General features: G+C 33.8%; 14 protein-coding genes, 1 long non-coding RNA gene and 3 other non-coding genes across 34 annotated transcripts; 8 read left to right on the top strand and 10 right to left on the bottom strand.

Moving 5' to 3' along the window:
* Positions 1–8135: 8135 nt before the first annotated feature.
* LOC102611153 (tyrosine aminotransferase) lies at positions 8136–12010 on the bottom strand. The gene is made up of 7 exons (XM_006469841.3): positions 11655–12010; positions 10367–10706; positions 9919–10137; positions 9729–9788; positions 9060–9215; positions 8873–8966; positions 8136–8569 (listed from the first exon to the last, which is right to left on the bottom strand). Exons 1-7 carry the CDS (start codon positions 11933–11935, stop codon positions 8451–8453), a joined length of 1269 nt encoding a protein of 422 aa, XP_006469904.1. The 5' UTR covers positions 11936–12010; the 3' UTR covers positions 8136–8450.
* A 1026-nt stretch (positions 12011–13036) lies between these two features.
* LOC112497231 (uncharacterized) lies at positions 13037–14292 on the top strand. The gene is made up of 2 exons (XM_025095013.2): positions 13037–13751; positions 13838–14292. Exons 1-2 carry the CDS (start codon positions 13037–13039, stop codon positions 14290–14292), a joined length of 1170 nt encoding a protein of 389 aa, XP_024950781.2.
* Positions 14293–20793: 6501 nt separating this feature from the next.
* LOC127899394 (uncharacterized) lies at positions 20794–27203 on the bottom strand. 2 transcript variants are annotated; one of them, XM_052432763.1, is made up of 2 exons: positions 23599–27203; positions 20794–22485 (listed from the first exon to the last, which is right to left on the bottom strand). In XM_052432763.1, the coding sequence occupies exons 1-2, from the start codon at positions 26183–26185 to the stop codon at positions 20798–20800; spliced, it is 4275 nt and encodes a 1424-aa protein (XP_052288723.1). In that variant the 5' UTR covers positions 26186–27203; the 3' UTR covers positions 20794–20797. The 2 variants fall into 2 exon arrangements, with proteins under 2 accessions (XP_052288723.1, XP_052288726.1); XM_052432766.1 differs by having other exon boundaries at positions 20794–22059.
* Positions 25560–25668, top strand: LOC112497421 (small nucleolar RNA R71). The gene has a single exon (XR_003064217.2). It is a non-coding gene; the product is annotated as a small nucleolar RNA R71 (small nucleolar RNA).
* Positions 27204–38197: 10994 nt separating the features above from the next.
* LOC102611439 (probable aminotransferase TAT2) lies at positions 38198–41967 on the bottom strand. Of its 2 annotated transcripts, XM_006469842.4 has the most exons (7): positions 41535–41963; positions 40575–40917; positions 39788–40006; positions 39648–39707; positions 39269–39424; positions 38800–38893; positions 38198–38516 (listed from the first exon to the last, which is right to left on the bottom strand). In XM_006469842.4, the coding sequence occupies exons 1-7, from the start codon at positions 41933–41935 to the stop codon at positions 38386–38388; spliced, it is 1404 nt and encodes a 467-aa protein (XP_006469905.2). In that variant the 5' UTR covers positions 41936–41963; the 3' UTR covers positions 38198–38385. The 2 variants fall into 2 exon arrangements, with proteins under 2 accessions (XP_006469905.2, XP_052288734.1); XM_052432774.1 differs by lacking the exon at positions 39269–39424 and having other exon boundaries at positions 41535–41967.
* Positions 41968–42133: 166 nt separating this feature from the next.
* LOC102612119 (nicotianamine aminotransferase 1-like) lies at positions 42134–44966 on the bottom strand. Its single transcript, XM_006469845.4, has 7 exons — positions 44556–44966; positions 44116–44455; positions 43713–43931; positions 43561–43620; positions 43150–43305; positions 42975–43068; positions 42134–42589 (listed from the first exon to the last, which is right to left on the bottom strand). The coding sequence occupies exons 1-7, from the start codon at positions 44831–44833 to the stop codon at positions 42471–42473; spliced, it is 1266 nt and encodes a 421-aa protein (XP_006469908.1). The 5' UTR covers positions 44834–44966; the 3' UTR covers positions 42134–42470.
* Positions 44967–45208: 242 nt separating this feature from the next.
* On the bottom strand, positions 45209–47774 carry LOC102612421 (nicotianamine aminotransferase 1-like). Of its 2 annotated transcripts, XM_006469846.3 has the most exons (7): positions 47416–47771; positions 46915–47254; positions 46606–46824; positions 46446–46505; positions 46207–46362; positions 45986–46079; positions 45209–45586 (listed from the first exon to the last, which is right to left on the bottom strand). In XM_006469846.3, exons 1-7 carry the CDS (start codon positions 47685–47687, stop codon positions 45468–45470), a joined length of 1260 nt encoding a protein of 419 aa, XP_006469909.1. In that variant the 5' UTR covers positions 47688–47771; the 3' UTR covers positions 45209–45467. The 2 variants fall into 2 exon arrangements, with proteins under 2 accessions (XP_006469909.1, XP_024950623.1); XM_025094855.2 differs by lacking the exon at positions 46207–46362 and having other exon boundaries at positions 47416–47774.
* A 257-nt stretch (positions 47775–48031) lies between these two features.
* On the bottom strand, positions 48032–52460 carry LOC102612722 (probable aminotransferase TAT2). Its single transcript, XM_006469847.4, has 6 exons — positions 51757–52460; positions 49355–49700; positions 48980–49258; positions 48733–48888; positions 48569–48662; positions 48032–48431 (listed from the first exon to the last, which is right to left on the bottom strand). Exons 1-6 carry the CDS (start codon positions 52059–52061, stop codon positions 48313–48315), a joined length of 1299 nt encoding a protein of 432 aa, XP_006469910.1. The 5' UTR covers positions 52062–52460; the 3' UTR covers positions 48032–48312.
* A 12412-nt stretch (positions 52461–64872) lies between these two features.
* LOC102620970 (zinc finger CCCH domain-containing protein 5-like) lies at positions 64873–89634 on the top strand (the record flags this gene model as incomplete). The annotated part of the gene is made up of 8 exons (XM_052434907.1): positions 64873–64941; positions 67100–67425; positions 67529–67658; positions 67781–67938; positions 75143–75239; positions 88196–88312; positions 89208–89282; positions 89435–89634. Coding segments are annotated over 8 exons (1161 nt in total), but the record flags the coding sequence as incomplete, so codon positions are not given.
* Positions 85555–85658, top strand: LOC127900516 (small nucleolar RNA R71). Its single transcript, XR_008052700.1, has one exon. It is a non-coding gene; the product is annotated as a small nucleolar RNA R71 (small nucleolar RNA).
* Positions 89635–93629: 3995 nt separating the features above from the next.
* LOC102613329 (reticulon-like protein B17) lies at positions 93630–96250 on the top strand. The gene is made up of 8 exons (XM_006469848.4): positions 93630–94339; positions 94448–94604; positions 94708–94782; positions 94872–95013; positions 95108–95177; positions 95290–95355; positions 95448–95570; positions 95945–96250. The coding sequence occupies exons 1-8, from the start codon at positions 93862–93864 to the stop codon at positions 96073–96075; spliced, it is 1242 nt and encodes a 413-aa protein (XP_006469911.1). The 5' UTR covers positions 93630–93861; the 3' UTR covers positions 96076–96250.
* Positions 96251–96944: 694 nt separating this feature from the next.
* LOC102613815 (hypothetical protein) lies at positions 96945–98152 on the top strand. The gene is made up of 2 exons (XM_006469850.4): positions 96945–97307; positions 97746–98152. The coding sequence occupies exons 1-2, from the start codon at positions 97061–97063 to the stop codon at positions 97928–97930; spliced, it is 432 nt and encodes a 143-aa protein (XP_006469913.1). The 5' UTR covers positions 96945–97060; the 3' UTR covers positions 97931–98152.
* Positions 98153–100809: 2657 nt separating this feature from the next.
* Positions 100810–105071, bottom strand: LOC102614119 (protein NUCLEAR FUSION DEFECTIVE 6, mitochondrial). Of its 14 annotated transcripts, none has more exons than XR_008052602.1 (4): positions 104799–105038; positions 104578–104699; positions 101489–101904; positions 101062–101310 (listed from the first exon to the last, which is right to left on the bottom strand). XR_008052602.1 is itself a non-coding variant. In XM_052435542.1 (4 exons), exons 1-3 carry the CDS (start codon positions 104945–104947, stop codon positions 104346–104348), a joined length of 279 nt encoding a protein of 92 aa, XP_052291502.1. In that variant the 5' UTR covers positions 104948–105038; the 3' UTR covers positions 103337–103580; positions 104302–104345. The 14 variants fall into 14 exon arrangements, 13 of the variants coding, with proteins under 13 accessions (XP_015383077.1, XP_006469914.1, XP_006469920.1 ...); XM_052435542.1 differs by lacking the exons at positions 101062–101310; positions 101489–101904 and adding exons at positions 103337–103580; positions 104302–104353; XM_015527591.3 differs by lacking the exons at positions 101062–101310; positions 101489–101904 and adding an exon at positions 100810–101060 and having other exon boundaries at positions 104578–104702; positions 104799–105071.
* A 1943-nt stretch (positions 105072–107014) lies between these two features.
* LOC107175862 (uncharacterized) lies at positions 107015–110928 on the bottom strand. Its single transcript, XM_052435579.1, has 5 exons — positions 110739–110928; positions 107868–108697; positions 107761–107790; positions 107515–107544; positions 107015–107348 (listed from the first exon to the last, which is right to left on the bottom strand). Exons 1-5 carry the CDS (start codon positions 110833–110835, stop codon positions 107271–107273), a joined length of 1065 nt encoding a protein of 354 aa, XP_052291539.1. The 5' UTR covers positions 110836–110928; the 3' UTR covers positions 107015–107270.
* A 344-nt stretch (positions 110929–111272) lies between these two features.
* On the top strand, positions 111273–113951 carry LOC102621252 (nuclear cap-binding protein subunit 2). Its single transcript, XM_006469870.4, has 8 exons — positions 111273–111440; positions 111566–111789; positions 112004–112142; positions 112243–112276; positions 112483–112593; positions 112923–112976; positions 113078–113184; positions 113622–113951. The coding sequence occupies exons 1-8, from the start codon at positions 111423–111425 to the stop codon at positions 113694–113696; spliced, it is 762 nt and encodes a 253-aa protein (XP_006469933.1). The 5' UTR covers positions 111273–111422; the 3' UTR covers positions 113697–113951.
* Positions 113952–114903: 952 nt separating this feature from the next.
* LOC102621530 (uncharacterized) lies at positions 114904–121367 on the bottom strand. The gene is made up of 17 exons (XM_006469871.4): positions 121064–121367; positions 120890–120979; positions 120703–120814; positions 120411–120438; positions 119819–119917; positions 119529–119598; positions 119406–119440; positions 119249–119323; positions 119067–119162; positions 118256–118319; positions 117258–117311; positions 116666–116751; positions 116529–116589; positions 116361–116425; positions 116005–116110; positions 115616–115704; positions 114904–115458 (listed from the first exon to the last, which is right to left on the bottom strand). Exons 1-17 carry the CDS (start codon positions 121127–121129, stop codon positions 115296–115298), a joined length of 1359 nt encoding a protein of 452 aa, XP_006469934.1. The 5' UTR covers positions 121130–121367; the 3' UTR covers positions 114904–115295.
* Positions 121368–126742: 5375 nt separating this feature from the next.
* Positions 126743–131515, top strand: LOC127900402 (uncharacterized). Its single transcript, XR_008052487.1, has 2 exons — positions 126743–127062; positions 130926–131515. It is a non-coding gene; the product is annotated as an uncharacterized LOC127900402 (long non-coding RNA).
* A 2333-nt stretch (positions 131516–133848) lies between these two features.
* LOC112497402 (small nucleolar RNA R71) lies at positions 133849–133955 on the bottom strand. Its single transcript, XR_003064198.1, has one exon. It is a non-coding gene; the product is annotated as a small nucleolar RNA R71 (small nucleolar RNA).
* Between the last annotated feature and the right edge of the window lie 8081 nt (positions 133956–142036).

Here is a 142036-nt window from a genome sequence, read left to right as displayed (position 1 = left end):
CTATTTGGGTCAACAATAATACATACATACATACATATATATACATGTGTGTGTGTGTGTGTGTATAAATGAACAGAAACCTCTCTTCTCTCATCTCACGCACGTAGAGCAACCAAAAATCCATAACTGATTCCTCTCTTCTCTTCTTCTGCTTTTTCAAGCAGCACAAGCACAAGTGCATAAGTACACATGCTACCAACGGCCACAGTCACGGCATTGCTCCCTCACTTTTACAGCCTCACTCACACACACTGGTAGTGTCGTTAAGGTGCACCAAATTTAAAACCTTACCACTAATATAAATAATTAGTACAGAACGAGTAAGGATCGATCCCACAGAGACTATGCTAGTTATATTTATTATTAACTCCAAAGCAAGATTTAAAATAAAATAATAGTAATAGTAATAATAATATAAATTAGTCTAACTAAAGAAAATACCAATTAAAAATAAAAGAGGGGTTTATGAATTTTTAACTAAATAGTAAGAAATAGAGAAATTAAAATTACGAACAAGAATTTAATAAAAACTCTAATTAAAGGAGAAAGAAATAATAATGATGAAAACTTTGGTTAAAGGATCATTCGCCACCACCAAACATGCACATAATATATCAATTTTATTATCAATTTATATTGAAACTATCAACCATAGACAGCAATAAGCTCTGTTAGTCTCAATCTTTCCTTAGTGTGTCGTTAGGTAAAATAAGCTCTTCACCTAATCTCTAACCATTAAATAATTTAAAATAAGCTCTTTAAATTTAAGATAATGGAAGCATTAAACAAAGAAAGATATTAGATTGATTTAGGCAATAAACACACAAGCTCGGATTATTTAACCTAGGTTATGTTCTCCAATTGAAATCATTAATTCCAACCTGCTACTAATGATTAAAATATCAAGACAATTACGGATCAAGAATTTTAATCTAGCAATAAAATCTATTCAAGTTCTATCTAATTGGCCACTTAAATCAAACAAGAATAAACCATGAACATTAATTATAGAAGAACATAAACAATCTCAATTAAATAAATTGAATGATAGAATTTAAATTTAATTGCATAGCATGTTTAGGGTTTTGAATTCACCCTCAACCAAATAAAATTTAGCCTAACATAATTGAATTGGGAATATGAAAATTGATAAGACCAGTCATGGAAATTAATTCAAGCGGCTGCCTTTTTCTTCAATTGAATTCCGGCTGCTGATTTTTTTCTTCTTCTTGCCGAATTGGATCAGTTTTGCTCCAAACCTGCAGCTGCTGCTCTTCTCTTCTCCCGATTCTCTCTTTTTTTTTTCCCTAGCAGCTCTCCTTTTATAATGCTCTAAATCCTCTCACGAAAAGGATTAAAAACAAAAGTAAAGCCGCCACTTTCTAAAACCAAAGTTTGGCTTTTATATTTAGTCTTCAAATGGACCCCACCGACTTTTCCAACTCTTAAGCCAAAGGCCAAGCCTTTTAATTTGCTTTGGCTTCCCTCACGTGCACTCTTTAATTTGGCTAATATTTCTCATGTCCTTTAGCTAATAATTCAGTCAATCAATTTAATTGTTTCTTCTTCTCCTTTCAACTTTATCACCACGGCAGCGAGCATCAACAATCTTTAACTCTCTCTAGCTTTGATCCCTTTAAGCACAAATTATTCCCAAAATGCACCTAAAATAACAAAATATAAAAATTAACATAAAATTAACATAATAAAATATAATTTACTAAATTAAAAATTAACTAAAATAACTAGAATATTGAAGACCAAAACAAGAAAAAGATAGAGAAATTAATAGCAAAATATATGAAAAATATGCACTTATCACACACCTACATGCTATCAATGCCTGACGCTATCGCCTATCAGTTTCGTTCTAAAGTTGCAACTTCTAGCTCGATTATCGTCTCTTCCATTTCTACCAACTGCCGTCGCTGACTTGCTTTCAATCCATCAAGATTACTTATTATTATTATTACAAACAATTGATTTTACATTATTTTTATGTAAGTAATGTAATGATAATTTATGATTGGCAATATGTAGATTGTGGCTTTGACAAATTTGACGCTAGCCAATAATTTAATAAATTAGGGTTTGTAACAGTCTAAATTTGATTTAGAAACACCTGTAGTTACATAATAATATTGGAAAAAATAAAAATAAAAATAAAAAAGGAAATATGCATAGTAGAGTCAATGAAATTGAATTGCTTTGATGAAAAAAAAAGAGACAAAAGTATGGACTTATAGTGTTACGGAAATATGTTCTTTTAATGGTTATTATTTTTTTAATTTTCCATAAATATTTATAATATTTATACGCTGAATTTTTCAGTAATGAATTGGACTTTGCTAATTCACTAAAAAGCGATTTTAGGCTAGATAGTTGCTTTACTTATGTGATTTGTAAATTTCAAATTGTTTCACGGGTTCTCATTTGCACCAAGATATTAATTTTTTTTTCAAGCTTTCTTTGTACTGTTATGTTTATACTATAGATTGATTTTAGATCTCTGATGCTATGGATTTATGATTTCTGGATTAAAATGTGTAGAGTGACTAAAGTGCTACAAATAACATATTTACATTATTGTTATTGTACTACAAAAGACAATTTGATAGCATTTCTTAAGTGTTACATAATGAGTATTGACAAAAATTATCTACCACAACGAAAACTAAATATGCAGCTTTTATTATATGCTACAGAATTAAAATTTATGGCATTCTATAATTGCTACTAAAAAGGAATACTTTTGGTAACATGGGCTAACATAGCACTTTGTAAAATGTTACAGTTTACTTTTAGTAACACTTTTCACATGTTACTATATCTTAGTTTTGTTGTAGTGAGTGCAAACTATATCATAGACAAATTATCTAATAGAGAATGGAATATCAACCCCGGTTTTTTAAGTACCCCATTAGAGTCATTTGCTGTAATCCAATCGAGTCTCCAACTTGGAAGAATTTATCTCTTTGATTTAGATCCTAGTGTAATTATTAGCACAATCAATCCAAACTCTCCCATATGTACATATATGGTTTCTTCCCAAAAACTAAATGGCCTTAGCAAGTGTCCCAATCACCTACAGCGGTATGCATATAAACCAATACACTGGAATTGAACATAATGATGGCCAAACACGTGTAAATTCATTAAGACATATTTGGGTTGTATTCTAAATTTTGAGAGGCCTTTTTTTCTTAAATATCAAATTTACTAAAATCACATTGGGAAAAACTCCCCAGTAGAAGAGTTCACTGATAATTGATTAGCAAAACACTGCCCATATTTTAGCCATATCTATGGGTTTAATAAAATTTTCCTAAATATAAATTGTAAAGCACTTGAGACTATGCTACCTTTTTCAAGTATTGAAATGTTGTAGCACAAAAGAAATGATATAAATATAGAATAAAAAAATCATCCACAGCAACAGATTCCTCGCCAAGTCTGCTAATGAAAATATATATACAAGGAAACAAAAAATCTAAACAGTTAGTACTTAGCGGATCGAATGCATCAACAATAGGGTCTTCGCTTCTTTGGCTAAAAGAGTAGTCTGAAAGTAAGGAAAGGACGAGGGGGTCAAAATGGAGAAGTGGGATGATAGACCAGTAATATTAATATTATCATCTTTGTTGCTGTTGTTGAGGTTTTCCATTAACACATCGATAACGGCTCTGATCGAAATCATTGATGCTGGATTAGTCCTACACTTGCTTCTCTCTACAAGTACAACCCCATTCATTTGATCCTTTCTCCTCCATTTCCTTTGCCTTGCTTTCACTCTGTCACTCACCGTGAGTTGTTTCTTTCTGTTATAGGGTTTTATTAAAGTGAAATCAATGAAATATCACTATATATATATATATATGCATGGCTAGTGTACATCGAAACACAACACATATGCATATACATGCCAAGTGCATGCCTAGAGACACAAACACTAGTTTGAGTGTGTGGGTGTGTGTGTATTTGGCCTATAACGAGTCTGATTTACTATTTTAAATATTTTAACTTTGTTCTCCTCTTTAACATATATAATTATAGTCAATATTTAACATATTGACTTTATTATTTTAATATTTTTTTTATCTCCTAGTTTGACTCTTTCTTCATGTAATTAGTTTGTATTCAAATTGCATTCTTATCTTATGTTTTAAAGTATTTTAGGGTTTTAGTTTCTTCAGTTTCCATCAAATATTCTCTAATATGGTATCAGAGCTTCTTCTTCTTTGTTTCCAACAAACCGAATGACCGATCAAAACAATCCCACCAACACTTCGAATCAAGCAATCACCACTACCACTTCGGTAAATCCTACCACTCTTCACACTAATGAATTTCAATTTATTACCATAAATATATCCACTCTTGCTCCACTACTTAAACTCACCACCATCAACTATGTTTCTTGGAAACTTCAGTTCCAAACTCTTTTCATTGGATATGATTTTTTAGGTTATGTAGATGGCTCCAAACCTTGTAAACCTGAAACTCTAATAGTAAATAATGCAACAACACCCAACTCTAGCCTATAATATTTGGATTCGTCAAGATCAGCTCATCCTAAATGCCCTTGTTGGCTCTCTCTCTCCCCCACAATTATTCCTCTTGCTGCCAGAGCCAACACTTCACAGGAAGCATGGTTCATACTTGCCAATACCTATTCCACACCCTCTCATGGAAGGATTTAAGCAACTCAAAAATATTTTCAAAAATTATACCAAAAGTGCCTCAAATATTACTAACTTTCTTCAATTTGTTAAAGCTCGTTCAGATGAAGTTAACCTCCATGCTCATTGTCCCGTAACATGTTTATTAATTATCATGATTGATGGTTCTCTAGGAGGGGTTATTCAAACCATAACTAAATTGCTTCTAATTTTATTGTGCTGATAAGTAATAATCCCACCCTGTATATTTAGTAGGACCCCAGAAATAAGAGTGCGAAAGAGATAGAGTGCAAGGTACAAACACACAAATATATAGAAATTCTCAAGTGCAGTATATGTGTGTGTATATATATATATATAATGGCATTTTAAATTGCAGAAAAGTCTGGAAAAATGCATAAATCATGCGGTTTAAGTGCTTTAAGTTTTAAGCCTTTAAAACTCCACGGTTTTAAAACTTTCCAAAACTTTTTTCATACTTTAAGATCTTGGACCAGAAACTACGAATATATAGAAATGTGTGTGTGTGTGTGTGTGTGTGTGTGTGTGTGTACTCCAATATGGGATTCCCAGATTAGAACAACACTCGGGAATCATTTGGGGGTCGTTGGATTGAAATCTAACAGCCCCCAATTTTTTTTTTTTTTTTGGTTGGCTATACATGATGGGCTCCACCATGTGCAGCCAATAAATAATTCTAAGATGCTGTTCTAATTTGGGATTCCCGGACTGAAACAACACCCTATATATATATATATATGATGGGCTCCACCATGTGAAGCCAATAAATAATTCTGAGATGCTGTTCTAATTTAGGATTCCCGGACTGAAACAACACCCTATATATATATATAATGCATATTTACAGAGTAATGTTATATATTAGCATCCGAATTGATACTTTATATATATTATTAGAAGGAAAATTTTTTAATGCAGTATGAATTTTCACAGTATTGATAATGAGTTTTTTAATTACTCATTGAATTTAAGGGTGATGACCTCCACCTTAATTTCAATTAAGAAAAAAGAACACCTATTCTCCAAGGTTTGGGAAAATTGTCTCAAAAACACCCAAGCTTTCAATAAAAGACATCAAAACTCCCTTTTTGACCATAATGTCCTTTGACACAATAAGCCCAAAAAATTGATCTCAAAATTTTATAATAAATAGAAATATGGTATTAAAATAAATGCAATAATATATGCATTTTACAAAAAATTTAATATTTAAAAATATTTTTGTATTTTACAACCTATTAGACGTATTTATTATATTAAAGTAATATTTAAAAATAAATAAATTAAAATTAAAATTAAAATTAAAATTACTTTGAATATTATGCAAAAAACAATTTTAATATCATCAATAGGGAGATATTTTATTAATTGTAAAATCTATTTAACCCAAAGATTTATTTAAAATCTTTATAATAAATACAAATATGTTATTAAAATAAATATAATAACTTAAAATTTTTATATTATTTTAAATGTTAAAAATAATTTAATTTATTAGTCCATTGATAGATTATATTATTTATATTAAATTTTTATCAATTAAAAACCTTAAAGTTATTTTTTTTAAATCACTGTATTCAAAGGTACTATAGTTAAAAATGAGTCTTGATGTCATTTTTTGAAAATTTGGGGGTTTTTGTGACCATGCCTCCACACTTTTAGGGTGCAAGTATAATTTTCCCTTTAATTACTAGTTATATGAATAATCAGTAACTACCTTATCTTTTTAGTCTTTTGAAAAAAAAATATTTCTTTAATTTTTTGTACTTTTTTTAAGAATATACTAATCTGGTGAAGATAATTTATATAAATTGAAATATAATTTTTTTAACTTAAATTGTTTTTTCAAATTTTTCTTGTACGTTTTCTTTTTAATGTCAACTATATGAAAACTTGATAGATTTTATTTTTAGATATTGTAATTTAAAAACATAGCACTAAATTAATGCATTTGTAAGAAAATTATGAAGAATTGACATATGAGAATTGGTTTATGCATGTAATCTCTAATACAAATATAATATTGCAGTATATTAGCATAACTTATTTTGTTTATATTTGAATAGAGAAAATTAAAAGAGTTGTGATTTATTAGATTACTATCACATAAAAAGATATAACCTTCTTTAATCAGTAACACATCTCAATCTAACCTATTTTAACTGGCAAAATTATTTTCATCGAATAAATTCTGATATTTTATTTAATTTTAATTAACTACAATGAACCATCGGTTCTCATCCAATGTTTACTTTTATCCCGTTATTGATATTGATTTTACTTAATTTTAATTCACTACAGAGAACTATTGGATCTCATCCAACAATTAACTTTTAACCCATTATTGATTTGAAGTTTTAGCCCAGCCTATAGAAGGACCCTAGTAGTAACATATATTAATTTTGAAATGCATACTTGGATTGATGATAAACATTGTTTTGCAAAGATGATAATCTTTAATCTACCTCCTAAAAGTGTGAAAATATCAATTTAACTATACCCGTCTATCATTAAGAAGACAAAAAGGAAATATTATTAACATGCCTCCCATTTTCTCTCATCTTTTAAATAAAAATGAAGATAAATTGAAAATTTCACACATTTTAAAGGTAAATTAAGAATTGTCATTCTAGTAAGAGGACATAAAAATTCTTCTCCTTTAATAATTCTTCTTTTTCCAAAAATATCCAAGATATTACAGCTCATCTAAATCATTCATATATTGCTCTAATTCCCAAGACTGCTAAGCGAATAAAGACCAATAAATTTGACCTATTGACCTTTGTAATGTTATCTATAAACCATATCTAATAGATTAAAACAAATTCTCCATCAAATTATTTCCCCAACTCAAATTGCATTCATATCAAACCGGCTAAGCACTAACAACAATATTATTAGATATGAGTTTGCACGAAATTAGACTTAGCAAAAGGGCAGAAGAATGGCTTATTAGTTATAAAGCTTGACATAAGTAAGGCTTATGATAGAGTTGTCTTTCTTGAAGCAAGCTATGGAGAGGTTGGTCTTTTCGGATAAATGGGTGGCTTTGATCACGAACTGTGCTACTATCCCCACTTTCTCTGTTATTATAAATGGGATTGCTAAAGGGTTAAATCAGCCTGGAAGAGGCCTTCGACAGGGATTCCCCTACCCCTCTACCTGTTCATTATATGTACAGATGTCCAGAGGTGTTTTCAACTCTTTTGTTGCAGGGAGAAAGGCAACGCCAGATTCATTGGTTGAGATCTTCTAGAGACGTCACTATTTCCCACCTTCTTTTTGCTGTTGATAGCCTTGTATTCACAAGGGCTTCTACTGAAGTGTGCAAGCATTTGAAGTCAATCTAACCATTTTTTTCCCCCTTACTGTGACACCTTTTTTCTTCATCAAGTGTGCATATATAAAAGTTGCTGAGTAAAAAATCTTCGTAAATGGAGCTAAGAAATACACCCTTGCATTCATATGTAATAATGCCAGTAAGATGATAAGGTCTTTAACTGAACAGAGTCAAACACAATAATTTATAACACCTGGTGGTGATGACGCAACGAGAAGTTGCGGATCACATCCCTTCTTAGGTCTTTGATTTATTTCCCACAGAAGACAGAACAAGATGGGATTTTATTTCACATGTCACCAGTAACTCTGACAATATCAGAGAAACAGAGACTGAAAAGGAGCATGAGATCAACGAGCCATGGTTGATCCCCATACTAAGACTTGATAGCTTCTTATAAATTAATAATCTTACTGCTTCTTGGCATGCCTGTCATAAAAGGCTTTCATCCTCCCAAGGCCATCTTCAAGAGCTGAAGGCTCAACGGCAAAAGTTATGCGTAGCCAGTCTTTCAACCCCACAGTGATCCCTGTTATTTCCAGAATCAAAGGGTTAGGTAGCAAAAATCTCTTTAGCACTTGCTGTAAGCACAATTAAGTTTAGAGTTTCTGTTATTTTGTGACTTTCTTTCCAGGCCACAAATCTCATGTTTTATTCGTTATTAAACCAAATACTGAAAATGTCTGAAACTAGTGGGGGATAAATAAACACCAATTTCCTCATAATATCTATTTTCATGAAGACACAAGTTTCAGAAGCAACAAATTTCAAAGCTGCATAGATAAAGAAAAGTATTATGCTGATTGGTAAACATAGATTTTATGTATCTTGCCTGGTAAAACAATGACTGATTCCTCTTTAGCCAGCTTCAGAGCGAATTCCATGTCGCTGTTAATGCCTTCCAACAGTGAATAGTTCAGTTTCACCTACAAAAGAAGTAAATACTATTCAGGATATAAACATTTATCTTCGGAACCACAATAGTACAATCATATATATATGATGCTCTTAAGTCTTACCATTACAAACATGGACCCTTCTGGTTTCTTAGGGCAAGTTATGCAAGGGATCTCCTTAAGTCGATCACAGCATATATCTGCAGTCTCTCTTAGAATGTCAGTGATTTTAGAAAAGAATTCCTCTTCAGTTTTCTCGAGGATTTGAGGAACTGCTCCCTGATGCATAAAGCACATTGTTATATTTTCATAAGGAAAATCAAGAAAAACAAGATGTGAAATCTGAGTGCTTATCGGTGCCAGTTGGTTCAACTAGAAAATTCTGGGGTTCAAACTTCAAACCCTGCTCGCATGAGCAGAGAGGGGTTTCCATTGACGCATTATTTACAAAAAACGTAAAAATAAAAATCTAGAGTGCTTAATGATTTTTACCCATCACACAAACTAAGAAATTAATTGTCACTATCTACTTTATGAACTTACGATTTAATGTGATGGAATTCATTAGTACTGCTGCATGACATTTTCAAGAAACTCTTAACTTGATACATGTCATAAAATAGGAGAATTAATTTAACAAAAATTTAAAGTTGAGACTTAAGAGTGTGAAAGATAATTGTTACTCACTATCTTAATTTTTTATGGAGAACTTTTATAGAAGTTCAGGATGAATCTTTGTAACTCTATTTCAATATAATCATGTTCTTTGATAAAAGCATCATAAACACAAACCTGAATGAATGTTGCAGGATCGGAGGAGATATTGAGAAAGCTCTTAATGGAATCAACAATCTGAGAAAGTACAAACCAAAACAGATCATGATCACTGTTGTAGGCTTACAACAGTAGTATAGACGCTTTCACTTAAAAGAAGATAATCACCCATCCTCATATTGAGAGAGATAGAGTGAAAGAAAGCTACCCCTGAGTCTTGAAGGATGCCATTGGGATCACTTGTCACAAGCCAACCCAGTCGCCAGCCAGGAACTATCCATCTCTTTGATATGGATCCAAGTGTAAGGACAGGCACAATTGACCCAAACACTCCCATTGGTACAAAAGGAGTATTCCCAAATGCAAGATGGTCGTAAACTTCATCTGCAATCACCATTATCCCAAGTTTTTTTGCTGTCTCTGCAATCTAATATTCAATGGATTAGCAAACACCAATATTCTTACAGAAGCTTTAGAGCCATCAATTTATGGGTTTAAAACTTTTAAATAATAAGGCTAAGCATTGCAATGTCAGTCATTAAATAAAATAACGCTCAATAGCCATTAACATTTTCATTTCCCTCTTAATTTCTTCCTCCTCTTTTTTTCATTTTGTCCTTTTGCTAACCTAAGAGTACAAAAATCAGTTTGCTTACCTTCTGTAAATGTTGATAAGTATACACATTTCCACAAGGATTTCCAGGATTTATGATAACCAAGGCCACAGTATTCTCATCTGCAAGAGCTTCCACTGCATCAAGATCAACCTCCCAACCTTTTGCTGGAAGAAGATCAAAATGGCGAACCTCGAGATGGCTATGTGTTGCACGAGCCTCATAGTATGGGAAGCCAGGTCTTGGGAGCAAAATGTTGGCACCAGGCCGAGCTAGAACTGTTAATATGACTTCAATTGCCTGTGTGCAGCCAAGTGTAAGATAAACATCATCGGGTGATAACTTGTATGGGAGGTCACGATTAAGATAATCTGCGATAGCCCTGAAATTCCACAACAGTGAACAGGTTGTACATTTTAGTCCACTTTCTGTTCCAATAATATTCAGATTAACCACCAAGATTGCAGTTATCTATGAGATAATTCAAAAACCCCTTTGATATAAACCTTTCCTTCTAATATCAATCTCTTCACATCTTCAATGTTACAAAGTTGACATTCTTGTTCCCCATCTCATTGTTCAACATTCAAAGATAACCACAGAATGCTCAACATTTTACAAACTTTAAATTACTTTCACTTTTCAAGAAACTGACTCAATCTCTGTTTACTATTATTATTTAACAGTTGTGGCTTTTTTAAACTATAACTCTAGTATGTTTAGTAAACACTTGCAACTGTAGTTTGAAAGTTAGGTGACTTACTCCCACATTTATTTGATAAAAATTTCGTATTATTTTTTTCAAAGTTATTGTTTAGAAATCATATTTAGGAAACCATCAAATACCAACTTCACCATACCAAATTAGTCAAAAGAACAAAGGAAAAAAAACAAATAAATATTAGAAAGAAAGACAGAAAAGAGTACAGTATATGGTATATAACTATTCTATTAAGTTGATTAAAATGTACCAAAAGCAAAACCAATTCAAAGAGAATAGTTTAATTTTCCATATATAACAAAAATTTTATTATAATTATAGGCAAACAACTAGAATTGGAATAGTGATTTAAAAAAAAAACTAGAATTGGAATAGAATTCTAATAAAAAAAAAGAAAAAAAGAACTGCCTCTTGGTGACAATATAATCTTATAATAATGATGACAATGACATTGAAGATTGGACTTCTGTCGTCTCCAAGAACGTATGACACAACTCAAATGCCAATGGAATCTTTTAACAGCAATTAAGGAGCACTCACTTAGTCAATGATATATCCAACAACTTGAATTAAACTAAGCATAAATGCAACGCATCACCATGCAAATACCTCCTAGCGGGGAGAATACCGACAGTGGATGAATAGCAATTGAATCTGGCGGAGCGTACGGAATGGACGATGGCGTCAACGGCAACAGAGGCGGTGCGAAAGCTGGGAAAGGCAGAAGGGTCGCCGTGGCCGAGAGGAATAAGGGGTCTTGTGTCGTTCTTGTTGAGATTTTCAAGCAAGCTGTTGAGCACCCCTCGCACCGTAATGCCTGATGCTGTCTTCAGCTCTTCGTTTGCTTTGAACCCCCACTGGTTTCCATTTGCACCTCCTCCGTTTTCCATTTTTCACCGCCGATTAATAAAGATATACACGTACATATATATATAGTCGAGCAGAGGCGGAAGTGACGTCTCACAACTGACTACTATAGCCAACAAGAAATAAAGAATAGACAGTAGGGTGACAAATTTTTATTTTTACTATTTTGGGATAATTTCCCTCTACTCCCATAATTTTTGACAAATGTCAATGGGCTCCCACAAGTGGTTTGATGGGATAACGGGCCCGTTTGGGAGTGTGGTGGCTGCCCAGCCATCAAAGTGTTTGGTAATATTTATAGTTGTGTTTTGACAACTTGACAGATTTTTTTTCTCAGTTGCAAGTTTAATTACTAAATTAACCTTATATATTATTCCATTTTCATTTTATCAAACAGTCATGTCAGTGGGAGTTCTATTTCAAATCGATTTTTTTAAACAAACCCTAAACAATATTTTGTAAATTATGTTTATGAATGAATACTTTTTATTTTGTCACTGATTACACTTTATATTACATTTACAATGTATATGAATTGTTGCTATTGATTTAGTTGCTTGAGGCTTATTTATGGAAATTTTGTAAAATATATCCATTGTTCTTACCATGAGGCTTATTTATGGAAATTTTTCTGGACTATTTGCTTGAGGAAAATTAATAGCATATGTGTTTTTGGTATTAAAAATACTACTCTGCCGAAAGTGCAGCACGCATATTTGTTTGCTTCGAGATTGCGCTTATGTAGTGAGCAAATGCTTGTTCTTGCCTTGCCTTTACTTTTCTTAGCCTTGCATTGTCCTGCTGGACTTCTATTCTTGGATTCTTCATTAAATCTGCACTTGTCCCTATAATATGAGCTTCTTTAGCTAGTCTTCGTCCACTGTTATTGTGAAGTCATCGTTTTATGTCTTAAATTTTTCTGGACTATTTGCTTGAGGAAAAATAATAGCATTGAAATTATTATTAATATATCTTCCATAATTATGTCTTAACTTTTCGGCAAGCTCTGGCTCTTGGCGTATAATTTCCTTCACAAAATCCACATGCCCAAGCATACATAATTAATTTATCCTGTTGAAGCAATTTATCTTGAATTCAGCCAGTTGATAGTTTGATATAAAAATATGGATAATGATGAAGAGGAGTTTGACCAGCTTGTTTGTGTAATAGCTGTTTTGATGCATCATTATTATTTGACATTTATCCATAAGGAGCCTTGTATGAATTCTACTCAAACATGGCATAAATGGTTGATAGAAATACTTGGTGGAAATGTAAGCAGGTGCTTTAACATGTTTCGAATGAATAGTGATGTATTTTTAAGATTATGCACCAACTTAGAAGATAATTATGGGTTAAAGAGTTCAAGGAGAACATGTGGCGCTGAGATGTTAGGAATGTTTTTGTATATACTAGGACAAAGTGTAGGAAATCGGTCAACAATGGAGCGGTTCGAACATTCTGGTGAGACTGTGAGTAGATATTTTGACAAGGTATTAGATAGTGTGTGTCGTATGTCCGTAGATTTGATAAAACCGTTGGATCCTGACTTTATTACCACTCCCAAAGAGATATCTGAAGATTCAAGATATATGCCTTACTTTAAGGATTGTATTGGTGCTATTGATGGTGTTCATATACCTGCCTCAATATCTCCGGAGGATCAAATTCCATTTATTGGTAGAAAAAGGACACCAACTCAGAATGTAATGGCTGTATGTAGTTTTGATATGCAATTCATATTTGCAGTGGCTGGTTGGGAAGGCAGTGCCCATGATGCAAGGGTATTTCAAACAACTATTACGAATCCTGCATTCAATTTTCCAAACCCTCCTCCAGGTTTGTGTTTCTAATTTTTTTTTATATATACCTATTCAATTGATTAGATTGTGTTATTTATTTTGTATTTTTCTTTTTATTTTTAGGAAAATATTATTTAGTAGATGCAGGATATCCGGAGTTATGTGAGTATTTAGGACCATATAAGGGTGAAAGATATCACCTTCCTGAATTTCGTAGAGGTAGCCAACCAATGGGTTATAAAGAATTGTTCAACTACAAGCACTCTTCCTTGAGAAGTGTTATTGAGCGTACTTTTGGGGTTTGGAAGAATACATGGAAGATTTTACGAAGTATGCCAAGCTATCCATTCAAGAAGCAGGTGAAAATAGTTATTGCTACCATGGCCTTGCATAATTATATCAGAAGATATTCACAAAATAATGATCATTTTGATGAAATGACGGTTGAACCAAGTCATAGTATTAGCGAACATATTACATCTCATGAAGAAAGTTATGAAACAATTGATAGCACAACTCAAGATATAATAATCTTGAAAGATGGCATTGCTGCAAGTTTAATGGAGGCACAACAATAGAAATATTTATACAAATTTTGTAATTAATTACATTTTAATTTTATTTTGTTATGTTGTATGATTTTTATTAGATATATTTAGTATTGTAAATAATACTCGATTAATCATATCAGGTACAAACCGAAGCAATTTGGAGAAGCATATCATGTACACTGCCCGGTTGGCATTGTCAATAATAGTTATTTAAAATTATTTATAATTGGCCCCATGATGTGTTTTATAAATTATTTATTACAACTTGTGCAAAAAAATAAATTTGATTTATTAAATATTAATTTAATTTGTAAAGTAATAAATCGTAATTGTATGTCAATATAATAATTTGAAGAATGAAAAATAATTGATTTGTTAACAATTAAAAATAATGTTATTTAAAATTAATTATTACAAATATTCATCCACTCTACAGCTATTAAAATTTCCCAAACACCATTAGTAGTTGCAGCTTAAAAGCTACTATACTTTTACCAAACACCATCAGCAGCTGCAACTTAAAAGATACAACACTTTTACCAAATACCATCAACGTCCACTCCACATGTATAGTTTTTACTCCACAACAACTGCAACTTAAAAGCTACAGCACCTCACTCCCAAATGGACCCGACGTATTGAAACTTGTGGCTGCGTGTCGACATATTGTAGAAGCGGAAATTGACCATTTTGTTTTCATTCGCATTTAATTTTCTGCATGCATTGGCTATTATGCCCTTCTCTTAATCTCTTTGTAATAATGGTAACAACGAAATTCGATGGTTGGGCCATGGGTGGGTACGGTGCCTCAGAAAATAAAACAGAAGTACAAAGAAATGGGGCAGATAACATTGGGTCCCTGATTTATACCACAATGACAATTAAGAACATCTGTTTGCAAATTATTTCCATGAGGGCCCCTGCCCGTTCGGACTTGGATTGCGGCCACATCCACATTCGCCCTAATTTTTCAATAAGTACCAATTATATTTTTTTAAAAAATAACTAACTGATCAGCTCAATAGCAAATTTAAATCCAATTTGATGACCTTAAAGATCAATTACGCTGCAAGTGGAATGATAGAATGATAGAAAATTTTAACTGTATACTTCTTGACATCTTTGTTGTAAAGGGAATCTATAGTCCAATTTTATTTGATGACCTTAATTAGAAGTCTACATTAAAGCTTTGATCCACGTGCAAAACGTGGCCACGCACTTTGTCCTTCTCATATTTTATTAAATTGATGACGAGTGTGGGACTCTTCTAGCTCAGGCTCAACTTAAGATCAAACCGTTGATAAGTTAACCAATTAATGACCGAATCTATTTGATGTGGACTAGCAAGCTGCTTTGCAAAATCTGAGAATATGTTGTACCCACGAAACTCAAAAGTTAAGGGCTTAAATTTTCAATTTGGTTAACAAATTTTTACTTATTAATAATAATATTAAATTTCGTAATACTTATAGTAAAATTTCTCTATAATGATACTCTATATAAGAATAATGTCCATCTTGTAATAAAAAATTATGGTCCTAATCTAGGTCAGTTATAAATAACACTAAATTCAACATATAACTTTTCTAAATCTGGTTTTAAGAAACTCATTTGTACATAGTAATAATTATTGATATATTGCGAAAAATATATGTTATGTCACATTAAAAGTTTAAGATGAAACAAAATATTTAAAAAAAATATTTGAGATAATAATTTACCCTTAGACTTTTAATAAAGTGACTTTGCATATTTCCACAATATATACACACACATGACACAACTTAAAAGTAAATTTTAACTCCCAAGTATAAGAGTGTCTTGTTGTATTATAACTCGGTGAGTCCGAGGTCGATCCACAGAGAAAAGATTTAATTAGTTTATTTTATTTTATCTAAAAATTGAAATTAAAACTTGAATATAAACAACTTAATTTAAATGAAACTATGGAATTGAACTAATTAGGGTTATGGATCCACTCTTAGAAATAAATAAAACTTAATAAATTCTTTTTGCCAATTTGTTTTAGATTTATTACCCAAAAGATTAATTATACAAATTATTATTATTTTCCCTTTAATTTTATGATGGATTAAGTATTTATTGTGCCAAAATTTAATTTGTCTACAATAAGTCAAAATACCATTTCACCATGCCTTATATTAAGATCTTAAGAATTTATTGTGCCAAATTCATTTGTTTGTCTACAATAAATCAAATTTTCAAAATATAAAACATGTATAAAATTAAATAGAAAATAATTTAATTTATAAAATTAAACATAGAATTTGATTAAATCATATTTATTTCTTAAGAGTTTCACCTTCCCCTAACTAATATTATTTAGTTAAGCATAATTAAAATAAAAAGAAGTAGTAAAATTGAATTACTTATAATTAAAAGAAATAAAAACAACTAAAATTGGAAATAAAACTAATTTTATTAATGAAAATAATTATACAAAATATTAAAAACACACCTGGAAATCAAGATTACAAGGAGATGGAGAGAATTTGAGAAGACGAGAGTTGTAGAGAGATGATTAAAACATAAAAATGAGGCCTTATTTATAGAAAAATAAATTCATAATCCAGTGCTTTGCGGTCCATCATAGGCTTCATGCATGTGCTCCTCACAACCCTTAGATGAAGATCCAATGGCTGGTCAAACTTCAAAAGTCAACATCACACATGGCATCATTTGACTCGTCCGATTTGCCCAAAGAACGGTTAAGATTTGGCGGGTTAATGGGTGGATCGGGTCGACCCGAATACAAAGATTCGGATCCTCCAACTTGCTTCACCAACCATTGCCACGTGGCACAATCATGGCCATTGAATCATGAACGGTTGAGATTTAGTCAAGATTGCCAGTTATCACATGCACTCATATCTATTGTAAGCTCATTTCATCATCCAATCAGTGATCGGTCAACAGGAAAAGTCAACTTTTTTTACACAAGCCCAATTTTAAGACGATCTTGACTGATCTTAAGGTTTTCAGACCTCCGGAATCCAAATTTGACCTCCGTTTATTTGTTTGGAGCCTCGAAGTACGTGAAATTAATAATTTTCCTAATAAACACATAAAAATACACAAAATTAAATATATTTAAAACATAATTAATAATTCATAATATATTACATAAACACAAATATAAATTATAACATAAGCATAAAATAACATATTATCGCTTGATAATTAAACAATTTTTAATACTAATCACACCCCCCAACCAGCTTATTGCTAGCCCTCTAGCAATTAAAGCGTTATATTAAGATTTATAAAATTCACATGCAAGTTAATAGTTGTTCATCTATCCTCTATATCCTCTAAATTACCAAATAAATGAACTCTCCCAAATTCCTTTACCACATTGATGTTCACTCATTATCCAGAATATCATCAAACCTTCTTTTGTGCTCAAGTAATTAACACAATACTTATGGGGCTTCATTAAAAGAAAAACAACATTTTCGTTCTAAAATTCATTAGAAATTATATCTTTAGGCAATAGATTATTCACACATTTTTTTTTATATTACATTTCTAACCCGTTTAGCGAGCTTTAGGTCAGTGACTCCCAGACCAGTTGACCTTAGGGCACTAGGTGTTGAAGCACCCCTACAGACTTAATTACTCGGGTTTCTAATAAACAAACAATATATCTATTACCCATGTAGCGAGCTTTAGGCCAGTAACTCCCAGACCAGTTGACCTTAGGGCACTAGGTGTTGAAGCACCCCTATGGACTTAATTACTCGGGTTTCTAGATATAACAAAATTAAAAACATTTTTTTTTTGATTTTTTGATTTTTTTTTTTGGAAATATACACTTTCTACTACCTTAGATACTATTCCTAATAAATCAAAAGAACTAAATGCTGTAAAATTTTAACTTACAACCCACTAGTATGTGTCATAATGTGTGTGTGAAGAATGATTCAATAATACTTGTTAAATGAGTAAACAATTAAATAACTTAATAACTAAGTGGAGAGTTCACAAATTTGAGTAATTCAAAGAAAATGGAACAAAAACAACTTACTATGAATCTCAAAATCAAAATATAATACAACAAGACTATTAGGATGCGTCTCAAAAGTCGTGACTTTTTACACGGCCATCCTAGACAAAAAACAGTTTTTTTTTTTTTGGTTTTTTGTTTAACAAAGAAAAGAAAAGAGAAAAGAGAAATACAACACACATATTTAAAACATACGTCAATTATCCCCACCCCACGACCTAATCTAAACATTATCTTAACATTTTATAATTTTACAGATATGCAAAAAAATAAAAATAAATAAATAAATAAAAATAAAAGAGAATAATAAAAGAAGAAGAAGAAGAGATCTCACCTGAACTTGATGCAGAAGCTTAAAAGTAGATAACAAAGATGAAGAAAAAGTCAATTTTTTTTTTTTTAACAACACTCTTAAGATTAAGAAGATGCGTTTCTAGAGAGACTACATTCTCTATATCCTGCCATCTTCGACTCAAATTTGTCCTAAGTTAGTCTTTACAGAAAAAAAAAATGTTTTTTTTTTTTTTGTAAACACATAACCAGGACCAAGACATTCCACAATTATCAACTATTCCCTCCCCCCAACCTGAAAAAGACATTGTCCTCAATGTTTTAAAAGGAAAGAGAAAGAGTGTAGAAGACATCACATGAACACTACAACAGAAAATATTTACAAACGGAGAGTTAAATCTAAATCGCACTTCTTATTACTGCTACTGTTACCGTTACCATCATTAGTCGACCAATTAAGTGCAACAGTCTGTGGATCTGGCTCTGGTGTATAAGCTTGTAAAAGATCAAGTAACTCATTAGCAGTAGAAGCAGAGATAAATAGTTTTTTTACAGAATGTGGAACAAAATGATTCTTTATTGCATGATTAATAAAAGTTAGCAAGCCGTCATAAAAATTATTAACATTTAACAAACCGATGGGTTTTTGATGAATGTTCAAGTGGGCCCAAGATGCAAATGTAATTAGTGCCTCAAAAGTTGCAAGATCTCCTGGCAAGAAAATAAAAGCATCAGCGTGATTCATCATTTCAGATATTCTCTCTTGCATACTTGATACCACTAATTCTTCTCCAATTGGTGGGCCAGACATGCACACTAGCGGTTTCATGGGTTTTGGGATAATGCCGAGTACTTGGCTTTCTTTGGTAAAAACAGCTTCTGAGACAAGTCTTGATAACCCTCGTTCACCTCCTCCATATACAAGATGCAGTTTCCTCTCTGCTATGACACGACCAAGATCTACAGCTGCCTGAACGAACTCTTTGTACTTTCCATAGTGAAACCCAGAAAGCACACAAATGTTTTTGAATTGTTTACTCGAAGATGATGCCATTGGACTGATTTTTCAAAAACAAGTTGTGAGTGTTTGAAAAATGAGCTCATATTTAAAGATCTTGGTAACATAAATAATGAGAAACATCTATAAATGGGTTGGCAATATTTGTCAAATGACGAGTAAAGCTCGTGGCTCAATAATTCAAAAACAAACAGTAAAAAGAAAGTAATGATTAGAAAAAGCAAACAGTAAAAGAAAACCAAATATTTATTAAATACAAAATCACATCGCTAAATGCAATAATGCAAGTGATAAAATACCAGTAAAGTAAAATAACAGTGAAGTGAAAGGATATTTACTGGTAGTTGTGATTGTGGCTCACATCTTCCTCTGGTTTTACGTCCAGTAACGGCTTGAACGCCCTCTATGGGTCGAGGATCGGCTTCCTATCCAGTTTTCTTATAAACTGCTAATCGGACCTTTGCTTCAATTAACCAACGAATGTCAGAAGGAATGCCATTGATCATTAACAAACGCAATCGTTCACAACGAGCTTTGTAAATTTTCCTGAGGGCATTCTGAGGGAGAGAAGGAAAATGCTTATGGAGTTTATGTTGTATTTCTTCCATGTTTGATTTTGGGGTTTCAGTTATTGTGGGAAACTGAAGATACCGACTTAAGAAGTCACGGAGTACCGTTATCCGCCATTTATATGGGAAAATAAATCAAAACACACCAAAATCAAATTTGCAAAATCAAATCAAGCGTGAAAGCGAGCAAAAAGAAGCACACAATATAAAAGGAAAATGAACTTACATTCGTCCTCTCATTGAGTTAACCTCAAGCTCCATTTGAAATTCATATATGCCACTCTCTACTGTTCTAAGTTGTCCCTCTAGATCCTCAACATAGGACACGAATTCTGGTGGTTGCAGATCCCAAAGTGGATGTGATTTACAGCTTTGTATCAGGCCTCTTAAGTGAAATTTTATACGCCGAAATCTTTTAAGATGTGCGAACAGGTATTTTCTCATTGAGGTGCTCATGATGTAAAATGAAAATTGATGAGAGAATGTACAACTATCAAACAAACACGCTTACACAAGAAAAACAATGTTAAAAAAAAAACTATGTACAGTGCATCAATCTAAGGAAAAAAAAAAGTCAAACAACGAAACGGTAAAATAATAGTAAAACAAAAAAAAATCATTAAAAACTTAATCAAGAACTGGTGGGTCATCCAAATTAATTTCGGTGTCCTCGTCACGTGGGTGATGTTCCAGATATGGTTTTAATCTTTGACCATTAACTTTAAATGTGACACCATTATTTGGATTCTCAATTTCTATGGCCCCATATGAATATACATTTTTTACAACAAATGGGCCACTCCATTTTGACTTTAACTTTCCTGGAAATAAATGAAAACGAGAATTATAAAGCAACATTTTTTGACCAATCTCAAATGTTTTTCGAAAAATTCTTTTATCATGAAATGCTTTTGTTCTTGCCTTAATAATTCTTGAATTTTCATATGCATCATTCCTTAATTCCTCAAGTTCATTCAATTGCAATTTTCGCACATTACCAGCATCAACCAAATTTGAATTAAAAGCTTTAATAGCCCAAAGTGATTTATGTTCAAGTTCAACAGGTAAATGACAAGGTTTACCATAAATTAACCGATAGGGTGACATTCCTAATGATGTTTTAAATGCAGTGCGGTAAGCCCAAAGTGCATCATTAAGTCTAAGAGACCAATCTTTTCGGTTTGGGTTAACCGTTTTTTCCAAAATTTGTTTTATCTCCCTATTTGCTAATTCAACTTGACCATTTGTTTGAGGATGATAAGGGGTAGCAATTTTATGTGTAATTCCATATTTCTTCATTAAAGACTCAAATGACTTATTACAAAAATGCTTACCTCCATCACTGATAATGGCTCGAGGGATTCCAAATCGACTTAAAATGTTTTCTCTTAAAAATTTAATCACAGTTTTACTGTCATTATTTCGACAAGAAATTGCTTCAATCCATTTTGAGACATAATCAACTACAACTAATATATACACAAATCCAAAAGATGATGGAAATGGACCCATGAAATCAATTCCCCAACAGTCAAATATTTCAATTTCAAGTATGGGATTTAAGGGCATCATGTTTCTTTTTGTAATTGATCCCAATTTTTGACATTTTTCACAACTTTTGCAAAATTCATATGTGTCTTTAAACATGGTAGGCCAATAAAATCCACACTGCAAAAGTTTAGCAGTAGTTTTTCTTGAAGAAAAGTGACCACCACATGCTTCAGAATGACAAAAATTAATGACACTACTTACCTCATTATCAGGAATACATCGCCGAAAAATTTGATCTGGGCAATATTTGAACAAATAAGGATCATCCCAATAAAATTTCTTTACTTCAACAAAAAATTTCTTCTTCTCTTGAGCATTCCATTGCAAAGGCATTTTACCTGTAACAAGAAAATTAACAATATTAGCATACCATGGCATTGAAGTAACAGAAAATAAAAATTCATCAGGGAAAGAATCATTTATGGGTGTTATATCATTGTAGAATTCGGATGTGAGTCTTGATAGATGATCAGCAACAATATTTTCAGCACCCTTTTTATCTTTGATGGTAAGGTTAAATTCTTGTAGTAACAAAATCCAACGAATTAGTCTCGGTTTGGCATCCTGTTTACTCGTCAAATATCTCACAGTAGCATGGTCAGTAAACACAACAGATTTAGAGCCAAGCAAATATGAACAGAATTTGTTTAATGCAAATACCACAGCAAGTAATTCTTTTTTAGTTGTAGAATAATTCATTTGAGCACTATCCAAAGTCTTGCTCGCATAATAAATCACAAAAGGCTTACCATCCCTTCTTTGTCCTAAAACAGCACCAACAGTAAAATCACTTGCATCACATATTAATTCAAATGGCAAAGACCAATCAGGAGATTGCATAATAGGTGCAGATGTTAAAAGACAAATTATTTTTTCAAAAGATTTTTGGCAATCATCATTCCATTCAAACGGTGCATCTTTTAATAAGAGGTTACAAAGTGGTTTAGATATGGCACTAAAGTTTTTTATAAACCTCCTATAAAATCCAGCATGTCCTAAAAAGGATCGCACATCTCTAACTGTTTTTGGTTGTGGCAATTTAGATATGACTTCGATTTTTGCTTTGTCAACTTCAATTCCTTTAATAGAAACAACATGACCCAAAACAATTCCAGAAGTAACCATGTAGTGACATTTTTCCCAATTCAACACAAGTTCTTTTTCAACACATCTTTTTAAAACTTTCTCCAAATTATCAAGGCAATCATCAAAAGAATTCCCAAACACAGTCAAATCATCCATAAAGACCTCTAAACAATGTTCAACCATATCACAAAAAATGCTTAACATACATCTTTGAAATGTTGCAGGAGCATTACAAAGCCCAAATGGCATTCTTTTAAATGCAAATGTTCCAAAAGGACATGTGAATGTGGTCTTTTCTTGGTCCTCAAGTGCTATAGGAATTTGATAATAACCTGAATATCCATCTAAAAAACAGTAGTAGGGATGTCCTGCTACTCTTTCTAAGATTTGGTCAAGGAATGGTAATGGAAAATGATCTTTTCTAGTGGCTTCATTTAATTTTCTATAATCAATGCACATGCGCCAACTAGATGTAATTCGTGTTGGAATTAATTCACCTTTTTCATTTTTAACAACAGTGATTCCAGATTTTTTAGGCACTACTTGTGTAGGACTTACCCACTTACTATCAGAAATAGGATAGATAATTCCCACATCAAGTAATTTAAGGACTTCTGTTTTGACTACCTCTTTCATGTGTGGGTTTAATCTTCTTTGAGGTTGTTGACATATTTTAGCATTTTCTTCCAAATTAATTCTATGTGTGCAGATTAAGGGATTAATGCCTTTAATGTCATTTAAAGTCCATCCTATTGCATTTTTATGCTTTTTAAGAACAGTTAGTAACTTACCTTCTTGGTCGCTTGTTAAAGTAGAAGAAATCACAACAGGATAAGTTTGTTCTTCTCCAAGAAAAGCATATTTCAATCCTTCAGGCAAAGGTTTCAATTCCATTTTAGGTGCTTCTTGTTGTTCTGTCTTTTCAATACTTCCAAGCTCCTCAAATTTTGGCTCGTCATCATAATTTTGCGAAGTCTGCATAGAATCAAGCAACGAATTTATATTAGAAATATCAAGTTCAAGTTGCTTATTTGACTCAATTGAATTAACTAAACAAACATTAGAAAGTTCAGAAAAATCCTCTTTTTGAATATTTTCCTCGATACAAGATTCAAACAATTCCTTTTGTTCATCAGTATCATCTTCATTCTCATTTTCTTCATTAGGTTGCCTGCACATGTTGAAAACATTCAATTCCAAAGTCATATTCCCAAAGGATAAATTCATTAAACCATTCCTATAATTAATCAAAGCATTAGCAGTTGCTAAAAATGGTCGACCTAAAATTACAGGAATTGGTTTGTAATTATTCACAACAGGTTCAGTTTCCAAGACAATAAAATCCACAGGATAAATAAATTTATCAACTTGTACTAAAACATCTTCCACTATTCCTTTTGGTACTTTAACGGATCTATCGGCAAGCAAAAGTGTAGCTGAAGTTGATTTTAACTCACCAAGATTAAGTTGAAGATAAACTGAATATGGAAGCAAATTAACACTAGCACCAAGATCTAGTAAAGCATGCTCAATTCTGTGGTTACCAATAATACAAGAAATGGTAGGACAACCAGGATCTTTATATTTCAACTTATTATTAGTAGACAGAATTGTACTTACCTGTTCGGCCATGAAAGCACTCTTTCTTACCTTCAATTTCCTCTTAACAGTGCACAAGTCCTTTAAAAATTTGGCATATGAAGGAACCTGCTTGATTGCATCTAATAGAGGAATGTTAACTTTCACTTGCTTAAAGATTTCATAAATTTCAGAAGAGTGGTTTGATTTCTTTGATTTATTCAATGCATGCGGAAATGGTGGTTCAGGTGGAACACTAGTTATTTCTTCACTAGGTGTAAGTTCATTTAGTCCTTCCTTACCCTTTGAATTTTTATCATTTTCATAAGGTTCAGGCATAGGTCTATCAACAACCTTACCACTACGAAGAGTTATAACTGACTTGACTTGGTCTGTGGGTGAATTTTGTTGAATTTTAGGATTTGGTTGTGGTTGGGCTGGAAATTTTCCTTTTTCTTGAATGGTGAGTGCAGAAGCAATTTTAGCAAAAGTATCTTTCAAATCAGAAAAAGTTTGTGCATTTTGATTGTTAATAACATCTTGCTTTCTGATGAATGAATGCATTGTGTCCTCCAGATTTTTCCAAGGTGGTGGAACATATGGTGCATAAGGCTGAGGATTTTGAAAATTTTGTGGAGGTGGTGCTTGTGAAGATTGTGCATTATTATTATTCCTCCAACTAAAATTCGGATGATTTTTCCAACCAGGATTATAAGTCTGTGAATATGGGTTTGGTTTATTGAAAGTGTTAATGACATTAGCTTGATCATTTAGACATTCTTTAAGTGCAGGCAAAGTGGGACACTCTTGAGTGAAATGATCATTCGAATTACATATGTTACATGCAATTTCTTGAACAGATTTTACTTGATCACTCTTTTTATGCTCCAAAGCTTCAACTTTCCTAACTAGGGATGCAAATTTTGCTTGTAAATCATGATCTTCCCTAAGGTTATGGATTCCTCCACTAGATGGAGATGATTGTTGCTTATTTGTCAATTCAAAAGTTCCAACAGTATCCCAATGTTGTGCATTTTCAGCTAATTGGTCAAGGTAATCTAGTGCATCTTCAGGATTTTTATCCCTAAATTCACCATTACACATCATTTCAACAACCTGTCTACTTTGGGGTATTAAGCCTTCGTAGAAATAAGTGACCAATCGCCAAGTTTCAAAACCATGATGTGGGCATATGTTAAGCAACTCTTTAAACCTATCCCAACATTGGTATAATGTTTCTCCATTTTTTTGAGTGAAAGAAGTGATTTGCCTTTTAAAAGAATTTGTTCTATGAGGTGGAAAGAATTTTTTCAAAAACTGTTCTTGCATGTTATTCCAAGTTCTTACTGATCTAGATCTAAGGTTTTGTAGCCAAGTTTTAGCTTTATCTTTTAATGAAAAAGGAAAAAGCTTTAATCTAATTATGTTCATGCTACAATTTTGGTCCGTGTATGTATTACAAACTTCCTCAAAATCTCTTAGATGCAAGTACGGATTCTCAGATTCTAAACCATGAAATGTTGGTAAAAGTTGGATAATACCTGATTTAAAATTGAATCGAGATGCTTCTGGAGGAAATAATATACACGACGGTGCTCCGGTTCTGGTTGGATTCATGTAGTCTCTCAGAGTCCTTGGTTGATTCTGATCATGCCCATGTTGAGATTGGTTGTCTCCCTGATCAATTTGAGGATTAAGTTCGCCCAAAACGTTTTCGCCTTCATTCTCATCCATGATTGGTGGTGGAGATTGAGATCTACGAATTAACCTGCCACTTGAAGATCGAGACCAATGTCTCATGCAAGGGTTATGTTATAAAGATAATATTTACACAAATTGATAACAAAATAAAATAAAAAAATAAATAAGCAAATAATATAAGTATACAAAAGAAAATTAAATAACAAAAATGGTGGTTGAACCCACCAACAAAGTAATAAATAAATAAATAAATAAATGCAAAATATAAAAAAAATGGTGGTTGAACCCACCAATTAAAAAAATAAAAAATGCAAAATTAAATAAATACTGAAAATTAAATAACTGAAAATAAAAGTTAAGGGTTAGTAGTTAGTTTGGTGGTTAAACCCACCAATAAAGCAAAAAATAAAAATAAATAAATACGAAATAAAATAAATGCAGAAAATTAAATAACTGAAATTAAATAAAAGTTAGGAGTTAACAGTTAGTAAGTTAAGAGTTAGTAATTAGAGTTAGTAGTTAAAGTTAGTTTGGTCCAAAATAAGTCCAAATATGTCCAAATATGTCCAAAGTATGTCCAAATATGTCCAAAGTATGTCCAAATATGTCCAAGTCTTGATTATGTTGAGGAATTTCGTCTAGGGATTCTATTGCAAATTATTTTTAATTTTATGGTCAAACTGTAATTTTTAAAAGTTTAGAATTAGCAATTTGGGATGAAAGTGAAACAATTGAAAGATATCGGGGTCCGAACGTAATTACCAGAAGATTGGGCTGGAAACGGAAATTGTTGGGGTGAAACTAGAATTATGAAAGATATGGGGACAAAAGAGAATTTAAGAAAAGAAAAAGGGGGTAAACGAAATTTTACATATAAGAGAAAAATAAAAAACGGAAAAACAAACCAAATAAAAAAACTTTTCCCCGGCAACGGCGCCAAAAACATGACACAACTTAAAAGTAAATTTTAACTCCCAAGTATAAGAGTGTCTTGTTGTATTATAACTCGGTGAGTCCGAGGTCGATCCACAGAGAAAAGATTTAATTAGTTTATTTTATTTTATCTAAAAATTGAAATTAAAACTTGAATATAAACAACTTAATTTAAATGAAACTATGGAATTGAACTAGTTAAGGTTATGGATCCACTCTTAGAAATAAATAAAACTTAATAAATTCTTTTTGCCAATTTGTTTTAGATTTATTACCCAAAAGATTAATTATACAAATTATTATTATTTTCCCTTTAATTTTATGATAAATTAAGTATTTATTGTGCCAAAATTTAATTTGTCTACAATAAGTCAAAATACCATTTCACCATGCCTTATATTAAGATCTTAAGAATTTATTGTGCCAAATTCATTTGTTTGTCTACAATAAATCAAATTTTCAAAATATAAAACATGTATAAAATTAAATAGAAAATAATTTAATTTATAAAATTAAACATAGAATTTGATTAAATCATATTTATTTCTTAAGAGTTTCACCTTCCCCTAACTAATATTATTTAGTTAAGCATAATTAAAATAAAAAGAAGTAGTAAAATTGAATTACTTATAATTAAAAGAAATAAAAACAACTAAAATTAGAAATAAAACTAATTTTATTAATGAAAATAATTATACAAAATATTAAAAACACACCTGGAAATCAAGATTACAAGGAGATGGAGAGAATTTGAGAAGACGAGAGTTGTAGAGAGATGATTAAAACATAAAAATGAGGCCTTATTTATAGAAAAATAAATTCATAATCTAGTGCTTTGCGGTCCATCATAGGCTTCATGCATGTGCTCCTCACAACCCTTAGATCAAGATCCAATGGCTGGTCAAACTTCAAAAGTCAACATCACACATGGCATCATTTGACTCGTCCAATTTGCCCAAAGAACGGTTGAGATTTGGCGGGTTAATGGGTGGATCGGGTCGACCCGAATACAAAGATTCGGATCCTCCAACTTGCTTCACCAACCATTGCCACGTGGCACAATCATGGCCATTGAATCATGAACGGTTGAGATTTAGTCAAGATTGCCAGTTATCCCATGCACTCATATCTATTGTAAGCTCATTTCATCATCCAATCAGTGCTCGGTCAACAGAAAAAGTCAACTTTTTTTAAACAAGCCAAATTTTAAGATGATCTTGACTGATCTTAAGGTTTTCGGACCTCCAGAATCCAAATTTGACTTCCGTTTATTTGTTTGGAGCCTCGAAGTACGTGAAATTAATAATTTTCCTAATAAACACATAAAAATATACAAAATTAAATATATTTAAAACATAATTAATAATTCATAATATATTACATAAACACAAATATAAATTATAACATAAGCATAAAATAACATATTATCGCTTGATAATTAAACAATTTTTAATACTAATCAACACACACTAATTTTTTAAAACTATTTCTTTAATTTTTATCAATGTTTATACATTAGATTTGAAAATGTAACACATATTTTACTTTTATATTAAAATAATCAATTAATTACCAAAACACTAAGGATAACTAATTCAAAACAATAATTTTTATAACTACACATCAATTAAGCTATAACATCCTCATAGTAATAAAATTGTTTGGTCCTAATAATATGACTATAGAGAAGTTTTATTGTGTGTATTGCGCGACATTTACCTGATGGATGAATCGTAGACAAGACCACAAAGTAATGCAATTTTAAACACTAAATAAAACAAAGAGATTTATGCTATGTTCACTTAAAATGAAGTAGAAGTGAGGAGGGTAGATTCCTCTCATTCCAATTTTTACTTACATGAGTAATGATACAGCCACAAATTCTTGTATAAATTTATCTTTCACAAACTGATGTGGCATTAATTTATTGGTTGAATTAAATATCTCTTGGCGCACATGATTTATTTTTGTTATTTTATAATTTTATTCAACCAATGAATTAATGCCACATCAGTTTATATAAGATAAGTTTGTACAAGAGTTTGTGGCTCTATCATCACTCTTACTTACATATTTTAAGAGATGAGTGGGAATCACACTCCGTGGGCCCCACTTATTTTTAGAGTTGGGGAATGAAATTCCCACTTTCATGGAGGGAAGTGGGAGTGAGAACTTTTACCTTTTTATCTTTATTTAATTAAATTTAATTAAGTAAAATAAGTAATATCATATTTATTTAAATAATATTACTATATTATTTTTAAAGTACATTTAAAAATAATAATAATATTAAACTTATTTAAATATAATATTATTTTAGTTAAAAATAATAATTTACATTGATTCCAACTTAAAATTACTTAAAAATAATATTATTATATTTATAGAGAATTATTAATATTATTATATAGATATAATAATAATATTAATAGGATCGAAGGATGGATGTGTTTTCGAAATAATTCTTTATTGATTGCTTTAGATAAAAACAAATTGGATCGCGGTTGTTCAAATTTTAAATTCAGTTACCAACTTTCGATTAAGTAGATTTGCTTTGGATCGCGGTTGGTCAGGTTTTATATTTATTAAATTAGTACGTGGCGTTGTTAAACCAGATCGATGCAGAAGGGAATCTACCTTTGGACCCAGATCTGACTTAGAACAGATCAATAGCCCGCACGTTCGGGTTTCCAGCCGATATACCAACTTAATTTTGCTTTACCAAATAATAATTAAGTTCTTTAAACGCGGTTGTCAGATTTTAAACAATTTACCAAATCTTTATTAAATTCTTTAGCAAGCCTAGCAACACATACATCTAAAGGCTTGGGTACAAACACAGTACCAGATCCGGTTCCCGGAAATGGTGCTCTGAAGGAATGGAGGGAGAAGAGAAGATTTTACAACTGAGGATCGAGATCTGGTCTCTTTGCCTCAGAGGAACGTACAATTTATATGGCAGATCTGATACAGATCAGTCTGCAGAGCATGCATAGAAAGCTTTAAAAGACTGAAATTTAAATGCTTTAAATGTAAATTGCGGAAATTTAAATGTTACATAAAATTAAATTGCTGAAATTTAAAGTGCGAAAATTAAATTGCTTTAAATAAAATTACAAATGCTTTAATAAAACTGGAATGAAATGCTTACATCAGTTGGTTTTCTTTGTAGAAAAGAAAGGGAAATAATGGGAAATTAATCTGAAGACAGGAGAAATTCTTTTTTGTCTTCGGATTCCAGATTCCTATTCCCAGAGAGAGAGAGAGAGAGAGAGAGAGAGAGAGAGAGAGAGGATTCTAAAGAGAAGGGAGAGAAGAAGAGAGAGAAGTTCTAAACTTAGAAATGAAAAACCTGAGGAGTCTGAGTCTTCCTCTCAGTTTTTATACAAAGATCTTTAAACTGTTCACTGCAGCGGGATTTTAAGTGTACAGTAAACTTTGGAAACCTGCACTGTTCACTGTAGCGGAGCTTTAAGTGCACAGTAACATTTGGATCGTATCTTTGAATAGTAGATTCTTTGTACAAAAATTGAAATATGATACGGGTGAAGAGACATGTGCGCTCTCACTTGTGTCCAGAGGACCACCCGAAGATACAGAACAAATATATTTTTTTTTTAAGTAAATAACTAAATAGTTATTTACAATGCTTTAAAGGAGAAAAAATTCCAAAACAATCATCTTCATTTTCGTCTCCAAGAGAAATGAATGGTTCTTCATCTTCATCTTCGTCTTCAGAGGTGTCAGCCACTGATGACTTTGACCGGGAGGCGAGGAGCTGTTCCATGGCTTTGAAGTATTCTTCTTCTGTTTTGGCACTTGCCAATAGTGATTGGGCTTTGGACTTTTGGGTCAAAAAGGTTTGTTGGGCTTTGGAATGTGTTATGGTGGGTTGAAGAAGGCCTTTGGCAGAAAGCCAATCTCGGACCAAATTTTCAGTCAATTTTGAGTATTCGTCAAATTTGGACCACCATTTTACTTTAAAGGTTCTTTGAAGGATGAGTTGGGAATCTTGGGTATGAAGCCTAAGGTTCCACATCCATACCCATGGAAGGAAGAAATTTGTACAGAAACAGAGAAAGGGGGGAAACCTTTTCTCGGATTCAGAAGGAGTATAATGGGCTTTGAAGAGGTTTAAATAATGGGTGGCATTCGGGGTTAAAATTTGTGGTATTGGGCCAAAAGTATTCCACCAATGATGGAACCAGTTTGGAAGGCTTTGGACGGTTATTTTTGGGTTGAAGAAAAATAACCAAGAATGGGATTTTTTGAGATTTTGGATAAAAAATGTGTTATACCAGGCTTGTTGGTAATCCCAGTAGGAATAAATCCGACAATGAAGTAAACGTGTTTGAAAATTTAAAGGGAAAGTTTTAAAATTATGGAGTAGGTCACCCCATTGGTTTGGGCTCAAAACTTTTAAAATAGTAGCCGTGGAATAGGCTGGTTCTTAATGTGATTCACTGAGAAAGAAATGTTTGAACTTAACTGAATCAGTGATTTCTAAAATGCTTTGATAGTAGGACTGGGGTTTTGTTAAATCCCATGGTTTAAAAAACCAGCCCTTAGGGAAAAACTTTGAGATTGCTTGGAAAGGATCAGCATGGTAAAATCCATCTTCTAAAGAAATAATATTTTGAAAATGGGTTTTATCAAACCAATCGGAGGTTTTCTTTGAAGGTGATGGTTGGGAAAGCACAATTTGGGAAGAAGAGCTTTCACTAGAGACAATCACATTTTGAGAAGAGGGTTTTGAGATTTCTTTGGAGATAGGGTTTTCTTTTTCTTCTTTTGAGAAAATCTGGCTTTGGGAAAGGTTTTGTAAGACGAGCATAAGCTCAGGGGACTTTGTAATGGAACTCATCCATTGTTTTACTTGGTCATCAGAAGAAGTGGTTTTGTAATGGGCACCATGTTCTTCAACCATTTCTATCCAAGATTTAATAGGCATGGCTGAGGAAAGTAATTTGTCTTTAGAAGGGGTAGCTTGGGGTTCTTTAGAGGTTGCTCTAGATTCAGAATCTTTAAGAACAGCTTTACCTTTGTCTTTCTTCTTTGGCGGCATTATCTGTTTTGAAGAAATTCCCGAGTTAGAAAATCAGGAATAAAATTTGTATCACCTTTAATATATTCAATATCAAAATCAAAAACACTTAAAATGGCTTGCCATCGTGCAAAAATCTGTTTTGATGCAATATTTTGAACATCTTTTTCCAAAACATGTTTTGCAGCTTTGCAATCAATTCTAAGTAGAAATTTTTGATTTAATAAATCACTTTGAAATTTTGTAATGCATAAAACAATGGAAAGGATTTCTTTTTTGATAGTAGAATAATTTTTCTGGCAATCATTCTAATGTGCAGAAACATATTGTACTATCTGTTCTTTATCATTTCCTTTTTGCTTTAATATGCCTCCATAACCTAAATCAGATGCATCAGTTTCAACAATTTTAGGTAATGTAGGATTAGCAAGATATAAACATGGGATGCTTTTCACAGAAATCTTTATAAGCTTTACAACCTTGGTATGTTCATCTGTCCAAGGAACAGGTTTTTTCTTTAATCTATCATGCAAGGGTTTAGACATCCTATTAATGTTAAGACAGAAATCAAGAACATAATTTAAACTTCCAAGAAATCTTTGTAATTGAGTTTTGTCAAGAATTTTATCAGGAAATTTATCAGCAAACAAAAGAGATCTCTCAATTGGAGTGATTGTTCCTTTAGAAATATGATAACCAAGGAATCTGACTTTTGTTTGAAATAAAGAAACTTTAGAACTGGAAATTGCCAATTCAGCCTTTCTGGTGGCAAAATAAAAAGTCTTTAAATGTTTGAAATGTTGATCGATAGAATTTGAAAATATCAACACGTCATCAATATAAACAATGCAAAAATTAGAATAAGGGTTATAAATATCATTCATACTGTTTTGAAGAAATTCTGAGGGTGCATTCTTTAAACCAAAGGGCATAACAGTCCACTCATATTGTCCAAATGGAACAGTAAAAGCAGTTTTGTAACGGTCATGAGGATGAATTTGGATTTGCCAAAAACCAGATTTCATGTCAAATTTTGAGAAAATAAGAGCAGAACATAATTTTTGAAGCAAATCCTTTTTATTAGGTATGAGATACCTAATCCATTTTAAAGCTTTGTTTAAAGGTTTGTAATTTATTACAAGTCTTGGTATGCCTCTCTCAAGTTCAGAATTTTTGTTCACATAAAAAGCAGCACAAGACCACGGGGATCTAGATTTTACAATAAGTCCTTTGGACTCTAAATCCTTGATTTCATTTTTACAATGTCGTTCCAATTCCATGTTCATTTGGATTGGACGGGCTTTAGTGGGAATCTGTCTTTCATCAAAAGAATTTTCATAGGGTAGATCTACCACGTGTTGTTTTCTGTTCCAAAATGCAGAAGGTAGATCAGCACAAATTTTTTTTTCAATGAGAATTTTGAAATCAGAAATTTTTTTCTTAATGAAATCACTTTGTAATTGGCTTTCAATTCTTTGTAGGTTCAAATCTTTTTGTAAAAACATTAGATCACACTGTTTTGATTTAAGTAAATTATTTATTCTGTTTTGATAAACAGAACAAACTTTAACAATATTCAAATTTCTTGTTTTAGGCTTTTCAATAAAAGGGAAAACAAGTTTCTTGTTTTTTGCTTTGAAGGATATACTATCATAATTGACAGTATATGGAGTTATAAGATTTATAAAAGGAGTTCCCAAAATGATGGCATGATGAATATCATTTGTGAGGACAAAAGAAGTTTTAAAATCAAAACCATTATTATGGATTGAGGCTTCAACCTTGGAACTGACATTCAGTTTTGAATTATTAGCGGCAGAAAGTCTTTCTTTTGTTTTTTCATGAAATCTTTTGGGGACGATGTCTTCTCTAATGCAATTTAAATCGGCGCCAGTATCAAAAAGGGCAATGGCATCCATTGCAAAATCATCAGAAAAGATTAAAGTGACTTTAATCAAATACTTTCTTGTGGTGATTTGCTTTAAAACAAATAGAAAATCATTGGGTACTGACTCAATATTTTCTACTTTAATATCATCACCATCATCAGGATTAGATTCATTGTCTGAATTATCCTGCAATTGTTTTTGTAAAAGAAGTTGGATAGTATCATAATCACTTTTTTGTTTTTCTTTTAAATCTCTAATTTCACATTTGATTTCTTTTATCTCTTTCTGAAGATCTTGGATATTAGGAACCGTCTTCTTAGTTTTCTTTTTATCCAAAATTTGAGTAAGATCATAAGAATTCTTTTTAACAATTGGGACTTTAGAAGTCTCGGCTTTATTAAAGTCCAAAGTTTTCAAAAGTTTATCAAGATATTCTTTTTGAAGATTTGGATCAGAAATATGCTTTACAAGTTCAAGAAAAGTTTCTTGGTCTTTAGTCAAACCATTGATTTTCTTTAAATATGAATCAGATTCAGATTCACTACTGCTAGATACAGAGTCATCTGAGTCAAAAAGCTCATCAACTTGATATGGATCATTGTCTCCCGACATGGAAGATTCAGAATCAGAAGATTCGACAAGAAGGGAGACTATTTTGGAAAGGATTTCCTCATCGAGGTCAAGTTCATGAAGCTTTTTTTTCATCCTGCAATAATTTGCAGTATGACCTTTCATGCCACATTTATGACATATAGCTTCTTTGTAATTGAAATGGGTCTTTGGTTTGACTCTAAACTCTTTTCTTTTAGAGAATTTGGGTTTCTTATAAGGCCTCGAAGGTTTCTTATAAGGAAGTTCTCTAAAATTACGAAAGGGTTTCCTAAAATTTTTTGATTTGTAATGTTTCCTGCGGGGTTTAGTAGAACACTCACCATTACAATCTTTGGAAATAGAAGTTTTAAAGGGGTCATAATTGAATTGTTTACAGAAACCGCCTAATTCTTGTTTAGACTTCTTAAGCTCCCACTTAAATCGTTTCTGTAATTTCAAATCTTGACAAATCTTTAATCATTCTTTATTGACAAAACTGACGAGTTCACCATAGGTGAGCTCATCATAAGGAATACGGTTATCATAAAGGGCTTTAATGGAATTTCTTACCTTTTCACCTAGAAGAGTAGGTAATCCAGCGAGAAATTTTTCTTTCCAAGTTATATGATTTGCATCATCCCTTAGAAATAGTCTGGTAAAAAATGAGGTTTTGTAACTTTGAAATTCACTAAGTTTCCTACATCTTAAATTATGTAGTAACTCAGCGTTTTTATCACGAAGGTGTGAAGGGTCACCAATGAAATGGAGGGTAATGGTTAAAATTAGAGTAGCAACAGCATCCTGGATTGGATTGTTGAACTCATCAAGAATAGGGACTCCATTTTCATCGACTTGAATGGAATTTAGAATGTCTAATTGCTGCTGATTAGTGAGAAGATGATCCCACCAACCTTTTAATTGACCAGTAAAACCAGCAATGAGGATTTCTGATATAGCACGATCAGAAGTTCCTGCTTGGGTTTTATAGGCATTGGCTGCCATTGTCATTTGTTGCAACAATCCTAGGATATTGTATTCGGACATACCGTCAATATTCCACTCATAGACTGAAGATGCATTATATCGGGATTGATTTAATGCACTTGGTCTATTATCTATTGCTAGATCCGGTGGAGTCTTGACAGTGGGAAGGGCTAATTCCCAATGAATTTTGTTGGCTTTAGGAGTAGAAGGTTTTTTTTTGAAGGCTTCTATATCAGAAGAGGCTATAGACATTTGGTCTTGTTCTAATACTCCAATCTTGCTAGATTGAGGAGTATCAGGGGCTATCTGAACTTTGCTAGATGAGGAAGAAGCAGCTTATATCCTATCTAATTGTTCTCTAATGGCTTTAGCAAAATCTGATTTTGACTCTTGAACAAGCTTTTGGCTAATTTTCGAAACCTGAAAGGGTTTGAAAATAGGTTCCTTAAGCTTTTTGTCAGAATCCGATTTTGTTGGAATAGGAGAAATTGATGGAACAGTAATGGTTGACTTCTGGATTTGGTTTTCTATCCTAGTCAACTGCTTTCCGATTGTATTTAAGTTAGTATTACAGAAATTATTCTGTTGGATAATACTACTTAAATTTGCCTCGGAATCATTTGGTTTTGGGATTTTGTAAGGTGAAGCACGGATTTGGACAGGAGGTTCACCGTGGTCAATGGTTACACTCCGAAGAGGTGGGTGTTCAGACTCTATAGTTCTATCACTATCAAGAAGTTTCCATTTAGGGATTTTCTTCCTAATAGTAATAGGGTTTGACTCTTTAAAAGGATAAGAGATGTTGTTATCAGAAGAATATATCTCAAACCAATCAAAAAACAATATATGAATTTTATGAAAATTCACAAATTAATAGTAAGTTTGTTGGATTTCTTTTCTTTGGTTTAAAAGGTGTTTGAAAAACCAAAGTCTTTTTTCTTTGTTTAAATCAGAATAAAAATCATTATGCAGAAAAGTTTTATCTAATTCAAATTCTTTTTCAATGACATTAATGACATTTTCTGTAACAGCAGAAAACGTAGGGGAAGTTGGAGGAGAAGGTTCCTTCTCTTCCTGACTTTGTACATGTTGATTACTAGTGTAGATCGGATGAGAAACACTAATGGTGTAATCAACTGATCGAATAGAGGTACTAGGTATATCTGAAGTAGAAAACCTAGGTTGACTTTTTATGGACTGAAAAAGGAGATTTATAACAGAGGGTATTTTTGTAAATTTCCTTTCTAATGAAGGAATGCTTGAGCACAACGCTTTATCAGAAAATTTGGACGAGGTAGATCTCCTGAATGATAGTTTGACTTTACCATCGGAATACTGAGTCACATTTTGCAACTCTGTATTGGGCTCAAGTTGTTTCGGAATCGCTGGTGGAGCGGCTCCTTCAAGGATCCATTCCTCTGGAAGATTGACATCCTTCCATTGGATTGGTTTAGGAATGACCGTGTTTGCTTTGGACAAATCAGTCTGCAAGAGAAGGGTCTCATCTCTTTTCGACTGGTATTTATGCTGTGTGCTAAATACAGAAATCATGGCTTTGTAAGAAATTTTAAAAATTAATGCAACTAGGATGGATCCCTTAATCATATGATAATTATGGATTTTGATTTGCAAAATCATGCTCTTTAGAATATTTTTGTCTTTAAGAGAAATTGTTATATTTGGATAACAATCAAAAGATATGGGACCTTTACATAGACTAGATTCGATACTACTTAGTAAAGAATCATCAAAAGAGATGAATCGCCCATCTCTAAGGACAGCAAGGATAGAAGTATCCAAGCCTTCTTTGGTCAAAGGTTTTATTCCTACTTGGATTAGACCAATGTGAATATATTTGAAATTCTTTTCTTTTAATTTCTTTAAAGATTTTTCCGAAAACAATTAAATTGTTTCAAAAGGCTCTGAAAGAGTTATATCACGTTCTTCAGTCTTTATAATATAATCATGCTTTAAAAGATCAAGCATTTTTATTTTGTAAATCTCTTCCTTGGAAATTTTTGGAAGTTCCCAACAATCAATTGCTTTATCAAAGTTCTCAATAATGAATTCTTCTGAACTCACAACATGCTTTGAATCACTAGTCTTCCCGGAAGAGGAGCTAGAAAAGGATGATGTTCTACAGATCGAAGGGGATGGCGTTGTTATATTTATTTTCGAAATATTTATAGAGAATTATTATTATATTTATAGAGAATTATTAATATTATTATATACTATCTTTATTTGAAAATATAATATTATCGTATTTGTTTAAAAATAACAGTATTATATTTATTTAATATTAATTACTAATAATAATTAAATAGTTTATTCTAAGAAAACATTAATTTTGTACTATTATAATAATAATAATTTTTCATTTGTATTGTTATTATCAATGATTTTAATTTACGTAATTAAAATTAATAAAAAAATTGTGATTTACATAATTAAGAATATTAATAATTATTATTAATTTACAAATATAATAAAATAAATATTTTATTTTTGAAATGCATTTTTTTTAATTTTATAATTAAAAACTATAATTCTTTAAATAAGGGTAAAACTATAAATTAAAATTATTTACTCATAATCTAAGATAAAGTAAACACATAAATTGAATTATGATTCTGATTCATACTCTCATTCCATAATAAATAAACAACATACTCCCAATCTCAAAATTCTCATTTCAATTTAAAATGTAAACGGCATCTTAGATTTGCTTAATAATTACTAACAACCATCGTGTCTCGTGCACAAACAATATAGAGTGTGAAATCTTTTAACTAGTAGAGGAGATCAACGCACAGTTGATCGCCTCACATTATTCCAGCACGCAGCTTCTTCAATCTTCATAAATTAAGTGCTTCTTGGCGTGCATGCCTATAATAAAAGGCTTTCATCCTATCAAGGCCATCTTCAAGAGCTGAAGGATCAATTGCAAACGTTATTCTGAGCCAATTCTCCATTCCCACAATTATTCCTACAAGATCAATTAATTTGTCATACATTAGCAATCTCCCAACACAACTTAAGTTTTTGGATTTGTCCCTTTCCCTCCATCCCCCAATTCTTACTTGGCCATCAAATCATTGGAATCAAATGCATATTGATGAAAGCTTACACTATTTTGCCAAATGCTGATGTTATTAGTTCATTCTCGAGTATTTGTTTCGATTAAACAAACAAACTCGTAGATCATTTTGGTTTATTTAAAGAATTCAATCTACCTAACCCCCATCACTTGAAGAATTTTTATATCGTACCGGGTAGAACAATGACAGATTCCTCCTTAGCAAGCTGGACTGCAAATTCCATGTCACTATTGATGCCTTCCAACAGTGATAGGTTGAGTTTAACCTGCAAACAAGAGTTAATATATAGCTAAGAAAAGTACTGATCTAGTATAAGATCCTGAATTTTATTAAAGATGGAGAAAACTATTAAGAAGAGTGCTGATCTGATACAGGATTCTAAATTTTATTAAAATTTGTGAAAACTATTAAGTCATAGGGTTTAAAAATAGTATGCCATTATACTAATAGTTTATTAAACCATGTGGCTTAATAGCTTTCACGCATTTTACACTATTAAACTACATGGTTTAATAATTTTCTTAAACTTTGACAGATCCAAAATCCTGAAGTGGAATACTTCTATAACTAAGAATACGTGCATTCTTTCTCCTGTAACAATAGATAATATGATCGCAATAATATATTTTTGATGCCAAACCATTATAAACATTGACCCTTCTGGTTTATTTGGGCGAGTGATGCAAGGTATCTCCTTAATTTTATCATAGCATATGTCCGCTGTTTCTCGCAGTAAGCCAATGATTTTTGAAAAGTATTCCTCATCTGTTTTCTCTAGGATCTGAGGAACTGCTCCCTGATGTGTACAGCAAAGCACATTGCTAGTTATATTATCAAGAAGAAAGATCAAGACAATCAGAGAAAAAAATTCTTGTTTACAACAGCTTTATCCTATATATACAAACAAAAATTGTTGACCAACGTTTTTCCAAAGTTTTGGATAAACATTTCTAAGTGTTACTGCACCTGAAAGATGAACAAGTTCTTTATTTGCTTACTCATAGAAACATTTCACAAACCTGAATCAAAGTTGAAGGACCGGAACGGACACCGAGACAGGCCTTGATGGAACCAACTATCTGATAATATAAAACAAAAACATCAATATCACAGGAACATTACAGCTGGTTAGTTTCCAGAGAGGGAGAGAGAGACCAACCCCGGACTTTTGAAGGACGCCATTGGGATCATTTGTTGCAAGCCAACCAAATCGCCAACCAGGAACAATCCATCTCTTTGATATAGATCCAAGTGTAATGACCGGCACGATTGACCCAAACACTCCCATTGGTATATAAGGTGTACTGCCAAATGCTAGATGGCCATAAACTTCATCTGCAATTACCAAAATCCCGAGCTTTCTAGCTGTCTCTGCAATCTAATATTTAACAAATCAACAACCACTAATAATGTTGCAATACTTAAGAACTATTCATATGCCAGGGATAGCAAGTCTTCAAGACAGTAAGCATTAGGCTAAGTTCCTAAATATAGTAATGGTATAAAAGCACGTAAATATTGAGGCTTTTCATATCACTAGAAGTTATTCGAAATTATCATTGTTGGAGCGAGCCTATTGGTCCATGGCATAAGTTGTGACAAATATATTGAAGGTCCAGTCACATCAAGACTATGATGTAATTACTAAATCTTCCTTGGGTATTCTCCACGTTCCTACAGGCTCCAAAGCCCCAAAGGAAAAATGTAATAGATCCTCCCAAGAAAGGGGGTTCCTGAAAATGTTGACTTCTCCCCTCTCCAAGACATGTGGCACCCCACCGTAAGTATTAGCAATTAACCATCAACAGATTCTAATTAATGTTCATACTTCCTTGAAGTGAGGGGGAAAAAAAGCTTAAATGAAATATGGTTTGGCAATAGCAGTACAGTCAAGAAAAATGAAGAATAACAGTGAAGTTAAGAGAAGTTAATTATTTTAGCTATACCTTCTGCAAATGTTGGTATGTCAAGACATTTCCACAAGGATTGCAAGGGTTTATGATAACGATGGCAGCAGTATTCTCATCGGCAAGAGCTTCAACAGCTTCAAGATCAACCTCCCAACCCCTTTCAGGAAGAAGATCAAAATGGCGAACTTCTATGTGGTTTCTTTTTGCAAAGCTTTCGTAGAATGGCCAGCCAGGTCTTGGAAGCAAAATGTTGGCAGCACCGAGACGGGTAATTACTGTTAATATAATTTCAACTGCTTCCATGCATCCAAGTGTAATATAAATATCATCTGCTGATAACTTGTATGGAAGGTCGCGATTGAGATATTCTGCAACAGCCCTGCAGACATTAAACATTATCAGGCAAGTTTGAAACTTTATACAAAATTGAGCAGATTTAGTAGTTTGTTTCGCACTTACATGACAAATAGTTAATTTATGCACCAACTTGGATTTATATTGCAATAAATGTATGCCTTTACAAAATGCAAACATGTCTCCAAGTTGAATTGAACTCCTAACAAAAACTGCAACTCTACATTTGGCATTTATAAAAAGTTTTTATATAACTAGGAAAAAAGTGAACCAGTTTCATTATTCTTTTGCTAAGTGTTATGAATAATCCATTACTGAATGATGAATCAATCCCTATGTTTCATATTTTTAAAAAATAATAAGTAATTTTATCCATCCGTATCAAAAGGTCCGGATCTCTATTGAAATAAAATAGCTACCACAAACGAATGAATTCTTAATTTTCTCTTTTTTCAAATACAGAAAAATATTCCATTCATTTGCATCAAACAGGTCCTGATCTCTGTTGAAATAACCACCATAACAGATTTTTAAATTTAGGGGGGGTAATAACATTTGAGTCCCTTATCTACAATCAAATAGGTAGCTGATCATCTGATCTCTCATGAAAGAACCAAGCACATGTTAGGTAGGGTTCTTTACCTTCGAGCTAGGGGAAGACCGAACATGGGGGCATAGCAATTGAACATGGATGATCGGACGGAGTCAACGATGGCGTCTTCAGCCACGGCGGCCGTACGGAAGCAGGGAAAGGCAGCTGGGTCGCCGTGGCCGAGAGGAATTACGGGTCTTGGGTCGTTTTTGTCGACACTTTCCATTAAACTGACACTGGCGTATCGAAGTGCAGCTACTTCTGCTTCTCTTGCTCTGTTCAGCTCTTTCTTCACTTCAAAACCCCATCTCTTTTCTGCTTCGTTTTCCATTGTTTTTTTTGTTGTTACCCTTTTTTTTCGTTTTCTTTTTGTGTTCTGATTGATGCTATAATTTAGATGGGAGGAGTTGGAAGTAGAATCAGAGGCCACACAGAATGAGCCAAAATCCATTGATATTTTGTATACCCACCAACTTTTTTAAAAAAAATTTATTCTTCTTGATTTTTTTAATATTTAAAGATTATTACTTTATTTTGTTGAACCTACAATGATTAATTAAAATAATCTAACCTATCAATAATGCATGCACATTGCAGTGTTTCGGATTTGAGTCAAAGGTTTCTCAAACTCATTATTACAATCACAAAATTTTTCTGCACAAGGATGAAGAGATTGATTTAAAAAGTTTCATAACAAACTCTTACAACATGCATGCTGCATAGAGTTAGTTCAGTTGATAGATGTTCAACTGAACAAAATAAAACACAGAGAAATTCTGAGAAGAACAAGCAGTAACACCTGTGCTGCAACGCGAAGTTGCAAATCACCACCACTTCCCATCTCTTGTCTTTGATTGAATCACAGTACAGACAGATGAGGAATTTTATTTCATCAAACACAATCTGAGAAGAAACGACACTTAACGGTGCATGAGGTCAACTTGCTGTTGTCGATCACAATACTCAGATGCATAGCTCCAATAAACTCATTGCTGCTTGGCATGCCTCTGACAAAAGGCTTTTATCCTCCCAAGGCCTTCTTCAAGAGCCGAAGGCTCAATGGCAAAAGTAATCCGAAGCCAATTTTTCATTCCCACAGCCATTCCTGCAAAATTTATCATTGTAAACTTCAAAGGCCATGCCTTAGCCAGCAAAAAATTCCATCTGCTTAGCATTCCCAAGTACAAAAATTGGACCACCGATAAATACTTCTGAGTTATAAAGACAAGTCTATGAACACCTGATGTTGATGTTGTAATCAACCATAAGAAATTTCAACTATCTTTACACTGATACAATGCTCGGACTTCTATAACTGTTGGGGGAAGTTTTAATCCGTTTCTTGAGTATGTTTTGAATTATAGAATGAACTCAGAGAAAATTTTGCCCCATTTTCAAGGAGAGAAGAGAAGCAAGGAAGAATCACATCAGTTAAAACTCGGAATGTGAGTCAACTAAACTCCAGAAACTTCACAATTTTTTACATTTACCAGGTAAAACAATGACTGATTCCTCCTTAGCAAGCTGGAGAGCGAATTCCATGTCGTCACTAATGCCTTCCAATAGTGATAAGTTTAGTTTCACCTAAATAAATAGTTCATAAATAAGAATATGTACATCTATTTTCAGAAGTATAGCTAAAATGATTATATACGATGCCCTTACCATTACAAACATAGACCCTTCTGGTTTCCTTGGGCAAGTTATGCAGGGTATCTCTTTAATTCTATCATAACATATATCTGCAGTGTCTCTTAGTATGTCAATGATTTTTGAAAAGAAACCCTCCTTTGCGTTCTTGAAGATTTGAGGAACTGCTCCCTAATGCACAAGACACATATTTATTTCCAAGATAAAAATTTGAGTCTTTTGCATTTACATAAAGACATGCAAGCAAAATTCTAAGCAGTTTGAATCTAATTATTAACTTTGTGAAACCAGTGCACACTATATTCTGGAGGCAGTCATTAGTCTTGCTGAAAGCCCTATTCAAGAAACTGCTACTTTCATCAAAAGTATTGGTCTTCTGCAATGTCATTACGTTCATCCAAAAAAAAAAAAACATTAAGAACAAACCTGAACGAAGGTTGCAGGGCCAGAGGAGATGTTGAGATAGCCTTTGATGGAATCAACAATCTGGAGAGTGCAAAGAAAAATCTCATGACTATTATTGTATGTTTACAATTACAACATTTGTATAAATTTTTTGAAGGAAGAAAGGAATCAACCCTTAGTTCTTGTAAAATGCCACTGGGATCACTTGTCACAAGCCAACCAAGTCGCCAACCAGGAACTATCCATCTCTTTGACATAGATCCAAGAGTAATGACAGGCACGGTTGATCCAAACACTCCCATTCGCACATAAGGGGTACTCCCAAATGTGAGATGGTCATAAACTTCATCAGAAATTACCATAATCCCAAGCTTTCTTGCTTTCTCTGCAATCTAATACTCAACAAATCAACAAAGAGAAATTGCATAATTGTAGATCAACTTGCTTTATAAGGATAGCAAGTCTAAAACTTGTACTCATAAGCCTAACTTCTACATGTTCGCACAGAGATGCAAGTAAAAAAGCACTTCAATACAGCAGCTAATAAATTTTCTTTGATATACACTGTTAGACTACCTTCTGCAGTTGTTGGTAAGTGAAGACATTTCCACAAGGATTACCAGGGTTTACGATCACCATGGCAACAGTATTCTCATCTGCTAGAGCTTCGAGTCCATCAAGATCAACCTCCCAACCTTTCTCAGGAAGAAGATCAAAATGGCGAATTTCAAGACGGGTATGTCTTGCATTAGCTTCATAGAGTGGGAATCCAGGTTTAGGAAGCAAAATGTTGGCACCAGGACGGGCCAGGACTGTTAATATGACTTGAATTGCTTGCTTGCATCCAGCTGTAAGATAAACATCATCTGGGGATAACTTGCACGGTAGCTCACTATTGAGATAATCTGCAATAGCCCTTCAACAGATCATACAAAAATAAGCTGATCGTCTACTTAATTGCATATTTATTATGATAGGTTTGGAATTGAAATATGCCTTAGAAATTGGGGGTGTACCTTCTAGCAGGAAGAATACCAACAGAGGGGGAATAGCAATCGAACTCGGCTGATCGGACGGCATCAACAACGGCATCTGCGGCTACAGGTGTAGTTCGAAAACAGGGAAAGGCAGAGGGGTCGCCGTGGCCCAGAGGAATGATGGGTCTTGGGTCGTTTTCCTTGAGATTTTGCTTTATGATGGTGAGGGCACTTCGAACAGTTAAGGTGGCTGTTGCAGTGATATGCTCTTGCTTAACTTGAAAACCCCATTTCTTCTTCACTGCTCCGCTTTCCATGATGTTCTGGGAGAGACGGAGTTGAGTTGGATAGTGAGAGAAGAAATGGAAACAGTGACTCAGTGGGCAGATTACAGAGCCCAAATTCTGATGACATTTTTATTCATTCACATCACATCACATCGTAGTCAAAACGACACTCTTGTCTTGTTTTATTCTTTTACATCACATCGCAATTAAAGCGACATGCTTGATGTACTTGTTGATCGCTTGTAACTAAATAATTATCACATGAAGCGATGACATAATATTTATTCATTTATTTAATAAATATGTTTTTATCCCATCCATATTTGATTTTACCCGTAAACAAATAAATAATAATGGGGTGATGATGATCTTTTTACTTGGCAGCATTTGGGAATGAATTAGAGATATCGAAACATTCAGTTCCACAGATGTCATTTCATCAGATAAAATAGTGCAATAAGCAAACATCCAACACAAGAAGAACAAGCAAAACACTTGTGATCCAACGCGAAGTTGATGATCAACAACCCCACATCGATTTCCTTGATTGAATTAATTTACAGGAATACAGAGGATCTTATTTTTGAGGAAAGGAGTTATGAGATTGATCAGGAAAAACAACTAGTTGTTGTTTATACACTCAATCCCAGAACTTCCAACAGAGCTAATGCTTCTTGGTATGCCTTTGACAGAAGGCTTTCATCCTCCCCAGACCATCCTTAAGAGCTGAAGGCTCGGCGCAGAAAGCGATTCGGAGCCAGTTTTTGAGCCCTACATAGATCCCTGCAACATTTTGTTGTTATCAGCATCAAAGGATAGGCTAGCAAGCAATCTTTTGTAGCAATCAAAGGTACGAAACTGGTTAGCCCACGGTTACTTGAGCAATGTCTGAAAACAAGTCTCTGGTTCTTTCATCAATTCGAAAAAATGAGGATAACCTTACAGGTGTAATACCCCTTAATAAGGTGGCCTTAAGCATAGGCGAATGAGGCAGTCCTCTAAACTCATATGGTAGGAAGACTAATTTTTTATCCTTTTATTTGTATTTCCTTAAATGTTGAAGCTACTCAATGTAGGGAGGTCTCACAAAAAAATTTGTCTAAGACCCCCATTACTCCAAAGCCAGCCAACGTAGCAATTCAACCTAGCCTCAGAAAAATAAAAAGATTTTAAGTACCTTACCTGGTGTAACAATGACGGATTCCTCTTTCGCAAGCTTGAGAGCGAATTCTATGTCATCATTAATGTCTTCCAACAGCCATGGGTTCAACTTCACCTTCAAACAAAACAAAAGAATTTTTGTAAATAAGTACAATATAAATCCTCTTCAAAAAAAAAAAAAAGTACAATATAAATCTTGTGAAGCATATTTAATTAAGTGATGCCTCATGCCTGCACCGTACCATCGTAACCATGGATCCTTCTGGTTTGTTTGGACAACTTATGCAAGGAATCTCCTTAACCCCATCATAACATATCTCAGCAGACTCTCTTAGTGTGTCGATAAGTTTACAAAAGAAATCCTCCTTTGTTTTCTCAAGGATTTGAGGAATTGCCCCCTGAGGCACAATGGTTATATTTTCAGTTATTCCTCTGTTACAACAAAATGGCGTTCTTGGCAAAAGGATCATGACTCACAGACCTGAATGAAGGTCGGGATATCGGAGTAAATAGTGAGACAGTCCTTGATGGAATCAATGATCTGATATTCACAAAACAAAAGCATTGATTTAAAGAACTCCATGAAGAACTGATCATCAATTCACATTTTCAGATAGCGATAGAGACAGAGATAAACCAACCCCAGATTTTTGAAAAATGCCGTTAGGATCATTTGTCACAAGCCAACCGAAACGCCAACCGGGAACTAACCATCTCTTTGATATAGATCCAAGCGTAATTACAGGTACAATTGATCCAAACAATCCCATTGGCGTATATGGAATACTCCCAAATGTGAGATGGCCATAAACTTCATCAGCAACGACCATAACCCTGAGTTTTCTTGCCATTTCTGCAATCTAATAATATTTGACACATCAAGAAACACCATCCCATTTTAGCAAAATGTCAGAACCGTACTCCTTTTAAGGCTAATTCATCATGTTTACCTCTTGCAGATGATGGTAAGTGAATACATTTCCACAAGGGTTACCGGGGTTTATAATAACCATGGCAGCAGTATTCTTATCGGCAAGTGCTTCAACTGCATCAAGATCAACCTCCCAATTCCTTTCTGGAAGAAGATCAAAATGGCGAACTTCGAGTTGTTTACGCTGTGCAATACCTTCATAGTATGGCCAGCCTGGTCTTGGAAGCAAAACGTTGGCACCAGGCCGTGCAAGTACTGATAGTATAACTTCAACTGCTTGCTTGCATCCAAGTGTAACATAAACATCATCTGCTGATAACTTGTACGGGAGGTCACGACTGAGATAATCCGCAATTGCCCTGTCAGAGTGTTTTTTTGTTGTATGATCAAACAGTAATAAGTAAACACCAAATATAGTACAAATGAAGCAAATTTATGTTATGCACCAAATTGTAGCTAACACAAATGCCTAGAAACTCACAAATCAACAAGAACAGAGGTATATTCTTGCTATGCTTACCTTCTAGCAGGGGGAATACCAGAATTGGTGGCATAGCAATTGAACTTGCCTGATCGGAGGGCATCAACGATGGCATCTTCAGCTTCAACAGCTGTACGGAAGCAGGGGAAGGCTGTTGGGTCACCATAGCCAAGAGGAACAACAGGTCTCGGGTCGTTTTTGTTTACGCTGTCAATAATGGATGCAAGGGAGGTTTTAACCGTAACTGCAGGAGCAGCTTTATGCTCTTGTTTATCTTCAAAACCCCATTTGTTTTCTGCTCCGTTTTCCATTTTTTTTCTTTTCTTTTTTTCTTTTGTGTGGTGGAAATGAGAATGAGAAAGAAGGTGGGTTGTGTTGGGCTTGCTGAAGTTGATTGATATCTTGTTGCCATATAGCGTACTAAAATAATTTACCGACCTTATCAAAAAAAAAAAAAAAAAATTTACCGACCGTTTCCCACAAATTAATCAATCGCGCAACAAACTCCTTGATTTTGCCGGCACAAAAATTTTAATATACATAAACAATGTTTTTATTCTGAGAATTAGTTACAAGTCCAAGCGGGTTACTTCTATTAATGCAATTTGAACGGTGCTATTAAGCTTTAATTTTTAATATTATGTTAAGACAAAAATGTTGGCTCTTGGAGAATCTGATGCCAATTTTGTATTAGATGATGTCTCTAGATATTGAGCCAAACTTTTGGCGTCATTTAGTGAACTTCCAAAGCACTTCCAAGCAGACCAGACAAAACACGCAGATTTTGTTTGTGCTACTTTGTTTTTCCTTTCACCGTGTTGAAATGCCTTTTGATTTTTATCTGAATATATAATAAGCTTATAACAGGGAACAAAACTCTAATAACATGAGATGGGGCATGAAATCGATCATGTTCCTGAGAGTTTCACACAGACTTTATTGCTTTTTGGCATGCCTTTGACAAAAAGCTTTTATCCTCCCAAGGCCATCTTCAAGAGTTGCAGGCTCGGCCGCAAAAGCTATGCGGAGCCAATTTTTCATTCCCACAGTTCGCCCTGCAAACATCAAGCATCAAACTGTCTAGTCAGGAATGCAAGCAGCAAGCAATCTTTATGGCACTCACTATCTTTAAAGCCCATATTTATACACTTGAAGTAGTTCGAGAGTTAATGTGTGATTAAATTTAAATTACCTGGTAAAACAATGACTGATTCCTCTTTAGCAAGTTTGAGACAGAATTCCAAGTCATCACCAATGTCTTCAAGCATCGAAACGTTCAGCTTCACCTGTAAGAGGGGTTCATAATTAAAGTATATTCACTCATGATAATATGAATGTATCTGTTTCGACAATTACCATGACAAACATGGCCCCTTGTGGTTTCACTGGGCAGGTTAAGCAAGGAATCTCCTTAATTCTTTCATAGCATATGTCTGCAGTCTCTTTTAGTAAGCCAATGATTTTCGCAAAGAAAGCCTCATTTGTTTCGTCAACTATACGGGGCACTGCTGCCTAATATATGCGTATATATAAATGTATAAACCACACGGTAGTTAATGCAAGTAATTAGCCCTAGTAATTAATTAATTGTACTTTCACAAACCTGAATGAAGGTTACAGGATGAGAGGCTGCATTGAGACAGCCCTTTATAGAATCAACAAATCCTGAATTTTGAAGGATGCCATTGGGGTCACTTGTCACAAGCCATCCGAGGCGCCAGCCAGGAACAATCCATCTCTTTGATATAGACCCAAGACTGATAACAGGCACAATTGACCCGAAAACTCCCATTGGCACATAAGGCGTGCTCCCAAATGCAAGGTGATTGTAAACTTCATCAGCAATCACAATAATCCCAAGATTTCTTGCTGTCCGCGCAATCTGTTCATTAATATCAGCAAAACCAACTCATACTCCAACGAAAGATATATATTTCTCAGTATTATATTGTTAAAAAATCAAGTGCTATAAGTATACTTTCTGCAGATGTTGGTAACTGAAGACATTTCCGCATGGATTGCCAGGGTTTATGATGACAATGGCAACTGTATTCTCATCTGCAAGGGCTTCAACTCCATCAAGATCCACTTCCCAACACTTTCCAGGAAGAAGATCATAATGGCGAGCTTCAAGGTTGTTGTTACTCCCTGCTGCATGAATTTCATATAAAGGGTAGCCGGGCCTTGGAATCAAAATATTGGCACCAGGACGAGCGAGGACCGATAATGATATTTCGATTGCTTGGCTACATCCAAGTGTGAGATAAACATCTTCCGGTGATAACTTGTATGGGAGGTCACGGTTCAGATAATCAGCTATGCCCCTGTAAAGAGTTTGAAATAATTAATCTTAATTGTAATAACTATTACATACATATACATATGAAACTCATTAATTTCTAGTAAAATTATGAGCATACTCTTTCTTTCTTTTTTTTTTTTTTTTAATTTTACCTTTTTCCTATGCATCATAATAGACCGTCAAATTAATCAGCTAAGCTTTTCTCCCATATGAATATTCTTATCCTAGAGAACTTTTCTTTCAGATTTTTTCTAACATGCATGTCGACATGAGAAGTTCACATGAGAAAATTTAAAATTTTATATATAATGCAGCTAACCGTGCTAGGAATCTTGAAATTAATTATTTAATTGAAAATACGTTTTAAAAATTTTACTAATTTAATATATCTGAATGACTGAATCTCAAGACTTATTATATTCTATATTATCCATGCAACAACCTCACTGTAAAATAAATAGTTTCTCATATATATTACTAACGTCCTCCATTCACCAAAAATTTCAAGGGAAGATAGTGATTTCGTCGGTCATGGAAGGTCACTTTCATTTTGACTAATGGTATATTTTAATGGCAGTGGCGGCTTGTTGAAGATGAAATTAGTATTTTTTTTTTCCTTCTTATCATTTCTTAAAACATAAAGCTTCCTTGGACTTTTGAGTGCGTACGAGTATGGCAACATTCTTTCAACACTCTTAGCCAATAGCCATGCTTTATACGTAAGGAATTTATTGAAGTTCTGTTCTTTTCATAGGATCATATCCAGATTTCGTGGAATAATAAATAAAAGATGACAATTTTTTTTTTGTATTTTAGTATATGTTTATATAGAGAATTTTTTAGTACTTCTTTGGTGTGGACACACATTTTTATTGTCTATTAAAATATTTTACGGCTTTACAAAATGTATATTCCAAAAGTAACTAATTACTTATAAATATAAAAATAGAGGCCAAGGTCTAATTATAGGAGTCTGGAGCAGTCTTTTTAGAACTTAGATTTTAAGTTCGAGTAATGCGAGTATTAAATAAAAGAAATACAAATTCACAATCACGTTTCAATTTTTAACAAAGGATGGGGCTTTTAATCCTTTCTTCTCTTTTTCTTCTCAATTCTAAAAATTCTCATTAATTTCTTTAGATATTTTCTTTTAACCGTAAATAATTGGTTACTATTATAAACTATTACTAAGTAAGAGAAACCAGCCCCACCATTCAAAAATAAACATCAACGAATTTTTACCAAATATGAAAATTAATGGATGTCAAGAAATTAATTTTTACCAATTAAAGAAGTTTATAAATATTAAGAACAAATTCTTATATATAGAAAGTAAGAAATAATTGAGGTCATGATATTCTAAGAAAAGCTGGAAAATAAATTCAAAAGAGAGGGAATTTGCAGAGAGATTAGTTAAAGATAATTTTGAGATTTTAAAATTTTAAATTTTTAATAATAAAGGAATGAGGAATTTATAGGGCTCAAATACCCCCACCTTTTAACAAATTCCCCAGTTTTATCACATAGCTTCCTAACTTTTGTTCTTTGCTGTTGAAAGTTAAAAATGGTAAGGTTGTAATACTAAAAGAATCCAAATATAATATAGAGTTTTCGAAACATTGAGGAGTGTCTTTCTACCTTAAGAAATATAAGAATTAAGCAAGCCAACCAATGTCATTCAAATTAATGCAAACAATCAAGCAGATACATAGCATCGACAGGAAATGAATGAAAAAGTAGCAATACCCAGTAACAAGAGCACGAAAGATTTCTTTTTTGGCTAACATATAACATGTAGAGAGCAGACACACACACACACACATATATAATATAATAGTATGAATATGTATATCATATGTATGTTTCTATCCTAATTTGTTAAAGGTGGAAAAGCTTTCCTGAACTTTAATAAAATCCAAAATCATTATATACACGATATAATATATAAAATAGCAGTACCGAAGAGCAAGAACACCAAAGATTTTTTTTTTTCGGGGGGCTCGCAAATAACATGCAGAGTGCAGACGCATACATGCGTAATAATATGTATATAGATGTATGTATATGTGCGTGTTTACCTTCTAGCAGAAGGAACACCAAAGGTGGGCGAATAGCAGTTGTAGTGGGCAGTCCGGAGAGCATCGACGACGGCATCTTCGGCTACGGTGCTTGTCCGAAAGCAAGGAAACGCCGAGGGGTCGCCGTGGCCAAGGTGAATGACGGGTCTCTTGTCCTTTTCGTTCAGATTCTCTTTTAAGGAAGTGAGGACTCCTCGAATGGTAACGGCTGAAGAAGTGGTCTTGTTGTCGTTGTGGCGCTCCTCTTTTTTCGGGTTAACACCAAAAAGACTCAATTTCTGATGAAGGAGAGACTCGTTTTCCATGATTTTTCAGCGGCATGAGCCAAGAAGCGTGAATTGAGTTGTTTCTTTGGGTTGATAAACAAACAGGACAAGAATCTCGTGAATATAATATCAAGAGGAAACAAACAGAAATGTAAGAGAATACACACTAGATATACGTTTTCTTTCATTTAAATGGTTAATATTCCAATTTAAATCTCAATTTTATTCAAATGCACGAAAATTATTAAAGCATATAGTTTAAAGTCCAAAATCCTAGAGAAAATCAATACTCCATCAATACTCATTTAATATATATGCATGCCTCGATTTGCTTTTTAAATGATATATCTCTTATTTTTTTATTCCCAAAAATATACGATTTTTCAAATTTCAATCCTTGTGGTTATACATAGCTAGTTGTAGCCTCTAATTTAAATGTTAAATATCGTTTGCTTCTAAATATATGCTATAATAATACCCACAAACGATCATTAGAAAACGAATATATGCATCGGGACAATTTCTATTTTGCTTTCCTAGTTCTTTTGAAATGCTGTTTCTATTTGTGTTTCAAGTAAGAAGTAGTGACGTATTGAAGAGGATCACATGCATGTGCACGAAGAACGAGTCGACTTTGTTTTTAAATTGTCATTCATTTCGTCCTTATTCAACTTACTAATAGATCTAATGTTTATCTAAAAGGTATTTTGGAAGATTAAAAAATGCCACTTGATTATCGAATAAGGCGTCGAATTATCAATTGAGATTAACAACTTAAGTTGCTTGAGAGAAGATTGAACTATCGAAGAGACATTCATTTTTTTATCTAATTAAATTATTCAACACACTACAAGCAAAGAGTGAACGTAACAAATTCCTATCGTAAGTTTTGGGATCTGACTAATTCCCTTTCGTTTTAATCCATCCATCGTCAATGGTAGATACTACAAACAAAAGATCCACTTGGATATTTTCCATTTATAGTTTTGATTTATGCTTCGCATTCGTTGTATTCTTGCCATGAATAAGTTAACCATTATTTTATGATTGACTAGAGGAACATATGTTAAGAAATCCAACACAGCCAGAGTACCCAAAATCTTTTTCACCATATAAGGTATTTTCATAATATTGAGAACCTAATGGACATTCGGGCCAATTGAAGAATATTTAGTTGTCAATTACCTCCTTTTTTTTTCCTTTTTCATTTTGTTTAAATTATCTAGTTTATCCATGCTTCCATTACACTAGGCCCAAAGGCCTGATTCAATTGATCAGGTACTCATTCCATGATGGACCCAAGCCATTATGATGGAGCAATCACTGTGGATTGTGGTTAGGAAATACTAGATGCACTTAAATGAGACTCAATTTGCAATGAACCCTTGGCCTAACGCTCTCGGGAGAATATAACTCATAAGAAAATACCTTGTGAAATGGGATAGCGGAGAACCAATAGCCATAAAAAGTCCATAAGAGACCCAATACTGCCTAATGATATATAGAGGCCTATAATTGAGTTTGTAGCAAGGTCAGTATCTTCGATCCAAGGACTAACCTGGCCTAAAGCCCATAAAACCTTTTTAAAGACCTATGAAACCCTGATTTCAGCCTTGCTCCTTTCCTACCCCTACAAGGTAGATGCTTGATGGCCAAGAATGCTTATTTAGGATGCAATTCCTAAAATCCTAACTCAATTTAGAAAGGATTTCTTGTTATCCTTAAAAGAGGAAAGAATCCTCAAAATCCTACCTTATAACACAAGGATTCATGCTACCTTCCAGGAATGAGATTCCTCAGCCATGTCAATTAGGTTTTCCGTTAAAACGTATAATTAAAGCACCCATACAAGGTTTTCATCAACTATCGAAGATCAAAGGTCTACTATCATCATAACACAGCCTTTAAGCACTCCTAGCAATCATTTGGTTGTCTAAACATCCCATGAATAGAAATCTATACAACCATCCATCCTCTTTATCCAAGGAAAGGTCTTTTTTTTTTTAACAAAAGAACCCTAGTTAGTTTAGAATTTCTTCAACCGCAAGGAACCCTAAACGAACCATCCTTACCATCCCATCATAATTAAAACACCTTCCTTGGCTTAAAACAGTCATTTGTTCTTAGTTAAATTCCCTTAACCCTTAAACATTAACATTAAACTTCAAGGAATTGTTATAGCAATATTTTTGAATTTGCTGCCAAATCCTTTTATTCATGCAAACTAGTGTCAGAATCACCTTAAACACCATCTAATTGCATTTTATAAGTTATCAACATCCCAAAATTCTATCTTTAAGCCTTAGATCACATTATGACTTTTCCTTTTTACAGTCGTATTATTCACAAGATCCTAAACTCTGGTTCTCCATTATTCACAACAGGTGCTATTACTATTAAACCCAAATCTACAATTCAACAAGCTAACTATCATTGAGGCTTATCTTAAGCATGTGGCAACCCACGTGATGGCGTCAAGTCTCGCTCGACCAGCCACTTAACAACACTTAACAAAAGTATGAAGTAAAACACAAAGACCCATATTACGTAAGAGACTAGTTCCATTAAAATCAAACGGTGTGTATGCTCAAGGACACCACTCTCTTTACCAAAAATTGGGGCCCCAAAATATACACGCCAATCACTATATATACAACTTTGTAAATGACACCCCCTATTTGCTAAAGCGAGGTGGCGCACTACCCTTATGCCACTTTAATTCTTTCTCCTAAAGTTTAGACACCACTATGCATGTTGTGAGGAGGCACACCCCTACTTCCCCTTAGATAAAGCAATTGCTACCCACTTAGCCTAGTAGCAAGGATGTCATGGAGTGTAACCACCATTGCCCACCTCTCTTAATGAGTAACTGCCATTGCCCACTGAAATACTAACTAGGCAACCCAAGAGGGGGGTGAATTGGGATTTTAAAAATTATCCTAGGCAAACCACACAACAATTTAATCTAATGCCTTAATAAATTCGAAAACAATAAATTCAATAAAAGCACAATAATAAATGAGTAAGGGAAGAGAAAGCAAACTCAAGGATTTTTACGTGGTTCGGCAATCCCCGCCTACGTCCACGCCTCCAAGCACACCGGGTTTGAGGATTTCACTAAGCTAGCCTCCCAAGGCTTCAAACGCTTACAATTGACTTCCAAGGTGTCAATGGACCTTTACAACAAGAGATTATCCCTAATCTCTTAACCCAAGTGTATCCCAACACTTACAATCTTTTAACTTGATTTTACAAAAAAGATTACAAATGAATCTCTCTCACACAATATGTTTGATCACAAGTGAAAGCTCAATGTGTGAATGAATGAGATGAATACAAAGATTTAAAGCTCAATGAAAGTTGTATTCTCTATATTTTGCTCAATGATGATCGTTGGAATTCTCCTTGTTTGAATTGGATTGAGCTTATTTATAGTTGGAGCTAAAAAACTAGCCGTTATAGACTGTCGGACAGAAAACGGTTCGCCGTTAACCCTAAACGGTTAACCGTTTCGGTCGGTCAAAGTTACCGTTGGGCTAATTTTCAAATAAACGGTTAGCCGTTTAGGCTTACCCTTTCGCCGTTAATTTCCAAAGACCTGCAAAACAAATTTGGTTTAACCGTTCTTACTAAACGGTTCAAGGTTAGCAAACTGGAAAAAATCGGTTAACCGTTTTCAATAAACGGTTCACCGTTAGTTTCCAGAATCATCATATTAACAATACTTTAAAGAACATGCTTTCTGGAAATTATCGGTTAGCCTTTTTAAATAAACGGTTAGCCGTTTTTAAATAAACGGTTAGCCGTTTGCTACAGTGATTGCTACAGTAACCTGCACAGTGCACTATTTTCTAAAATTACAGTTTGACCCCAAAACTTTACAAAACTGTACCATAGCCCAGCACGTCATGAAACTTTGCAAATAGGTCCAATTTCAGAATTTTTAAGTAATGCTTTGTTAATCCCAAAACTTTCTGAAATTATGTTATAGCCCAAAAATGCTATGACACTTTTCAAATAAGTCCTTTACCAAAATTCAAGCAATACTTGTTTATTTCAAAGTTTTCAAAATTCTTTCAATTAAACCATAAACTTTGAAAAACAACCAATTTCATAAAATCATTTTTCCATTAAGAATGAAACATTTATAATGTGAAACTAATGATTTATTTAAAAAGAATAAAAACAATCAATTTCATAAAATCATTTTTCCATTAAATACAAAACATTTATAATGTGAAAATAATGATTTATTTAAAAGAATATTAAATAATTTGAGCTTAAAAGATTAATCATTCTTAACTTTGTTTGTTATCATCAAAATCAATATTATGGAAACATATATGTTAACACCCACTTCATTTACCCCCATTTTCTAGGCATATGACCCAAGGCCATATTCTCCCACTAGTTGCACCCACAATTATTTAGGTTCCACTTTTGAAAATTTTGCAGCCAACACGCTTCATGTTTAATTGCCACTGTCCGTGTAAAGCCCATGTGTAAATGCCTCTCATCTTTGCATAGTTCAACCCCCGTGATGCTCATTGTGCTGCATTTTTGTAAGCTACCCTGCACACATTTGCTCTACCACCTCACGCCATTCTGTATTCTGCCCAGATGGCTTGCATGTGCTCCTGTGTCCCACACTCGCGCACCCACACGTCCATGCACTTACGAGATGTTATATGTGTTGCCCACGCATGCCCTTACATGCGTTGTCCTGCGCTCTTTGTGCTTGTCCTGCCACGTATGCTTGCTGTTTTGCCCCAGTGCACACACCAATCTTGCCTTGCTTTTTTACTTGCCAACAAGCACGCCTATATTGCTACCACGGGTTAGCATAAGGCCACAAGCCAAACCTAGGTAATTGACCATCATGACTCACAATAGTGACAAATCTCCCCACTAAAAAAGCTTTATGTCCTTGTTGGCGGGATAACTAAGTCTGCCATAAGCTCCCCTACGCAAAGCCATAACAAAGCCTGTATCTCTTTCTCATTGACACACACCCATATGTCAACACTGGGCTCATTACACATCCTTTACGCCATCCCTAGGTACCTACGATGTTCTGCCCATATGAAGTAAGACTCACAACAATATTGTCCCTAGCAACTTGCATATCAAGGTAGGGTATCAAACTCACTTTCACAAGATTCACTATTGCTTCCATATCAATCATTGCCTTTACTTTATTCAGTTAACCTCACTATTGCATATATTAGTCCCTTTTGGTAGGTTTCACCCCTCAACATACTCTCTAGCATCTCTTCATTCATGGTTTCCTCATTTACTTTAACTTCTGTGTTGCTCTGTAGTTGTAACATATTCATATGTACTGCAACTACTTTGGCCTCTAAAGGTTTCAAAAACTCTTCTTCTATTTCCTTTACCAAGGCATTTATTTTCTCGTGCTTCAGACAATCCTTTGCCCGATGTGGTCTATCGCAGATGAAACATCTTGAACTATTCCTCTCTTTTGGATTCCCTTACTTGGCTTTGTTTAGACAACTATTTTTCTTTCTACCATCACGTAAAGGATAGCGTTTCTGGCCATTTTTTTACTTTTTAGATTGAAAGAAGAAGTGTTCACGAATCTGAAATCCACCAAGTCGTCAGTCAATTTAATGCCGCTAATAAACCCCTTACAGCTTGCCTCCATAATTTTGTTTGAGCTCACGGCAGCAAACCCGATATAAAGTTGAAGAGCTTGTCCTCATCCAAGATGTTTTTGATGTCTAACATCAATAAACGAAACTTCTTGACATAATCCCTCACTACTCTATGCTTTAACTTCTTTAAGCCCTCTTTCGCGAGCCAACTAAAACCTACTCACCACCATAATTTAGCATCATCCTCCAACTGCATGCTCGTGATAGTGATCCGCTCTATTTCAGGCACTCAAATAGCTCCAGAATATTACTTTATATCCTACAAAAAAAACTCTCCAATTCTTTGGCATTTTGAGTCCCATTATAAGCCTTAAGTTCAGGCACCTTAACTTTCAAAGGTCCATCCTCCGCACGAGAAGTGTTGCTTACTGTTAACCCAACTTTCTTTTAAAGATCCCCAATGTTGTCTTTCAGTAACTCTGTTAATGCAGTAACATCCTCTATCACCTTATTTAGCTTATCCAAAAACTCATTAACAAATTCCATGCAAGTTCATTTCACACTTGCCATCTAAATTGAGTTGATTTCTGTGTTCTTAGCCAAAAACTCTCTAAGTCAGGCTATAAAATACCTAAAACTACCTCCATATTGGTTTTTTCCATTGTCAATTTTCTCGAAACTATACAACTTCACTCTTGTGCTATAGTTTCCCTGAAACCAAGCAATCAGTTGTCCTTAAACTGATTTTAATCGAGCCTTGTAATCAATTGCCACCCACAACTGATTATAACCGTGCTTTATAACAAAATTCTGTAAACCCAATCGTGCGTTCTAATAATAGTTTGTTCTAAAACTAAAGCAACCTTTGCTTTAATACTAGTTGTCATCGAGGCTTATCTTAAGGATGTAGCAACCCATATGATGGTGTAAAGCCTTACTCGAACAGCCACTCAACAATTCCTAGCAGAAGCAAATAAAGTAACAAGCACGTAAAGACCCGCAATGGAGGTTTACGTAATGAGACTAATTTCACTAACAGCAAAGAACAAAAATAACAAGGATAGACGTACACAAAAATACACACTTTTGCTTTTTTATTTTCGTAAATAAAAAAATATTACAAATAACTCAAGGCTTTGTATGCTCAAGAACATCACTCTCTCTACTAAAAACTAGGGCCCCAAAACATACATTTCCATCACTATATATACAAGTTTACAAATGACACCCCTATTTGCTAAGGTAAGGTAGCGCAAGCATAATTCTTTCTCCTAAAGTTTAGGTACCACTAAGCATGCTGTAAAAAAGTACATGTCCACTCCCCCTTAAATAAAGCAACCGTTGCCCACTTAGCCTAGTAGCAAGGATGTCATAGAGTGTATTCATCCTTGTTTGCCTCTCTTCATGAGTAATTGCCACTGCATGCTTCCTTTGTCCCCATTTTCTAGGCATGCAATCCAAGGCATGTTCTTCCACTAATTGTGCCCACAACTACCCACTTCATGCTTGATTTTACGTCCCACTTTTGGAGAATTTGTAGCCAATATACTCTACATTCAATTGCCACTGTCCGCACATAGTCATCGTGTAAACACCTCTCATCTTTAAATACTTTGGGCCTAGTGCATGCCCCACTGTACTGCACATTTGCGCGCTACCTCTATACGTATTTGCGCTACTACCTAACATCATCATGCATTCTGCCCACACGGCTTGCGCACATGTGCCCTATACGTCTCGGGCTAGCGCACTCATACTTTCAAGCACTTACAAGATGTTATGTTTGTTGCCCACGCATGCCCTTGTACGCACTGTCATGCGCTCCCTACTCTTGTCCTACAATATATGCTTCTTGTTGCATCCCAGCCCACATGATAGTCTTGTCTTGTTTTTGTGCTTGTCTACAACATGCCCATATTCTTGCCATAGCTTGGCACAAGGCCACAAACCAAGCCTAGGCAATTGGCCATCATGACTCACGATGATGACAAACCATAATTAGAGCTTCAACACGAGTTTATTCAAGCCGAATCAATGCCTAAACAATCTTGCGGATGTTATTCCTTGAACTATTAGCACCAGTTGCACGTCAGGTTGAAATCCTATTACTAGTTGAAAAAAGGATTTCTCCAACTAATCTGGAGGAGACATGTGGACGGATTGAAATCCCGCCAAAGTATTTAGTAACTACACTTGGGACTGTTCTGGTCCTTTTGAAAGTGACATGTGCCTTGGTGAAATACCTCCAAAACATTTGGCAACTCTACTGGGGAGCTTTCCAGTCGTTCAAAAAGTGGCATGTGGCTTGAATAAATCCCGCCAAAATAACTTTAAGGTGTATTGAAGGGTTTGAGACTCCGTAGTGATCTCAAACTTAATTTTTTATATTGGATTTTATTTGGACTTATTTACGTATAGGCTGTATTTAGATTTATCTATGTTAGACTTAAATTTCATAGCTGGTAATTGTATTATATATAATTATATTAAAACGATTGGTACGTTGACCTCTTAATTTGTCTCTTTATCACCCAATTTCCAATTAAACCTTTAATTTTTTAATTTATACCTGCAAACATAAGGAAATATTACAAATTCCCCCTCAAATATAATGAGAAATATATAAATTCAAATGAGGCATGACACTTACTTCCCCCTCTAATCTTGGAAACATTACTTTAACCACTTATACTAATAGTGTTACTAATCCGTTAAACAAAAAAGGTAATATAGTAACATTTATATTAAAAAATTATATAATAAATGAGTAATAGATCGATTTTTCACCTACTTATAAAAACGAAATAAAACACTTCAACTTTGACCACAATACTTAAATATTCTAAACTTTTGTTTTGATTGTGGTCATCTTCGTGGAGGCAAGTAGCCATATTTGGTGCTTTTCACACCCAAAGAAATTAAAAAACCTTGCTATTTTGGAAGGCAATTTGGCACTATTTTGCTTCTCAACGGCAAAAAAGGCAATGTGCTTTTATTTTCTACTTCGGACATTTACATTTCACATTTTGAGGTAATGACTATCTAATTCAAATTAAAAAAAAAGTGTATAAATTAGGTAATTAGCTCAACTTGTTAAGGCCAGTTGATTGGCACTAAAAAGTTTACATTTAATAAGGATAAAATTATTAGTTTTTCACTTATTGTGTCGATTAATGCGTTCATTATTCTTAAATTATCTTAATAATCCTCAAATATATTTTTATGTTAAATTAATTCGCAATATGTTAATTTTTATCTTATAAATATTTTTCAGGAATAAAGATGAAATTTGAATTAAAAACAGAAACAAATAAGAACTGCTTAAGCAATTTGGAATGCATCATTGAGGAGATGTTATTAAAATAAAATAAAAAATAAAAAATGAATGAAAGTGGCAATCATGTTGGTGATGGTCAAGAGGCCATCACGCCTCCTGACCATCACACCTTTCAATATGTATATATAATATTAAAATAAAATAAAATAATAATAATAATAAAAGAAGAGAAAAGAAGATGTATCCCTTGCCTATAAAAGGCAAGGGGACGCAAGCGAAGGAGGGGAGAAAAAGTCGAGAGAGAGGAGCCAAGCCGAGAGATAATATATTTTAAAAGTTTGTTAAATAAAAAGACTGTTTTGTTTTCTTTCAATATGAGTAGCTAATTTTACTAAGTTGAGGTGAAAGGTGAAGTTCAAAGTTTCAAATTATTAAATTTATTACTTTCTCAAGTCAGTTTTTAAGTTTATTTTATTTTTTTTGGATATTTTTATGTCATGTTAATTTATAGATTTTCTTTGGATTTGTATGGTATTTTAACATAATGTCGACACATTAATATAGTGTGGCACATTAGGTACTTGATTCCATGCTTATTCACACACATAGTTAGTCAATAATTAAATGATATAATAATTAACCGGTAAAAGTGATTCAAAATATAAAAATGAGAGAGTATTAAAATTATAGTTTGAATACTGAGAGTAGATCTTGTAACCTTAGCATATTTTTAACTTGATTTCTTCCCTCAAACACCAAGAACATATCATGTTTTGATTGTTGGAGGAAAAATTTAATGGATAAGTAAGAAAATATGGGGTTTTTATAGAGGTTTAAAACTTTTGAATATAAAACTACTAAGTACTACATTAAATAAACTTTATAGGAATTTGATAGTTTATTTAAGAAAAGATAATTACAAAATAATAATAAATTAAATGAATAATAATGATTTTTAAATTCACTTTCCCCTTTTATATACAAAATAATTATCTCGTGGGGCCTTCATGTAAAGCAGGGCCCTAGGCAATCACCTTAGTTGCCTAGAGGTCGAGTCGCTATTGTTGTGATACTGCTAACATATGCCCTACACTTGATTCTATGCAGGTACCTACAAGTGACGATGGCCAATCGAACTTTAAAGATACGGTACAACCTGAAGAAGCAAACGAAGATGAAGCATCAGGGCTCGAATTAAAGCCTTTACCGAAAGAATTGAAGTATGCCAATCTTGGAGGATAACAGACTTATCCAGTGGTAATTTTTTTCCAACTCACGCATGATAAAAAAGGTAAGTTGTTATCTGTACTAAAAAGACATAAAATTGCATTTGGTTGGACCTTAAAAGGCATAAAAGGCATTAATCATTTAATCTACACACACCGAATACACTTGTGGATGATTTAACTATATTTGGTAATTCTTTTTATATATATCTTGATAATCTAGAAAGAGTTTTGGAAAGGTGCAAAAAAAAAGACTAGTTTTAAATTGGGAAAAATGCAATTTCATGACCACTTCTGGAATTGTCTTGGGCTATGTTGTGTCTTCAAAAGGAATTGCAATTGACAAAACCAAAGTTGAAGTCATTTCAAAATTACCCTCACCAAAGACAATTAGAGAAGTTTGTTTCTTTTTAAAATATGCAAGATTTTATAGGAGATTTATAAAAGACTTTAGTGTCATGTCTAGACCACTTTGTAAGCTCCTAATAAAATATGTACCTTTTGAATGGACTAAAGATTGTCAACAATCTTTTGAAAAAATAACTACTCTTTTGACATCAGCCCCGATAATGCAACCCCCTGATTGGTCTTTACCTTTTGAACTAATGTGTGATGTTAGTGATTATGAGGTTGGTATTGTTTTGAGACAAAGAAATGAAGGTAAGCCTTTTGTCATCTATTATACAAGTAGAACTTTGAATAATGCTCAAACGAATTATACTACAACTGAGAAAGAACTACTTGCTGTAATATTTACATTGGATAAATTTTGTTCGTATTTAATTGGTTCATCTATTATTGTTTATTTTGATCATACTGCTATAAGATATTTAATGTCGAAACAGGATACCAAACCAAGGTTGATACGATGGATTTTACTATTTCAAGAATTTAACTTAACAATTAAGGATAAAAAGGGCGCCGAAAATATTGTTGCAGATCATCTTTCCAGACTGACAAATGAGTCTTTAATTGAAACAACAACTATTAATGATTCTTTCCCTGATGAATTTTTGTTTTCTATAAACAAAATGCCATATGATTGGAGATCCCGAGATAAGAAGAAATTCTTAACAGACATGAGAAGCTTTTACTGGGATGATCCATACCTATTTAAGTACTGCTCTGATCAAATTTTTTGAAAATGCATACCAGACGATGAGGTAAGTATGGCCATTCAATTTTGTCATTATAAGGCATGAGGTGGCCATTTTCCTTTAAAAAAGATAGCTGCTAAAATATTGTAGTATGGATTTTATTGGCCTACATTATTTAAAGATTCACATGCATTCTGCAAAGTGTGTAAGAATTGTCAAATGGTAGGGTCTATTTCAAAGCGAAACATGATGCCTTTAAACCCTATCCTTATCATTGAAATATTTGATTGTTGGGGAATTGATTTTATGGGCATTTTTCCATCATCATTTGGATTTGTATACATTTTGGTTGCTGTTAATTATGTTTCAAAATGGATCGAGGCGATTCATTGTCGGCACAATGATCACAAGATTATGATCCGCTTTTTAAAAGAAAATCTTTTGAACAAATTTGGAATACCTCGAGCCATTATCAATGATGGAGGTAATCATTTTTGTAATAAGCCATTTGAGTCATTAATGAAGAAATATAGAATTACACATAAAGTTGCTACCCCTTATCACTCTAAAACAAGTGGTCAAGCTGAATTAGCAAAAAGAAAGATAAAATAAATTTTAGAAAAGACAGTTAATCCAAATTGTAAAGATTGGTCTCTTCGACTAACTGATGCACTTTGGGTATATCGTGCTGCTCTTAAAACATCTTTAGGAATGTCACCCTATCGGCTTGTTTATGAAAAATCTTGCCACTTACCGGTTGAATTTGAACATAAATCATTTTGTGCTATTAAAGCTTTTAATTCAAATCTTGATGATGCTGGTAATGTGCATAAATTGTAATTGAATGAACTTGAGGAGTTAAGGAATGATGCATATGAGAATTCCATAATTATTAAGGCAAGAACTAAAGTTGTTCATGACAAAAGAATTTTTCAGAAAATATTTGAAATTAGTCAAAAAGTGTTACTTTATAATTCTCGTCTTCATTTGTTTCCAGGGAAGTTAAAGTCAAAGTGGAATGGTCCATTTGTTGTAACAAATGTGTATTGTTGTGCAAATTTTATTGAACTCGCAAACGCACGAATCTATTATAGAATAAGTTAACGGTGACGAGTGTCGCTGCCACAAGGAGGTGGATTTTAATTATGTGTAGAAATAATTTTCTATGGTGGTTGATTGGATTTGTGGTGGAAGTGATTTAAATTATCCTAAAAATTCAAATTAGAATGGCGAGAATAAATTGAAGTGAAAACTATTATAATTGAAGCACTTGGGTATCTGGATCTGCATCAACATATACCATAGGCTAAATATTCCTTATTAATGCCAATTAAATCATGAGGGGGGGTATCCACACCTCATGAACCACACTCTAATCAATATGGTGCTAAGGGCTTATCGTGTCAAATAATAATAACCTTGTAATAGGGAGCCGGTGAAACAATGGCGATATCTGACAAGATTATTACTATTTATCGACGAAAAGTCAAAACATCCACAATAATTAGAGGGAAAGAGAAAGTAAATTTACCAAATAAAGCCCATGACACATGTTGAGACTTCACCTTCAACCCAAGCTTGAAATAAAATTAGCAACTCATAATTGAACTAGGGGCAAAATGAGAATTTATTAAAATACGTAGAAAATACAAGATGGAGAAGGAATTACAAAAAATTGAACTCAAAAATGAATTCAAAGATCCCTAAATTAGGGGGGGGAGAGCCCCCTTTTTATAGATACACTGAGTAAATCATGGCCATCGGATTAAAAATATTTTGGACGCTCATGATTGCGCCACGTCATCAATCAACAGTATGAGGTTTGACCACTTGGTTTGAATAGTACACAGTTTGACTACGTGGTTTGGTTGTAAATAATCCTGTGTATGTGCATGTACCGTACGTACGATTTTTTGTCCACTAACATGCTGTCACGTCACCGATCAACAGTGCATAAGCATTTTAGTCCAATGGAATCGTGACACCTCATCAGTCAATGCCATATCATCGGTCAATGCCACGTCATCGTTCCGTATGTGTGAACAGTAACATCGACAGTACCGTACATGTGAATAGTATCATTTTTCCTTTTATGCTCCCCTAAGGTTTTCGATTGTCCTGAGTTCAAAAGTGATGTCTATTTTGCTATCTAATCTCTCGTTTATTATGAAATGACCATGATGCCCCTAAAATACATAAAATACTTAATTAAAATAAAACATACATAATTAAATCAAAAGAGACTTAAATACTCAAAAGTAAGGGTTGTTAGTAAGATTGAAATGTAAAATGATGATTTTCTCTTTTATAAATATATACTTTCTAACACTCAACATGTATCCTTATGGAGCCGTAGAAATTGAGAATCTAAAGGATGGTGTCACATTTAAAGTTAATGGTCAAAGATTGAAACTATATCTAGAATACCAACCACATGAAGCAGACACAAAAATCAATTTGAGTGACCCATCAAATCTTGATTAAGCCTTTTTGTTTTAATTTTTTGTGAATTGGTTTTGCTTTTACTTCATCGTTTGAATTGTTTGATTTTTTTTTCTTTTTCCCTATGTCTTGAATGAAGTGCATTACGTTATCTCTTGTTTAAGTGTGTTATTTGACAATTGTGCTTTAGCTCACCAAATTCTTATACTTGTCATGAGTACCTCTATGAGAAATATCATTTTCAAACATTTTAAAGAACTTTTACATGTAAAATTTCACCTGGGAAAATTGCTTCGATTTTGTAAATCACGTCCTATTTAGGATCCATAACTACCAGAGTTAGTATCCCACGTTAAATATCTAGAAAAACAACTCAAAGAAATAGAGGATGATATTTATGATCTGCAATTAGAGCCGGAGGTAAATTTAATAAAAAGATGAAGGTGAGTTATATTCTTTGCGTGTGTTTTTTTTTTATTTTGTTGTTCTTCTTAACTTTGGATTTGATTTTACAGATTTGATTCATTTTGTTTTTATTCACTCTCCAATATAAAATGGCGGATAACGGTACTCCGTGATTTTTTAAGTTGGTATTTTCAGTTTCCCACAATAACAGAACCCTAAAATCAAGCATGGAAGAAATACAACATAAACTGCATAAGTGTTTTCCTTCTCTCCCTCAAAATGCTTTTAAGAAGATTTACAAAGCTCGTTGTGAACGACTGCGTTTGCTAATGATCAATGGGATTCCTGCTGACATTTGTTGGCTAATTGAAGCAAAGGTCCGACTGGCAGGTGAGTTTTCTAATCCATTTGTTTCCTACATGCCTGGTTTTGGTAAAAGTACATTTGCTAAAAAAAAGAAGAGTTGAGCGACTTGTCTCTAAACATTACTAGAAAAATGGTCTTTACTGATACTTGTGTTCTGACACTTTATTTAAAAGTATCAGTATATACATATATTTGGATCATTTTCCGCGTTTAACAAATATGTATCACTAATTACTAAAACTGAAGTATCAATAGTTTTAGTAATAGCGATCAATGACGCTTAGGTATCAGCAATTAAAAATTATCATTTTAATTTTGTTTTAGTCTGAATTCGAACCCAAGACCTCTTAAACCTAGAGCTTCTACATTAAATTTAAAGACCACTAGGCTACGAATTATTTTTAATTTTTTTAGAGTTGTGCTTTTTGAGTGGATAAAAACAAAACAAATGGACAAGTCTTATCTTATCCAAAATACAACTTTTCAACCCCCTCTACCAAAGTATTTGTTCCCTCTTAAGCTCCCCAAATCTGAAAAATCCCTAACATCCAAATTGTCAAAAAGTGCTCAGGTCTTATCTTTTTGTTTGGCCGGCATAGTGCTGCGAAATCAAAGGTCAATAAGCAGTAATGGAAGATAATGAGTGCAGAGATGGCAGGAAGAAGGTAAGACTGAACATAATGGAGCTGGCCAACATGATAAGTGTTCCCATGTCTCTAACCGCTGCCATCCGTCTCCACGTACCGAATGCCATCTTGCAACGTATCCTTCGCTTGCTCACCAGCTACGGCGTGTTCTCGGAGCATCACAAATTTGGAGGCGAAAGGAGAATGAATGTGATGAGGATGATGATTGGGAATATGTTGAAGAATGGCCTGCAGAAATTATATGGCAAGGAAATGAGATTATTATGAGGAAGAAAAAGGTCAGAGTTCCGAAGAAGGATGCGAACCCACTAAGTAAAAAAGAGGTAATTTTGACTCTATTGACAACTATGTTAGGCTTGTTTCTACTTTACTTCAGGATGCCCATTCTCTTCGGTTATGGCAAAAATTAAACTTTCTACGTTATTACTTCCTTTACAGGATGTTGATAGGCCTACATCAAATCCTCTGCCCCCACAATCAGAAACCTTTGCTGATCACCAGAATGCACAACAGGCATTGGAGACTGTTGCTCAACAAGTGCCCAATTTTGGAACTGAACAGGCATGCCTTTTCTTTCAATCTGTCTATCTGAAATTTTCAATTTGCAATTACTGTATTATATTTCATTTCTATTATATTTGCCTGTTTATCATGGTCAATCATGTTTTTATTATATATGGCAGGATAAAGCTCATTGTCCTTTCCATTTGAAGACTGGAGCTTGTCGGTTTGGTCAGAGATGCAGCAGAGTTCATTTTTACCCTAATAAAGCGTGCACTCTGCTCATCAAGAATATGTATAATGGTCCCGGGCTTGCTTGGGAGCAAGATGAGGGGCTCGAGGTATGTAATTGTTGATTCTTGTATCCTAATAAGAACTCTTCCAAACTTCTATACTTTTGTGCAATTTGTTGGATCATTTTATTGAAATACTAGCTAGGTAACCCAAGAGGGGGGGTGAATTGGAATTTTAAAAATTATCCTAGGCAAACCACACAACAATTCAATCTAATGCCTTAATCAATTCGAAAACAATAAATTCAATGAAACACAATATTAAAAGAGTAAGGGAAGAGAAAACGAACACAAGGATTTTTACGTGGTTCGGCTATCCCCGCCTACGTCCATGCCTCCAAGCTCACCCGGCTTGAGGATTTCACTATCCAAGCCTCCCAAGGCTTCAAATGTTTACAATTGACTTCAAGGTGTCAATGAACCTTTACAACAAGAGATTATCTCTCCAATCTCTTCACCCCAAGTGTCTCTCACACTTGTACTCTCACAATTTGATGAGAAATGATAAATACAACAATGAATCTCTCTTTAAGAGTGGATATACAAATTATAGCTCAATGATGATTCAACAAATGATGATTTACGAAATGGAAGCTCAATATATGTTGTGTGCACTTGTTTATGCTTGCTTGAGTTACTAAAAATGAATTGGTTTTGAGTTTATATAGTTTGAACTCAAAAACTAGCCGTTACTAGCCGTTATGCACATTTTTGGTCGTAACCGGCTTGCCGTTTAACCATATCCGGTAAGCCGCTTTCGTTCTGGTGCTTACTGCCCCGTATCCGGCTTGTCGTTTATCAGCATCCGGTAAGCCGCTTGCTACAGTAACTGCTACAGTAAAATATTTTCTGAAATTCACAGTTTTACCCCAAAACTTTATAAAACTGTAGTATGGCCCAAAACGTTATGAAATGTTACAAATAAGTCCAATTTCAGAATTTCTAAATAATTCTTTGTTAATCCCAAAACTTTCTGAAATTATGATATAGCTAAAAATACTATGAAACTTTTCAAATAAGTCATTTACCAAAATTTCAAGCAATACTTGTTTATTTCAAAGTTTTCAAAATTCTTTCAATGAAACCATAAACTTTGAAAAACAACCAATTTCATAAAATCATTTTTCCATTAAATATGAAACATTTATAATGTAAAAATAATGATTTATTTAAAAAGAATATTAAATAATTTGGGCTTAAAAGATTAATCATTCTTAATCTTGTTTGTTATCATCAAAATCAATATCATGGAAACATATATGTTAACAATCTCCCCCTTTTTTATGATGACAAACATTTCATGTGTTTAAACAACCATTTTTCATAAAATCATTTTTTCATTAAATATAAAACATTTATAATATGAAAATAATGATTTATTTAAAATATATAAAAAATAATTTGAGCTTAAAAGATTAATCATTCTTAATCTTGTTTGTTATCATCAAAATCATCATTATGAAAATATATATGTTAACAATCTCCCCTTTTTTGATGATGACAAACATTTCATGTATTTAAAGAATGATTACACAAATTGCTCTCCCTAAATATAATCTTCTTTTACAATTTGCCAATTAGCTAAATTAACATATTTAAATACATGGATTTTTCTCCCCCTCATCATCAAAAAGAAAAAACTCAATTGGCAAAAAAAATAAGAAATTTTTATAAATTTGAAAACATTTATTCTTCTCCCCCTTCATCATAAAAAAGAAAACGTAAAGGAAAAGAATAAGAGTAGCAAATTTGTTACCAATGTTGTCCGAATAGAAATTTCAACAAAATCTCCCCCTAACAACAAGCATCACCTCAAACACAAGATTAGTGATATTACTCACAAATTATCATCATATCTCAAAATCATCAAGTCCTCACCATAATCACATATCATCAAAATCATCAAAAGAATCAAATATCAATGATCAAAACAACTACTCAAAATGCATATTATTCAAAAACATATTATATGCTCCCTCTAAATATATAGCCAATTAAAAATTTAACCAAAATGATTTTATCCAAAAAAAATATCATATTTATCTCCCCTTTCATCATAAAAAAGAAAAGATAGATAGATGCAATTGAAACAAAATCATTAAAAATAATTCAATAAAGATATTACCCATTTTGTGCGAGAAAAAATTTCGGCAAAGTCTCCCCTTTAAAAATGAACAAATCCTTAAATACACAACATGGTTAAAAATACTTCCATATAAGCTTAAACAATTATAATAAATCAACAACTCCATCCATTCATCAAGCAATGCACATATAATCATTAATCATCAAAATCAATATGAATTCCTCAAACACTTGTAACAATTAAATCCGAGGATTCCATAATCATATATCAACCATTAAAAGAATGCTCAAAATGCATATTATTTCCCCCAATTTATATCATTAAAATGATTTATTACTTTGTCTCCCCCTTTGGACAATAAAAATGTTCAAAAAGCATATTATCCAAAATAGAACAAGTAATAAGCTAAGCAAGGGAATGCAAAAGTCATAAGAGCATAATGGCAATATATAGATTATCAAAATCAACATATGCCATTATAGATCATCAAAATCAACATAGCTAAAAAGCCATCATTATGAGCTAAAGAACAAGTGATCAAATCCATTATTACAAATGCTCACATATATTTTTAAGTGATGATCTAGTAGTTACACCTTGGGATGGATCTTCAAAATTAAATTCTTAAGGTGAGAAGAAATATACCTCCACTCTTTAGGGAGTGTTTGAGAAGTACCTTCATCTTACTCCGCATTTGTTTCTTCATGTTGCTCATCTTGATTTTCAAGTGATGCATTCTTTTGGCTATCATTTGATAATCTTCTTGTAGCTTTTCATCTACATTATCATCAACAACAACTTTCTCCATAGAGGAAGAATTAGACTCATCAAATATAACATGTATAAATTCTTCCACAATCAAATTTGCCAAGATTATCTTTTGTGCTCAAAATAAAACATTTGCATCCAAATATCAAATAATAATCATCATCAATCCACAATGAAAGCAACAATGCATATGAAAATGTAGGTGCATAATATAATAGAAAACTATGGTAAAATCCATAAGGAGAGCACACTATGGAAGTGGTAATTTGAAATACTTAAAATGAACAAATTCGAATTTTTTTAAGCTATTGAGTAAAATGAGTAAGTTTGAATCAATTAAAAAGATTTTAGACACAAGAATGGATGGGGAATAATTTATATGAATCAATTTGGATTGAAAACGAATGAGAATGATGGATTTTGGAATGAAATCAAGTGAGGAGTAATTGGCTTTTAGTGAGAGAGAGAGAAACGGAAAGCCGAAAGAGAGGGAGAAGATGAATAGTTGAAATAGCATCCGAAACCGGATTGCCGAATGAGCTTAACCGGAAATCCGGTTGGTTCCAGCAAATGTTTCACGCAAATCCGGTTTTCCGGATAACACGAACCGGCTTGCCGGTTGGATCTAGAAGATAGCAAGAGAGAATCGGCTTGCCGGTTTGCCAAAATGCAGCTCGAAATCGGAATTCCGAATTGACAGAACCGGAAATCCGGTTTGGTCCAACAAGCGTTCCTTGCGAATCCGGCTTTCCGGTTTTGCTAACCGGTAGTCCGATTTGAGGCAGAAATTAACGTGCAAGCAAAACAATTAAATTATCTTGCCTCATCTTTTTCTCCTAGATCATGCTCAAATAATTATCCTCACAAGTTTTCATCAAGCAACTTCTCCATCCTTCCTTATTTGTGGTACCTACAAAAAAATTATTCAAGTTGTATACTTTGGTACCCAAATATTCTTGGGTCCTTGAGTGTTAGCAATGGTTCCTTTTGGAACCCAAATACATTTTGCTCCATAATACACATTTCTTTTAATAGGACATCTATTCTTCATATGACCATTTTGATTGCAATAATGACATACAATTTTATGATCACTTGTGGAGGTAGCCTTAACAAAATAATTCTTATAATATTTTTGTTTCAAGTAAGGCTTATACCCAAGTCCTCCTTTATCAAACACACATTTTTGTGAATTAAGCATGTTATCCAACATCTTTTGCCCATTTGTAAATTTTAAGACAATCTTATTTAGCTCATTACTCTTTTTCTTAAGCACATCATTTTCTTTCATCAATTTATCAACATGTGATTTTTCATACTCATACGAAATATTTTGTTGACATTTAAATGATGCAATCCTATCATGTAACAATTCATTATCTAATTTCAATTCTTTGATCTTTTCATCTAATGAATCATTATATTTTTGTAAAGCATCCTTTTCATTTTTCAAGTTATCTATATGTGATTCTAGATGCTTGTGTGAAGTGCTAAATTTCTCATTTGATAATGCAACTTCATCATGCAATGTTTTATTCTCTAATTCTAATCCTTTAATCTTCTCATTCAATGACTCATTGCATTTTTGCATGGCATCCTTTTCATTTGTAGATTCTAGCAATTTCTTTTTAAGGCATGCATTCTTTTTACCAATTTTCATCCACTCATCATACAATTCTTTAAACGCATAATGTAATTCATCATAAGTAGGAAGATCATTTACCTCATCAAGTTCATCATCCGATTTATCTCCAATTGCCATAAGTGCCAAATTCGACACTTCATGAAATTCCTCCTCGTTTGTAGTCTCCTCATACACAATTTCAAGTTTTCTCCAAATTTCATAAGCATTAGAACAATTTGAAACTCTATGAAATTCATTTTTATCTAAAGCACAAAATAAAGCATTCATAGCCTTGGAATTTAAAGTCATATTTTTCTTATCCAATTCACTTAAAGCATTCTTTCTAGGAATGAGTAAATCATCACAAACAACTTCCCAAATTTCATAATCTAAAGCTTGTAAATAAATTCTCATCCTAGCTTTCCAATAAGGATAATCATTTCCATCGAAAAATGGAGGTCTAGTGATAGATTGGCCTTCCATGATGGTTGAGCTAATTTGGGTTGCTATGGATCTTTAACTCTAGACGGTTAAGTCTACACAAGAGCACCTCGCTCTGATACCAAATGAAATATTAGCTAGGTAACCCAAGAGGGGGGGTGAATTGGAATTTTAAAAATTATCCTAGGCAAACCACACAACAATTCAATCTAATGCCTTAATCAATTCGAAAACAATAAATTCAATGAAACACAATATTAAAAGAGTAAGGGAAGAGAAAACAAACACAAGGATTTTTACGTGGTTCGGCTATCCCCGCCTACGTCCACGCCTCCAAGCTCACCCGGCTTGAGGATTTCACTATCCAAGCCTCCCAAGGCTTCAAATGTTTACAATTGACTTCAAGGTGTCAATGAACCTTTACAACAAGAGATTATCTCTCCAATCTCTTCACCCCAAGTGTCTCTCACACTTGTACTCTCACAATTTGATGAGAAATGATAAATACAACAATGAATCTCTCTTTAAGAGTGGATATACAAATTATAGCTCAATGATGATTCAACAAATGATGATTTACGAAATGGAAGCTCAATATATGTTGCGTGCACTTGTTTATGCTTGCTTGAGTTACCAAAAATGAATTGGTTTTGAGTTTATATAGTTTGAACTCAAAAACTAGCCGTTACTAGCCGTTATGCACATTTTTGGTCGTAACCGGCTTGCCGTTTAACCATATCCGGTAAGCCGCTTTCGTTCTGGTGCTTACTGCCCCGTATCCGGCTTGTCGTTTATCAGCATCCGGTAAGCCGCTTGCTACAGTAACTGCTACAGTAAAATATTTTCTAAAATTCACAGTTTTACCCCAAAACTTTATAAAACTGTAGTATGGCCCAAAACGTTATGAAATGTTACAAATAAGTCCAATTTCAGAATTTCTAAATAATTCTTTGTTAATCCCAAAACTTTCTGAAATTATGATATAGCTAAAAATACTATGAAACTTTTCAAATAAGTCATTTACCAAAATTTCAAGCAATACTTGTTTATTTCAAAGTTTTCAAAATTCTTTCAATGAAACCATAAACTTTGAAAAACAACCAATTTCATAAAATCATTTTTCCATTAAATATGAAACATTTATAATGTAAAAATAATGATTTATTTAAAAAGAATATTAAATAATTTGGGCTTAAAAGATTAATCATTCTTAATCTTGTTTGTTACCATCAAAATCAATATCATGAAAACATATATGTTAACATTTATATACGCATTGTCCTTGCTATATAGAAGATGCTTTTTATACAGAAAAATATTTTTCCAGTTGATATACTGTAATGTGTTTATAACTATTCTAGATAGTATCACTGGTGAGTTCTTTTGAGTTCACATTTTATTTCTTTTCTTTGACTATGTGAAATCAGAGATTTATGTTTTCATAACGATGGAGATTCATGGTGTTGGCCTTGATTGGGTAAGAGTGAAGGCTATGAGCTATTTTGTATCCTACATGCTGCAAATGATTTTAGCTATTACGAAATTTCTTGTTTATATGTTTGGCTTATTTCTCTTTCTTTCTTTCGTTCTTTCTTTCTTTCTTTCTTTCTTTCTTTCTTTCTTTCTCTCTCTCACTAGTCACATAACTGTACAACTCTGTTTGAGTTAAAAATTTCTCCTTAACAACTAGTAGTTTCTTGTGGAATATACTATATATCGTTGATTGTCAGAGCTGGTCATCTAACAATGGTCATTACTTTGGAAGGTTTGGGATTGTTTGCCACAACACCTATTTATTGACACATGTTGTTGGTGCTCTTCATTTACTTTAGAATGTGTCGGGGGAGATAAAAAGCTGGAGAAAAAGAAGTTGCTTTGATTGATGCAAATTAAATTAGTTGAACACATGATAGGTTTCATTTCAGTCTATTATACAGATGAGAAAATATTAGCCATTAGGTGAGGATTAAATTGCAGGTTATATATATCTTGTCCCTTAGTTGTGTATTTTGAATAGTGTTAACCATGTCAATGGAGATTATGGTTAATAGTTGTCTCCGTGTTAATCCACTACCCTTTGACCATTATCTGGAAGAACAAAATGCAAATTGAGAAACTAATCAAATTGATAACTATCATAGTGAAGTTTCAAGTTATATGCTAGAGTATTTTTATAAGTTGTTTCACCTCCTGATAAATATCATTTTGTTTTTCCAAGGTCAAAATAAAGCATTCTTGACAGACTATACTTTCATACTTTTCTTTTGATTTTATGCTTTTAATGTTAACATACGCAAATTTTTTTTTGGTTGATTTGCCTTCTTTCTTTTCGGTATACAGATGAAGAAGTTGAACGCTCTTATGAAGAATTTTATGAGGATGTTCATACGGAGTTCCTGAAGTTTGGTGAAATTGTCAATTTCAAGTTTGTTAACTATTTTCTGTAAATGTACTTGCTGTCTTGGAGTTTCTGAAGTTTCTTTATTTCTATTACCCTTTTCTTAGGTTCTTCAAATATCTCAATTTTGAGATTAACAAATATGATAAATATGAAGAAAACTAGCTGTTACCATTTTCTTTGACAATAATGACAGAGCCGCAAACAAATTTTTACAGCTTAGTGTGTACTGTTGTGCAAATTTTAATGTACTCGCAAGCGCACGAATCTATTGTAGTGTAGACTAATGGTGACGAGTGTCGATCCCACGAGGAGGTGGATTTTAATTATATATAGAATTAATTTTGTAAATGGGTAGTTGGATTTATGGTGGAAATGATTTGGAATATGCTAATACTTAAATTAAAATGGCGAGAATAAATTCTAAAATTGGAATTGCAATGGAGAGAATAAATTAAAGAGAATTCTATTAAAATGACGTACTTGGGTATCTGGATCTGTATCAACATGCATCATGGGCTAAATAATCCGTATTAATGCCAATTAAATCATGAGGGGGGAATCCACACCTCATGAACCATGCTCTAATCAATATGGTGCTAAGGGCTTATCGTGCCAAATAATAATAACCTTATACTAGAGAGCCGGTGTAACCAAGGCGGTATCTAGACAAGACTATTATTATTTGTCGACGAGAAGTCAAAACATCCACAAAAATTAGAGGGGAAGAGAAAATAAATTTACCAAATTAAGCCCATGACACATGTTGAGACTTCACCTTCAACCCAAGCTTGAAAGAAAATTAGCCACTCATAATTGAACTAGGGGTAAAATGGGAATTTATTAAAATACGAAGAAAATACAAGATGGAGAGGGAATTACAAAAAATGGATCCCAAAAATGGATTCAGAGATATCCAATTAGGGGGGAGAGGCCCCCTTTTTATAGATATATGGAGTAAATCATGGCCATCGGATTAAAAACAGTTTGGACGCTCAGGATTGCGCCACGTCATCAGTCAACAGTCCACGGTTTGACCACGCGGATGAACAGTAACACGGTTTGACCCGACTTTGAACAGTAATGCGGTTTGACCCGGATGAACAGTAACGCGGTTTGGTTGAAAATAATCATGTGTGATGCATGCACCGTACGCGAGATTTTTCGTCCACTGATATGCTGCCACGTCACCATCAACAGTACATAAGAATTTTAGTCTAACAGGATCGTGACACCTCATCAGTCAATGCCACATCATCGGTCAATGTGAACAGTGTCGTGAACAGTAACGTATACAGTACCGTACACGTGAATAGTACCGTACATGTGAATAGTGCCATTTTTCCTTTTATGCTCCTCTTAAGGTTTTCGACTGTCCTGAGTTCAAAAGTGATGTCTGTTTTGCCGTCTGATCTCTCCTTTATTGTGAAATGACTATAATGCCCCTAAAATACATAAAATACTTAATTAAAATAAAACACATGTAATTAAATCACAAGAAGGTTAAATACTAAAAGTAAGGGTTGTTAGTAAGACTTTAAATGTAAAATGACGGTTTTCTCCTTTATAAATATGCATTTTCTAACACTCAACACACCCCCCAACCAGCTTATTGCTAGTCCCTAGCAAATGAAGCGAAAATAAAATTCAAATTCAAAATGATTTTTTTTAAAAAAAAAAAAAAATTTAGAAACACTCGTGTTTATTCAATGAGATTAATGATAGCAATCAAATAAAAGTATAAGCATTATCTCCAGTCTAAAGTAACATCACACCCACATCAACCATCCACATGAATCAGCCCAGTAGACTTTGTTATAGCTACTTTCAAGAATGACATGTCAAACCCCAAAATCTCACTGGAGGTAGTGACACTCTCACAAAGAAATTAAACCCAATAAAAATAGTCACTCCAATGAATGATAATTGAGAGAAAATAATGAAGAAGTGATATCACATGCTCTCACCAAGATGAAATAAATATGCCCTCAGCTTAAAAATAATACGATCTCAAGTCAAATAAAAATTGTTAGTCAACCCAATTTATTTATTTTTTTTTTTTTATGTACGACTACATCTTTTTAGCCCATATAACTAGCTTCTACTTCAGATTATAGTTCCCTAAAATCAGGAAGGACTTTTATTAGGATGTAACGTAGGCTAGGGACATGGTTAACAAAGAAAGGAAATAAGGAAAACAAAGTGTATGTTTGAGAAAAATGCAGAGAATTTTTTTTTTTCGGAAGTTGCAAGGTGGATTTCACCTATTATTGTTATTTTTATTCTTTTGAAACAACAACTTTTGTTTTGTTGTTTTTTTTTTTTTTTGCTATAACTTCACTGAACAACATAATTATTTACATTTTCTCAAACATAAATAGGTGATGAAACTTATAAGATATCGGGTAATACTCCAAATCGGAGTGGGTCAAGATGATAAGTTGACAAAGAAAATGTTTTTTTTTTTTAAAGGCTCAAAAGGGTTAACTATGGATATTTAATAAAATGGATGGCTAGAAAGGCTCAAACGGATCAAAGATGGCATTTCCATCGTCTTTTAGGGCTCTAAATAACCTTCCATATCTACTAGTTAGATGGGCCTCCAAATGTAGCAACACACTTTTTTTTTTTTTATTAAGGGTTAACTCAAAAGAAATCTAGAGATCGTGTATACAATAATAAACTGTTAAGCTGTATAAAGAATGGGCAAAAGGGTTACTCTCCAAAAAATTATAGGCTCAAAAACTCACTTGGTACTTATTATGACATGTTCATTCCTTCAAGCAACTCATATATGTCTCCGACATCAACATGTAGAGTAGCAAACATAATGTAACATCACTTAAGACCAAAGATAATACAAATACTAAAATTTAAAATTAATCATGTCACCCAATATTAAAACAAATCACACAATTTTTTTTTTTAAACAACATTCTACCCCCCAACCTATTCTAAACATGAAATGAAAATATGCATGCAGAAATGTGAAAATGATGCATAAAAACTAATTAGAAAAGTTACACGTAAAATGATAGAAAACGAAAATGATTTTTTTTTAAAAAAAAAGAAGATGCATTTCTAGAGGAACTACACTCCATATTCAGCCATCTTCGACTCAAAAGTTGGAAAATGTATATTTATAGAGGAGAAATTAAAAAGAAGAAAAATAAACATAAACACATAATAAAGAAAAAAGAAAATGTCTGAATTTTTTTTTAAGTTTTTTTTTTAATTAATTTTTTTTAAACGATGAAGATGCGTTTCTAGAGTCACTACACTCCATATTCAGCCATCTTCAACACAAAAAGTTAGCAACAGTTAGTTTCTACAACAAAAAATTAGTAAAAACTTAACCAAAATTCCATAATTGTCGACTATTCCCTCCCCCCAACCAGAACGAAACATTGTCCTCAATGTTTGAAATGAAAGAAGTAGAGTTTAGAAGACATCACCTGGGTGGTACAACACAGAAGAAAATATTTACAGGCGGAGAGTTAAATTTAATTTGTACTTTTTATTGCTGCTACTGTTACCATCATTATTTGGACGCTCCAACACAAAGGTCCAGGGGTCTGGCTCCGGTCTATAAGCTTGTAACATATCAAGTAGCTCATTAGCAGTGTGAGCACAAATAAAAAGCTTTTTCACATTAGAAGGAATGAAATAGTTTTTTATTGCATGGTTAAGAAATGCGATAAAGCCATCATAGAAGTTATTGACATTTAACAAACCGATGGGTTTCTAGTGGATGTGCAGATGGCCCCAAGATGCTAGTGTGATAAGTGCCTCTAGTGTTGCAAGATCTCCTGGAAGGAAAATAAAAGCATCAGCATGATTAAGCATTTCAGTTATTCTTTCTTGCATACCTGAGACGACTAACTCTTCTCCAGTTGATGAGTCAGACGAACTGCCCAATGGTTTTAGAACTCTTGGGATGATGCCTAACACTTGACTTCCTCTGATAAAAGCTGCTTCTGAGACCATTTTTGATAACCCTCGGTTACCTCCTCCATACACCAAGTGTAATTTTCTTGCTGCTATGCTTCGACCAAGATCTATGGCTGCCTCAACGAACTTTTTATGTTTGCCATATGTAAATCCAGAAAGCACACAAATGTTCTTGAATTGTTTATTGGTAGTAGCTGACATTGTGATACTTTTCAAAAACAATTTGTGAGTGCTTGACAAAAAAGAAATCACATTTAAGAGTCTTGGTGATAGTGGGTCATGGTTGTGTATGAGGTAATATGTCAGTGTCAAATAACGCGTAAAGCACGTGGCTCGCAAGTCAAAAAGAAAACAGTAAAAAGGAAAAAGCAAACAGTAATAAAATTATTAAAGACAATAATGCAAACAATAAGACAATAGTGAAATAAAATAACAATAAAGTAAAAGGATATTTACAGGTAGTTGCGACTGTGGCTCACATCTTCCTCTGGTTTTACGTCCAGAAACGGCTTGAACGCCCTCTATGGGTCGAGGATAGGCTTCCTATCCAGTTTTCTTATAAACTGGCAAACAGGGTCGTTTATAGTCAGATTCCCGAGACTATATCGTGCATGCTCTTTCTGGAATAATGGCCATAACTGGAGAATCGCTCCTTGCACATATCCACTGGGATGCGTTTCAAGAGACAAAAGGATATCATCCAATGACTCCTTATTCAAGCCATCCCTAATGAATTGAATCTTATCTTCCCTGTTATCAGACATCATTCTTAAAGAACATGGGTTTTTATTGCAACTCATTCTGGCACACTTATGACAAGCAACAGAAATTCTTCGAGCTCGTCGTTTTCTTGCATAATTTCCTTTACCACAACCAGGCATGTATGCAATAAATTTTGGAGGTAACTCACCTGCCGATCGTACTTTCACTTCGATTAACCAACGGATGTCAGCAGGTATGTTATTCCTCATGAGTAATCGCATGCGTTCGGACCGAGCTTTGTAGATCATAAGGAGGGCATTCTGAGGAAGTGAAGGGAATCGCTTGTGAAGTTTCGCTAGAATCTCGTTTCTGTCCATACCTTCGCCTCAAAATATCAGTTATTATGGGAAACTGAAGTAACCGACTTGATTGTCACGGAGTACCGTTATCCACCACTTCACCGGGGTAACAAACTAAAGCACACAAACAGAAAAACAAATTGAAACACACAAAGAAAATTAAAATCGTCCTCTTATTGAATTTACCTCAAGCTCCAACTGGATGTCGTAAACACTTCTCTCAATGTCTCTGAGTTGGCGTTCTAAACCCTCAACATAGGCTACTAACTCTGGTGGTTGTAGAGCCCAAATGCGTTGTGTTTTACAAAATTGAATCTGCCTTTTGAGATGAGTTTTGACACGTTGAAGTGGTTTAAGAATGTTCAGGAGGAACGGTCTAAGTATGAGACTCATGATTAAAAATGATAAGAGAAAACTTAATGGTAAAATAAACACACTTATGCAAAAACAATTTCAATTAGCAAAAGAATAATAATAAAAAGAAAGAAAGAAAAATCAAATCAACGAAAAGAAGAAAAAAAAATCAATTCAAATTTGGTGGGTCACTCAAATTTATTTCGGTGTCTTCGTCATGTGGTTGGTACTCTAGATATGGCTTTAATCTTTGACCATTAACTTTAAACGTGACACCGTTCTTTGGGTCTTTAATTTCAATTGCCCCATGTGGAAAAACAGTATGAACAATAAATGGGCCAGACCAACGAGAGCGTAACTTACCTGGGAATAGGTGCAAGCGAGAATTGAATAAAAGCACTTTCTGACCTGGAGTGAACGATTTTCTCATAATTTGCTTATCATGGAAGACTTTCATTCGTTGCTTGTAAATCTTGGCATTTTCGTATGCATCTTTGCGAATTTCTTCAAGTTCTGCTAGCTGTAATCTTCTTCCTGAGCTGGCTTGCTGCATGTCAAAATTGAATTTCTTGATAGCCCAATATGCACGATGCTCGAGTTCCACAGGTAGGTGGCAAGCTTTTCTATACACTAGCCTGTAGGGTGACATCCCAATCGAGGTCTTGAAAGCCGTTCTATATGCCCATAATGCATCATCAAGTCTTAATGACCAATCTTTCATGTCTGGCCTCACCGTTTTTTCTAATATGTGCTTTATTTCTCGATTGGATATCTCAACTTGGCCACTGGTTTGCGGATGATACGGAGTTGCCACTTTGTGTGTGATTGAATACTTTGTCAAAAGAGCTTTGAATGCTTTGTTACAAAAGTGGGCACCACCATCACTGATTATCGCTCGTGGGAATCCAAAGCGTGAAACAATGTTGCTTTTCAAAAATGCTATCACCACCTTGTGATCATTGGTCCTACATGGAATTGCTTCTACCCATTTCGATACGTAGTCAACAGCAACCAATATGTATTGATGGCCAAAAGACGGGGGAAAGGGTCCCATGAAGTCGATACCCCATACGTCAAAAATCTCAACCACTAAAATTGGATTTAGTGGCATCATGTTCCTTCGTGTATTGCTCCCCATTCATTGACACCTATCACATGAAGAACAGAAAGTGTAAGCGTCTCGAAATATAGATGGCCAATAGAAACCACATTGTAAAACTTTAGTCGCTGTTTTCTTAGTACTGAAATGGCCTCCACAAGCTTGTTCATGGCAGAATGAAAGAATATTCTGAATTTCATTTTCTGGGACACATCGTCTAACAATTTGATCAGCACAATACTTGAACAAATACGGGTCATCCCAAAAGAAATTCTTTATCTCTGCAAAGAATTTAGCCTTGTCTTGCTTGGTCCAATGCTCTGGAAGTTTACCTGTAACAAGATAATTAACTATATCAGCATACCAAGGTAATACTTCCACACTCATTAATTGTTCATCTGGAAATGACTCATTTAATGGTAATTGTTCTATAATTGTGTCAAAATGGAGACGAGAAAGATGGTCCGCCACAACATTTTCTGTCCCTTTCTTATCTTTGAATTCCAAGTCAAATTCCTGCAAAAGTAACACCCAACGAATTAGTCTAGCTTTTGCATCTTTCTTTGTGAGAAGATATTTAAGAGCAGCATGATCCGTGAATATAATTATTTTACAACCAATGAGATATGATCGAAATTTTTCCAATGCAAACACTACTGCTAGCATTTCTTTTTCAGTAGTTGAATAGTTCAACTGTGCATCATTTAATGTCATACTAGCATAGTAAATAACGTGGGGAATTCGATCAACTCTTTGTCCTAATACTGCTCCTACTGCATAGTCAGATGCATCACACATGAGCTCAAATGGTAAGCTCCAGTTTGGGGGCTGAATGATGGGTGATGATGTCAACAAATGCTTTAATTTTTCAAATGCCACAAGACATGAATCATTAAAGACAAAAGGTGCATCCTTAGCAAGTAAATTGCATAAGGGTCTAGAAACTTTGCTAAAATCTTTAATGAAACGTCTATAGAAACCAGCATGCCCAAGGAAAGATCTTACTTCTCTGACTGTTTTGGGTGGAGGAAGATTAGAAATGAGATCCACCTTGGCTTTGTCAACCTCAATACCTTTGCTAGAAATGATGTGACCGAGAACAATACCTTGTTTTACCATAAAATGGCATTTCTCCCAATTTAAGACCAAGTTCTTCTCGATACATCTCTGCAGAACTAGTGTTAGATGATGTAAACATTGATCAAACGAATCACCAAAGACAGAAAAGTCATCCATAAAGACTTCAAGGAATCGTTCAACCATATCAGAAAAAAATGCTTAACATGCATCGTTGAAATGTAGCAGGTGCATTACATAATCCAAATGGCATTCTCCTATATGCAAATGTGCCAAAAGGGCAAGTGAAAGTAGTTTTCTCTTGATCTTTTGGTGCTATGGGAATCTGATTATATCCTGAGTAGCCATCTAGAAAGCAATAAAATTCATGGCCTGCTAATCTATCAAGTATTTGATCAATAAATGGTAAAGGAAAATGGTCTTTACGTGTGACAGAATTCAACTTTCTATAATCAATGCATACACGCCATCCTGTAGTTACTCTAGTGGGTATCAATTCATTATCAGCATTGGTAATTACTGTGACTCCTGACTTTTTGGGGACAACTTGTACAGGACTAACCCATGAACTATCAGAAATGGGGTAAATGATACCAGCATCTAATAGCTTAAGGACTTCTGTTCTAACAACTTCTTTCATATTAGGATTTAACCGACGTTGCATTTCCCTAGTAGTTTTAGCATTTTCATCAAGGTGAATGTAATGCATGCAGTCTACTGGGTTTATACCTTTTATGTCTGCTATGGTCCATCCTAATACTCCTTTGTGCTCTTTCAAAACATCCAACAACTTACCTTTTTGTTCGTCATTGAGGGATGCTGAGATGATTACCGGTAGAGTACTTTCTTCTCCCAAAAATGCATATTCCAAAGTGTTGGGCAATGGTTTGAGCTCGAGTTTCGGTGGTGATTCTGATGATGGGATGAGTTTCTTCTCTGATGGTGCTAGTTGCTCAACTCTTGACTTCCATTTATTAGTGTTCATATATGGTGCTGAGTCAAGCAGGGCGTTGACCTCATCGACCGATCTGTCAATATCAAAATTCAAACCAAAGTGAGTTAAACATGTTTGTAAAGGATCATCACTAAGGTTTGAAACAAAAGTATCATCAACTAATGCTTCAATTAAATCCACATCAACAATTCCATCATCTGCATTGTGAGGTTGTTTGGCAATATTGAAGATGTTCAGCTCCATAGTCATGTTGCCGAAAGACAATTGCATATTTCCAGTCCTGCATTGAATGTGAGCATCCACAGTTGCCAAGAAAGGTCGGCCTAGAATAATGGGGATGTGCTTCCTTGAATCCTGTATTGGTTGAGTGTCAATTACAATGAAATCAACAAGAAAATAAAACTTGTCTACCTGGATAAGCACGTCCTCCACAATACCACGAGGTATTTTCGTGGACCGATCTGCAAGCTGTAACACCACTGGAGTTGGGTGTAATTCTCCAAGTCCAAGTTTCACGAATACAGAGTAAGGCAAAAGATTTACACTAGCTCCTAAATCCAACAAAGCATTCTCAATTGTGTGGTTCCCTATACTACATGAGATAGTGGGGGAGCCTGGGTCTTTGCATTTTAAAGAAATTTTATGTTGGAGTATAGAACTAACGTTTTCTGTTAAAAATGCCTTCTTTTGAACATGCATATTTCTCTTTTTAGTACAAAGGTCTTTAAGAAACTTGGCATAAGATGGAACTTGCTTAATAGCATCGAGCAAAGGGATGTTAACACTTACCTGTTTGAAGATTTCGAGAATCTCACCTGTGGATTTTCCCTTTTTGCCTTTTGCTAACCTCTTAGGAAATTGAGCTTTCAGAACGTATTCTCGTGGGTTGGTTTCTTCTTTCTCCTCCGGTGATGAGTCATCAATATTCACAGGTACAATTTGATTTTCTTTTGTCACCGGCATCTCCACTTTGTTGTCGACTTCCTTTCCTTTTCGCAAGGTCATTACTGCTTTGACCTCTCCATGCTGCTGTGGTGAACTGGTACTTGCTTCATGCACTCCTTTAGGATTAGGCACTGGTTGACTTGGAAACTTGCCTTTCTCAACAGTCATTGCCAAGGTCTGAACTGAAGAAGCAAGTTGTCCCACCATCTTCTCGAGGCTTGAAACTGATTGAGCTTGTGAGTTGAAGCCTGCTCTCAACTCATTTCGTAGTCCATCAATGGTGCGATTCTGTTGCTCAATCGTGGAGTGAGTAAGATTTTTGAAATTCTGGAATGCATCCTCCCATGGTCTGGGTTGAGAGTAGTTCTGGTTCTGATTGTATGGTCTAAATGGGGGCTGAGAGGCTTGAGGATTTTGTGGAATTGGTTGCATTGGTGGAGCTGGAGCTGCTGGTCCATTCTGTTGGAATCCTTGAGACCATGAAAAATTGGGGTGGTCTCTCCATCCAGGGTTATATGTGTTGGAGTATAGGTTGTAATTTGATGGCTTTCTCATTACACCTATGGCATTGGCTTGATCTGAGTATGAGTCATGGTCATGTGGTTCTGTTGATTTCGCAGTTGATAACGATGCTATTTGTCGAGCAAGACCTTCAACCATCTCCTTGACTTCTTTGATTCCCGAAGTTGATTCGCCAATTTGAACCTCATTCACTCCTTTAATTCTTCTAGTATTCCTGAGTGATCGACTCCGTTGTTGGGAATTATCTGCTTGTCGCTGGAAGAATTCCCAAATCTCTGATGCACTTTTTGACATTAGCTCTCCTCCACTTGTTGCCATTAGCCATTCTTGCACATTCGGCAATAATCCCTCCAAAAAGTATTGGCATTGGTGCCATTTCTCATACCCATGATGTGGACACTTCAAGAGTAGCCCATTGAATCGCTCCCATGTTTCGAAAAATTGCTCGTCATCTTTCTGGGTAAACTCCGAGATTTCCCTGCGAATAGCATTGGTTTTATGCACTGGGAAATATTTATTCAAAAATTTTGTAACCATTTGTTCCCATGATGCAATGCTATTAGCAGGCAATGTATTAAGCCATGAACGAGCTCTATCCTTTAAAGAAAATGGGAATAGTCTAAGTTTAACATCATCATCTGAAAAATTCTCATATTTGAATGTTTGACAAATGGCATGAAAATCATTCAAATGATTATATGGATCCTCATTTTCTAGGCCATAAAATGTAGGGAGACAATTTAGCACACTAGGTTTTAGTTCAAAGCTCCTAGCAGCTACATTAGGGTATCTTATGCATGATGTGCTCAAATTAGCTAAAGGACTGAAGTAGTCCTTAAATGGCCTCTCTTGTGGTTGCAAATCCATTTCAAATTTATTTTTAATGTGCTTTTGTGTGCGAAGTGTTTTTTCTAATTCAAGGTCGATAGGTTCAAGATTAGGTAATAATGACCTACGACCATGCATGCAAAACAAATAAAATAAAAAATAAAGATGGGAACAAAACAAATAAAAATAAAGAAGAGGGAGAAATTACGATACTAACCTTATTGCGCTATTACAATCTTTCTATAAAAATACACAAAAATAAATACGTTAAAGAAATTAACTAAAAATTAAATTAATAAGATAAACAAAAAAAAATTACAAAGAAAAATAAATGGAAAATTAAATTAAAGAATTTTAAAGAAGAGAAAAAGAAAAGAAATACTAACCTTTAAATGTAGATTCACTTTTTTTTCTTTTTTTTTAATTTAATAAAAAAAAATACAAGAAAACAAATAAAAGAAATTATTCACAAAAATTAATTCTATGAATTAAAATTACTTACCTCCCCGGCAACGGCGCCAAAAACTTGTTGTGCAAATTTTAATGTACTCGCAAGCGCACGAATCTATTGTAGTGTAGACTAATGGTGACGAGTGTCGATCCCACGAGCAGGTGGATTTTAATTATATATAGAATTAATTTTGTAAATGGGTAGTTGGATTTATGGTGGAAATGATTTGGAATATGCTAATACTTAAATTAAAATGGCGAGAATAAATTCTAAAATTGGAATTGCAATGGAGAGAATAAATTAAAGAGAATTCTATTAAAATGACGTACTTGGGTACCTGGATCTGTATCAACATGCATCATGGGCTAAATAATCCGTATTAATGCCAATTAAATCATGAGGGGGGAATCCACACCTCATGAACCATGCTCTAATCAATATGGTACTAAGGGCTTATCGTGCCAAATAATAATAACCTTATACTAGAGAGCCGGTGTAACCAAGGCGGTATCTAGACAAGACTATTATTATTTGTCGACGAGAAGTCAAAACATCCACAAAAATTAGAGGGGAAGAGAAAATAAATTTACCAAATTAAGCCCATGACACATGTTGAGACTTCACCTTCAACCCAAGCTTGAAAGAAAATTAGCCACTCATAATTGAACTAGGGGCAAAATGGGAATTTATTAAAATACGAAGAAAATACAAGATGGAGAGGGAATTACAAAAAATGGATCCCAAAAATGGATTCAGAGATATCCAATTAGGGGGGAGAGGCCCCCTTTTTATAGTTACATGGAGTAAATCATAGCCATCGGATTAAAAACAGTTTGGACGCTCAGGATTGCGCCACGTCATCAGTCAACAGTCCACGGTTTGACCACGCGGATGAACAGTAACACGGTTTGACCCGACTTTGAACAGTAATGCGGTTTGACCCGGATGAACAGTAACGCGGTTTGGTTGAAAATAATCCTGTGTGATGCATGCACCGTACGCGAGATTTTTCGTCCACTGATATGATGCCACGTCACCATCAACAGTACATAAGAATTTTAGTCCAACAGGATCGTGACACCTCATCAGTCAATGCCACATCATCGGTCAATGTGAACAGTGTCGTGAACAGTAACATATACAGTACCGTACACGTGAATAGTACCGTACATGTGAATAGTGCCATTTTTCCTTTTATGCTCCTCTTAAGGTTTTCGACTGTCCTGAGTTCAAAAGTGATGTCTGTTTTGCCGTCTGATCTCTCCTTTATTGTGAAATGACTATAATGCCCCTAAAATACATAAAATACTTAATTAAAATAAAACACATGTAATTAAATCACAAGAAGGTTAAATACATAAAAGTAAGGGTTGTTAGTAAGACTTTAAATGTAAAATGACGGTTTTCTCCTTTATAAATATGCATTTTCTAACACTCAACATGTACCAACTGATGTGGTATGAAGAGCTTGGCTGAAAAGTGATAACAGTTATTTTTTTCAATTATGTTGACCTAGAATGGTTTTATACAATCAATCTCCTCATGCCATATTAGTTTGTATGCCCTTGTTTGTACAAGATGGCTGTGGTTCTTTTATTACTCTTTCTTAAATCATTCTCTGGCCTCCCAGATTAATTGAAACTCTATGCACATTATTTAGCATTTCTTGTAGACTCAGTATTCTGTAAGATTTAGGCATGGGTTTCTTCCTTTTCTGCTTATACTAACTAACAAATATGTGCAGGTGTGTAGAAATGGTTCTTCCCACTTGAGAGGAAGTGTCTATGTTCACTATAAGTCGCTGGAATCAGCTATTCTCGCTTACCATTCTGTCAATGGTTGTTACTTTACTGGGAAACAGGTCTTTGTGAAGAATTGTTGGAGCTTACTTTCTACTTTATATTTATTTGTTTTATATAAAGTAACTACTATTTAAAAAATGTTTGGCTCTCAGTGAATAGGCCTTGCCACTTTTCATGTTTATGATAGAAATTCCAGAATACTGATATCCTGTCATTTTGATCCTCTTTGTCTGCCTGCATTCCTGGTAATTGGTGCTTGTTAAAATGGATTGAATTAAAGCTCTTGGCATTGGGTATAAGATTTGGTTTATCCGACAAACTTCAGTTGTAAAGCTTACAGCATGTCTTCTTGGAGGCTGTATTTGAATGTCCCAACATGTTGATAGGATTTGGATAGTCTTAAATACCAGGGCAGCTTTCTTAGCAAAGGGAGATTGAAAAGGCATGATCTAGGAGAAGCTTCTACTTTCTTAAGAGAAGCTTCTACTTTCTTAAGTCATTGTTTAAGGGTTGTTTTTGCAGTATTCGTTGGGGTTTAGTTGTTCCGTAATTGTTCCAATTGTCCATTCAACTTAAATTGCTGTGCATTGTACTAAAATTGCTTTACTTGTTTGATTGGTCTGAAAGTTGAAGAAAATTATTAAAATAATTTCATTTTATTGCTATGAGAACAGTTGTTTCACTATTTATTTACTTTACAGAAGATTCCTGACTAGTTTCCTTTAGACTTGACAGTGGTAAAATTGCAATGGGTTAAGCTGTGAAAAATTATATGCTTAGTGAACGCCAGCACATTCTCCCATCTTTTAACTATCTGTGGACACCGTTGACATAGTCTAATCTAAAATTTTTCTCCATGCTTAAATTGTAATCAACACATTACTATTTACTGAATTTTACAGCTTGTCATTTTCTGGATGGTGATGGTTTATTTATTTGTGTGTTTCTTGACAGATCACATGTGAATTTATTAATGTGACTAGATGGAAGATTGCCATATGTGGGGAATATATGAAGTCAAGACTAAAGGTACAGCCAATTGTCTCATTTTTCAGAGTTATAATTGTGCGGCTTATAAATTTGCTTTTTTCTTTGCCATTTTGCTTTTGATACGAAATGAGTTTGTTTCTTTTCTTCTTTTCTTTACACTCTTATTATCTTCGTTGGGCATATTTTAACAGACATGCTCTCGTGGAATGGCTTGCAATTTTATCCACTGTTTCCGCAACCCTAGCGGAGACTATGAATGGGCTGATTGGGATAAACCACCTCCAAGATATTGGGTGAAAAAGATGGCTGCTTTATTTGGTTATTCTGATGAATCTGGGACCTGGAATCAAGAACGCTCAGGTAAACGAGGAACAAGATAGATTCAACTAATGCCGACAGGTATGCTTTTATTACTAGTCATAGACACTAAAAATTGTACTTGGTATATATGAACTCTTGTTTATTTAATTCACTTTCTGTTATTTGAATTTTTTAGTTTAAACTTCCATGTTTGACCGATGATTTTGAGAGGTTTCTTCATAGTATCGTTCTCTTCATTTGTGTTTTCTTCAAGTCTCCTAACTCGATTTTCTTAGAAGCAATGAATAATGAAAAGATGTTCTCACAATGCAAGATTTAAAGAAAGTTCTTCTGTTGGTTTTTTGGTCTATTGTTCGAGTTTAAAACCCACTTTCAAAAATGTATGATTAGTATGTGGCGTAATGACCATGTTGCAAGCACGGCAAGAAAATAATTAGATTCAACAAGAAGCCTTTGGTGATGTAGCATTGCAATCTTATGTACAAGGGATAATGATCCAAACTATGATCAAATTTCATTATTTAATGTATTTATTGCTGATGTTAGAAATCTTCTGGTTATTTATGGTTTTGTAATTTCTTATGCAGGCATCATTACAAAAGGTCTAGATCAAGGGAGGCTGATCGTGTAAAAAGTGGTTCTGGCATAAGCCAAGACGATGAACGTCAAGTTCATAAAACAACTTGGAGTCGGAGGCGCTCCAATTATCACAGTGAAAGCAGAAGTGATGAGGCTAATTCTGATGGAAGTTGGTCAGATATGGACAGAGACTAATTTTTATGTATTGAATTTGAATTATTTAGTTATGAGAGTAGGATATCTCATATTTTGGCTATTGAAGTTCAATTTGTAATATATACTAATAATATTTAAATGTGAAATGAAAGATTTTGTGATATAAATCAATTTCTTTTTGTTATTTTGTGGTGCTTTTAATTTTACAAATAAATCAATAGGCAATGATCCAATTTAATTTTTTATTTTTTAAAAAATAAATTAACTAGTGATACCATGGTAACAGTAATCATAGACACTAATAAAATATTAATAACTACTAACACTATGGTGTCATAATATCGGTGATACTGTAGTAATAGTAATCACTGACACCATTTACAAGTGTCACTATTTTTCTGACTCACAGATTACTGACACAATTAACAAGTGTCAGTGAAAGTAATTTCTAACACTATTCTAAAGTCAATAAAGACCATTTTTCTAGTAGTGAAATGTCCTAACTGTGTAAGACTTGCTTGCAACAAATCACGTTGTAAAACTTTAGGAATGGTTTCTGTAAATTGTGAAGATAAAATCAAATTCGCTAAAGATGGCATGAGTAAAGAATCGTTGGATGATCTCTTACGATCTCTTGAGACGCATCCGAGCGAACATGTTCAACGTGAAATTAATAATTTATGGAAGCTGTTCAAAAAGAAAAGTGCACAGTTTAGTCTTGGGAATCTGACTTTAAAAGACCATATTTGCCAGTTTATAAGAAAACTAGATGGGAAGCCTACCGTCGACCCATAGAGGGCGTTCAAGCCGTTACTGGACGTAAAACTAGAGGAAGATGTGAGCCACAATCACAACTACTAGTAAATATCTTTTTATTTTATTGTTCTTTTATCTTTTACATTATTATTATTATTGTGTGTTTTTTATATCTAATCATTGTTTACTTTTTCTTTTCACTGTTTGCCTTTGAATTATTGAGCCAAAAGCTTCACGCGTTATTTGACAAACACACCACCCCATTTACAATGTGTATCATTATGTCTATCACCAAGATCCTTAAATAGGAGCTCCTTTTCAAGCACTCACAAATTATTTCTTTTTAGAATTGTTCTAATGGCAGCAACTTCAAGCAGACAACATAAGAACATTTGTGTGCTTTTTGGATTTTGCCATGGAAAGTATAAGGAGTTCGTTCAGACAGCCATAGATCTTGGCCGTGCTATGGCAGAGAGAAAACTACATCTTGTATATGGAGGAGGTGACCGGGGTTAACAAAGCTGGTCTTTGAAACTGCTTTCGTTCGAGAAAGGCAAGTGCTAGGCATTATTCCAAACTTAGTAATTAGTATTATATTCTTTTACTATTATTAGTTTTTTATTATTGAATATGAACTTAAGTTTTGAATTTTTTATTCTAATAAATTTGAATAAAGGTATAGATCTAAAAAAAGTAAATAAACTTAAAAAAAGTACGCCAACAACTTGGCATGTGCTCTTTAAAAATTAAAAAAAAAACTTATTAGGCTTTTTTTCTTAGGCACGACACGACCCAAGGCACGGCAAGTGTGAGCACGACACCAGTGGGCACAGCACATGTGCCGAGTCAGACCTAAGCAAAAAAAATTAGATACGGCACAGCACAACACAAAACACATAGTGGACATGACACGACACGGCTGCACGGACACGAGCATGCATGAGCCTTCTATTGGCCATCTCTAGTTTCTCCATCAATTGCATTTAAATGGCAGATATTATTAAAAATGCATGGAAATCATGTGTTACCATCCACTTTAAGTTGTGTATCCATACTTTGCAGGGGTTGTTGTGGGACTAAAGGATAAAATTTTTACGCTAGAGGCATGCCAAATCAAGAACTGCTTTGGTTGCTACCTAAAAAAGCTGTGTGCTTGTTGGTGGTCTCAACTATTGCTGCAGCATTAATAAAATAAAAATTGCTCCGTAGAATGTTGACCGGTTGATGAATATACAAAAAAAAAATCAAGTGGTTTCCAAGTAGATTGTTTAAGCATTAAAAAAAAAAAGCGCCACCCAAATATCACTTAAATATCCAATCTATTGATTGGTTATGAATCATCATAATCTTTACATTAACTTAAAACTAATCTTTTTTAGCTTCTTAGTTATTTCCTATCATATTCGACCGTATTTATGTTAAATTATTGGGGATAATTAACGTATAGTATTTACCAGAAAGTGGTACTAATAATACTAAAACATAAAATCATGTAATAAAATTCTAACCACAATTGGTAGTATACTTATAGCCTAATACTTCTTTTTCTCGATATACATATAAAACTAATTGTGTGTTCATCGTTTCTAGTCTCATCCACGTAGTAGCACATACATATTCAATAAAGTATATGGTGTTGATATTAGGTGTTGATATTAAAGGGACATATAGCTAGGATGGGTATCAAAATGCTTTCGTAGGTAACATTGAAAAACAAGTATCTTCGAAAAAAATAAAATCTTCAATACATGTGTCTTCTCTACTACAACAAACAGTTCTTACAATACTTAAAACAGTAAAGGTGTTTTATGGAAATTATTTAGAAAAATTACTTTTTTTCTTTAGGGTGTGGTTATTTGAACCCACCAAATTCCTCCATACACCAATTTTAAAAAATAAATTCATTATTAAAAATTAAAAATTTTAAAATTACCCTTCACCAATTACTTACTTTTTTTTTTAATCTTAAAATTGTAAATTCTCTTTATACTTTCATATTCTACAAACTAAACACTCAATTTAACTCTCTTTCTAATTCAATTTTTGGCTTTCTATATATAAGAATTTTTTCTTTGATATTCATTAGTTTTTGTGTTTGCTAAAATTAATGTTGTAATATTCCTGAACTTTCATAACTTATAAAAGTTTGTTGATTTTTATTTTTAAATTGTGAGTTTTGTTATTCTTAGTTAGTGATATTAATTATTTATAATTAAAAATATATATAAATAAATTAATAAAAATTTATGAAATTAAAAAAAGAACTGATTAATTAAGTTTTTTTAAAAAAATATTTAAATAATAAAATTTTTTTAAAAAAATATTTAAATAATAAAATTTTTAATTAAAAAATATTTAAAAAATTAATGAGTTTAAATAATCCGACCATTTTCTTTGATGTGATTTTATACTTATTTTTCCATGAGATTGCTTTCGAAAAAGCCTCCATTCAAGTTTCGAGGTCAGCATATGGAACCCCACCAAATAAAGCCCAATAAACGGCACCAAACCAAACGGCCATTAAGTTTCTTACCGTTAGAGCTCAAGGTCCCACTGTCCCCCGCCGTGAAAAATTCAAACACAAATAACAAACCAAAGAAACCCTTTTCTCTCTCCAACGGCTCCTACCATCTTATCAACTTCTCTCGCTCGTTCTCTCAATCGATTCAAAGCCCACAAATTTTCTTACAAATCCAGAGTGAAAAAAAAAATCATAAACCCATTTCGAAGAACTAAAGAATCATTGGAAAATCTATCAAAAAATCCAGTCTTTTCTCACAATTAGTTCACAAAATCGGTCCAAATTATGGACTCAAACCCTAGCTCTCAAACTAAATCAGCATCGCGCCTTGCAAGAATGAGCTCTGAAGAAACCCTACATCTGTCTCTAGACTTTGTATCTCCCTCTTCGAAGAAAGTGCCATCACTGTCACCTGTGGTTCCTCTCCGAGAACTGCTGCTACTGTCACCCTCTCCGAACAGAAAATCAAGAACCCGTTTAACCGATCGTCTTGACATGTCCGAGGAACTGGGTGTGGAGCCCAATGGGGCCCGAAGGAGATGCAAAACAAGAGGTGGTCAAATGGGTCTGGTGGGATGTCCGTCCCCGAGGAATCATCGGAGGTCAAGGAGAAGATCAGAGATGGAGATGAGAGATGAGAGAGATCTTGCAATTGGTTTGGCGGATGAAATTGGGAAGGTAAGGAAAAGGAGGCATAGCGTGCGGTCCAAGAAAGAGAAGCTTAGTCTTGTTCCTTGTGTTCCTTCTCCAAATTTGTCTCCAAGTATGTGTTCGATTATTCTTTGTTTGATAATTGGTTTTGATTCTGCTAAATAATTTTTTTTTTAAGTATTGATTTATTATTGGTATGATTGTGATTAATTGTGTTTAGAAATGGATGATGTCGGTGGAGAAGGGAATCTTGATCGAATCGGACAGGTGCTTTCTGATTTGATTATGTGGAGGGATGTTGCAAAGTCAAGCCTTTGGTTTGGTCTTGGGTGTTTATGTTTCTTGTCTTCTGGCTTTGCTAAAGGAGTTAACTTTAGGTGTGTTATCTCTTGTCCTCTCTTCTTTCATTGATTTTTATTTTGGTTTTGGTGTTTGAATTATTATTAAGGTACCTGAATCTTCTTAATTTCATGGTTTAAGCATCTTTTCGGTTATTTCCCAAATCGGGCTTCTGTTCTTGGGTGCATCATTCTTCTCAAATTCAATCTTGCAAAGGTAAGTCATCCTTTGCGCAGTTTGTTATCTCATTTTATGTTTAAATTCATCCTTGCGCCTTCTGAGTTTTGGTATGGGTACATTTACAGAAATAATGGTGAAAAGAGGCGAGAGTTTATGCTGAAAGACGGGGACATTTTGAGATTTGGTAGAGTAATACTTCCAGCTTGTAACCTCGCAATTTCAAAGACAAGAGAGCTTTTCTCAGGAGAGCCATCAATGACCCTCAAAGTAACAATAAATGTTCTTTCAGTCATGTTTCTAAAGAATTTTTACTGTTTCGGATCTGCTTCTTATACAAGCCTTGTTGTGATTCTGGTTACAGGTAGTTCCATTTTTGCTTCTGGGAGCTGAATATGGCCATCTTATAACGATATGGAGGCTCTGTGCACTTGGTACAATAACCGCAATGTTCAGCCACTCATGTACTTACTGTTCAATTTATGAATCTTATCTCAAATTTAGTTACTGACTCAACCTCTTGGTGACCATTGTGAATATGAACAGGGTTTTTTAGCAGCTTCATAGTCCCAAAGCTGTATTCTTGCTACTCTAATCAGATAAACCAAAAAGGTTTGAATAGACTCAGCCATGTACTTGATATGTAGAATGTTCATCTCTCTGTTTGTGCTTTAATTGAAGGAAGTGAATTTTGCTTATTGCAGTTGACAACACGAAATGCTGGTTGCTGGAAGCATGGGGTTCCTGTTCTCACAAAAAAGTTGTGGCAGCCTCGGCAGTCATGGCCTTCTGGAATCTGTCTACAATAAGAACCCGCATTTTCACAGGTAAAATTGGGATGGTATTGCTAATCTGTAACTAGAATATTGATTATCGACAACATTTATGTCTGGATTTGAATTCTCATGAGACCACAGGCACACTTTATTAGCAGCCGTACTATAATTCCCCAGTTTCAAGTAATAATCTTTCTTAATTTGCTGACTAGTGATTGATAATGGAACATGATCGTTCTAGTTCCCTGAAAGTTTAAATGAGTGTAGTCACATTAAGCTGTAAACTTGTCAATTCCAAAGTAAAAAGGATTATTTAGCAAACTACAAACATCTTTCACTTTCCAAAACCAACGCTTTTATGCATAGAAGGCCTTACAACAGCATATGTGCAGGTTTTTCATGAATTTGATATTATCTTTTTGCAGCATTCATCTCGTTGGTAATACTGCGGTGCTGCCGGCAACATCTACTGCCAAGACAAGAGGTAGAAGAAGAGCCGCAGCCCCAGCAACAGCAGGCATTAGTGGTGGCAGAAGTACAGGATACCCAGAAGTAGCAGTTTAGCTCTCAATGCTTCTGACACACCAATTAGTTGTTCCTTCTATCGACATAGCAGATGAATGAGGGAATTGTACTATGCAATAACAAAAGCCAACGCTAAATGGTGTATCATAGAAATGGCTGATCCTTTACCTTCAACATCCCGTATGAATAAAAATGACTCTTGTTTATTCTCTTCTGTGTTTCTCTTGTTTATGCTCTTGATGATGCCAACATTGAAAGTGAAGTCCAGCCAAGATTGAAGTGACTAACAACATTGATGGCAGAAGCACACGCACGTGGCAAACTTATATGGTACTATATTATTCGGTCCAAAATTTTGTTATTCTTTACACATGCATGAGATTACCATATAGAATTTAGGAGCTTGATTTGAAATTAAATAGAATTGTGAAATGGAAGCGCTAGCTGTCCAATGAAATGAATAGATGTTCAGTACATTAGTAAGAATAATTTTTAGGATTGGATAAGAATAAGATTATAAAGAATATTATTCATAAAACATCTTAGTTTTCAAAGTAGAGAATCTATTTTATCCCACATAATAAATTGAAAAGCATTTACATAAAATTCTGTCCTCTTGAAAATAATTAAAAAAACTATAAGTTGGAGAATTAAAAAAAAGATACAAAAACCATTGCATTATAAGCTTATATGTATTTATATAATTTTCTTTTCTTTTCTTTTTTTTGGATTTTATTGAAATTATAGATAGAAATTAAAAAAGAGAACTTAATAGTTAAGAAATATTAGGGGCAAAGGCCAATGCATAAACTTTTTTTAATCCAATGGATGGTGGACACGTGGTCAAAGCTGATTAACCCTTGCATTTCCTCGAAACGGCATAAAAAAAGCCACCAAATTGAAAAACCCTAACCACCTCACTCTTCATTTGGTGCGCCCCCCCATTAGTCGCTGCTTCGATTCTCATTCGCTCACAAATCCTATACCTAGACCTAGTATTCGGGTTCTTTGTTGCGATGGCGACGGCGGGTGCGACGGCAAAGAGGAAGCCGGTCTTTATTAAGGTCGATCAGCTCAAGCCAGGAACCACCGGCCACACGCTGACCGTCAAGGTGGTGTCATCGAAGCCCGTGCAGGTCAACAAGCCACGTGGCGCAAGGTCATTGTCCTCTCTCTCTCAGCCTTCTCGACCACCTCGCATCGCCGAGTGCCTCGTCGGCGACGACACCGGTGCCATCTACTTCACTGCCCGCAACGACCAAGGTTAAATCTTTTCTTTGGTTGTGCTCTTTTCTTGTATTAATTAATTAGGGCTTTTAAAAGCTTGATTTTTCTTGGTATCGTGTTTCCAATTTGAAAGTTTAGCTATAAAATTTCATTGATTGGAGAAGAAAACTTCTTTACTTGACAAAATATAAATAACAAAATAAATATAAAATTTTCTGAATTACTTGGTTTACTTGAATATGTTCTCTAATCTCTATGTTTAGGTTAGAGGCAATGAACTTAGGTTATTATTATATCATGAGTTTGTATAAAACTCACCGGCTTAGATGCGCAGTCAAGTAATTTAAAAACTTTTGGAGTACGAAAAGGGTGTTATTTGTTTGGTTCGCACATGGGCAAATGGCCATGGGTTGTTCTTTACTTTTTGGCACTGATCTAATACTTGCTGTTAAGGTTAGCTTTATTTTGATGCAGTTGATATTATGACGCCGGGCACCACTGTGATTCTACGTAATGCTAAGATTGATATGTTCAAGGGCTCAATGAGGCTAGCAGTCGACAAATGGGGACGCATTGAAGTCACCGAACCTGCTGACTTTGAAGTTAAAGAGAGTAACAATCTTTCTTTAGTTGAGTATGAGTTAGTTAATGTGGAGTGATTGGTATCATTTGGAGGTGAATATTTGTAGGTTAGTATTTCTGGAGGTTCGATTCTTCTTGTTCCCCGTCAAAACTGTTAACTGGGATCCAGTTTTTATGGATGGTGGTACAAAGATCTTGCTTATATGGTTTTTTCCAGCTTTGATATCAATGTGATGATAGACACAAGTAATTAAGTTTCTGATTGAGTTTGAAATGGATCAGTTAATGTTATATTTTAATTACTGCTGGGTATTGAAGGTGATCGAATTCTTGCTATTTTTACTTTTCTTTGCTGTCTTGTTGATGAGCAACAAATTCACATCCGTTTTTGGATTTGAACACCGAGTTTGTTTGCTTTTTCTTGCCTATTCTCAATGTTTACAACTCATAAGGATAATTGCTGGCTATGCAATAAAGGTGTTGCCAAGCAGACAATATTGGTAGAGTGATGTATCTTAGCTTACACTGGAAAAAACTCAAACTTGGCATGCCAATTGAAGGTAGATTCCAGAGCTTTGCTTTTCTATTGTCACTTTTGTCCTGTAGAGAAATTGCATCGTTCGATTCTAAAACGATCGATATGGTTTGCGATGATGAAGAAACTAAATATGACAATTTTTTGACACCTGTTTGTTGTTGCATTGACATTGACATGACCTTGTTTCATCAACGACAATCATTTTCGCGTTAGACTGTCTCCCGAAACAAGCTAGTAGTGAACCATTAAAATTCAATGATGTATTTAAAGTTGGGAAAAAGGCTGATACACTCAAACGCTTATTAAAATGGATACGTTTTTTAAAAAAGACATTTAAATCTCAATTGTTAACGGATTGTAATTTGTAATTATCATTATCTCCCTTTAATATACAAGTTAATATATTAACTTATCTATTTTGTTCATAAATTATTTATAAAATTACGAACGCACCCTTATTTATAAAGGTTGGAATTCTGTTGTAGAATCTCAATTTAATATCCTAATTTTCCCAATTGCTGATATTCTGATTCAATGTTTCTTCTTCTTCATCAACAAGTTTCTTCTAATTTCTAAACACAAAATTAAATTTTAAATCTAACATAAAATAAAATTAAAAAGAAGAAATGAGCAATAGTAGTTTTCTTCTCTTGTGAGTCGTGAATCAAGCAAAGGCTACAAAGATGAAAACATGAGCCACATTCAATTGAAAGAACTTCAAGAAGGCAATCATACGAAACTAAGTTTGTTGGATCTTGGAATAGATGATGTTTGGGTGGTTAAAATGCCACCACCTATGCGCGCACACATATGGTCGAGACCACAGTCTCCTCATGATGAAGGTAATGTTCGAGCAGATGCCAAGGGTAGGTCTACACAAAAGCTTGCCCAAAGGTTGAGCAGAAAGCTATTTCAGAAAAATCGAGCACGATGCCCACACCCACACAGTTACTGCATCAACCCTCAACCATCCGGGAACCAGCATGTTCGCCCAATCCGCCAATCAACCAACCCACTAAGGGTGCGTTTGGAATTGAGGTTGGGCAGCTATAGCTTAAAAGCTACAGCACTAAAGTGTTTGGTAAACACTAACTGCTGTAGCTTTTAAGCTATGTTGATATGATTTTTCACTTATATAATATAAAATTTATTATATCTTTAATAATTTTATCAAAATTATTATTTAAAATTTATATTTACTATATATTATTAACTTTTGTTTCATAATTACAGTTTTTTTTTCGCAGCAGCTTTTTTTTCACAGCAGCTATAGCTTAAAAGCTACAGCACCTCAATCCCAAACGCACCATAAGACCGCGAATTAAGGATGATGCTGCACGTTTTTGCTACACGTTTGGCTGTTTATAAAATCCCTAAAAATCCAAATGGAGGTAAGACACAAAAAACTAAGGGGAAACTCTGCCTATTTGAATCCAGAATCTTTCCTTCTGTGCATTTTAATACTTTTATTCCATATATAAACTACTAGGTCACATAGAATAGTGGCTTAAGTTTTTCTAGAAAACCCAAAATTGACTTAAGCGTTGGAAGATTTTTGTCGGAAAAACATCTAGCATTCCCTGACTCTTCTTTGTGATTGCAGGTGTAAGAAGTGCAAGAGTTAACGTGGTCGTTAGAATCTGCTCATTGAAGTAGCTGAAAGCAGCATCGTTCCCCATCAAAATAGATTTAAGTGTTGACATGAAACATGATTGTCTCAACAAACGCGACCAAATTTCTGCATCAACAGATAATGAAGCATACTATAGGAAAACTCTTTCGGTTATTTTTGGAAGTTCAAATCAATTGATTGAAAACATGTGTTTCCTTTAGTGTTGAGCACAAATCCAATCTTATAAGTTCAAAGAAAGGAGGAATGGTTAACGTGCATAGGCCACCGGCAAACTGGACACGAGCAACCAAATCTGTGTGTGACGAATTAGGGAATTCTGTTAAGGGTATGTGATTTTTTTTACAAGAGAGGAGTTTCAAATTAGTAATCGATTGAATTTTGTGATTTTTAGAGGAGGGTTTTTGGATAAATTCATTAGTTATTAATAAGAGAATGTACTATATTAACCTTTTAGTTATTCATACAAACCAAATTTGTTAACAAATTAGAATTTAAATGTCTCTTTTAAAACGTTAGAGAATTTTGTGTCCCTTTCTTTTAACATTTGGGGTGTATCAATTTTTGGGTACTGGAACAGTTTCCAGGACAAAAACTAGTGGCCTTTGGATTTCAATCCAAAGGCCACTAGTGGCTGCACATGGTGGGGTCCACCATGTGCAGCCCACAAATTAAAAAAAAAAAGAATCCAACGGCCCCTGGTGGATTCCCGGACAATGATTCAATCCGGGACTCCCGGATTGGATCACTGTCCATCAATTCTTTTACCTTTAAAGATCGCTCAAATGTTGCAACAAAACTTGTCATGGTGTTCCTCGGCTTAAAACAAAACTTGAGTTAAAAACAAACGTATTTGAGTGAAAAACAAAAGGATGCCCCATGGGCCGTAGCTCAGCGCCTCATCCCAATTATTCGCTCTTGATTCCTCAGCTTTGAAGAGAAATAAGAGGATTGCCACTTTTAAGGCTGCTTTGCATTTGCAACATTATTCCTCAAGTGATGGCGCATATCTTCCTTGAGTAAAGGGACACACCTAGACCTGAGCTAAGATGCAAGTAAATGAAAATTAAAATCAACAATCATATTCGGTGATATCACTTTTGAGTAGAAAAGGTAAGGAACACCCAAAAGCTTAAGATTCAAGGAACTGGTGACAACTAAGCGAGACCGATTTGAACAGGAACATTAAAAACTTCCAAGTAGCAAATACACCTAATACACTCAGTTTGGCAAGAAAAGTCAGCATATTCCTCCTGATGCTGCGACATCAAAGACTAGAGATTACAGCCCTAATACAAACAAAAGATGTAGTTAGAAATGATGAAGAGAAAAGTTGCACACGGACATAATACCTATGTGTGAAGCGAGAAACCTTAATGGCAAGAAAGTATTTAATGTCCCAGACTCGGGATTCAAAAAGAAAATAAGAAAGTAAACACTGAACAACAGGGAACAAAAGAAGTTTACCTAAAATATATGACCATGAAAATATGTTCACATCGAAGGCTACCCTTCATTTTCAAGTCAATCAAAATCTGAATGATCAATGCATAAGAATATCTATAACTGTGGAAAGTTTCATGTCAATAAGAACAAATGAAAGCCAAAGCAACAAAATTCATTACACTTGAAACTTTTTTTTTTCCATTGCCAATGCCTAAATAACAAAGAGAAGAACAAAACCCAAAGGAAGATAAACACAATGTGGCAGGATTAAGAGAGAGGATTGGACTCTTGTCTACCACATTACTAGTACCACTTGGAGTATTCAAAGGTTAGGTCTTAATATGCTTAGGATAATCAAAATACTGGAACCGTCATCTGGAGGCTAACTGAGTCCCAAGGGCATCAATGCTTGAATGCACATTCCTATCTAATATCAGCTGCCAATATCAATCAAAAAAATTGAAGGTGTACAGTTAGGAACTCCCTACAGACGATCATTATAACCTATCTTATGAACTAAAGATATGAAAATTGGAAGAGGAAAGATAAATTTAAATGTAAAGGACAGACCCACTTAAATCACAACTATTAGAAAAGTGGCTAAACAATCATAAAGGAGTGGCGGTCGGATAGATTTTGTTGCGAATTTGCCAGTACCACGCCCATACCCTCAAAAGAAAAAAAAAAGGTTTCTTTTTTTTTTTTTTGGGGGGGGCGTAACCCGCCCATTGCGGGTTTAACTATTATCAAACTGCAATGGTATTTGGCCGATTTTTTGTAGTTCCCAAAATTTCAAATCACAAATATTAAAATGTACATTCATCAAACTTAAGAATATAAACTATATAATTCAAAATATAAATTTGTAACATCAGCCTAAAAAATCCATATAGAATACTTGAATCTAATATTTATCGTTGTAGATGAGAAATTAAAGTGTTAACATTAAAAAAAAAATACAAAAGATGTGTCAATCTAACACAATTCTCCAATTTAAGCATGAATATAAAAACCCATCACAAGTACTGTTAATTGGAAAAGAAAAATGAACGAAGAATCACAAAATAGTATCCAAGAGTAGCATCCACGACCCATTTCATTCAACACCGAGCTCCAATAGTTAAGATCTTTATCTTACCACCACTAGTACCCATTCAACATAATTCCTACGATTTGGATAAAAATTATTATATTCCAAACACACACATAAAATACAAAATTATAATAAGCATATGATACTCCATGTTTTAAGCAAAAGATCCTTATCTCATCAATCTCATCATGATCTTCAAAGAATTTGCCATTTACTACTTTTCTTGGAGTTTAGGTTTTATATTTTCATTTTTAAATATTAAATAATAAAAAATCTCATCAATCTCATCATGATCTTCAAAGAATTTGCTATTTACTACTTTTCTTGGAGTTTAGATTTTATATTTTCATTTTTAAATATTAAATAAAAAAAATATAAAAATAATGCAGGTAAGAGGGTACTAGTGCAAGAATCTACAGGGTATTCTCTTTTTACTAAATCCGCCCATTACCTGCAACTGGTTTTGGTTTGTTTTAGCAAATCCAGCCAGTGCAACCAAAATTACCCATTGCAGGTGGGTAGCAGCGAGTTTGCAGTCAAAATTGCCATCCTTACATAAAGTACAAATACATAACAATTTACTCACGAAATTTTCCAGAAGACAACTTAGTCATATTTCTAAACAAACAGGTGTGCTTCTCTTTAAAATGCAACAATCTTTGAACAAAACAAAACTTCTAAACGATCCTTTCGGCATGCATCACACATCATTATTGCTAGTTTATTAGATCCATGAAACACTTCAAGATTTTTACTAGCATCCTTATAATCTAAAATTTAATCAAAAAGTGAATCAAGAACTTATATTGATAATCTGCAATACACATTTGCTTTTGTGGTCTATGAACTACATATCCAACATCAAACTGAATGAAAGGAGAAATATCTTCTACTAGCCCAACCTGTCTCTTCTTGGCGGCTCACATAAAACTTCTAAGCAATAAATGCCTTAGAAGCATATTTTTTTACATAAAACTGGCTTGATTCCTCTGAACATTCATCACACATCATCATTGCAAGCTGATTGAATAAAATTTATTAGTGTGCTTAATTATCACAATGATCCTAATTGAAATGCACTTCAATAAAATAAAATATTCATAATTGCAAGCACAATTGATTAATCTTCTAACTATCACATCAATACAACCATAAAAACATGCATAACATTTCAGACATCTCAAAGGAGAAAGCCACACATCTAATGAAGCTTTAATATTAGGGGAAACAAACCATATTACATGCAATAGAAAACGCCTGCCAAACAAAACCAGTAAACAAGCTTGCAGTGCATCAATTTTTTCCAAAAACCATCAAGTTACGTTATGTTCGATTGTTCTTTTGAAATAACAACCTTATTCCCTAGTCTACAGACAATGCCAGTCCCAAGTAGCTTAAATACTTGAAAAATATATACAAATCCAAGTCAATTCCATCTTTGCTTTCCGAACTTCATCTAGTCTTGTTTTGGCCTACAACACGAAGAATATTACACACCACTCATCAAAAACAACACAGGAGAAAGAGAATGGCAGATATTGTCTAGGACATGAGCATAGGCCATCAAACCTAGGTACCTGGCCAGCATCTCACCCCATTAAAATAGAAAAGGAAAGAAGGAGAGATCACAAAAATATCCATGCAATTAATATAAACAGCATCTGCTGATCAGAACATATTTTATCTACTTGAATGCCAATTCGACATAATTATGGTTTTTTAAGCCAGCCCACCATCTTACCGGAAAATTAAGAGGACGAAAAGATCATCATTAACACAGGCCCCCTAGTTGCCTAATCCAAGGATAAAAGCATCAGTATCTTTTATCTATCTATTATCAACACAACAAGTATGCAACTCTTGGTGAAAACCCATCCATCAATTAATCAATCTCATCCATGTACTCAAAGACTCAATCTAATGCTTTCATTTCTGAAAAACAATCAGACAAAATGCACCAAAATAGATAAAGCATGCGAAACGCGTAAATCATTTTGAGAGCATGAAGAAAGGCTACCTTCAGGAAGCCAACCGTAACCGCATTGAGAGATGGAGAGCAGTGAAGTCGACAAAGCCGAAGCCGTGGCAGTATGATACGGCAGCATTGATTCCACGCAAAAGCTCAATTCAACGGGACTCCTTCTTTATCAAATGAGAAAACAAATTTTATTACTAAATGTAAAAAAAAAAATTCCTCTATTTTTTTTAAATAATAAATGAACGAGTAACGGTGCGGACCTGAGAGCAGCGAGGGAGAGGGGTTTCTTCGCGGAAACACCAAAGGGAGAGGGGGCGGCTTTGGTCTTGGCTTGGGAAGCGAGCCGAGTGGTGGCGTTACGAGCCGAGTTAGACCGGAAAATTGATCTGGCGGCGGCAAATGAGGCCATATTTTGTTGGTATTCCGAATTGCGAAAGTCAGTGGGATTTTTTAATTGAATTTTACGTTTTTGCGGGGTTTTGCGAATTAAGGGGACCGCTCTGCTGCGGACGCTAAAACCCTGAGGAGTGCTTGGCTATTCTTGTAAGCAGAGTCTGCGCCAAGAGTAGATTGATATTCTGGCTCTGTTTATGGTTTAAAGAGGAAATTGAGGGGCTTTTACTATTGTTGGTATTATTATTATTACTACTAATTTATTAGTAATGATAAAGTTATAAATTTTTATACAAATTCATGTGGTATAATTTAATTAATTAAATTAAATATATCTTAGTTCATGATTTATTTCTTTATTTTATATTTTTAATTTAACTAACAAATTGATGTTATATTAAATTAATACAATTAGTTTGAAAAATATACATGCATGCAATGTTATTCTCGCAATCTACACTTCATAACAATGCACGACTGTACTAAGAAATCGAATTTAATATAAATGGTTAAGGTAGTATTTTTTTTATCTAAAATCTAAATAGATCTGAATTTATCTGAAATCTAAATAAATCTGATTATATATATTTGAATGATTTTTTTAACATATGAATATAAGCGTTAAGTTATTTATTTTTTAAAATAAAATATCTGAAAATAATATTTTGACATATATAACTTCAAATACTAAGAATACTTATATTTTATTGGTTAAATACATAACGATTTATAAATAAATTTTTTGATTAGTAAAAAAAATTGATAATTTTTACCTTAACAAATATGAAAAATAAAATATATTTCGATCACACATATTTTTTTAATATATTTATAATGTTATTTTTAGTATATTATATTAATATTCTTTCTTATTAATTACCTAAGCCAATCAAGATTTGTTTAATCATTTGAATTAAAATTAATGTATTACATACAATTCAAAATCTATTATAAAAATAATAAATATGAATACAAAAAGATTGACCTATTATAAAACACACTTACCTAAAGTTTTATTCTGTTTAAAAATTCTCATTCACAAAAAAAAAAAAAAATTGTTGAATACATGCATAAAACCAAAAAAAATGGATAAATAAAAAATAACAAAAGAATAATTTATATAATAAGAAATAAATTTATGTAATAGTGATATTAATGAGAAAAAATATTAAAAATTTATTCAGATGTTTGCCATTCATATAAAAGTCAAAATATTTAATTTTTTTCATTGAGACCTAATCATCTGATAATTAGATATAAGTGATTAAAAAAATTAAAAACTATAAATATATGAAAATAAGTAAAATTTAAGTTTCAGATAAAAAAGAAACATCCCTTAAGTGAAAAAAAAGAAAAAACCCAAGGTGCCGTAAAATATTAAAACAATTTTTATCAAAGACGAAAGTATCAGTTTATTGTTGTGATCTCCTAAATATTTTTGCTACAAATAAAATGAATTAGTATTTCAATGTTTAAAAATCTCTATAATTTATTTTTTTTTCTTTTCTAAAATGTATGACATTGTTCTTTTTGATACACTAATACTTACAATAAAAAATTTATTAATATTATTCTCGATAAATTTAGTATGATATAATTCAAATTTTTATGCTCACACAACACTAAAAGAAATATTGTTCCTATCTATACTAGTAGAATGTAAACTTTATCATCATCCAATTTAGGGTAATTTTTATTTGAGTCCTCATTATTTCTAGAAAAAAAATCAGAGACCAAAAGTTTACTAAATGAATCAATTAAATCCTTTCAAGTGTAAATTTATGTCATTCAAGCCCTTAACCCAATTCTTCCGTTAAAAAAATTAGTGAAAATGTTAAGTTAAACATAAAAGGCAGGTATACCCCTATAATCATATTAGTGATTTAAAGTACAATTTTAACCTTAGACATTTTGTTTTTCAATCTAACAGCCTGTTTATCAATTTGAGTGAATTATACATGAAAATGTAATTTGCTATCCATATAATTTCATCACATCTATAAAAATATAATAATTGTTAAACTAAATAACATATGTATTGAATATAATATTAAAAAAATCACAATAACATTCAGTCTAAAAATGAAATTAAAAGTATGAAAGTCAATTAAATTCAAACTAACAAATACCTTAACAATACTAAGGTAAACTGAAATTTAAACAAAAAAAATAATTAATTGTCTTTTGAATTCTATAATGGAGAATTAAATGTCAACCCAAGGTGAAATTGTACTATCCTACTCCTTGTTAACAATGATAAGTTCTTCATTTTGAGGTTGAAGTACAGTCCACAATAGTTGTGTATACAGCCCCACTGGTTGAGTGACATTGATTGAAACCTAACTAGCTTGTTCAGAACTATTGCCAATTGATTGTTCATTGACATCTACTTCTTGAGATTGTGGGTTAGTTCCATGCTGTCCAAAAAGAAAAAAAAAAGACATCAATTTCATTAAATAAAAAAAAGAATCAATCTATTCAATATAATTCCATGATCAAATCAAACATATATAGTACCAAGTTATTAATCCATTTGATAACAAAACAAAACATATATAAGGAGATTCAATTACAAAATCAGACCTGTGCAGTTGATGAAGTGATATTGCTTGCCTGCACACAAAAAATATCACCAAGTTTTAAGCAATTTAATGAAAAAGAACAAAAAAAATCCTTTAGAATTAAATTTTCAGAACTAGATTAAACATGTCCACTTGATTAAGCCTTATTTCTTCCTTGCACACAACCAATATCACCAAGTTTTAAGCAATATCTAGTGCAAAAGAAAAAAAAATCCTTTTGAATTAAAATTTTATAATTAAATTAAACCTGTGCACTTGATGAAGTCCTATTGCTTCCCTGCACAACATCAAGATCAATATTTGTTAACTTCACCAAATGAAATTTAAAAAACAAAAATGACTCTTATGTTATACCTCTATAGTTCTTGTGGTTTTTGGAAAATTAGGGCAACCCTTTTTGTTGTACCCAAGACATCTGCAAGCACTACATTTGATAGTAAACCTTTTACTAGTTAGTTTGGTCTCACTAGGTTCTTTTGTTCTTTTCTTTTTCGGTCTACCAACTGGAGCCTTTATGTCAGGTGGTCCAACCTTCACAGGCACCACAACATCAGGGGAAGGTTCAGCTTCCACTTCAGGCCAAGGACACTCATCAGGAATAGGATTTATAGTCCCCATGTATGTCATCATAAAAGATTCCTTGGTCAGATAATGATGCACATAATTTTCAGGTTGCCCTCCTTTATGAAGAATATCAACTACTGCATGTTTGCAAGGCACTCCACTAACTTGCCACATCCCACATTCACACGTACCATCTGTAATATGTACTAGGAAGTTTCTATAGCCAGCTTGACAACATTCAAACAGCTCCCCTCTACATCCAAAGACCTTAATTCTCCTTACCTCATTTGAGGATTGATTTAGTCTTTCTCTAGCATATGGAGTCAAATGGTCTTGCCAAGTTTCACCTAGCTGATATTTTTTCAACATTCTCACCATTAGTTGTCTACGAATATGCTCAACAATGGTTAGGACAGGCTTATCCCTAACCTCATCCACCCACTTATTAAAAGATTCAGTCATGTTGTTTGTAACATGGTTAGATTTCACATGATGATCAAACCCGCTTCTAGACCACTGTGCAGGTGGTATTTTTCTCAACCATTCATAACAATTTTGGTCTTTAGCCCTAATTTGACTCATTGCCCTCTCAAAGTCATACTGATTTGCAGCCCTACAAGCTTTCCAGAATAACCCCATGTCATTCAAACCAGGAAACTTACACTTCAAATTGGCAAAGATATGCCTAGCACAATATCTAGTACTAACATTAGGCCAATATTTTTCCAATCCCCATAAAAGACTTTTTTGTCTATCACTAATAATAGTTACAGACCTATGATCATCAGCCCCAATGAATTCATACAGCAAAGATAAAAAATACCCCCAACTATCATAGTTCTCTACTTCACATATGGAAAAAGCCAGTGGAAAAATTCCACTATCAGCATCTAATGAACAACGAATAACAATACTCCCTTGTATGGCCCCTTCAAGTGACACCCATCCAATCCTATGAAAGGTCTACACCCAGTTAGGTACCCCACTTTAAGTGCAGGAAATGACAAAAAAAACCTTTGAAAAATTGGGCTATTTGACAATGGCCTATCAACCTTTAACCTTAACACAAGCACCTCTATTCATTTTCATTAGAATGTGAGCATATTTCAAAAGCTTTCCATAGCAAGCAATGTGGTCAGCACCTAGGTTTTTTAATGCAATTTTTTTTTGCCCTGTATAGTTTTTGTTTGTCACATTCAATCCCATGTTTATCTTTTAACTCACTTCTTATGACATTTACACCAACTCCTAGGTTAGTTTGAATAAGTCCAGCACAAACTTTAGTTATCCAAGGTGATGTTGCATCTTTGTTAAATGATTTAATCTGGCAATCATGTTTCCCTTTAATATACCTAATTTTAAAAGTTATCCCATCAACCATCGATGAAGCATGAAGTTTCCAAGTGCATTTTGGATTAACACAACAACAAGTATACTTAACACCATCATTTTTAATCCTATTTAACTCAAAACCCTCTTGGATTGCATATTTCACCATAACCTCTTTTAATAATGCAACAGATTCAAAGGTATTTCCTACTTTTAGACTAACTGAACCATTTAGATTTGGTTTCCACTCATTATCAACAATGGATTCATACATCTGTGAGAGACCATTCTCTTCATCAGATGAGTGCCCTCCGATAAAGTCATTTTCACTAAGTTTTTTAAACTTATCACTACCCATACTAACACCTATATTGACAGGATTTTCAGATCCTAATACAACACTTTCATGGCATGATTGACCACCTAACCCAGTGTGCACCTCAAACTCAATAACATGACAACTATTAGTAAAAAATTCCTCAAAAACCGAATACAATTCACTATCATTTGATATTAGCTTCCTCTGCCTACTTGTAGTCCATGGCAACACAACAAAAATTTCAATCAAATCCATTTCATTGTGTCCATACTTAACCATGACTTCTAGAATTTCATGAAACAACCTAATAATCTTATATTCCTCTAGGTCCCTATATCCTATCTCATACACCGCCCCATTAATTTTAACCAACAAAAAAAAGGTAACATGACTACCCGCATCAATTTTAAAACAAAAAAGTATTGCATCAAAAAATGGCTAAACTAATACAATTTTATTTAGCAAAGAATAAAAAACTCAACCTAAATGAAATATACATGTAATTCGGTTAAAAAAAGTATGAAAGAAAATTCAATCTAATACATATAAAAATAAAAACTGAAAAGAAAAAAAAAACCCAACAACTATAGAGAATTTAGTCTAATATATATAAAAATTACCACTCATAATAACACATAGAATTCAATTTTACATGAACAAAAAAGCAAATACAATGAATTCAATCTTATTAATATAACGATACCAATTGGTTGAACTGAAATATTGTACATATACAACAACTCAAGAAAGCCCATAAAATAGGCAAAATAAGTTCGATAAATACATATATAAATATGGTGTATTTGGTCTAATTATTATATAAAGAGCAAATTAAAAAAAGTATATTAACAAAATACAACATTCAATAAAAAAAATCCACCAATAATTAAACATAGTTTGTCATTTAGAAAATTAGACTTGAAAAACCTAATTTTTCACAAAGATCACTAAATATGGAAACAATTTTATCAAAAAATACTTGCAAAAATCACTTAAAAATTAGAGTTACTAACCTTTAAGCTCGGCTTCTCTCCAATACTTGAACTCAACCAATGCTAACAAGGCTTTGGTCAAAATCACAATAGATTTATACAACATTTTTTGCGCCATCCCACGTTCTCTCAATCCCTCCTCTCACACTAAGAATACGGTAGTTTCTTCTGGAGGTTTTTTTTTTTTTTTTTTTCACTTGAAAGAACTTTAACTTGGTTAGGTGAATTGACTTTACTTGAAACTATTGCCACCTGTCAAAAATAAAAGAATGAGGAAGGGTTCAATTGTTCTTTTACTAAAATGTCCTCAACGTTGTTAATATTTCTAACTGAGGAGTTAAGTTAAGGACTTGAATGATATTAATTTGTACTTGAAAGGATTTAATTAATTAATTTAGTAAACTTTTGGTCTCTGAATTTTTTTTTAGAAATAATGAGGACTCAATTAAAAAATACCCTCCAATTTAATTGAAAAAGAACGAGAAATGAAATTCCAACGTTTGCCGGTATTCGAACTCATGCTTTTGAATCCATAGATCAACGCTCTGACATGAAACCAAGAACTAAGGTGTCTCGTTATTGATAATTTATAAACCCTGGGTTATAGAATTAGCTATTACCAAACAGTATCTTTGGTTGGTAAATAGACAGAAGCGGACCCGACATTGTTTTATTAGTTCTCTTCTACTGGGAGAGCTATCGGCCATGGCTTCTCTATTCAAGGTAAAGTTTTCAACCCACTGTCTCTAACCTAAATAAAAATTTAAAGCACTTCGCTTGGGTTTCTTAGGAATCTTTTTTAATTTTTATACTTTTTGTTTTAAAATTTTTTATTCTGGTAATTTTAGGATCAAAGGAAGCTTTCAGCTTATCGTGACAGAAGGTTTCCGGGGACTCAAGAAGAATTCGAGGAAGCGTTGCTAGCTTCAACTACTGTTTACGTCGGGAACATGTCGTTTTACACGACGGAAGAGCAAATTTATGAGCTTTTTTCACGAGCTGGGGAAATTAAGAAAATCATCATGGGTTTGGACAAGAACTCCAAAACGCCCTGTGGCTTCTGTTTTGCCTTGTATGTCTTGTGTTAGGTTTTTTCAAATGTACCTTTTTTTTCTTTCCCCCCCTTTCTGGGTTATTTTTATTAATTGAACGTTTTACTTTTGCATTGCAATATATTTATTTGGATGAATAGTCTACTAGTTTGGAAATGTGATAATGGTAATTTTTCATGGGATTTTTCTGTTTGAACTAGTTCTTTATTGAATGATATAATTTCTTCCTGCCAGATTCTACTCTAGAGAAGATACCGAAGATGCTGTCAAATATATAAGTGGGACGATTCTTGATGATCGTCCTATTAGAGTTGATTTTGATTGGGGTTTTCAGGATGGAAGGCAATGGGGTCGTGGTCGAAGTGGTGGGCAGGTGAGTTAATGGTCCTTATCACTAATTACTGCCGAAAGTCTACTCTTCTTGGTGAGTTATTCATTTATTTATTTATTTTGTCATTCTTGTATGTGTCCAGGTGCGGGATGAATACCGAACAGATTATGATCCTGATATCCTTTTGTTAACTCTACTAAATTTCATGTGTTGGTCTGATGTGGTTAATATAAGTTTTCACCGAACAGAGGCTTTCAACAGTTTTGGTGGTGGTGATGCATATAAATCTGTCAATCATCTAATTTGTGGTTGGTGATATTCATTGTTAGTTCAAAAATTCAGACCCTCATTCAGTTTTCAGTTTCCTTAACGTGTTATGCACGCAGAGGTGGTTATGGAAAATTAGTTCAGAGAGAGTTAGAAGCACAAAGACAGCTTGTAGATTATGGTACTGGTTCATTGAACTCTTTCCAGCCGGTTATGCAACCTCGTTGTAAGTTTTCAGTGCCATTTTATGTGGATCTTTATTTCAGAGAATATTTAATGCAGTTCACAATATGCTTGTCTTCTATTTTTTCTTTGGCCCTCATTTGTTCATTGTTTATTGATGTGGAATATGTTTCGATTTACCTTGAATTTGGTAAAAGTACAAAGGCTTGAATTTGGCAAGTTATAGTCCTGCCTGACCTTATTACAGACCTAGAAATATTAACCTAACCCTGACCTTGTGGATGTTGTCAAGCCCAACTTAAGATGTTCTGATAATTTTACGTGCAAAAAAGCTAAAAGAGATTGTCTACTGAAAACTAAATGGTATTGCAGATGGTAGACATGGTGGAGGCCACGGACATGGGGGCTCTCATCGGCATGGCAGAGGTGCTTCCTTTACTGCCTTGTATCCCAGTTCATTTTTTAGACGTTTGATCTGTCTTCAATGAAATGTTTTGTTTGATTGCTGACTCCTTTTGAGAAAACAGATTATCAACGGAAGCGACATCGGGAAGATGATCGTCATGCACATGAGACGTCAAAGAGAAGTGCAGATTTTGAATCTAGGAGAAATTCTGATCATGACTCAAGACCGGTAAATGTTAAATCCTGAATGGCCTCTTTCTTCCTTCTCGTTGTCTTGATATGCATGTGGCTAGGGCCTGTGTGTGAAACGTAAAATGGGTGGGGTGGGAGTGGAATAAGTGTAGGCATAAATCTTGGTTAGTGGAGTAGAGAAGATTAAAGAGTTTACATTAGGTTCAACCCAATTACAATGAAGTGGTGATTACATTACATGGTCAGAGGGAAAGCAAGAATATCATGTTATGCTTCTTCACATTATTGTTTGAACATCTGGTAAAATCTTTCGGGGTAGTGTAAGAGGTTCAGAGTTTCTCACACACATCTACGTTAGAGGGGGTTTAGATTTACATTTATATACTGTTTAAAATATATATAATATTGAAAATGGTAGTTTGGAATAAATGATGTTTTGTGATTTATAATCTTACATTTGTCTCGATGCAACAGGAGAAGAATCCACGTTTCCGTGAAAGTGGTGACTCTGATGATGATGAGGATGATGATAGAAAGCAAAGATCTTAGTCTTATTGCTACGGGCTTTTTTTTTTTTTTTTTTTTTAAAATTCAGTCTGGCATCTTTATGGAAAGAAATACTGCTAAAAAGTGGGGGGGACACCTTGTATTTGGACAACTGTAATGCAACTGATTTTTCTTTCAAAACATTTGGGCAACTATTGCGTTATACCTTGACAGGTCTTTGCGATGAATTTTCAAGCAAAGGCGTCTAAATCTTATTTTGACTTGTGTGCAAAGAAGTAACAGTTCAATTAGCAAGCATGTTGATTGTGAATGTTGTATGTCTGCAATACATATTCTGTGGAGATGACCTGAGATTTATGTCGAAAGCTACAAAGTTTTTCAACAGGGTGAAAATGATTTGAAGGCTCCAATAGGTCTTCTGAAATCACCCCTTAGTACATGGATTTTTCACGAACCCTCAATGGTAAAATTTTTTAGTGCAATACAATTGTGGTGACTGTTGATAAATCCCTCGAGACAACCGGTTTTAGTTCATTTTTGTTCAGTTGAGGAAGCAAAAAGATTGTTTCTAGGTAGCATCGTGCAATTGTAGGAAATTTCATAATTGATTGTTTGTAATTAAGACTAAATTTCCTACATAATTGATTGTTAGAAATCAAGACCAACTGTTGGGCGGTTGGTTCAGTCGAACAGAAATTAACCATAACTAGTGACCTTGGATGAAAATTATTACACAGCTTAATCTTTCAATAACTTTTTACCAATTCTTTATTAGGGTTCTATTTGATATTGAGATGTTGCAACTTTAAGTTGTAATTGTTGTAAAAAAAAAGTTAAAAATTATGAAATAAAAGTTAATACTACATGAAAAGTTATTCCGATTTTCACAAAAATAATAAAAATGTTATAAGATTTTCACATTATAAATGTGAGATAAAAATAATTCATCTTCTAAATCACAGCAACATAGGTTTACTAAACATTACCACACCAAATAGAGCTTATATCTTGTTTGTTCAAAACTCGAATTACTGTTTAGTTTGTCAATCTGCCTCTTCTCTTGGGCAATGACACTTGTAATTGCATATCATAATCTCTCTCCAATAGTCAACATCGTTGTGATAGACTGTTGATCTAAGTCAACGCGAGATCAAATCAAAGACATTTCCCATATAGATTTGAATTCACTACGGAACTAACGTATGCTCAATCTTCATAATCTTCTACCACAAATGCATGTATAGCAATATACTATTAAAATCTAATTAGTTTTATATTCTTATTTAATAACTTTCAATTGTATATTTCTAAAAGGCTAGCAAAAAAATCCGCTCAACACTAAATCTAAATCTTTCTCATACAAGCTAAAATACTACAGCAATCTCACTGCTAAGCAGATTGCATGAGATCCAAAATCTTGCTTCTCATTGGAAGGAAAGTGAATTGTGACATAACATTAGATTACAAAAAAGAACAATAGAACTGGGAGGACCGTCAAAATTGCTACATACATGTTTTAAGTTGGTCCATGAGGAATGACAACTGGGGGATCACTCAACTCAGCCAACGATGCCATACAGGACCAGGCGTTTGAGCCGGGGAATAATTCGGATCCAGTCATACCTTCAACAATTGTATAACTCATTCAACTTCTTTAATGATTCTTCTTTTACGCACAGGCTCAGTTACAATGCTTCCAGGGGCACTGTGAGCTTTCCTTCTTTCTGCTTTCCTTCTCTCAGCTTCCATCATAGTGCGTCGCAGAGAAGCCGCCTTGTATATTGGTTTTGGCAAGTGCCTATGCCTGCACAATCACATACATAGCAAGAATATGAGTAAAGCTTACGTTCCACATTAACCCAACTAAGTTAGTCAAAAGAATAATTGTTGAATAGCTTTATACAAACACAAACACACATTATAATAGCTTCATTAAGTGTATGTTTCAACTACCATCTTACCTTACTATACGCTTGATTTCAGGTAGATGCTTGTAACGATTCTTGACGGCTTCATGATACGCATGTTTTCTTTGTTCCCTTGGGTGAAGCTGCAGTCAAGAAAAAAATATCTCAATGTTAAGAGTTCCGTAGCCAAGAAGTAGATTGAAGTCTATAGATATGAGGAATCAGCTGGAAAAAGGCAGACAAATCTAATGTCCAAGGAAATCGTAACTATAGTGTAATATCACAAGTTTCATGATGTCAAAATCATTGGTCAATCAGACCATGAATACAAATAAGAGTATTGGATTTGCATTTGATTGTAAATTATTGATAGAACAAGATAGCATCATAGCCACAATTCAACTTACTGTGACAGCAAAGACACGTGAAAGAAAGATACTTACAACTCCCAATTGTTCTGATGCTTTTGCCTTCCAAAGCCTAAGGTTGGTATCATCACTTCCTGAGATAACATAACTTGCATCACAGCTAAACTTGACACAAAACACCCTAAAAACAAAGAAGTGGAAAAAAAACTGCTGTCAGAAAATGCACCATTATTCTATAGAAATTGTACAACCTAGATCAGATATGCTCAAAAACCACACAAATCTCGCATACAACAGTCCCATTGCTTCAGGTAACAAGTCCAAACACAAACAAACGACTTGCTCAAGGAAGTTCATCAGAAATATTCAATAAATCAGATAATCAATAAAAAGATACTGAGATTGACAAGAGATCTTAAACTAGGCAAAACCTTTGCATTCTTTTTGTATGATAGATTTCCCTGCTTCGACCTCCATTGTACTGGAAAATTCTAATCTGTAAAGAAGAAGTTTGATTAAGCACTGCACTACAGCTGTCCTCATCCTCATCAATGACACATGTTAAAAGATGAAACAAGAACAAGTGCAAGAAAACTCACTGTTCGATCATAAGATCCAGTAACAAATTCCCGACCAGTAGGTGAATAATCAATATCCATCCTGGAAATGAAATGAACAAATATTTTACATAATGATAGTTAAAACAGTAATTAGCTATAAGCAAAGAAAGTCTTACACTGCAGATTCATGACCCATGTGTACACACTTAGCTTCATCTAGCTTTCTAGAGTCATAACTATAACAATTGCAATCCTCATTTGCCTGCATCATCATGGAAAGTAACTACTTCATGAGAAGAATAAGAATGGGCTAAGTACAGAAGTCCAACGTTCAAACAATCTAACAAATATAACCAGTTATCATCCAATCACACAGTCAAACAGATCAAATGGTGTGCAATTCGTAAATAGAGGGTCAGAAGATCAAACTCAATGAAAGATAATAAATAAGAGTACTATTATTTTATAAAAATAATAATAATACCATCAAATAGAAGGGGCCACTAACACATTAATTAAGTACTACTAAATTGCTATAAGGTGGCAGCTGCCATGGCTACACCAACAGCTTGTGAAGTTTTTAAATACATTTTGTTCCAGACTATTTTGGAAGGGGACTACTTTAATTGGAACTAGCCATTGAAGTGAAATCCTTTTGCAATGCTGAACATCAAAGAGTCCCAACAATGATGTTTGGTAGCAATCTGATCTAAACCCTCTACAATAAACTCTGGTTCAAACATAATAAACTTAAATTGTTGTGCTTACAGCTGTAAAGTTCATAGGCTCCATTGGGTTCCAAGAAATAGAATTGGATTTTGTCTGTCGCAAGAAGATACATGTCAGAATACATAAAGAGAAAATGTGTTAAAAACAAAGATATTCCAGATACAGATAGCCATCAGTCAGAAGCCATAGAATACCAGAGCATTTTAGAGTAAACACTAGTAGAAATTGCCTCTTAAACTATAGAATTCTTGTATGCACATTTAATCTCATGTACATAGTTCTTATTCTTACATCAAAAGGGGTTAAGTTTTTATTTTTTTCCTCAGTCTTTTTCTCTTTGTTTACTTTTGTTTGTTTATATACTTCTTAGATTCTCTTCATTTTAATCGTTCTTTGGCCATTTGACTGCAGGACTGTTTAACAACCTTATGTGCTTGAGCCTTTGCACCTTTATATTTTTCAATAAATTATTTTACTAATAAAAGAGCAACATACAAAATTTAACATATAAAAATGCTTTCAAGTTTTTACCCTCTGCTTCCAAAAATGAAATGCCTTCAGAATTTCATTCGTTATTACAGCAGACCTAATCAGTATAGATCCACAGTTGCAGTATGTCACTTCCTGTTGTTTTTGGCCTGCCAAAATATGCATCTTTTACCTTGCTCTAATACAACAGGGAGGACAGGCTCACGTGCCAAGCACTGAAGTTCCTTCTAAAAAACAGCCCCCATGGCTTCAGCTGCCTAGTTACCGTATATTATCTCACTTTTAGGTTTGATTACAGTGCACAATCTCCCAAGAAAGTATCTTAATTTATCACAAGAAGTTTCTCTCATGAAGAGGTCATAAATGATGCAATGAATTCCAACATAATTGGGATCATGATTATGTCCATTTGACATTGTGGCGGCTCTTTGATAGGCACAAGATTCTAGTTTCTTCTGCAATTTCAACTTAATCTGCTGTTTTTTAAAAGCTAAATAATTGATTAAATCCACATGTCAACAATTAAGGAATTGGAGAGACAGTATTACCCTCATGATAACCTTCCTTGCTGGGGATGACATGCGCAAATCATATAGTGTGATGCTTCGATCACTACAAGATATATTGGGGGAAAACAATTACACAAACAATATGCCAGTTGGACATAATATTACACTATCACTTCTTAAAAGAAACAACATGATCTAACAGAGAACAACATCCATTGATAACATATTTAGAACAATAAATCATTGGGGCTTAATAGGAAAAAGGTCAATGCACATTGAATATGCAGCACCAATGACTAAGATCAGAAAAGGTCCCAACTCAGTGTATCTTCAAACATAAATCCAACTCTGATTTGTTGACAAAGCATCAGCTCCTATTTGAATAATGTCCTTCTATATAAGATTATTTAGCAAAAATCTCTTGAGAATTTTTTTTAGATGCAAATTAAACTCATATCAAAATTAGGTAGGTTATCATGCTATGAATATAAGACCAGATACAAATTTTTTATTTCCTACTCCCATTTGTAGAAGAAAGATCAAATTCAAAGTTGGATCAGCTATTTCCATGGGCAAACATGCCTCTGCATCTTTTAACAAACATGTTCTAGCATTCAAAATGTATCCTGCAAACTAATACATAAACTAGGTTACTATCTCCACATACTTTACCACAGGTGCTGCTTACCATCTTTTTAAGAAGTGGAGATAAAAAGTAAATATATCTGTTAATATCAATTATTTTCATCCACAAATATAGATCAACAATGAAATGAAAGCTTACGATGTATTCCATGTATCTTATCATCAAACAAATAACTATTGATCCAGCAATTATATCTAAGCATACCTAGCTGTTGTTGCTAAGACATTTGATTCTGCCGGATTAAATCTAACAGATATTACTGTATCTGTTCCCCACTGAAAGCTGTTGATAGGCTGAGACCTGATTACAGGAGGTAAATTGTCGTAAAATATTTTGAGTTTTACATGGCTGAAAAAAATAAGAAAAAACAAAGCTGAGATAAGAACCTATTGTGATTCCATATATCAACTTGAGCACCAGCTGTGGCAAACAGATCACCTTCCCATTGGTGATCAACAGCCCTGCAAAAGGAAAAAGGGCTCAGAGGAAAGAATGAAGAAAGACCTCAGAATCAAAACATGCTTGAGATGCTCTCACCCTTACCAGAATGAATTCTTCCAAACATAAACGGCCAGAGGCTGCAAATTTGGTTTGCAACTTGTTAAGAAAGTTAGATGTGAAAATTCATGCATTAAATACCATGTATATACATTAAGAAAGCACTACCTCAGATGAATTATCAGTTGAGTCATCTGAATCAGTAAGAGTAGCAACAGGGACATTCCAGAGCTTGACACTGAACAAAAAGAGTCCAATTACGGGAAGTGAGAAAAATTACGAATAGATCATCAAAGCAGATATGCAACTTCAAGGAGTGTAAGAAAAGGAGTTGCATCCAAGCATTAGTCTATTTACTTCAGATTTTCGAAATTCCAGGTCAACAGAAGTTAGCAAAGCGTTATGGTTTCATATGTAGATAGAGAGAGACGGATTAAACAATAGAATTTTTGGCTTACGTGCAATCAGTTCCACATGATACCAAAATGCGTCCATCTGTTGAAACTGTCAAACCTCGTACAGCACCTTGGTGACCAGAGTACTGACAAACTGTTCTCCTGTCATTCACAAAAACAAAGGATAAATTCAATAAGATGCGAAAAAGTACACATAACACTTTTTCCCAAACAATACAGAACAATTTTAGAAATGGATGCTGAGATAGTTTCAAATATAATGTGCATGCCTGCCTCTCTTCAAATTTTCCACATGAAATGTCAAGTCCAGTCTCACAAAATGGGAAATATGATCCTCCATAAATTTGAAAATAGATCATAAAACAAGTAAATGGACATAGAATACCATCCACCATCAGTTGATGGATATCGCAAACATGCGTAATATTTTTGAGAAATACAACATATACACAATCAAATATGAACTCTGCTTGTATAAACTGACTTACTGACATGTCAATTTGCATGAGATGGAAACTTTTACAGGAGTATTATTCTATGTGTTTTCAACTTCAGATTACATGCATGTAAATTGAAAAAGAAAGTACGTCCACATAGAAGAGATTTTTAAACCAAGACAGTGCACGAAATTTACCTGTTAGCAATATCCCAAAGACGAATATCTGCAAATTTGAAACAAAACCCAAAAAAACAAAAACGAAACAGGATAAAAGTTAGAAATTCTGCTTTCATTAAAACTATAGTCTTGCTTGTACTAAGCACTTTAGCAAATGTTAAAAGTCAGAAAAACCACCAGTTATGTTCAATGGAATATACAGCCCTCACTAAAATATATAGTTTCTTTCCTTGCTTTTCGTTTTCCTTTTACATTGAAGTAAAATTTTCAAACAAACACAAATAATGAGAAAAAACTTTATGAATGCTACCTCCATCCATAGAACCAGAAAAAAATCCTTTCAAATAATTGGGGTTCTTTGCCATACAAGATATTCCATCTCTGTGACCATCCAGTGCTCCAATAAACGGCCTTGCAAAAATCTAAGCATAATTCACAAGTCAAATTTAACCAAAAAATTAAACTGAAAAAAATTCAATATATGTATCACTTTTTACCTTCTCCAATTTGGCTGCAGTAAGAGCCCTGACATACTCCACGGCCTTCTCTTGCGGTCGAAGATTCGGATCGTAATTATGATAAACCCTCTGATTATGGAAATGTAAATCAAAATTAGTAAATTTAATTGAGGAGGAATACGAAAGAAAGAAAATAGTAAAATTTTGAGCTACCTGGAGGTCCTGGCTTCGTTCTCGAGTGAATTCATCGGTGGAACGAGATATTACTTTTACCTTCATATTTGCTTCTCAATTATTAGGGTTTAATTGTCTATTTAATCCTCAAATTTGTGTACTATTCGGTATATAATTAGACAGACGATGATACAGTGAGTGACCGTTGGACAGAGAGTATGTAAGAGTAAAACTAATCTAAAACCCTAGAATGGTATTAGCAACGAGGAAGAAGGTGACCAAAACCCTGTGAGTGGGTCTAATTCAATTGATCCTTATCGGCCCAAACAAAGCCCATGGAGCTCATTAATATTTTAATGCCCGCAGCCCAGACCTATTTCGTCGTGATTGTCTCATGAATCCCTGGGTTCTTACCAGTCGTATAAAATGACCAAAGCTTGATCACCCGTATATATTTTTTTAAAAAAGTCAGCTGATGTGGCAGGAGTCGGTCAATCAACTGATTTCCTCCGCCAGTGCAGTAGAAGTTTGGGCACCAAAGTCAGTTGCAAATTGAAGATCTTTTTGTTTGAGCTGAATATTCTGCAGAAGATAGATAATATATGGATCATTTATCTCCATTAACTTTTGATCTCTACTCCATATAAAAGAATTAACAAAACACTTCGTGTAGGTTCATTAAATTTTCTTCCCTCATACTAAGAAAAATCGTGAACTTCAATTCACCCTAGGTAAAATAAGAATGAAAAATTAATTAAATTTTTTGATGCAAATATGTCCTCAATCCCAAATATACTTTCAACTGTAAGTAAATGTAAATAATTTGAAATAACTTGCGTATTTAGTTTTTACTTCCATACTACTCCATTCTTTGTCTTCACTCTAAAACATCTTTCGGAACAAAGCAATCAAACTATGAGACTCTCTAAGCGTTTCTGTCTTTGCAATATAAAAGAAGAAAAATATTTTAATATTTATAGACATGATACATGTACATAATAAAAAAAAGTTAAAACAAAGTCTCCATCATTTCAAGTACCATTTCATTTAGATGTTGTGCATGAGACTTCGATCCACCATGATGCACAGAAGACACTTTACTACGATTCTACTTGTTTTTTTTTTTAATCCTACCTGTAATTAATTTTGTTAGAACATGTTATTAAGCATTAAATTACTTAATAGAATTGACAATTATTACATGAAAACTATGTCATCCTGTGAAATGGGTAAGCTAACCTAGGTTTTAATAAGTCATTAAAGACATTAAAATTGATTTACCTACAAATCATTTTATGTGTGATGTCAACCAACAAATTTAACAAATAAATGAATCTTCATTAAGTTGCATGTATAATTGCACAACTTTTACAGTACCAAAAAACATCCATTACAGATTAAAATATAATAGAAAAAATTGCCCACCACAAAAGAAACAAAAAATGTAGCTAACAAAGAGTTTACAATAATGTACGGCACCTAAGTTTGCCATAAACTTCAATTTTCTACAGCGCTTTAATACAATAGTTGCATTTTAATATTTACACAGAATATTCATGGAAAGAATCCTCAGAGATATATTTTATTATAAACATTAATAATAAATGGGTTTCAAACCAATCTAATTAAAGTGATTGATTTATGCAAATCCCAACCTACTATAGAAAGATTGAATTCAAAAACTTTGATAGGACGATAATCATTTGAAAAATATCAATTCTATGAAATTTATTGTGAATAAATATGTTTATTCATTTCAAGTAATTTTAGTTCACCAAATTCAATCAATTAGCTAGGTAGTCATCACATTTTAATTTTCTTCAAACATGTTTTCTCAAGTTCCAAAATTTAATTAGATCATATTTCATCATCATATATTAGGTCACATAAGAAGTTTTGTTCTCAGTGTAGTGTTCTTTTCCTATAAATCAAACAAAATTCGACCTCCATTTAACAACTACAAGTCAATGTAATAAATTTGTCATCAACTTTCTATTTTTACTAAGACCATTTAGGTTTAAGCTATGTAGCCTAACTTAAATTGCATGATTCAAAGTTCATTTCAAATAATTGTGATGCATGCAAGTCACTATTATTGTCATTTTCCTCCAACAAAGCTCACTTCACAAATTTTAGTGGTCCCTTCTTCACACTAATTCCATATGCCACTCACACATCAATTATTTAAACATGTTAACTTCTTTCTAACTTTTGCTCAAGCCCCAATTTTTTCTCCAAATATAAAAAGAGAAAAAAAAAGTAATTAATTCCTAAACACTGTACAAGATTTTTTTAAGAGTAAATTTCAAAATGCTTCCCTTAGAAAATGAAGTTACAAAGAGTTTACAATAATCTACAAAGCCTTACATATAAATTAAAGAGTAGATGTAATATGAAAGAGTAAAGAATATCAATAGTATTAGTAGCCGTGCAAATGAAGGGAAGGAGTAAATATACCAAATAACCAATTTCAGTATATAAATCAATCAAGCTTTGGCTTTTGGATTTGGCCTATTCAAACTTTATAATTATCAATATATATTTAATGTAAGTATTGAACTATTTTTCTTTTTTATGAAAAGGTGGCATGAGTTCACAGACTTATTAAAGTGAATCCACCTATTAAAGATTTAAGGTGCATGCTGTGTCACTAGGAGATAAAGAAAAGATGTTTCCAACTGTTAAAGATTTAAAGTTAAAAAGAGACTCAAACTGTTCCTCTTTCATTTTTTTTTAATTTTTTCCCTGAAAGGTGACAAATGAGTTTTATATCATTCTCTGGTGATCATCTAGGGCTTTGTGCACTACAAACTAGATAATGGAAATATCTAGAGTTATGATCTGGTCTCCAAACATATGGAACTAGACTCTAGTACAAAAATTGTAGAGAAACCAACGATCTATAATAATTAATTTAGTGTAGAAATTATATAACAACAATAAAAAATAGTGCCAACAAATTAAAAATCACAAAGAAGAATTCCACTAGCAATTAGCACTTGATATATTTAAATTGTACCTTGAATGCCTCACTTGAAAAATAATCACAAAGACTCTCCCATTCTGCTTGCTTATGATGAAGATCTTACGGTGGATTTCGCTTTGCCTCTTCAACTATAGGATATTGCTCAAACTCTTTCTTCAGTTGGTGACGAAAATTCTTGAACCTCATCGCCAATTTATCCAGGAAGTAGTTTCTAATGATTGGATCGTGGACATCAATGACAAATTTACTCTGCAATGTGAACAAGGAAAAAAAATACCACAAATGTTACCAACATTGAATTTGTATAAAAAATAAAAGACTACACAAATCCATAAACTATTAAACATGGAATGAAGTAAAATAGTACTACAATATCATCTATAATCAATAGCCTTTGAGATTCTAGTACATCTTTCCATTTTTTGCCCTTAATGGAGCAATTTTCCTTAGAACGACACCAATATCAAAAGCTAGCGTTGTCGCATTAGCACCAATAGGCACATTCATTGTTTCACAAAACTCAATTACCAATGGTGCATGGGACTGGTGAATGAGCTTTCAAGTCTTAAGCCTCTTGACTTGGATCTCTTGTTTTTTTTAGCATCAACAGCTACAAAAAAAAGTGAAGAAAAATAATAATGATAATATTAATAATAATAAGAATAATTTTAAATGTCATGATACCAATTAAAAAAAAATATGACTAGATAAAATACCAAGAATGGCGTTAGAGCTAAAATTAGACAATGAATTAGTTGGTGCGGCTAATTCATTACGTGCTTGTGCCGCTGCTACTAAACGTGATCGACATGAACCTCCAGGAGCCATGATCCAGAATCCTACAATTTAAAAAAAAAATCATCCATAATTTTTTTTTAAAATACAACATATATATACTAACATAAACAAACAACTTAAAATAAATCATATATAATAATGCACATAAAAGAAAAGATTACCATATTGTATTGCATGCATTATTAATTAACATCACTATCATTATCTTTTGATGAAATATTTTCATTATCACTACAATAATTTTCAATTGTTTCATTCTCTTCCCCAACATTAGAAGCCTCATTTTCAAGGATTAGTCCCTCATTATGTATTCCATTGTTGTCAACTTCTTCAAGACTCACTTCGATGGAATTGTCTACCATCTAAACATTCTTTTTCGATGGCCAATTGAATATCAAATGATTCATTCTCTTAGTAAATATTATTTACACATTCAAAACTTTCTTCTGTGTCATCTATTTCTGGAACATCCCACACATGTCGGTGGTAGATCTTGTTTACCACTTTCCAATTTGATCCTAGCTTGTAGCATTAATATAGAATACTTGCTGGACTTGAATTGCTAACACAAAAGGATCATTCTTGTACCATATTCTACGTACATTAATGCTTGTGGGATGATAATCTTTTTGTATTCACTTTTTGTTAAAATTAGTATCAAACCAATCGTATTTAAATAAGATAACCCAAATTTCTAAAAATATAATTTACCTCTATAACACTAGATGAAATACCATAAAAGTGAGCATCGACGCTGCCATGTTGACCTGGTATCATAACCCCACTATTTTGAGTTTTTAGATTCTTGTCATGAGTGTGAACATGATATCAAACTTCGTTGACATTACATTTGGAGTACGAGTACACAACAGGACATGGACCACAAGCCAATGAATGAAATTGGTTAGTGGCTTCTATTGACCCTTTGCAACGCATAGTCATCATCTACAAAGAAATCATGAAAAAGTAATTTAATCCTAAAGTTGATTAAAGTATAAATATTAAATTACTAAATGACATTCATTACAAACCCGATTTTTATATTGCGTAAGGAATTGCTTTTCTTGTCTTTTAGATATATTAGAAAGATTTTGTACTTCCAACTATGTAGCATGCTCACTATATAAATTTTTTTATTAAAATTAGAAATTAAAAAATCATATAAACAACATGTGTGTGTAGCCATGAGGTTTGTACTTCCAGCATGTGTATTTTTTATTAGAAAGACTTTGTACTTCTATGAAGCCTTTTATTAAAAAAACAAAAACTTGAAATATAAACTAATTATAGCCATGGCATTTAAATGGATATTTTGAACATAAGCAAAAGTACTCTATAGAGCCTTGTACAAAAAAGAAACTAAAAAATAAATTGAGTGTAGCCCTGGGGTTTGAACGGACACTACAAGAAAACTAGCAATAAATGACACATATTTTGTGACAAATTCTGAGAAAAAAGGGCATAAGTTATAAAAGCATGATAGACTCATGATATATTTTGTGTCTATCAAGTATTCATGAAGACTTGTGATAGACTTGCGATAGAAATAAATTATGTCAAGGATTTATGATGACTTTGTGATAAAATATATTATATCAAGAATTCATGATAGAATTTTTAGTGTTGACTTTACTTGGTGCTTTTTTGACTGAAATTTTAGGTATGTTTTAAACAAAATGTTATCTGAATTAATAAAAAAAACATTGTCGTTCTTTTGTGCTTTTATGACTAAAATTTCTAGTAACTTTAAATAAAATCTTATATGAATTAAGAAATGTTGTCGTTACACATAAGTTGGAATGGTGACATTTTACTTATAAATTTAAAATATTAAAACTTTAAAATTTTTAGTTATAAAATAACTTTTAAAAATAAGTAACGCACCATTTTAGTGCTTTGCAATCCTAATTTTTTTTAAGCGTTGAAAACATACACAGACAGAGAAAAGATGAAGACCAAAATTAAAAATCCTTGGCTTCTCTTGATACTAACTTCTCTGATTTTGCCGCAATCTCGAACGCCATTGTTGAAAATGTCTTGCCATCGTCTTCCTAGCGCACTAGCTATTGACTAAGTCAAGCTGTTTTTTCGTCGTCTTTCCACAAACTTCCTTGTTGTCATTTTCTCTTATGTGGTCTTCCTCATTATCGTGTTACTCACAGTCATGTTCTTTCCTCATCTTGCCGTCTTTCCTCACCGTTGTCCACTTTCCTCATCTTACTATCTTCCTCGCCGTCGTCTTCTCAAAACCTCGGTATGATCTTTGTTCACTTCAAAGCTAAATTAATTAATTGATTAGTTAATTTGTTAACAAAGAGCAAAGGATGCTAGTTTGTTAGGGTTACTTATTAGTAGTTGATGATTTAGGTGTGTGCTAGTTTGGAAATTGTGTATTGGTTTTGTTATATTGTTAATTTCATTAATGAGATATCTAAATGGTCATTTGAAATCTTGTTCTGATTATTAGTTACTAGAGATCTCTATAAACACAGCTCTGGGGATTAGTGCTTTTCCTACGAAAGACAACATTCGATGTTTAGTGTAATGATTCTTGCCTCGTCTCAATTTCCTTATAAAGTTAATTAGCTAGGTAATACTAGTCATTGCTATGTTTAGGATTTTTTTCCTTTACATTTTTCATGCTTTATATGGAATTGTGGTGTTCATTTACTGTAAAGTATAAATTGTGATTTTGGTTTCAGGGATTTGTTTCCTCTTTGTTTACAAAATTTTTTTGTCAGTAGCAGTAGCATATATAATGTAGATTTAAGAGATGAATAATTATCTAGGGCTATTTGTTTTCTGGTTTCTTAAGATTGATAGTTGTAAGTGCAATATAGGATGGTCGCTTACGAGAGTAGATTACTTTTCAAATGCCATAACTTAGGTTACAAATGTCCATTTGGGCCATATAATATACTGTTTTGAAGTATATGATGAGATGAACCAAACTTAGAACCATTTGCACCATTTTACTCTATAGTCGAGCTGAAAATTTCACTTCTTTCCTGGTTATTTTTCAGTTTTAAGATATTTTCCTATTTTTTCTGTTCCTTTTAGAATTTATCTTTTTTTTTCTACTCATCGAATTTTGGTGTTGTTTCTTTTTTCTTTTGTTTAGATTAGGAGAATTTTATTATCATATAATTTTTTTTTATATTTGCATGTATTAGTAAATTCACTATGTTTAGGGTTAGTTTTGTATTGAAATTTGACGTTATTAGGAACTAATGAAGTACTAGTACTGATTTTACAACATATGTATGTATATTAACTAATATTTTTTTTTCATAATCAGAACCTAATTAGAATATAATTTAGCTTATGGTGTAAAATTTTATTTTGTTTTGTTAAAAACAAGTGTTTTTCCCTATGTAATAGTTTATCTTGTGTTTTTTGTTTGAACTGTTTGCTATCATCTCTTTTGTTTCTTATCAATTTTTCAAAAAGTAGCTGTAGGGAAATTAATTCTGATTTGGTAAATAAATTTCACATTATTTATACCCTTTATAATGGTGATTTTACATGTTAGTAGTTTTGAGTTTGTTAATTTATAGTTACATGAAAGCAATCTAATACTATGGTCATATACGTAATAGCATGACCTAATTAATGTGGGCCTAATTGTATTAACTATTTGTTCATTTTCGTGTTTTTTATTGGGTTTAAAAGTTGTTCTATCATTTTTTTATTTGTGTCTTGTGTTATGAGTACATAAACATGTGAGGCAAGTTTGTTTATTGCCCAATCATTATATCAATATTTTTTTTATTGAGCTGGAAAGTGTTGTCTCTTATTTTATATTAGAAAGTGATTGAATGTAGTAGAAAGACCAACAATATTATATGAATTATTTTTGTTTAAGATTTCAAAGTTTATGTTTTCGTCTATATGTTTTTCATTTGTTTTTGACTAGTTTAGTGTGCAAGGTCAATAATTTTTGTTATATTTATGTTGCAACAAGGGTATTGAAGTCATTGTCAATTTATATTTTGCTTGTATGTATTGGTAATAAATTTTGATTTTTTTATTTATATTTAACTTCGTTAATGTTTCGGGATCAAAACCAATTAAAATAAAAAAATGGATAAGTCCTGGATTTATTATAGTAAAATGTCACCAGAGTATGATGTTGGGGTTGTGAAGAATTTATGAAGTTTGCTTCTGAAAATGTTGAAGGCATTAGCATCATTAAATGTTTGTCTAGTAAATGTATAAATTTATCCTTTTGTACACCTAAGGTTGCTCGTGAACATTTATGTTTTCATGTGTCTTACACAACCTGGAGCGGCATGGGGAATATGTCCACAAGACACCACTTCCTAATGTAGATGTAGATGTTCTGTTTGAGTTTATGGACTACAATGATGGAAACTCAGTAGATATGTTAACAATGTTTATAAGGATTGTGCTGCAGATCTTAAGGCATTTAAAAGACCTCTAGAATAGGTTGATAAGCCTTTTACCCAAGATGCATAGATTTCACTAAATTAGACACTTTGGTTAGCTTGTTCAATATAGAGGGTAAATGGTTTGGCATAAGTTTTATGAGTTATTGGGTTTTCTAGCTAAGTTGTTGCCTGAAAGTAATGAAATTCTTGTGTATGTGAACGAGGACAAAAAGACAATGTCTGCTTTAGGCCTAAAATATGTAAAAATACATGGTTGTCCAAATGGTTGCATGCTCTATAGAAAAGAGTATGAAAGGCTATTTGAAGGTCATAATTATGGTTTATCTAGATTAAAAAAATATAGTAGTGCTGACTAAAATAGAAAAGGGATTATTGCAAAAGTTTTATGGTACTTTTTGCCCGTACCTAGGTTTAAGTATGTGCTTCAATCTTAACAAATTGCCAAATACTTGACTTAACACACAAATGATAAAGTTAATAATGGTAAGCTCCAACATTCGGCAAACTCACCATAATGGAAATTAGTAGATAATAAATGGCCTACCATTGCATTAGATCTTAGAAATCTTTGCCTTGCCTTATCAGCCGACGGAATAAATCCACACAGCTCTCTTAGTAATATATATAATTGTTGGTCAGTTGTTCTTGTATTGTATAATCTTCCTCTGTAATTATATATGAAATAAAAATTTAATATGTTGTCCCTACTAATTTCTAGTCCTCAATAATAAGGCAATGACATTAATATATACTTAGCACCTTTAATAGAATATTTACAAATTTTGTGAGAAGTTGGTGTAGAGGCTTATGATGCCTATAGAAATGAGTTCTTTATTTTATTGGATGTGTTACTATAGACTATGAATGACTTTCTAGCATGCAAAAATCTAGTGGATTACACTGTTAAAGGATATAATGTTTCTCTATATTGTGGAGTAGACACTACTAAATATAGACTTAAACATAGTGGCAAAAATGCATATATCGATCATTGTCATTGGCTTCCTCATGGTCCCTAGACCAACGTAAAGCCTTTGACAACACCCACAGAGAGAGTTTGCCCTGAAACCATTCAATGGCGACGGCATTTTGCGGCTGATTGGGTCGATTGATAATAAATGGAGAAAGAACAACTCTAAAAAGCACAAAAGTTCCAACAATGATAATCGCATATGGTGAGAAAAAATCCATATTCTATAATTTAAAGTATTTACTTGTGCATCATCAATTAGATGTTATGCACATTGAAAAGAATGTGCGCAAGAGAATTTATGGAACACTACTTTACATTCTAATAAAGACCAAAGATGATCTTATGTCAAGCAATGATCTTGTGGAAATGAAAATTAGGGATGAATTAGCACCAACGTTTTTTTAAAAAAGCACACATTCTTTTCTGCAGCTTGTTGCACATTAACTAGAGACAAAAGGACAAGGTTTTGCAAAGCTTTGAAAAGTATTAAGGTTTCTGCTGGATATTCTTCAAACATAAAAAATCTTGTTTTAATGAAGGACTTTAAACTTCAAGGCCTTAAATCTCATGACTGTCATGTTCTTATGCGACAACTTTTAGCTATTGCCATTAGGAGTGTCTTGACGTGCTAATAATTTCTATACTATTTTAATACTTTCTTAACTTAATTTATGTTAAATTATATTTTATTATATTAATTTTTATCTTAATTTTTATGTTTTGTCATTGTAGGAATATTGGGAATATTTAAGTGAAAGGAAGCAAAAAGAGGAAATGGACTGGAGCTTAATAGAAATAATTGTAGATTGTGAGAGAAAAGAGGAAAGAATAATGCTTAAAGGAGAAATTATTAGGTTTATTGGCTATTTGTACAAGTCACGTGCATAATTACATAAAGCATTGGCATTTGATTCATGTGCATGAGCTTAGAAAGTGGGCTAGGTTTGTTTCATTTTAAATCTTTTGATTTAAAGATTGGGGGGCTGAGCTATAATATAAAAAGGAGGAGAAGGAAAACCGAGACAAAGTAGCTGCACAAATTAAGAAGCCAAGAGAAAGAAAATCGCAAGCAAAAAAGAAAAGAAAGGAATCAGTAGTCGCACCAATTAGAAGAAAAACCGAGAGCAACAGGAGCAATTTGGAGGAGGAGGAAGACTCGTTAATTCTTGAGTTTTTCTTTCTCTCTATTATTTTTCTTGAATGTTCTCAATTAAATGAATGGATTCTCTTTATATTCCCATGAACTAATTTAGTTTGCTAGGGCTACGATGTAGCCTAATTATGAAAGTTTAATTCCATAAATCTATGTTATATTTAGTTTATTATTCTGTGGTTCATTGTTCATTATTGTGCTTAATGCTTTTAAATATCTGGCCAATATTTGAATGATTTGAGGATGCATAATTAGACGGAGAGGAGATTTATGTATTTTTGCTCTATGTAATTGATGCCATGAATTGAACGAAAGACGAAGATGTGCCAACGTGATTGATAACTCTAGGAAATGAGAGTTATTACATCAATTCTAGACTTGAATCAAGATCACTTAGAGAACAAATAAAGTGTTTTTATTATATTTTAGTTACATTTTGCATAAACATTCATTTTAGTTGAGTCTTAATAAGTTTTGCTTGAATTAAAGTAATTTGTGCTAAAAACAAGTGCATAGTTATAGGTTCTCAGAAAGTCTTAATTCATGAAGGGATGTTGAGACAGTAGATGAGTAAGAGGAGGAAAGAAGATGGCCACAAAAGAAGAAAAACACAATCGGGAATAATGCAGTACTGTTGAGGATGTTAGAACAACCTGTGCTGTAGCAAGCTAGGAGCAATGCGGGAGAAAACTTAGGCGCGGGTCAGCGCATGTTTTCCTAATTTAACGCATGCACGCTCATGGATTTGTTTTTACCCTAATTTGCAATATAAAAGGGAGGCGTGCACCACATAGAAAGGCGGCAAGGGAATTATCATTAGAATAATTACGAGGAACAAAGAAAAAGATCAGAATTGAAGGCAACATTAGAGAATCGATCAGAATTATTTGGAATTGTCTTTCACTGTGCTCACTTATATTTATCTTCTTCCTTTAATTGTTTTGATGTATTCCGAGATTAACATATTTATGTTTATTTTTCTCTTTCAGAATATGAACTAAATTTACTTGTAGTTGAGTGACAAATAATCCAATGGGTTCTTGACTGTTCTTATATGTTGTTATAGTATTGCTATAGCATTTTACTCTAGTAGTTCTTTTATGAATATAACTGTTATTTCGGTTGACCACCCATTTAATAGTTTCAGTTAAGATAGAGCAGCAAAATGACATGTCTTAGCGGATAGTACTAGAGTACTACTTGATCTTAAGTTGAGTTTCCTGGATTAAGTTATCTTGAATCCCATAAGGGCAATACTTGACGTTAGGATTTGTACATACTAGACATAGTGTTCACCTTGTAGGGTGGAGAGATTAAAGGTTATAATGCCGTACCATAAGTATATTAGCAACTGGTCATTGTTAATAGATTTAAAAGTATGAGACTTTTAACATGCGATAGCTGCGGATGCAGATTTATTCTGCCCAGTGCTGCAGCTCTTATTGTAATAACTGGTGCTAAATTGATAGACAACAGCCACCCCATTAGGAGAGTTTGATCATTCAACTACTATAATCTCAATTGAATCTTAGACACATTTAACTTAGTTTATTTCGTTACGGTATTATTTTATTTAATTCTTTCACAACCCTCGATTACTTCTGAAATTACTTTACAATTGTTTGTTTCGGTCCTAAGTTGAATTGCACTATTGTGATTGCTTCAACATTTTTATAACATCAATCCCTGTGGAGACGATCTTGAATACTTATCACTTTATTACTTGTTGTGTAAGTGCACATTGACATTGGTAGTAATTGCCTATACAAATCAATCAACAAGTTTTTGGCTCTGTTGCCGGGGATTGATTGTTTATTTTTGAAGTGTGAAGTAAATCTTAATAGCGCCAAATTTGATTTGATTTATTCTATTTATTGGCAGATCGGTACATGCATGCGCAAAGACAGATCTGCGGTATTCCAATTCGATCATGAGATTGAAAGGACTGTCAGGAGATTGCGAAGAGAACAAAGGAATTCAGAAATTGCTTCAAGAATGAATAATTTACAGGATGCAGGGAATTTAAATCTTCACGGGCCCTTACAACCAGTCAACATTCAAGAAGAGCAGAATGAGCATGCTAACGGGAGACAGCTAGGCAATAACAATATTATTTACATGGCTGATGACAGAGACAGAGCTATAAGAGATTATGCTGTGCTAACTCCTCAAGTTGTACATCCTGACATCATCAGACCTAAAGTAGACGCTGCAAATTTTGAGTTGAAACCAGTGATGTTTCAAATTTTGTAAACAATTGGTCAATTCAATGGACTGCCAAATGAAGATACTCATCTCCATCTTAAATTGTTCTTGGAAGTAAGTGATGCTTTCAAGATTGCTGGAGCAACACAAGATGCATTAAGGCTGAGGCTTTTTCCTTATTCCTTAAGAGATCGAGCAAGAGCATGGTTAAATTCGTTACCATTTGATTCCATCACTACATGGAATGAATTGGCTGATAAATTCTTGATGAAATATTTCCCACCTACAAAAAATGCAAAGTTGCGTAATGAGATTACTTCATTCCATCAACTTGAGGATGAGAGTTTGTATGAGGCTTGGAAAAGATTCAAAGAATTGCTCAGAAGGTGTCCTCATCATGGTATTCCTTGTTGCATTCAATTGGAAACTTTTTATAATGGGTTGAATCCAAGTACAAGGTTAATGGTGGATGCTTCAGCAAATTGAGCTCTGTTATCCAAATCTTACACTGAAGCTTATGAAATTCTAGAAAGAATTGCCAATAATAATTACCAGTGGCCTTTAACCAGACAACCAGTATCAAGAGGATCAGCAGGGGTACATAACATAGATGCAATTATAGCCTTGTTAGCACAAGTAACCTCATTGACTAACATGGTAAAGGCCTTGACATCTACTCCAGCAACAGTAAAGCAAGTTGTTGAACTTTCTTGTGTATACTATGGTGAAGAGCATGACTTTGATAATTGTCCTGGAAATCCAGCTTCAGTAAACTATATGGGTAATTTCAATTGACAACCTCAGAACAACCCATATTCTAATACTTACAACCCTGGCTGGAAACAACATCCAAATTTCTCATGGAGCAGTCAGAATCAAAATGCTCCAGCAGTAAATGAGCAAAATAGAAACACACAACCACCTGGTTTTCATCAGCAAAGTCAAGGGCAAAAGTATAACAGTCAAGATACAATCACTTCACTGGAAGCATTGATTAAGGAATACATTGCAAAGAATGAAGTAATCATGCAGAGTCAAGCTGTATCCTTGAGAAACCTGGAAAACTAAATGAGACAACTAGCCACAGCAATGAGCAGTAGAACTCAAGGAAGCTTACCTAACAACACAGAAGACCCCAGGAGGGAGGGCAAAGAACACTACAAAGTAATTAATTTGAGATCTGTAAAGAATGTAGATATCCCAGTTGATGTAACCAAAAATGGGATGGAATTCAATTCAGGACAAAAATTACCTCAAAATGAGAGCATGTTACAACAACCTCCCCATCAAGGCACTGGTTACATGGGCCAAGCTACAGCAACTGCAGAGAAAGTTCAACCAGAACATGCTGAAAAAGAAGTTGCAACACCAGTAGTCACAACCTGCACCAAACCAAACAAACAGAGTTTGATATCTCCTGAAGCTACCCATCAGTTTAGACATCCACCACCTTTCCCACAAAGGTTCCAGAAGCAAAAACAAGACAAACTGTTCAGTAAATTTTTGGAAGTTCTAAAGCAACTGCACATAAATATACCTTTTGTGGAAGTTTTGGAGCAAATGCCAAATTATGTGAAATTTCTAAAAGATATCTTGACACGAAAAAGAAGGCTGAGAGAGTTTGAAACTATTGCTTTAACACAGGAAAGCAGTCATATGCTTCAGAGTAAAATTCCCACAAAATTGAAAGATTTATGGAGTTTTACAATACCCTGCTCCATAGGGACTAGGTATGCTGGTAGAGCATTTTGTGACTTAGGAGCTAGTATTAATTGACGCAATTATCTGTATTTAAGCAGCTGGGAGTAGGAGAATGCAAACCAACAACAGTCACTCTGTAACTAGCTGACAGATCTCATGCATACCCTGAAGGAAAAATAGAGGATGTGCTGGTGAAGGTTGACAAATTCATCTTTCCAGTGGATTTCATTGTATTGGACTTTGAAGTTGATAAAGAGGTACCCATTATATTTGGAATACCTTTTCTAGCAACTGGAAAGACTCTAATAGATGTGCAGAAAAGAGAGCTTACCATGAGAGTGAATGATCAGCAAGTCACATTTAATGTACTAGAGGCTATGAGGAACCCTGATGAAGTAGAAGATTGCAATTTCCTAAGTGCAGTGGATTTTGTTGTAGCAGACAGAATGGACATATGCTGCAGTAATACATTTGACAAAGTCACCACCTTTGAGGATGTTGAAGAGGAAGATATTGCAGCAATTCAGACAGATTGGATGGACAAACAGCAATATGATAGGCACAACAGATTTATTGAACACACAGGGAAGTAAAAACAATTTTATCATCTATTGAATCACCTCCTAGTCTTGAATTAAAACTGTTACCTTCACATTTGAAGTATGCTTATCTTGGTCAAGAGCAGAGTCCAGTAGATTTGCTTGGAAAATACAGAAGAGCAATTGGATGGACCATGACAAATATAAAGGGGATAAGCCCATCAATATGCATGCATAAAATCTTGTTAGAAGATTGTTCCAACAATTCGGTGGAGCACTAGAGATGGTTGAACCTTATTATGAAAAAAGTAGTAAAGAAGGAAATCATCAAATGGTTAGATGCTGGAATCATATACCCAATATCCGACAGTTCATGGGTAAGCCCAGTTCAATGTGTTCCAAAGAAAGGAGGGATAACAGTAATAGCTAATGAGAAGAATGAACTTATTCCTACAAGGACAGTGACTGGATGAAGAGTATGTATGGATTACAGGAAGCTCAACAAAGCCACAAGGAAAGACCATTTCTTACTTCTATTCATAGATCAGATGTTGGACAGACTTGCTGGAAAATAATACTATTGTTTCTTAGATGGATATTCAGGCTACAACCAGATTGGTATAGCTCCAGAAGATCAGGAGAAGACTACATTTACCTGTCCTTATGGAACATTTGCCTTCAGAAGAATGCCCTTTGGGTTATGCAATGCTCCAGTAATTTTTCAGAGATACATGATGTCTATATGGTAGAGCAAACTTTAGAAGTTTTCATGGATGACTTCTCAGTTTTTGGAGAAGCATATAATGATTATTTACACAACTTGGAAGAAGTTCTTAAAACATGTGAGATGACCAACCTAGTACTCAATTGGGAAAAGTGTCATTTCATGGTGCAAGAAGAAATAGTGCTGGGACACAAAGTATCCAAGAATGGCATTGAGATGGACAAAGCCAAGATAGAGGTAATAGATAAACTGCCACCTCCAACTTCAGTAAAAGGTATTAGGAGTTTTTTAGGTCATGCTGGATTTTATAGGAGATTCATTAAGGATTTTTCTAAAGTAGCTAAACCACTATGCTCATTGTTGGAGCATGACAAACCTTTTCACTTTGACAAAGATTGCCTTCAAGCATTTGGAGAATTAAAGAAAGCTCTGATCACTGCTCCGGTAGTTATATCTCCAGACTGGACTTTACCATTTGAACTGATGTGTGATGCTAGTGATCATTCTGTGGGAGGAGTACTAGGGCAAAGAAAGGATAAGGTTTTTCATTCCATATACTATGCAAGCAACACTTTCACTCCAACTCAGATCAATTACACCACTACAAAGAAAGAGTTACTAGCAGTAGTATTTGCTTTTGACAAATTCAGAGCTTACCTGGTAGGTACTAAAGTAACTATTTACACAGACCATGCAGCTATCAAATATTTAATTTCAAAGAAGGATGCCAAACCAAGACTAATCAGATGGATCTTATTGCTTCAAGAATTTGATCTGGAAATTAAAGATAGAAAGGGGACTGATAATCAAGTAGCAGATCACTTGTCACGACTGGAAGCAGACACTAGTACATTGACAAGGAAGGGCATCACTAAAACATTTCCTGATGAACAGCTGTTGGCAATACAACAAGCACAGGTGCTGCAGCAGTCAGAACCCCTATGGTATGCAGATTTTGCTAATTACTTAGTAAGTGGAATGCTACCACCTGAGCTGAAGTTTTAAGAGAAAAATAAATTTCTTCATGATGTTAGAAGTTATCAGTGGGATGACCCATATTTATATAAGCTGTGCTCAGATCAAGTGATACGAAGATGTGTTGCAGTAGGAGAGATTCCCCACATATTATAAGCATGTCATGTTGCAGCATATGGAGGACATTTTGGTGGTCACAGAACAGCTGCTAAAGTTCTGCAATCAGGTTATTACTGGCCCACTATTTTTAAAGATGCTTATGAATTTGTTAAATGTTGTGACAGGTGTTAAAGACAGGTAACATAACTAGAAGACATGAAATGTCATTAACCAACATCCCGGAATTGGAGGTTTTTGATGTCTAGGGAATAGATTTTATGAGACCCTTCCCACCATCCTTTGGGAACTTACATATCCTTGTTGCTGTGGATTATGTCTCCAAGTGGGTAGAAGTTGTAGCATTACCTACCAATGATGCTAAAACAGTGGTGGCTTTTCTTCAGAAAAATATTTTTCCCAGGTTTGGCACTCCTAGAGCAATCATTAGTGATGAGGACACACATTTTTGCAACAAAATCTTTATTGCAGCAATGATGAAATATGGAGTCAGACACAAGATAGCAATATCATAAGACATAAGATAGCAACATCATATCACCCACAATCCAATGGCCAGGTTGAAGTGTCAAACAAGGAAATTAAAAAGATCTTAGAAAAAGTGGTGAACCCAACGAGGAAGGATTGGTCTTTACACTTGCATGAGTTTCTATGGGCCTACAGAACATCATACAAAACTCCACTTAGCATGTCTCCTTACCGAATTGTTTATGGCAAGGCTTGTCATTTGCCACTAGAGCTAGAGTATAAAGCACACTGGGCACTAAAGAAACTATATTGGGATATTCATGCTGCAGCAGAACAAATGAAGCTTCAACTTTGTGAGCTTGATGAATTAAGGTTATTTTCATATGAAAATTCAAGAATTTATAAAGAGAGGAAAAAACACTGACATGACAAGCATATTCAGCACAAGCAATTCAACCCTGGTCAATTGGTGTTACTCCACAATACAAGACTAAGATTATTTCTGGGAAAGCTCAAGTCACGATGGTCTGGCCCGTTTAAGCTGTTAAAGTTTTATCCTCATGGAGCTGTTGATCTTCTAGATGAACAAACAGGTCAAGAATTCAAAGTTAATGGACACAGGGTTAAGCACTACATATATCCAGCAACAGATTGTTCAAAGGAGGTGTTACTCCTTAAAGAACCCAGTTATTGAACAATGAAAGAAGGTCAGGCTGAAGGACCTTAAATCAAGCGCTCCATGGGAGGCAACCCATTGTGGAGACAGCCACTTCAAACCAATTTTGATCTTCTTTGGTTTTGTTGACAAGATCTCCCTCCTTACCCTTTTCATTTAATTTTGTTATTTCATTCCGGCCGTTTAATTTTATCTTTTCACAAGTATTGCATTCTTTACTTTTGCTATCATTTGATCTATTTTATTTTAATTTCAGAATTAATTTTAGTTTATGGGAAATATATGTGACAATTGAATTCCATATTGACAAATGAGGTTGTATGGTGGCAGAGTGCAAAGGTGAGCCACGTGTCAGAGGCTTTAGTGTGGACTATGTAATCGTTGCTAGAGTAAGCGAATGGGTGCTGTAGCAACCAATTTTACCGTTACAGTAAATTAAAAGATGGAGCCTCTCACTTACCGATGGAGATAAGTCATGACAGATGAAGACATGGATGTGGATGGAAATTGTGAACAAATCTCCGAAATTAATGCTTTAATTTTATTAACCGAGATTTTTGGGATATGCACATTACTTTTCAAATATTTTATGCCCTTATTTATCTTTGGTTACCGTAATTATCTTCAATTAAGAGTCCACTATAAAAAAGAGTCACTGTGCTTAGTGCTCTACGACACTATTCCCCATCTCCTTCGCGAATACAACTCTCCTAATTCTTAAAACTCTTCTTCTCTTTTTACTCTCAGGGACATTAACCTCAACTTGTTACTGCTACAACAATGCCGAGGTATAAGAAAATAGCAAGCCGCCTCAAAGATCTGTCACGATTCCAGAGTTGCTACGTCGAAGAAAAATATGAAGAATTCATAGAGCCGTGCAGGATTCTGGAAGAAAAAAGGTTTCAATTTGCAGACCAACTCACGGGAATTGTGTAAACAATTCATAATGCTGCAGCAAAGCGATGATGGCTAGAGTTTTGCAACCACCCTCGAGATCCTGTACTACCCATAGTCAAAGAATTTTACTCCAATTTGGTAAGCCCTGATCGGCACAACATTTGGGTAAGACATACACTTGTCCCATTAGACTCCCGTGTTATCAATGCTTTTTATAACTTACCTGCTGAAATTACTTGTGAGTATGCTAAGTTGCGTGAGAAGTTAACCTCAAAAAAGTGGAACACTATTTTCACAACTCTTACAATTGAAAGGGCATCATGGGCTAACGAGAAAGGGCATATAGTTAATAGGATAGATTTGAAACCTATTGCTAAGGTGTGGGTGAAATTTCTGAAATCTAGGCTTATGCCCACCACTTACACCACTACAGTTTCGCAAGAAAGGTTGGTCTTGTTATATGTCATTATTCGAGGGCTTCCCATAGATGTGGGTAGCATCATCGCTAAAGAAATTTGAGATTGTGCAACCAAAACTCACCGAACTGCTGCCTTGTTATTTTCTTCACTCATCACCAGCATTTGTGTAGTTTCTGGTGTTCGTCTTGATGCCAGAGATGATCATGTCAAGAATGATAGTGCCTTTACGGCATGTACCATTGAGAGAGTTGCCGGTGAGAATGCTGGAACAACCACTGAACCAGCTGCTGTAACAGGAGCTAGGCGAGATATTGGATTAGAACAGACCATCCAAGCACTCAACGCAAGTATAACTCAATGTGTGGAAGCTTAGCAGAGGGAAAATGATCGATTTTAGAGTTATCTATAGCACTTGGACAACCAACTACAATAATTTGCTCTGTACATGAAACGCACTCACCGGAACTTCCTTGATGCACTGCTCCAACAGTACAATTTTGACACCAATACCACAGGTGTTCCAGTAGAAGCCAGTGAGGAAGCCATTGCCACAGATGAACCAGCGGATGAAGCTAAAGCTGAACCACAAGCAGAGGTAGAATCAGAAGATGTTGACCCATCGGATCCACCTGAGGAAGAAGTTGACAAGTCTGAGACTGATAGCTCACCTACAGAAGCAGAGGACAATTCAGAGAAGGAACGTGAGGAACCAACCATCCCAGCCCAGCCCAAAATCAGGAAAAAACGCATTATTCAAGAACAAGAGGAGGAAGACCTTGAAGAGGAGCCGTCTATTCCAGTCCCCGCGAGCAAGAGAAAGGACAAGGGCAAAGCAAAAATGGCAACACCTCCAGCCTCTAAAGATGAAATGGAGCAAGTCGATGTTGAGCTGGCTGCTGCAGTAGCCCGAGCTATGCCTACACTTGAGCAAGCCAAGCAACTACTTGCGGTCATTGCTGCCATCACAGCTAAGGGCTAGGCAGCTGATGCATTAACTACAAAGCCTCCCCAACAAACTCCTAACCAGCCTATTTGCACCATAAAAGAAAATGCCTATTAAACCGATCACAGGAATACCAGTTACAGTTCCTATTATCCAAAGGGGAATCCTTCCAGTAGTATCGGCCATTTATCCCGCTTCCCTCCACATTTTTGCACATTTTTGCAAGTGGTCACGCTAGAGACATAAACAGTCATAGATAATTATAAGATGCGCTTCTTCCGAATGGGATAAGAGAATTCCTACTATTTTGGATTCTTATACTATTCTCTTTTCTTCTCTTAATTGAAGAAGTAATTGGAAAATAAAACAGCAAGTACAAAAATGAGCAATAACCCCCAGTCCAAGACAATCCAGCAAACGAAAAGGCAGTACATCTATCGGTACTGCTATAGCAACCCCAGCCACAACTCTTCTCGCCAGCCCCGTAGCGAAAAAGACAAAGACATTGCCAGCTACTTCCCCAAAAGCTTTACCAAAAGATAAGCTGTGAAGTGCATCCAAGAAGCGCTGATAGTCTCCCGTGATGTGCTGCAGTCCCCACCACATGGGAGTACTCTTTCCTTACTAGTTCATTTGTTCTAAAAAAAAAAATTTCCTTCTATTTGTCAATTTGTGTGGTTTGTTCTATGGTCTTACATATCCTTGTCAGTTCGTGTGCCTTTGTTATGTATGCGTGTGAGGACCCAACATCTCTCAAGTTTGGGGGGGTTGTGTTTCCGAATGCATGTGCGTATGTTTGTGTTGTGTGAGGCTCTGTTATCTGATATTTGTGTATGGATTTGAAAACCCAATGAAGATACATTGAGTGTTATTTAGTATTTATAAGAATGCCAAGTAGAGATCGTTATAGATAGAAGTGAAATTCTGTCCCAATACTTAGACCTTGGTTGAATCGTATGAGACTGCTAGAGCAGAGCCAAAAGAATAGAAAAGATCTTAAGTTTGGAGGGAGAAGCAAGTTGATTG

This window comes from Citrus sinensis, chromosome 2, assembly GCF_022201045.2.
Source record: "Citrus sinensis cultivar Valencia sweet orange chromosome 2, DVS_A1.0, whole genome shotgun sequence".
Lineage (NCBI taxonomy): Eukaryota > Viridiplantae > Streptophyta > Magnoliopsida > Sapindales > Rutaceae > Citrus > Citrus sinensis.
This window is presented reverse-complemented; position numbering and strand designations above follow the sequence as displayed.

Excerpts from the sequence above, each read along its gene's own strand:
- LOC102621530 (XM_006469871.4), bottom strand. The coding sequence starts at position 121,129 with ATGAAGGTAAAAGTAATATCTCGTTCCACCGATGAATTCACTCGAGAA. Across the intron at positions 118,320-119,066 it reads GTCTTAGCAACAACAGCTAG|TGATCGAAGCATCACACTAT; the intron begins GTATGCTTAGAT and ends TATATCTTGTAG. Across the intron at positions 116,590-116,665 it reads ATGGGTCATGAATCTGCAGT|GATGGATATTGATTATTCAC; the intron begins GTAAGACTTTCT and ends TTTCATTTCCAG.
- LOC102613815 (XM_006469850.4), top strand. The coding sequence starts at position 97,061 with ATGGCGACGGCGGGTGCGACGGCAAAGAGGAAGCCGGTCTTTATTAAG. Across the intron at positions 97,308-97,745 it reads CACTGCCCGCAACGACCAAG|TTGATATTATGACGCCGGGC; the intron begins GTTAAATCTTTT and ends ATTTTGATGCAG.
- LOC107175862 (XM_052435579.1), bottom strand. The coding sequence starts at position 110,835 with ATGGCGCAAAAAATGTTGTATAAATCTATTGTGATTTTGACCAAAGCC. Across the intron at positions 107,791-107,867 it reads AAACCACAAGAACTATAGAG|GGAAGCAATAGGACTTCATC; the intron begins GTATAACATAAG and ends GATGTTGTGCAG. Across the intron at positions 107,545-107,760 it reads GGACTTCATCAAGTGCACAG|GCAAGCAATATCACTTCATC; the intron begins GTTTAATTTAAT and ends TTTTGTGTGCAG.
- LOC102613329 (XM_006469848.4), top strand. The coding sequence starts at position 93,862 with ATGGACTCAAACCCTAGCTCTCAAACTAAATCAGCATCGCGCCTTGCA. Across the intron at positions 94,340-94,447 it reads TTCTCCAAATTTGTCTCCAA|AAATGGATGATGTCGGTGGA; the intron begins GTATGTGTTCGA and ends AATTGTGTTTAG. Across the intron at positions 95,571-95,944 it reads AAGAACCCGCATTTTCACAG|CATTCATCTCGTTGGTAATA; the intron begins GTAAAATTGGGA and ends ATCTTTTTGCAG.
- LOC102612722 (XM_006469847.4), bottom strand. The coding sequence starts at position 52,061 with ATGGAAAACGAGTCTCTCCTTCATCAGAAATTGAGTCTTTTTGGTGTT. Across the intron at positions 49,259-49,354 it reads GTTACCAACATCTGCAGAAA|ATTGCGCGGACAGCAAGAAA; the intron begins GTATACTTATAG and ends ATTAATGAACAG. Across the intron at positions 48,889-48,979 it reads ATCCTGTAACCTTCATTCAG|GCAGCAGTGCCCCGTATAGT; the intron begins GTTTGTGAAAGT and ends CGCATATATTAG.
- LOC102611153 (XM_006469841.3), bottom strand. The coding sequence starts at position 11,935 with ATGGAAAACGGAGGAGGTGCAAATGGAAACCAGTGGGGGTTCAAAGCA. Across the intron at positions 9,789-9,918 it reads GCATCCTTCAAGACTCAGGG|ATTGTTGATTCCATTAAGAG; the intron begins GTAGCTTTCTTT and ends GTACTTTCTCAG. Across the intron at positions 9,216-9,728 it reads ATCCTGCAACATTCATTCAG|GGAGCAGTTCCTCAAATCCT; the intron begins GTTTGTGTTTAT and ends TTTATGCATCAG.
- LOC102612119 (XM_006469845.4), bottom strand. The coding sequence starts at position 44,833 with ATGGAAAGCGGAGCAGTGAAGAAGAAATGGGGTTTTCAAGTTAAGCAA. Across the intron at positions 44,456-44,555 it reads GGTATTCTTCCTGCTAGAAG|GGCTATTGCAGATTATCTCA; the intron begins GTACACCCCCAA and ends GATCTGTTGAAG. Across the intron at positions 43,932-44,115 it reads CTTACCAACAACTGCAGAAG|ATTGCAGAGAAAGCAAGAAA; the intron begins GTAGTCTAACAG and ends GTTGAGTATTAG.
- LOC102621252 (XM_006469870.4), top strand. Across the intron at positions 111,790-112,003 it reads TGTGGCTTCTGTTTTGCCTT|ATTCTACTCTAGAGAAGATA; the intron begins GTATGTCTTGTG and ends TCTTCCTGCCAG. Across the intron at positions 112,143-112,242 it reads GTGGTCGAAGTGGTGGGCAG|GTGCGGGATGAATACCGAAC; the intron begins GTGAGTTAATGG and ends GTATGTGTCCAG.
- LOC102612421 (XM_006469846.3), bottom strand. The coding sequence starts at position 47,687 with ATGGAAAACGGAGCAGAAAACAAATGGGGTTTTGAAGATAAACAAGAG. Across the intron at positions 46,825-46,914 it reads CTTACCATCATCTGCAAGAG|ATTGCAGAAATGGCAAGAAA; the intron begins GTAAACATGATG and ends AAATATTATTAG. Across the intron at positions 46,080-46,206 it reads AAGGATCCATGGTTACGATG|GTGAAGTTGAACCCATGGCT; the intron begins GTACGGTGCAGG and ends TTTTGTTTGAAG.
- LOC102614119 (XM_015527591.3), bottom strand. The coding sequence starts at position 104,947 with ATGGCCTCATTTGCCGCCGCCAGATCAATTTTCCGGTCTAACTCGGCT. Across the intron at positions 104,703-104,798 it reads CTCTCCCTCGCTGCTCTCAG|AAGGAGTCCCGTTGAATTGA; the intron begins GTCCGCACCGTT and ends CATTTGATAAAG. Across the intron at positions 101,061-104,577 it reads TTACGGTTGGCTTCCTGAAG|GTCTAGGTGTGTCCCTTTAC; the intron begins GTAGCCTTTCTT and ends ATCTTAGCTCAG.
- LOC127899394 (XM_052432763.1), bottom strand. The coding sequence starts at position 26,185 with ATGAGACATTGGTCTCGATCTTCAAGTGGCAGGTTAATTCGTAGATCT. Across the intron at positions 22,486-23,598 it reads TTTAACAAGCGACCAAGAAG|GACAAAGAAGGGATGGTAAG; the intron begins GTAAGTTACTAA and ends GTGCTGTTTTAG.
- LOC112497231 (XM_025095013.2), top strand. The coding sequence starts at position 13,037 with ATGGATAATGATGAAGAGGAGTTTGACCAGCTTGTTTGTGTAATAGCT. Across the intron at positions 13,752-13,837 it reads TTTTCCAAACCCTCCTCCAG|GAAAATATTATTTAGTAGAT; the intron begins GTTTGTGTTTCT and ends TTTTATTTTTAG.
- LOC102611439 (XM_006469842.4), bottom strand. The coding sequence starts at position 41,935 with ATGGATTTTGGCTCATTCTGTGTGGCCTCTGATTCTACTTCCAACTCC. Across the intron at positions 40,918-41,534 it reads GGTCTTCCCCTAGCTCGAAG|GGCTGTTGCAGAATATCTCA; the intron begins GTAAAGAACCCT and ends TAATGTCTGCAG. Across the intron at positions 38,894-39,268 it reads AAGGGTCAATGTTTATAATG|GTTAAACTCAACCTATCACT; the intron begins GTTTGGCATCAA and ends TCTTGTTTGCAG.